The 141,593-nt window shown below is 45.8% G+C and overlaps 5 protein-coding genes and 1 non-coding gene across 8 annotated transcripts; 4 read left to right on the top strand and 2 right to left on the bottom strand.

Annotated features, from left to right (window-relative positions):
* Positions 1-4,484: 4,484 nt before the first annotated feature.
* On the top strand, positions 4,485-13,109 carry Spink4 (serine peptidase inhibitor Kazal type 4). The gene is made up of 4 exons (XM_041667892.1): positions 4,485-4,602; positions 9,245-9,285; positions 10,857-10,969; positions 12,867-13,109. Exons 1-4 carry the CDS (start codon positions 4,527-4,529, stop codon positions 12,910-12,912), a joined length of 276 nt encoding a protein of 91 aa, XP_041523826.1. The 5' UTR covers positions 4,485-4,526; the 3' UTR covers positions 12,913-13,109.
* Positions 13,110-18,350: 5,241 nt separating this feature from the next.
* On the bottom strand, positions 18,351-30,849 carry Bag1 (BAG cochaperone 1). The gene is made up of 7 exons (XM_041667550.1): positions 30,269-30,849; positions 28,957-29,085; positions 25,373-25,455; positions 24,251-24,364; positions 21,485-21,592; positions 19,892-19,954; positions 18,351-19,431 (listed from the first exon to the last, which is right to left on the bottom strand). Exons 1-7 carry the CDS (start codon positions 30,543-30,545, stop codon positions 19,342-19,344), a joined length of 864 nt encoding a protein of 287 aa, XP_041523484.1. The 5' UTR covers positions 30,546-30,849; the 3' UTR covers positions 18,351-19,341.
* A 228-nt stretch (positions 30,850-31,077) lies between these two features.
* Positions 31,078-46,563, top strand: Chmp5 (charged multivesicular body protein 5). Its single transcript, XM_041667551.1, has 8 exons — positions 31,078-31,242; positions 32,003-32,107; positions 33,049-33,095; positions 35,201-35,294; positions 35,887-35,958; positions 41,995-42,103; positions 42,605-42,717; positions 45,891-46,563. The coding sequence occupies exons 1-8, from the start codon at positions 31,174-31,176 to the stop codon at positions 45,939-45,941; spliced, it is 660 nt and encodes a 219-aa protein (XP_041523485.1). The 5' UTR covers positions 31,078-31,173; the 3' UTR covers positions 45,942-46,563.
* Positions 46,564-58,406: 11,843 nt separating this feature from the next.
* On the top strand, positions 58,407-119,753 carry Nfx1 (nuclear transcription factor, X-box binding 1). 2 transcript variants are annotated; one of them, XM_041667524.1, is made up of 24 exons: positions 58,407-58,512; positions 63,754-64,737; positions 71,045-71,203; positions 72,716-72,793; positions 78,621-78,726; positions 82,118-82,189; positions 83,056-83,195; positions 87,278-87,377; positions 87,474-87,691; positions 89,632-89,729; positions 93,114-93,144; positions 97,157-97,236; positions 99,422-99,530; positions 100,026-100,145; positions 102,913-102,992; positions 109,076-109,306; positions 109,908-109,981; positions 111,596-111,697; positions 112,177-112,218; positions 113,613-113,711; positions 114,211-114,277; positions 115,697-115,842; positions 116,452-116,556; positions 118,862-119,753. In XM_041667524.1, exons 1-24 carry the CDS (start codon positions 58,488-58,490, stop codon positions 118,932-118,934), a joined length of 3,339 nt encoding a protein of 1,112 aa, XP_041523458.1. In that variant the 5' UTR covers positions 58,407-58,487; the 3' UTR covers positions 118,935-119,753. The 2 variants fall into 2 exon arrangements, with proteins under 2 accessions (XP_041523458.1, XP_041523459.1); XM_041667525.1 differs by lacking the exons at positions 109,076-109,306; positions 109,908-109,981; positions 111,596-111,697; ... (4 more) ...; positions 116,452-116,556; positions 118,862-119,753 and adding an exon at positions 105,661-106,196.
* Positions 98,712-98,839, top strand: LOC121458585. The gene has a single exon (XR_005975863.1).
* Positions 119,754-127,917: 8,164 nt separating the features above from the next.
* Positions 127,918-141,420, bottom strand: Aqp7 (aquaporin 7). Of its 2 annotated transcripts, XM_041667693.1 has the most exons (8): positions 141,253-141,420; positions 140,092-140,166; positions 138,086-138,203; positions 130,541-130,667; positions 129,981-130,118; positions 129,645-129,763; positions 129,290-129,507; positions 127,918-128,990 (listed from the first exon to the last, which is right to left on the bottom strand). In XM_041667693.1, exons 2-8 carry the CDS (start codon positions 140,115-140,117, stop codon positions 128,738-128,740), a joined length of 999 nt encoding a protein of 332 aa, XP_041523627.1. In that variant the 5' UTR covers positions 140,118-140,166; positions 141,253-141,420; the 3' UTR covers positions 127,918-128,737. The 2 variants fall into 2 exon arrangements, with proteins under 2 accessions (XP_041523627.1, XP_041523628.1); XM_041667694.1 differs by lacking the exon at positions 130,541-130,667 and having other exon boundaries at positions 129,981-130,134.
* Positions 141,421-141,593: the final 173 nt, after the last annotated feature.

Raw genomic sequence — 141,593 nt, 5'->3', positions numbered from 1 at the left:
TTAGTGGTTTATCTAGGTCACTTTACTCAGAGGAGTTTGGAGTGGCGGATGGGAGCCAAGGTACTGAAGGCCCTGCCGCAACAACTGGGATGCAGACAGTATAGCAGGCTGGGCTACACCAGTGGGCTTGGAGGAGGGGGGTGGGTTCAACCGCGCTTCAGGACCATTGGCCATGGCAGCTCATACCTGTCATCAGAGCACCTGAGAGGCAGAGGACGGAAGATCAGCAGTTCAAGGTCAGCTTTGTCTATATAGTGTGTCTGAGGCTAGCCTGTGCTATAGAAGACCCTGTCTAAAAGCAAACCAGAAATATTTTGGACGCAGACACACACACTCAGGGGTAAGGCAAACAAGGGTGAAGGTTAGTTTATGAGATCCCATTGTCGGATGTCACTAGAGCATGGGGTGGGCATGGGAAATCAAGATAGGGTTGACCCCAGGGCCTGTCCCAGGCTCATCCCACAAACATTCTCAGCTCACTGACCTTACCCAGCTCCAGGACTTTTCTAGTCTTTGTTAGAACAGGGCAGTCTCTCACATTGTTTCCTCAGTCCGCAGCATCATTCCAGGAGGTTACAGTCTGCCTTACCCCTGGGCTTTCTTGACCCATCCCCATAGAGAGGCCCATCTTCATTTCTCTCATATGACACCAGGGTGTCTCATTTATAGGGTCTGCTGAGATGGTGACTATACAGTTCTGCTGCTTGACTAGATGCTGTGGAATGTGTGTTTACCCTGTGAAGATGTGTCTTTGCCAAGGTCTCTTCTGATTGATTCAATAAAGAGATGCCTGGCCAATAGCTAGGCAAAAAGAAGGTAGGTGGGACTTGCAGGGATAGAAAGGACTCTGGGAAGCAGAAGGGTGGAGTCACTGGCCAGCTGGAGAGGAAACGGGAGGTACAAGATGGAAGAACAGCAATGCCATGTAACAGAACATAAATTAATATAAATGGGTTCATTTAAGGTGCAAGAGCTAGTTGAAGATGAGCCTAAGCTGAAGACCGAGCTTTCATAACTAATAAAAGTCTCTGCATTGAACTTGTGGTCCCAAGGAGAAAGTACCATTACAGTTAGAACCTGCCACCCCGCTGAACCGCAAGCTTCCTAGGCCGGAAGGGGGACTACAGCCGTTATTCCCAGATGCATTGATGCTTTCATCATTGAGCTGCTTGTTAAACACATATTAACAGATGGGCTGTGCATTCGTGAATGAGGTTCATTTAGATGGATTGACCATCATGGGCGCCATACAATGACAGGCAGATAGGATGGTAGAGGACTCAGCGTGACGTGGGCTGCTCCGCCATGTCCTTGGAAGGATGCACAGTTCCAGGTTCCTGCTTCCTTGCAGCAAGTAGAGTCATTGGTAGCGTCTTAGGGTTTCTATTGCTGGGAAGAGACACCATGTTCGCAGCAGCATTTATAAAGGAAAACATTTGAGGTGGCCGCTTACAGTTCAGAGGTTCAGGTTATCATCATGGCGGGACCATAGCCGTATGCAGGCAGACATGGTGCTGGCTACTTCTTGACCAGAAGGCAACAGGGAGTGGGCTGTGACACTGGGCAGTATCTTGAGTATATGTGAGACCTCAAAGCCCACCTCCACAGTGACACACTTTCCAACAAGACCACACCTACTCCACAGAGCCACACCTTCTAATAGTGCCACTCCCTTTGGGGAGCATTTTCTTTCAAACCACCACATTCTACTCCCTGGTCCCAAAAGGCTTGTAATCATATCCTAACACAAAAATGACAGCATCCCCCACACTGATAGAAGTCTGAAGTTCAAAATGAGGAAGAGACAAATTCCTATGTCCCCTCTGTTCCTTTCTTCCTCTGATGTGGGACAATGACAGACAGGGCAGAACTTAGGTAGGCCTGGAAAACTAAACTGAATGCTGGGAGAAAGGAGGCAGAGTCAGAGAGAAGCCATGTAGCCCCCTATACACAAACATACACACACACACACACACACACACACACATGTATACACAGACCCTGGAACTTTACCTGGTAAGCCACAGCCTTGTGGCGATACACAGATTACTAGAAATGAGTTAAATTAAGATAGAAGAGTTAGCCAGTAAGAAGCTAGAGCTAGGGCTGGAGAGATGGCTCAGAGGTTAAGAGTACTGACTGCTCTTCCAGAGGTCCTGAGTTCAATTCCCGGCAACCACATGGTGGCTCACAGCCATCTATGGTGAGATCTGGTGCCCTCTTCTGGCATGCAAGCATACATGAAATGAATGTTGTATACATAATAAATAAATAAATCTTAAAAAAAAAGAAGCTAGAGCTAATGGTCCAAGCAGTGGTTAATATAATATAGTTTCTGTGTAATTATTTTGGGGCTTGGCATCCAGTAAACAAACAAACGGCCTCCTTACAACAATAGTATATGTGGGGGTCAGAGGACAGTTTTCAGGAGCCCGCCCTCTCTCTGCTGAGCCATCTCAACAGTATTTTTGATTCTCTGAGATAGAGTCTCAGGTGTAGTCCCAGCCAGTCTTGAGCACCTGGAAGCAATCCTCCTGCCTCAGCCTCCTGAGTACTGAGGTTGCAGGTGTATGCCACCGCAGCCAGGTTGGCATGTCTCTCTTATGTTCTATTGAAAGGAGGTTACAAGGTATGGGGCTGAGTTTAGAGTATGTGAGCCTGCTGTAATTTATTTCATTTTGTGGATGTGTTTATTTTGTGTATGAATGTTTTGCCTGCATGTGCACCATGTGCATAACTGGTGTTCGAGGAAGTCAGAAAAGAGCTTCAATCCCCTGCATCACTAGAGTGATGCTTGTGAATCACCCTGCAGATGCTGGGAATCGAGCCCAGGTCCTCTGCAAGAGCAGTCAGTGTTCTTAACCACTGAGCCATCTCTCCAGCATGCCATAATTAATATATATATATATATATGTGTTAGTTGTACCCACTTTGTGGTACCAAAAAAGAGGATGGAGGTGGAAGGCTCATTAGTTAAGAGCATATACTGCTTTTGCAAGTTCAGTCCCAGCACCCATATCAAATGACTCAGTCACCTGTAACTCACACTAGTGGATCTGATGCCCTCCTCTGAGCTCTACAAACACCTGCATTCATGCATACACACACACACACACACACACACACACACACACATACAGATACACACATACTGACACGCATACACACACCCACACACCCACATGCAGACATACACACACATTGACACACAGAGACACACCCACACACAGGCACACATACCTAAAGGGAAAAAAAACATTAAAAATATTTTTTAAAAAACAAAAGTAAGTTTCTGGGGCTAGAGAAATGGGTCAGAGGTTAAGAGCACTTGCAGCTCGTGCAAAGAACCTGGGTTTGGTTCCCTGCACCCATACAGTGTTTCACAACCATCCTTAACTCCGGCTGCAGGGGATCCAACATCCTTTTTTTGTTGTTGTTTTGATTTGGTTTGGTTTTGGTTTTTCTCTGTGTAGCCCTAACTGTCCTGGAACCAGCTCTTGTAGAGTAGGCTGCCCTCAAGTCAGAGATCCGCCTGCCTCTCTCTCCCAAGCGCTTGGACTAAAGGTATGCATTACCTCACTGCCAGGCTTTTTCTGATCTCTGAGGCCCCATACAAACACATGGTGCACACACATATACATAGGCAAACACTCATACACATGAAATATAAATACATCTTTTTTAAAAATCTCTTTTAAAAAGTTTTTAAAATCAATTCTACTTACATTTCCCTTTTTCCATACTTGGCATCCCTGTGTGCTGTCAACAGCACTGACCTCAACGCAGCCCTGGGAAGTAGGCAGAGCCAGACTCACCATCTCTGTCTCGTGCATGGGTAAACTGAGACCCAGCTGGACAGCCCTGGCAGTACTACGTGGAAAGATGAGGCAGAAAATTCAAGTTCAAGGCTTGCCTGGTCTACAGAGCAAGTTTGAGGTCAGACTAAGCAACCAAGTGGAACCCTGTCTCAAAGAGGGAAAAGAGGGCTGGGGATTTATCAGCAGAAAAGCATTTGCCCAGACTCATGAGGCAAACCTCAGCACCAAAAACAAATAAACACGCAACCGAGGTCCAAGTAAGCAAAGTGGCTTTTCTGACGTCACAGATTTGGCAGAGGTGGCGCTGGCAAAGCCACCATGACTCTCTTTCCTAGTGTTTGTCTCCTGGTGCCCCCCCACATACTTCTCAACCTCCCTCCCCCCATCTCTGCCTTGTTCTGTGTTTCTCTCTACTTCCACGCCTTCCCCTTGCTTTAACCGATAAATGGAGTCAGCTTTGCAAACCGTCCAAACCTTTGCACGCCCTGGAAACCAGCCCAGTTCTAGCCCTGGCCCTGGCCCCAGCACCATGTCACTACAAAGCCGGCGTCATGCCTTGAACAAGCCTTTTCCAGGTGTCAGGATGAAGAGATTAACTTGGGGTGACACTCTGGCTGCCAACTGGCCCCAGATAAGATAAGGGTGGAGATCAGTGCAATAAATAGGCCCCAGCCTCGCTCTTGGCCCAGGCCGTAGTTGGCTGAGGTCATGGTCACAAGCAGCATGGCTATGCACCTGTGGATGGTCACCCTGACCTTGGCTGCCTTCCTTGCCATGGACGGGGGTAAGTGGGCAGAACCTGGTTTCTCTGAAGCTTGGTCTTAGTAGGTGAGCTTGGGTGTGGGGACAGAAGCAAGATCTGGAGCTTCCTGTGAGCCTGGGCTTGCTGAGTAACTCTTTCTTTGGCATTCATCTGCTACAGTAGGCAAAACACAGACTGAGAGAAAAGAAACCAGTTCAGTCCCGAACCCAAACTGCCAAGTCCTCGTCCCTTGGCACTGTGAGGTAGGATGCTCTTCCAGTTCAAAGCTGCATTGAGAAATTATGACCTGGGCAGACAGAAGGTGCGATCAGGTCTCAGGTTGGCTGTGGGGTGGCGAGTGCTAAGAGAGACTTGGCCTGCACCCCGTCAGGTTCCTGATCTGCTTTGATAAGGTATAGTATGGGACCCAGGACAACCATTTAATCATGTGGAGGGAGCCCTTGGGTGGCTAGACAGCAGAGGTGAGCTTCCTCAGGCCTGTAGCACCTCAGCAGTCTCAAAGCTCCTGTCCCAGATACTTTTCTAGCCTTTTAACACACGAGGGACCAAAACAAGAAACGGTACCATCCCAACAGGGCTTAAACCTAGCGGGATTGAGGAGGGGAATTGACCATACATAGCACATAAGAACATGACAAAGGCTAAGAAATATGAAGCTGGGCGATGGGATTAGGAGGGAGCTGCAATTTTAAATCGGAGGAGGTCTCTTAGGGAAGTCCGGGTTGGAGGAAAGCTTGAAGAAGGTAAGGGAGTGAAGATGTTTTAGACAAGAACGGTCCGATGGAGGGAGCAGCCAATCCAAGGGCCCCGCTGGAAAAGCATGTCTGGAATGTTTGGGGTACTGAGCGGATTGAGGGAGCGAAGAGCATGGTACAGAATGAAAGCGGAGGAGAGGAGGGCAGGGGAGGGGAGGGAAGCAGCTGGGAACTATGTCAGGCAAAGGAATTAACGTGAGAACCTTGTGCTCGGAGAGTGGGAGCCAGAGCTGCAGCGGAGTCAGACATGGAAAGAATGCTCTCGTTTGTAAATTGAGAATAAGCAGAACAGGGAAGCAGAGACCCACTGGGACTCCCTAGACAGGAGCCATAATGTTATAAAGCGGGGCCTGGCAGGACCTCAGGGGCCTGGACTCCATGCCCACTCCCTCCTGTTAAGTCACAGATCTGGCAGCTGGGTCAACAAGGATAGTCCTGCAGACTCTGGTCAGATGCTTACTCCCTCCCGCCCCACCCCTCCCCTGCCTGTTCCCCATTCCCCAGCACCCCCTCCATTAGGAACATTAAGCAGCCTGCTTTGAAGGTCCTTGTAAACATTTCAGATTCCGGTTGAATGAAGGATTCGCCTGGGTGAAGGGCAAGGGATGCCTGGGTTAAATACAACCCTTCACAACCCCAGGAAGAAATTCTGACCCTGTAGGGTTCTGTACTCTCCTTTCCCTCAACACTCTTCAGTGCTCAATTCCTGAATAATCTCTGGATGGGGCACCAAGGAGTGCGCAGGAGCCCCAGAAGCCTGGGTTCGTAGGGAGGCGGGGTGACCCCTGCGACAGCACTCGACTTAGCGGCACCGCTCAGATCCAGTTTTCTCCGTGAACTGTGGGGATGGGAAGGAAAGCTTCTGAGCCTTGAAGGATGGGGAGAGTGGGAGTGGAGACAGCTGAGACAGTGGATCCGCAAGAAGCAGAGAAGCCCTTGTTCCAGGACGGCGAGCAGAGAGGAACCATTGGGTCCTGCGGCCTTGGAGGATGTAGATATATCAGATAGCAAGCCCAAGGAGCAAGACTGGGGCTCAGTTCAAACATGTGACCATGGAATGCTGGTCCAGAGGGAAACTGGACAGTGTTGGGAGCCGCCAGGGGAGGTCGTTCTGCCTTTTAAATGTTTGAGATTTTGGTTTTGTTGTGTAGACCTTGAATTTTTGACCGTTTTGCCTCAACCTCCCAGTGCTGGGATTATAGGCCTCCACCCTCACACTCACTCGGTCTTTGTAGACACTTTTCTCCTAATACAAGGCCATGAAACATGTAGCATTTTCACTCAGGAAAGTTTATGAATGAGCTCCAACAATGCACACACTATGTCTCCCAGACCTCTATAGAGATACAGAGCACAGCTAGGCGAGAAGGTGCACTCCTGTGATCCCAGAACTTGAGGCAGAAGCAGGTGAATACAAGTTTGAGGCCAGCCAGAGCTACATAGCAAGCCCCAGGCCAGTCAAGGCTACACAGCAAAACCTTGTCTCAACAACAACCAAATAAACAAGATAGGGAAATTTCTCTCCTGCACCCTGGTCCTTCCTTGTCTCAGAGGCAATCACACACACCTCCTTGTCACCCCGGCCTGTGTCACACACTGCCAGATCTGTGGCATTCCACTCCAGGGAGTCTTCTGTTCTGTGTCAATGTGGCATGGAGGGCATTCCACTCCAGGGAGTCTTCTGTGCCCGTTTCCTCTGCTCAGCTAAATTATTTTTGTAGTTTGTCTATCAGGTGCCTTCATTGTTGCTGTTAATGTTTTAAACATATTTTACTTTTTAAAGTTCTGCATTTGCACGTGTGTTTGTGTGGGGTACGTATATATGAGTGTAGGCTCCTGGGGAGCCCAGAAAAGGGCACTAGATACCCTGGAGCTGGAGTTACAGGCAGTTATGAGATGTTCGGCACGGGTGCAGGGATCAGAACTCAGCACACACATAGAGTAGTATGTGCTCTGAGCCATCTCTCCAGCCTTGCCTGCTTTCTGAGTTTTCAGGCAGCATCTCTTTATGTAGTCTAGGCTGCCCTAAGTTTCTTTGAGTACTGGGATTACAGGTGTTCTCACTACAGTAGCTTGAACGGGAATGTTCCCCGCAGGCTCAGGCATTAGAACACTTATTCCCCAAGCTGGGGTGCTGTTTGGGAAGGCTATAGAACCTTTGTGCTCTGGGGCCTTGAGGAATGAAGTCCATCGCCGGAGGTGAGCTCTGAGTGTTCACAGTCTTCGTGCCTGTGGTTGAGGAGGTGAGCTCTCAGCTTCTGCTCCAGCCGCCATGCCTACAGATGGCTGCCATGCCTCCTCTCCATGACAGACTCTTATCCCCCGGGAGCCGTAAGACAAAATAGAGTCTTTCTTTTGCTTTTGGCCATGATGCTTTATCACAGCAACAAGAAGTAATTAATATACACACTACACTCGTTAATTGCTTTTGTGCTGTTTGCTTGTGTGTTGTTTGAGACAGGGTCTTACTCCGCAGCCAGAATGACCTGGAACTCACTCCATGGTCCAGGCTGGCCTCAGACTTGTGCTAATCCTCCTGAGCTGCCTCAAGTGTGCTTGTCCTCTTGCTGAGTAGTGCTCCACCGTAGACAAGTTCACTCTTTATCTGTTCTCCTGTGGGAGGGCGTTTAGGCCATTCTTGGTTATGACAGGTACGACACAGAAGACTCTGAGCAGCATGGTGGCAAGGCTAGGTTTACGTTTGAGCCTCCATTGCCAGACTGGCAAAGCACACTAGAGGTGACTTAGTTTCAGTCCCTTTTTTCCTCTGTGTCTGGGGAAATCTCCAAGAAAAAGTCAAGTCCACTAACCTTGCAGTAGCTGTGGAACTCCAGTGCTGGAGACAGCTTCCTTTACAATAACACAGCTTCTCCGCTCCATCCGGAATCATAGTTCGTTTCCCTGCAGCCTCTGCCACTGATGGGTTCTGCTACGGGAGGGTAGAAAGAGCCCATCTCTCCATCAGGCCCTGAGCAGCCCTTCTGAGGCATCTGGAAGCATCCATTCCTTCTCCAGCTCCCACAGTCATTCTTCTTCCTACCTGTGCCTTAAACATGGCTCAAATTCTCTTGCCCACCAGCTATGCCCATGGTTCCACCGCTTTCCTCATGTCCTATAAGTGGCTCAGCCAAACCTTGAGGGCTACGACTGTTTGGTAGGGAGTCAGGCTTGGGGTGGCGAACCTGTGTGTTAATCCTAGCTCTGCCGTATCCAACTGTTATCATTCAAGCCCTCTGAGCCTTTCATAAGTCAGTCAGGTGTTCCAGCAGACAGACCCGAGTCTGAATGCATTTATGGGAAGTGTGGGAGTTGCTACCTACTGGGAGCAAGGAAGTTGGCTGAGTGTAACCCGAGTGTCAGGTGGCCCTGCGAGAAGCTCCGGAGCAGGGTGGCACCTAGACCTGTTCCAGAGACACGAGGGCTGAGATCTTGCAGCCACACCATAGTGAGGGGATATCCACGGCACAGGAGGCAAGCTTGAGGGAGGCGGCTCCCTCCCCCAAAGGTGATTCCCAAGAATGGGCTGGTGGTGAAGTCAGCACTCCTGGCAGCTGGGGCTGGTGCCTTGGTCCTGTGCTGGACTCTAGGTAGCAGACACAGCATTTACTACGTCCACTCTCCCTTCTGTTACAGAATGGTGGGAGGCGTGGAGAGCACCAAAAAACATGTATTCTCCATGACTGGCACATAACCAACTGCTGGGTTTTTTTTTAATATTATTATTATTTGATGGGACAGAAAAATTCCACTGGGATCTGAGTAATTAGAAGCAGGTTGGGTTGTCACCCCCTAATTCTAGACTTTTGGGGCACCTGACCCAGGCACTACCAGGACAGGAGACAGAGTCCCCAGACTCTGGCCCAGCAGCCAGAGCTGACAGTGTCCTGTTGCTCTTTTTTGTCTTTCAGAGGTGCAGGTGGCAGCAGGAAGGATTGTCTTCTTGAGAATGGTAAGGTCATCCCTCTGCAGGAGTCCCATCATGCATTCTATACATCCACCCTTCCGCTGACACCTTCGATGGTACCAAGGGGGCAAAGGTGACCTCCCGAACCCACACTCTCCTCAGAATACCCCCTCCAGATTGAGCAGGCCCAAGTTCGGCCCTTAGGATCTGCCCCGACCTGGTCTCCAAGGTCTTTTCCTCGGCGGATACTCCCCCACAGCAGAGCAGGACACTGGCCTGCTGTACTTTGTGTAGCACAAGAGAAGCTACAGGTATTAGGCCAGAGGTGTCCCCAGCTCAGCGAATGGCCCTGTGGAGCCTGCCGGCCTTTCCGAAGCACAGCTCATCATTCGTCCGCTGCCTTGCCTGACTTGGCCTCAGACCCTCGGAGACAGGGCATCTGCAGGGCCCTCAGAGCCACCTTCCCAAGCAGCTTCTTCCATATTCATTAGTCCCTCGGAACCCAGCCCCACTTATTTGGTACCAAGAGCCAAATACTTTATATACATGACTCCAGCTAATCCTGCATTGAGAGGGACACCATTATCCACCCTTTTCACTGAGGAGAAAACTGGGGCCCGGAGAATGAACTAATTTGCCTAAATTTACAGAGCAAGTCAGTGGCTGAACTGGGGTCTCCAGACTGTAGACTTTAGTTGCCTTGTGTAGCACTGGCTGATTTTCTACTGGTTGAGTTGATAAGCTTGAGCTTCTGATCCTCCTGCCTCCACCTTCCAACTGCTGGGATGGCAGGTGTGTGCCACTATGCCTCCCTCACCTTCTCCTTCACCCAGGCTCCAACCCCAGTCTTAACTGTGTTCTCTCTCAGCCCGGGAACCTTTCAGTCTGAAACCAATTAAGCTAAAATCCCTGCACCATCCCTTCAGCCTTCCCACAAGGGCCTACATGACCATGAAGGGGGTTGGGAGAGCTCTGCCAGTAAATGCTTGCCTTGCAAATGTGAAGACCCAAGTTTGATCCCCAGCACCCATATAGTCCCTGTACTTGTGAAGTGGAGATAGGGGCATCCCTAGGGCTTGCTAGACAGTTAGTTGGCCTAGCCTCCTTGATGAGTTCCAGGCCATGAGAGAACCTGTCCCAAATGAATCAGGTGAGTGGCTCCTAAGGAGCAACATCCAATGTTTAATGGCTTCTGCATACATGTAGCCCCACCACCACATACATGTACACAAAAAAGACCATATTGGTATTGGTGAGTAAAAGAGCCCATAGGATATAAGACATTCCCTAGGAATGATGGATGGCTGTTTACTAGGCTTACAACGGACCAGCAGCAGAATTTCTAGATGCATTCACTAAAGAGTATGTGAACCAATCCCCAGGGGCTTGAAGGCACAAACTTTCTACAAGCACACACACACACACGAGACTAAGCAGGATGCCACACGTGACCAGGGTTCAACAGACATAGGCTCCAATGTATGTACACATCCAGCCACATGCACTCACACAAGCAAACATACCAGAGTCCTGAATAGTTGATTTCACATTCCAAGCAGAGACCTGGGCCCCTGACCACTCCCTCTGAATCTCCCCACTACTTCTGTTTTCCACAGCCCATCTGTGAGCACATGGGAGAGTCTCCAAAGTGCCCCAAGACACCTAAACCGATCTGTGGCACGGATGGGGTGACATATGAAAATGAATGCCATCTCTGCGTGACCCGGATGTAAGTTCCCTCCTCCATCCAACTAATTGGGAGGCCCCCTCTCTGGTACATGCACGTCTGAAAGGAACAGGGCTTGAGCTCACCTTCGCCAGAGAAGAATCCCCAAACATTTGTCTAACTGAATGAACTAAATGTAACTCAAAGGAAGCTCAGGTTTCCAGGACAAAAGGAAGCAGAAACCCTGAGTGATGGTCCTTGTTCTGCCCGAGTGACGAGAAAATCTCGTCTGATCTTTCATGCCTCTAGCCAACTATTATTTACTGAGCACTTACTATGGCTAGTCCCCAGAGCCTCTCTAGTTTTCTCAGAACCAGGCTAAGAGAGAGAAGTCAAGCCAACAGCAGCACAGCTCAAGACTTGGAGCACACAGGAAAGGAACAGGGCCAGGGAAGACTAGAGGTAAAACCCAAGCTCATCCCTGAAATGTAAGTAGAAATCGGCTAGAAAAAGAAGAAAAATAATTCCAAGTAGAAAAAGGAGATTTTGAAAGGCCTATAAAGGAACATTAGTTTATACTTAAGGAAGTACAGGAAGTTGGGCATACTAGAATATGAAATGGGGGAGAGGTGATAGCGAGTCCAGGCTAGACCACAACCTTGGTATATTAGATCACGTATTTGGTCTCAGTTTTCTCACCAGTAAAATTATCAATCAAACTGAGAGCCCAGTGAGATCATGGGGAGAAATCTTTGGCAACACAAAGCTGTCTAGGCAGATGTGTAAGTCCGTATTGGAAGAAATGTAAGAAGATACAATACTGGCTTTGAAAAGGTCTTGGTCAAGATTCATGGGTAGGAGGGACATTGTGGGCAGAACTGTCAGGCGCAGTACAGGATTGGATGTGAAAGGTGAGTGGAGAAGGGGTAAGAACAATTGCCCTTCCTCCCTTCTTTTCCTTCTTCTGAAACAGGGTCTTGCTATGTTGTCCAGATTGGCCTTGAATTCATGAACTCAAGGAATCCATGGTTTGGTTTGGTTTCAGTACTAGGAACTTTCAATTCTAGGCAAGCACTCTACCATCTGAGCTACAGCTCTTCCTCTAAATAGGGCCTTGTTAAGTTGCATAGGACTTGAACTCATTATATAAAGCTCAGGGAGGCCCTAATGCCAGAACCCTTTGCCCAGCCTCTTGAGTAAGGGATTCCAGACCTCTAGTTCCAGGTCTAGTAACATATTCACTTACGGCCTCGGGTGGCTAAGATGGGGCTACAAGGGCAGTTCTGGGAGGCAGTGATGACTATGGATGCTGGTCCCTGGTATATCTTGGTGGGGCCATGCAATAGGTGCAAAAACAGGTAGGACAGAGGTTTGGCAGTGATGTGGGAGGTCCTTCTGTCCATGTGTTGCCTTTATTGGTTAATGAATAAAGAACTGCTTTGAGCCTATAGCAAAGGCAGAACAGAGCTAGGCAGGGAAGATGGAACTGAATGCTGAGAGAACAAAGGCAGAGTTAGACGCCATGGAGCTGCTGGAGATAGACGTGCTGAAACTTTGCTGGTAGGCCACGACCTCATGGTGATATACAGATTAATAGAAATGAGTTAAATTAATAATAGAAAAGAGTTAGCCAATAAGAAGCTAGAGCTAACGGGCCAAGCAGTGATTTAAATAATACGGTTTCTGTGTGATTATTTTGGGGCTAAGTGGCCAGAACCAACTAGTGGATCCTTGCAACACGGCAGCCATCAGCAAGCAGTGGCAGTTGAGACATCAGTAAGCTGAAAGTCCTCAGGTTTAAGAGGGTCAGTTTATAGGGTTATGTACGCTTAGATCCCTGACACCTCTCTGTAGCTGGACATTTCCAGGAGGGGCTCAGCAGGGAGGATGGGCTGGGCCTGGCTTCTACCCTTATAGTTCCCACAGTTAATGGCCTCATCCTTATCTTCTCTGGTGCTAGAAAAACAAAAGAGGACATCCAGATCATAAAGAACGGCAGGTGCTGAGCCCAGAGACGCACTCCAGCCACGAGACTTCAAGCTAGAGAACAGCAATGCTCCAGAGGCTATTATGCGAAATAAAAGATGCAGCCCAAGCCGGTGAAGGGGACCAGTCTTTGGGAACTCTGGGGAGGAGGTGGGAGCAAGAGATGGGATCAGCCCTGACAGCTCTCTCAGCTGAATCTATCAATAGAGTTATTATTTTTTTTTAAAATATTTATTTATTTATTATGTATACAATATTCTGTCTGTGTGTATGTCTGCAGGCCAGAAGAGGACACCAGACCTCATTACAGATGGTTGTGAGCCACCATGTGGTTGCTGGGAATTGAACTCAGGACCTTTGGAAGAGCAGGCAGTGCTCTTAACCACTGAGCCATCTCTCCAGCCCCCTAGAGTTATTATTAACAGAATCATTTTCATTGCTGCTTTATGCCTAATTTTGTTAGTGTTATGAATCATAATGTAAATATCTGATATACAGCCCCCAAAGGGGTCACAGCCCATAGGTTGAGAACCACTGCTCCAGCCCATAGTATACAGTGAATAACCTCTATTGGTCAAAACCTATAGAAGCATTTGGTTTATTTTGTTTTTGTTTTGAAATAGTCTATGTAGCCTTGACTGGCCTGGAATTTGCTATGTAGATCAGGCTAGCCTCAAACTCAAGAGAGATCTGCCTGCATCTGCCTCCTGAGTGCCGGGATTAAAGGTGTACCTTACAATGCTCAGCAGAATTTGATTATCTACGGATGGATGTTTTCTTGCCCATATGTCTGCATATGAAGAAGCCAGAAGAGGTCAGCGGATCCTCCCCTTCCAGAACTGGAGTTAGTGTGAGCGGCCATGTGGCTGGCTAGACATCAAACCCAGCTCTCTGGAAAGTGGTCAGTGCTCCTAGCCACTGGGCCACCTCTTCAGCTAGAAGCCTCTTGATATGAGGGCAGGGTAACAAAGTGTGGTGGGACCTGGCCAGGTGGTAACAGTTTTACCCAGGTTCAGATTCCTGCTCTAGGGGTCCAAAAAGGACAGAAATGCTCCGGAAAGTCGGTCAACAAAGGCAAAAAGCCAACATCCCTTGGACCAGTGAGATGAGAAAACCAAGCAGCGGATGCTTACAGGTAGCAGGGGCTTAGGTCATCTACCAACAGGCCTTTCCATTGCTACTGATCAGCTGTTCCCACCTACAGGTGACAGTATAGCATTAGGTATTGGTTGTAAAACACAAAACCAAAATAGTAGACTTAAATACGTAGAACTTAGTTTTCCTCACACGGATCTATGCAGACTGACAGCTCTGTGCTCCCTCTGTATTGTTCCTCAATCACCTTCGCCTCCGCCTCTGTCTCTAAGTATAAGGCAGCTGTTCTGACGGCAGCCTTCCTCTATATTTCAGGGCCCAGATAAGGAAAGGGCACCACCCACCTCCAAAGACGCTTCATGCAACACAGGCATAGTATGTTCATATCCCAATGTCTAAAATATCATCTCTTGGCTAAGTAAGAGCAAGGAGACTGAGAAACCTAATCCTATTCTCCGTTAAACTAAAAATTTGGAGCAAGTGTGGGAGGGGAAAAAGCATACTGGTGGCATCTGGAAGTTTCCGTCTCAAGTAGCCAGTCTCTCACATAACACACATAAACCAGCCAAGCGTTTCCTCAGTGACCCGTCCTTCTCAGGACTCCATTTGCTCCAAGGAATCACAAGGTCAAAACTTCGACAATGTGCCTGATACCCCACTGGAAGAAGAGCATAATTCCCTATTTACATCTGTGGTCTGAAATGCAGGTGTGAGCTCTAAAGACGATATAGTGTGTGTGTGGGGGGGGGAGGGTGTTTAGGGAAAAGGTGTTGGTGCCGGGTGTTACTAAAGACAGAAACCATGACCTTGCACTTACCCAGCCAACCACCACTGAGCTACATCTCCAGCCCCTCCCAGACTCCGCCCTACAGCACAGGGCCCTGTTGACCATTGTCGACTGGTCAAAAGACTCTTCTTCAGGTCTTGGAAGTAAACAGAAACAAGTTCCTCTGAGGCTGTGTGGGGCATGAAGGTGGCTCACAGCCAGGTTTCCTGTCTTGAGGAAGAGCAACGCTGGGAGAATGATGAGGGCACCAACAGAAGGGGTAACACCCGGCTGTGGGTAACGTGGGAACTCCTCCAGCCCAGCTACTTTTGACCTTCCAAAGCCACATGGCCTAACTTCGCTGGTATCTTCTATTTCTATATTTAGTTAGGTTTTGTCTTTTCAAGACAGGGTTTATCTGTGTAACCCTGACTGTCCTGGAACTTACTCTGTAGACCAGGAACTCACAGAGATTCACCTGCTTCCGCCTCCCCAGTGCTGAGATTACAGGAGTACACCAATGCCTGGCTTAATATTTTTATTTTCTGAGAAAGGGTCTCATAAGTAGTCCAGGCTGGCTTTGAACTCAGGATCCTCCTGTCTCTGTCTCCAAAGAGCTGGGTCTATAAGCAGACATATTTGCCTATAAAAAAATTATGGGTTCTGCTCATTTTTCTCTTTCACTGTATCTCTTCGGAATTAAGTTCCTGGTACCTTCAAATAAAAAGAAGCCCTGACCACCACGTGGAGGAAGGCTTCTCAGGAGAGGTGGTCAGCGGTGATGGTGCCGTCTCTAATCCCACTTGGGAGGCCAATACAGAATTACAATTTGGTACCAATCTGGGCCACATAGCAAAACCAAACCTTCAGTAATGAACAGTGATGAGCACAGAAGGGGAAGAGGAGGCTGAGGGAACACTGAAGCCACAGTGAAGGGCACGTAGAAAACGCTGACGAAATAAACATGCGAGGGAAGTCTTCCAGCTCTGAGGCTGAAGGACAAGTTTGTAGAGTTACACTCCATGGTCATCCTATGTAGAACTAATCTAGTCCTGGAGAAGTTGGCAACTGAGAGGGGAGTCCTTTCCTTGTCCTGAGGCAGAGCCACCCTGCAGGTGGACAGGTCTATGTGGGTGGGGCCTGTGCCCTTGGCCACCATGCAATACATCTGCAGCCGAAGTCTTAGGGCCTCTTTTCTCAACCTCTAAACGAGACATCGGTCAATGCCACAAAACCCAGTGCTGACAAGAGCGCTTCCGGACCAAGTACAGCTGTGGAAATTCCACACTCACTCTGGATGGACACACTCAGCATCCACTTGAGAACCTACTAACACTAGGCAACATGCTTGACCTGTGGCCCCCCTTCTGGCATGCAGGCACACATGGAAAGAATGCTGCACACATAATAAATAAATAAATCTTTTTTAAAAAAAAACAAAAACAAAATGACCCTTCAAAAGATGTGCTCACAGGCCAAGCTAATCTAGACAATCCATCGGTGAAACTCCCTTCCTGGGTAATTCTAGATCATGTCAGGTTGACAACACTCACCTGCAGGGAGATGGAGAGGACTGCTGTGCAGGTAAGAGCACAGACTGCTCTTTCCAGAGTACCCGAGCTCAATTCCCAGCACTCATGTCAGGCAGCGCATAATCACTAACTCCAGCTCCAGGGGAGTCCAGCACCTCTGGCCTCTGTGGGTACTTGCATAAATATATGCATGCATGCATGCATGTGCACATGTCCAGATACACACACACACACACACACACCAGCTTACAAAAATACATCTTAAAAACCAGAACAAGGGCTGGAGAGATGGCTCAGAGGTTAAGAGCATTGTCTGCTCTTCCAAAGGTTCTGAGTTCAATTCCCAGCAACCACATGGTGGCTCACAACCATCTGTAATGAGGTCTGGTGCCCTCTTCTGGCCTGCAGGCATACACACAGACAGAATATTGTATACATAATAAAAATAAATGTTAAAAAATTACTTAAAAAAAAACCAGAACAAACTACCCACATCAATATAGGGTATAAACAGGAAGTCAGAATGAGAGTAAGTGTGTATGACTCCATGCCAATTAGGAGGAAGAAGATCAGGGATCGAAAGCATTGGCTCTGTTTGGAGGACATTAGCATGCTTGCCTAGCATGCACAAGGTCCTTAGTTTGTTTCCCAGCGCTACAGAATGTGTGTGTGGGGGGGGGGGGGAGAAAAGGAGAAAAAGAAGAATGCTGGAGGGAGGCTGGGCAGTTAAGAGCACTGGCTGCTCTTGCAGAGGACCTGGGTTCAGTTCTCAGCACCCACGTGGCATCTTACAACTGCCTGTAACTCCAGTCCCAGGGGATCTGATGGCCCTTTCTGGCCTCTGTTGCCACCACACACACACACACACAGCACCCAGCTTTGTGGTGTAGCTCTGCCATTCTTTCCCATTTCCTCCACCTCTTTATTATGTGAGGATTAGATCACAAATATATACAAAGAACAGGGCCCAGTGCTAAGTAACTTTGTGTGCTCGTGTGTGCAGGGGCTAGAAGACAACCTCAGGCTTTGTTCCTCCAGAGCCATCCACCCTGTCTATCCTTTTTAAAACAGGGTCTCGCACTAGCTACACTGGCGGGCCGGTGAGCCCCAGGGATCGGCCTCTGTTTATCTCCCCGGTGCTAGGACTATAATATGCACCACCACTGTCAGCTTTAAAAACAAATAACAACAAACAAACATGGGTTTTGAGGACCTCTTGCTTATGTGACAAACACGCCCCCAAGTCCCACAGTAACTTCTTGCTAACTGTGACCCAGGGCCAAACAGCTGCCCCAGAAAGGATGGTGGAACTGTTCCAGTAAGTTGGGGATGGGTTAGGTTGGGCCCTGAGTCCTGTCTACCTGTTTACCTCTATTTCCCCCAGGTCTGATGTCTTACCTACCTGGTCCTAAGTCCCTGGGACTTTAGTGACGCCCTCTTGGTAACAAGATAAGCCTCACTGGGCCTGTTGAAAGCCTGTATCCTGAGTACCATGCTAAAAGTGGGTGAGAGCAACCGGCTAGCTTAAAGGAATTCTAACACACAGAATCTCTCAGCTTCATCAAACGCAAATGCTGACAAGCCACAGTTGTCTTTCTCACACAACAAAAAATCAACACTGTACACAGTTGTGTATACCTATGGTTCAAGAACTCAGGAGGCAAAGGACCAGTCTAGGCTGTATAGTAAGACTGTGTCCAAAGGAGGGACACACATGGGCAGCCATGAACATACACACACACACACGTACATGCACACACACGCACATGCACGAGCAAGCAGGCAGATGGACAGACGGACAGACGCAGAGGAGAAAAATTCCAAATATTCTTGTGCTTGATGACAACACACGAACTGGTTTTAAAGCAATGGAGGATCTGGAGAGATGGCTTAGCAGTTAAGAGCACTGATTGCCCTTCTAGAAGAGCCAGCACCCACATGACAGTTTGTAACTCTCTCTAGCTCCAGTTCCAAGGAGCTACGACATCCTCTTTGGGCCTCCATGGGCACTGCATGCACACAGTACACAGGCATTCAGGCAGGCAAAACACTCAACTGTACAAGATAGAAATAATGTAAAAATATTAAAAAACAAACAATGGAAGGGGAAGTCCAGGACTCAACAGGAACAGTCTCAGGGAAACCTGGAGCTCAGAGGGTATGGCTAACAGAAGCTGCCAGCTGGCTTCGCCCCTACTTCTCACACTCAAACCACTATCTTTGCCTTCCTGAGCCATGGTTTTGAACTGATTTCAGGCAGAGACTCAGTTGGCACTGGGTTCTTAACAGTCTGGAGACTTGTTTCGGGGCAAGGTCATCCACATATTAACCACAGGTCCCATCCCAAAATAGCACCTTGAATGTAGGCATAGAGGTGCACGCCTTTAACCCCAGTACTTGGGAGGCAGAAGCAGGCGATCTCCAGTTTACATAGTGAATTTCAGGATAGCTAGAAATACCCAGTGAGTTCCTGTCTCAAATATTAATAAAATAATAATAATTATAATGACTGTGGCTGGGGAGGAGCAGGGGAGGATGAGGACAAGGTCTTTAAACCCACAGTCCAGTCAGATGTTCTGAAATCAGTCTCAACAGAACAATAGGGCACTCTGGGGATTGTTCACGTGCCAAATTTCTATCCGTCACTTCTACCTGGGAACAACTACCTGGTGATTCTGAAATGAGATCACAAGGTCACGAATCTGAAGACTAGGGAGCCCTACAAACCTGGAACTAGCTCCAGATGAACTAGAGCTCTGCCCAGCCCAGAAAGTTCCTGAATGTCGAGAGCCAGTAACCACCGGGTAGGAAGGCCCCTCTCCTACAAAGGGAACTGCTGGACAGCACAACCACACAGAGCCAGAAGGAGAACACAGGAGTTCTACTTCAGAGTTGCAGAGATAGTACTTCTTCATTGAGAACCGATGGAGGAGTAGGGAAATTGACATTTAGCCAGTTGCCTCTGGCAGTGCTGGAGAAACAAGCGGCTTCTGTTCCATAGAGGGCAGAGCCGTGAAGCTGCTCTTCAGGCCAGTACAGTCACTCTCTCCTACACTTCATTCAGCGAGCGCCAAGTTCATAGACTGCAGCCGCTCTGTCTCTTGGCAGATGTATTGCTCCACCGTGTCGCACTCAGCTAGGAACACCTATGAGACAGACACAGGCAGTGAAATTCCAGGCCTTCCGAGGACAACCACTGCCCATATGAGGCTCTTTATTCAGTCATCTGAGGAGCCTGTTGATCAGATGCCCAAACTGATTAAATCAAATACACAGGGACAAGAATCCCCATCTCGGGTCATGCTAATAAATAAACAGTAACAACAGACCATGCCTCTTAGTTAGTTCATTTTTTGAGACAGGGTTTCTCTGTTTAACAGCCCTAGCTGACATGGAACTAGTTCTGTAGACCAGGCTGGCCTGGAACTCACAGAGATCCACCTGCCTCTGCCTCATGAGTGCTGGGATTAAAGGCAGGTGCCACCATCACCCAGCCAGACCATGCCTCCTAACCACGGTTCTACACTTCCCTGTTTTGAGCAGATAAACACACATACCAACACACTAAATATATTACAGCCTCTCATGTATTACCATATAACTCACCTGAACCTTTTTTACCAAATTCTTCCTTTTTAGCCTGCTGTCTTTAAAATTTTCTGGTAGGACCTATGGAAGAAACAGTTCACAACAGACATCTGTAATGGCAGTGACAAGAGACAATACACCCAACAGGTCCCCAATATAAGTAAGATGTGCACTTTCAGACATCATCTCTCCCATTCTGCATCCTATGAGGCTCCTCTCATGGCTCTTGTTCCTATGAATGGTCCCTCCCTTGATTGCAATGTCTGGGCTGTAACCTGATCTGAAACACAGATTTTGTTTCTTCACTGTTTCCTACATACAGATCCTATTATGCCAGGAAAAGTACCTTCTGTTGTTTTGGGGTTTGCTTATTTGCTTGTTTGTTTGGCTGGTTTTTCGAAACCGGGTTTCTCTGTATATCCCTGGCTGTCCTGGAACTCACTCTGTAGACCAAGCTGGCCTCAAACTCACAGAGATCTGCCTGCCTCTCAAGTACTGGGATTAAAGGTGTGCACCACCGTCGCCTGGCTGTTTTGTTCTTTTTAACCCCTCTGTCACAACAGAACTCCAAGCCCAGAGGAATTGACTCTCAAGAATACAGCATCAAGCTAGAGATACCCTTACATTAATCTGTTAAAGAAAGCTTGGGTCAGCGATTCAACAGCCTCCCAAGATCTGGCTATGACTGAAGCCTGTAGAAGAAACAAGCTCAATGACATCACAACCTGAGGTTTAGAAAAACAAAGACCCATGTTTCCTTAACTACAAGATTATAAAATTCTTAGGTTCCGGTCCACAACCACACACACACACACACGTTTGTCATCTATATTACAAAAGCCCTGTGTTGGTGGGCTGTGAATGCCCAGGTCAGAACAGAAATTCCATATATTCACCCAGAACCTAGCATGCTATCCTAGTTTCCTCCCTGTTGTGTGATAAAACACTCTGATCAATTGGGGGAGGAAAGAGTTTGTTTGGCTTAGACTACCAGGTCACACAGTCCGTTATCAATGAAGCCAGGGCAAAAACCATGGAGGAACGCTGCTTGCTGGCTCACACTTTAGCTTTCCTTCTAAGGTTTATTTCTTTTAATTTTAATGGATGTTTTGTCTATATGTCTATCTGCACCATATGCATGCCTGATACCCGAGGAGGCCAGAGATGACATAGATCCCCTGGAATTAGAGTTAAAGATGGTTGTGAGCCACTATGTAGGTTCTGGGAGTCAAACCCAGGTCCTCTAGAAGAGTAAGCAGTAGTATTAACCACTGAACCGTCTCTCTAGCTCAAAGATAGCTTTCTTATCCAGTCCAAGACCAGCTATCTAGGGTGATGCAACCCATAATGGGCTATTTCAATTACCCAAACAACCTCACCCCCTCCACGTGCCCATGGGCCACCCTAATCTGGGTACCATCAATTGAGAGGCACTTCTTAGGGACCTCTAGGCGGTGCTGACAGCTAAAGCTAACTAGGACACACAGTATCTGGCACACAATAGTAGATGCTCGCATCCCTGAGTAACAATAGAAGTGCTATGCTGGCAGAGCGAAATGGACGGAAATACTGTCATTAAGAGCTAGCACCTCTAAGCTGAGTATTACTTACCATTGTGTCAATCTCTTCCAAGATCTTCATGAACTGCTCAATTGTGGCCTTTACTTTCCTATCAAGTTTGCAGAGAGCCTCTGCTTGCAATTCCTTAGCCAGAAAACCCTGTGAAGGAAAAGGGCGTTACCGTAAGTGTTTCTTGAGAGTTGTGGAAAGCCACGCCACTATACTGATGAAGTGACCCAGAGTTTACCTCTGCTCTAATAAGCCAGGCTGAATCCCTTTTGACAATTAGAAATGCTGACCTTGGCCAGTCTAAGAATCCTAGCAGGCTGCAGGCTACTGTTTCTCATGTGGTCCACTGGGCTCTGAATGCCTCTAAGGCCTAACTAGAGTATAGCCCTTGGTCACAAGGGTACACGTGCACTTAAGAGGCAGACATCAGGGCTGGAGAGATGGCTTAGAGGTTAAGAGCACTGACTGCTCTTCCAGAGGTCCTGAGTTCAATTCCCAGCAACCACATGGTAGCTCACAGCCATCCGTAATGAGATCTGGTGCCCTCTTCTGGCCAGCAAACATACAGACAGACAGAACACTGTATATATAATAAATAAATCTTTAAAAAAAAAAAAAGAGGCAGACATCAGAGCACAAGGCATCGAAGGTCGGCCTGAGGTATCTTTGTCAAACACTCTCTGTTTGGTGGTTTGAACAGAAATGGGCACCCTCAGCTCATATATTTGGATGCTCAATCTTGAGGGAGTGGCACTACTTGACAAGGACTAAGAGGTGTGGCCTTGTTAGAGTAAGTATAGCCTTGTGGGAGGAAGTATGTCACTGGGCTTTGGGTGTTCAAATGCTCAAGCCAGGCCCAGTGCCTCTCTCTTCCTGCTGCCTACACAGACAAGTCCGTATGATAACAGAGGATGACTATATTTATTTTAGTTCTGTTTTGAGACAGGGTGGTCTCCAAGTCACTGCTTAGTCAATGCTGCCCTTGAGCTCCTGATTCCTCCACCTCAGAAGAACTGGGATTACAGGTGTGCAAAACCACACCTGGCTCAAGCAGCACTCTCCTTAATAAACCACCTTGCTTGCTATTCATTCACATCTCGAAGACTAATGATCTGCTAACTGATGGCTGAGCAGGAATTTCTGAGGATGGCTATCAAAGCAGTGACAAATGCATATTTTACAACACACAGCAAGAAGTTCAAAATTACTCAGAAATCCAAACTCAGTGGGAACTCCTTCTGTACCTGTGTTGCTTTTATTGGTTAATGAATAAAGCTGCTTTGGCCTATGGCAGGGAGAACAGAGGTAGGCAGGAAAACTAAACTAAATGCTGGGAGAAAGTAGGCGGAGTCAGGGAGACACCAAGGAGAAAGATGCCAGCCAGAGCCTGCCAGAACCTTGCCCATAGGCCATGACCCTGTAGTGAAGCACAGATTAATTAAGAGATGGGTTAATTTAAGATTACAAGCTATCTAGAAACATGCATAAGCTAACAGACCAAGCAGTATTTTAATTAATACAGTTTCTGTGTGATTATTTTGGGTCTGGGATGCTGGGAAACAAACAGGCAACCTCCACCTACATTATCAAAAACAATCACAACTGTTCAAAAAAAATTCATGTCTAAGGGTATTCAAAGAAGCATCATATGTAACAGAAAAAAATTATTAGGTAAAACAAAAAAGAATAGAAACTAGCCTAGATAAAACATGATATGCAACAAAATATGACCATTTTCAATGAGACCAGAAAATGTTAACTTTTTAGTCAATAAAAGAACAATTCACCAAATGTACATCATATTGAAATTTTTAATAAAATGATAAAAAATATTTTTCAGAACAACAGTATCTCTGGATCACAGGTACATACTTACACACAAGAAGATCAGTAAGGGCACGGAGTTTAGGGAGTGAAGGGCCTTGGTCTGAATCTATTTGTACAAACATTTAAAACTCTTGTATAAGTACCACAAATTATTATTATTTTATTATCTGGTTTTTAGAGACAGGATTTCTCTGTGTAGCTCTGGCCATCCTGGAACTCACTCTGTAGACCAGTGTGGCCATGAACTCAGAGATCTGCCTGCCTTTTGTCTTTTGAGTGCTGGGATTAAAGACCTGGTTGTCACTGCCCAGCACAAATTAATTTTATAATCAAAGGACAAAACAGGACAGGGGAGATGGCTCAGTAATTAAGGCCTGAGCTGTGCTCCTAGCATCCACATGGAGGCTTACAACTTCATGTAGCTCCAGCTCTAGGAGAATTGGAGGCCCTGGCCTCCCTGGCCACCAGGACCCCCATGCACATACTCTCTGGGAGAATTGGAGGCCGTGGCCTCCCTGGCCACCAGGATTCCCATGCACATACTCTGGGAGAACTGGAGGCCCTGGCCTCCCTGGCCACCAGGACTCCCAAGCACATACTCTGGGAGAACTGGAGGCCCTGGCCTCCCTGGCCACCAAGACTCCCATGCATATACTCTGGGAGAACTGGAGGCCCTGGCCTCCCTGGCCACCAAGACTCCCATGCACATACTCTGGGAGAATTGGAGGCCCTGGCCTCCCTGGCCACCAAGACTCCCATGCACATACTCTGGGAGAATTGGAGGCCCTGGCCTCCCTGGCCACCAGGACTCCCGTGCACATACTCTGGGAGAATTGGAGGCCCTGGCCTCCCTGGCCACCAGGACTCCCAAGCACATACTCTTACACATACGTACATAATCCTAAAATTAAATGGTTTTTTAAAAAGCCTACTAGATAATAATATCATACCACTAAATTAGAATTGAAATGGCTAAGTCACCTGTTGGATGCCAAAAAGTTCTTTGTTCAAATCTTCCAAGTGGTAAGCTGTCTTCTCTACAGATACCTCCAAATCTTTCAACTTCTTTAACTCAACTTCTTCCTCTGGATTGCTCTAACGCGAAGAATAAAAACAAGGTCAGTAATCACAAAGACTAGCTGCCTCTGTGAGAAGAACATCTGAACACCACTGCGCTAAGTCACTCTCTGAGGAGGACTGAACCAACCGCTGCAGTGAAGTGACCTAAGATCCCAATGCCCAAAGGTGGAATGTACTAGAATCCAGATGTGGCTCCCAGCTCTTAGCCAGCTCCAACTGAAACTACTACAGCTTCCTCAAACTGACCATGGGTACTGCCTGCTGCCCACACTGTTCTCACAGACCCTCTCCTTCCTCTCACCCACAGCTGGCAGCCAGAGCCAGTAGCTGCCTGCTTTCTTACACTCCCCTACACTGTTCATTCTTCTCCACGGCTAAATCTTAAGCCTAGTCCCCCAGGTGCCTCTGCGTCACAATGCAGGGTGGGCACAGTGCCCATCATGGCAGGGCAGGGCCACAGCCCTCACCTGTCACCGCTTTCTCTTGCCCCTTAGTTCAGTCTGAACCTTCCCACTCAGAGAGTGTTTTCTTCTTGTAGAATGGAAGGCAGCTCCTAAGACCCAAGCAAGAGTTCTTCCACGTAGTCTACAGCTCTAACAAAAGCTCTCCTGAAAATTCTAAGTATAGCCTGCCCCTGGCACATTTTAACTACATCGAGGTAGCAGAAGCCTAATCACCAGAGTAGAAAAGCACAGATACTGCACCTACCAAACTGGTAATCTCACCAGACCTCACTCAAGGGGGACGCCACCAATGCTGAACCTGGGTAACCAATTTGGTCTCTCTTATTTTTTTTTTTTTTTTGGTTTTTCAAGACAGAGCTGCTCTGTGGAGCACTGGCTGTCCTGAACTCGGTATGTAGACCAGGCTGGTCTCAAAGGCAGAAGTTCACTTCCTCTTCCTCTCAAGTGCTGGAGTTAAAGATGAGCACCACCACCGCCCGGCCAATTTGGTCTTCTATACTGAATCATGTATGGTTCTTTAGTCATTCGATTTAAAATTTTGATGAAAAAAGCAATTTACCTTTTCCCCAATTAGCATGACTCGGCAACCATTTTGTATTCCAAGTGCTGACAATGGTGTCTCCATTTCTTTCAGAGATTTTCCTGAAAAAAGCAAAGGCATGCCAAATTGTATCATCTGTACAACACTAAAACTAGACTTTGGCTAATGTACATGAGAAAGAAGTGGGATTGGAGCCCCGCCACTAGCAGTGGCATTACTGACATTGAATAGCTGCAGGAAAGAGTCAGTTTTCTTTGAGGTGTGACCCTTATAGGTCTGCCTCATTCAGGGCAGGCCCTGTATGGACTCAAATGGAGGAAGGGGCGAAACGCGGGCAAGGAAATGAGTATGAGCAAATACATTGTGTGAATTTATCATAAAACTATTGTTATTTAAAAACAGAAATACAAATCTAACCTAAAAGGGGGCCTGAGAGATGGTGCAATGGTTAAGAGCTGTGGTTGCTCTTCTAGAGGAAACCTACACAGAGCACTCAGGAGGCAGAGGCAAGCAGATGTCTGTGAGCTCAAGCCTAGAATGGGCTGCAGACCAAGACCACGTTCCAGGCCAGCACAGACTACATAATGAAACCCTGTCTCAAGAACCAAAACCAGGGCTGGAGAGATGGCTCAGAGGTTAAGAGCATTGCCTGTTCTTCAGAAGGTCCTAAGTTCAATTCACAACCATCTGTAATGGGGTCTGGTGCCCTCTTCTGGCCTGCAGGCATACACACAGAATACTGTATACATACTAAATAAAAAGATATTTAAAAAAAAAAAAGAACCAAAACCAACCAAACCAACAAAAAGCTTCATGTTTGCTAACAATAAAAAGATAAATTGGAATTCTTTTTAAATGTCTTTACCTGATAATGTCATTTCTTGATATTTATCCTAAACAAATAACTGGAAATATATTTATATAACAACTATTAAAAATAATATTCAGAAACCCTGTCTCGAAAAGAAAAAAAAAAAAAAAAAAAAATAATATTCAGGGACAAAGTATTAATATAATTCATATAGTAGACATAGTTCTTTAAAATTTATTATTATTTTATGTATAGAGGTATTTTGCCTGAATGTATGCTTGTACATTATATGTGTGGCTGGTGCCAATGGAACTGGAATCCCCTGGAACTGGAGTTATTGACCAGTTTAGAGCCTCCATGTGGATGCTGGGAATTGAACCTGGGTCCTTCAGAAGAGGAGCCAGTGCTCTTAATGGCAGAGCCATCTCTCCAGTCCCTACAGGTTTTAAGATTTATCTTTATTTATTTGCTTTTTTTCAAGATAAGGTTTCTCTATGTAACAGCTTTGGCTGTTCTAGTACTTGCTTTGTAGACCAGGCGGGCCTGAGACTCATAGAGATCCTCTTGTCTCTGCCTCCCGAGTGCTGGGATTAAAGGCATACACACACCACCACCTCTGGGGATTTATTTTATTTTTAATAATGTATGTCTGTATGCATATGTTGGTATGTGCATGTGGCTACAGTTTCCATCTCTCCAGCTCCAAGAGATCATTTCTGTAAAATAAAAGATTTTTTAGTCATGAAAGCTCTTTTCGGGGATGAAAGATGGCTCATGGGTTAAGAACAATGACGGTCCTTCCAGAGGTCCTGAGTTCAATTCCCAGAAACCACATGGTGGCTCACAACCATCTATAATAAGATCTGGTGCCCTCTTCTTGCCTGCAGGGATACATGTAGACAGATGCTGTATACATAATTAATAAATAAATCTTAAAAAAAAAAGCTCTTTTCTTCTCAGGATATTTCAGTGAATGCAGGTAAACTCAATATTATAAAAAGAAAATGTAAAATACATGGGCTGAGGATAGGGCTTAGTGGTTTGGTACTTGCCTAGCATGTTTGATTAAACCACAATATCATTTTAAAAAAATTGGGAAGACCCAGAAAGACAAATATAATATGTACTCACTCATAAGTGACTTTTAGACATAAATCAAAACAAACAAACAACAAAAAAGCCTACAATTCACAATACCAGAGAACCTAGAGAACAAAGAGGACATGGATCTAAACTACATGGGAAGTAGAAAAAGACAAGATCTCCTGAGTAAATTGGGAACATGGGGATCATGGGAGATGGTAGAAGGGAAGAGGGGAAGAAGGAAGAGGGAAGAAGGGAGGAAGAAGAAGGGAGGGGAGCAGAGAAAAATATATAGCTCAATAAAAACAGTTTTAAAAATTAACAAGTAGCATTATCCACAAGAACATTTCTTCTTTATGCTTTCTGTTTTGAAACTTGATCTCCTGCCATTCTCTGTTCCTCTCCCCCTCCCCTTTCTCTCTGGCAGAGTCTGACTTATTACCCAGGTTGACATGGAACTGGCCTGCGTCTCCAGAGTACTAGGGTTATAGGTGTGTGTTACCATACTCAACTTTGAAAGATACGTTTCTATTGTCTTTCCAATTCAGAAAATTAAATTATTTAAAAAGGAAAAGACATGGGGCATGGTCATTCATAATCAGTTCCGAGATGGCTTGGGCTCTAGGAAACTATCACTTTCCCACCAAGAAAAAGGCAAAGATCTATGCTATGAAATATACATAAAATGCTTCCTATTACTATACTCTAAAGTTACGCCCTTGCCATAATGTTCATTATTAAATTCTTTACAATGACCGAAACCTAATGATATAAATCTGGCCCTATCATGTACTAGAATAACGGGTTCTATGGGAGTGGGGAGGCCGAGGATAGGAGGGGTGGGGAGGAGTCAGTGCCTCAGAAATCAGCACCAGCATCATAAACACACCCTGCCCATCCAGGCTCCTGTTCAGTTTGTTCAAAGCCTCTCTAATCAGCACTATGTCAAGTACTGGCAAGAACACTATCTCTGCTGTCATACTAACAAATCAGATATTAGGCAACTGAGGTGACTTTACTTAGTAGTAACTTCAATACAATCATGCAAAACATATAAAGGGAAGGCTGTCCATATGTTTTCTCAAAAAAGGTTAACATCTGTCATCATGTTACCCCAAATCTGATACTCATCCAGATGTTTGCAATGTCTAGTTAGAGCAGGTCCTTAATAAATACCTGGTAAATGAATGAAAGAAAGAAAATAGTTCTGCTTTGAAAACTGAAAGATGGGGCTAGAGAGATAGCTCAGTCATTAAGAGCATTTGCTGCTCTTACAGAACATCAGGGTTCAGGTCCCAGCACCCACATGGTAGCTCACAACCATCGGTAACTCCAGTTCCAGAGAAGCTGACACCGTCTCCTGGCCTTCGTGGGCACTGCACAAATGTGGTACACAGACATGTATGTCAGACAAACACCCATGCACACATTCACACACAGAAAACTGAAAGTCACCAGTAGGTAGGACTAAGCAATTTAAAATCTGTCCTTACAGGGTGGTGGTAGCACATGCCTTTAATCCCAGCACTCAGGAGACAGAGGCAGGCAGATCTCTGAATTCGAGGCCAACCAGGTCTACAGAGTGAGGTCCAGGACAGCCAGGACTACACAGAGAAGCCGTCTCCGAAAACTAAAATAACAAACAAATAAATAAAATGAAATCTGTCCTTTGGCTATAAGTACTCAAAAACAAATGAGAAGCACCTACCCTTAAATATGAGCTTCTGAAAAGGCAGTGGAACCCCCGTGGCCTCTTCCACAAGCTGAGCTAGGTCTTGCACACATGGTTCACTATTACCCTGCTGTGGGGTAACAAGAAGGTCATACCTCTCATTGCCTGGAAGGAAAGAAAAGCATTCAATGAAGACAACGCTTTCACATAAACCAAAAAGTAAGCTGATGCTGTCTTATGGTGCTGAGGATGGAATTCAGTGCCTTGAGCTTGCTGGGAAGGGCTCTACCACTGAGCTATGGCCCCAGCTAGAGTCACATTTGCATGCAATTGTATGCAATTACACATATACAATTATACAAGACTTGTTGCATGCCCTATCTTAAAACCCCAGGACAGCACCATACTGCCGCTATCAGTCTAATATAGACCTCCTTGAGGGAAACCTTCAACTGGCAGAGCAGAATCAGCCCTTAGATCTAGTTGATTCCAAAGTCCACACTTTCCATCACAGTCACCTGACTCCCTATTGTCTCCCCTGATTCACCCGCAAGGGGCTGTTGTCCTCCACGTCTTTCTTACTGGGCACACCTAAGTACACCATAATTAGTGCTTAGTAAAGACAAATGAATAAATCCATTTTTTAAAAACACAGGTGCCAATTCTTTCCTAAGTAGGTGGAGTCCAGGTCCAGCTTATTAGACTACTCTCCCAATTGATCCAGGGTCTGAAGGAGCCCTAGTTCCCATCTGTGCTTCACAGACCAGAAATCAGAGCCCTTTAAAAAAAAGAGACATCCATCTCAAGGTCACTCAAAGCTGCTGGACACAGAATCATGGTTTCCAGATGGCAAAGTATGTGGTTCTTTCCTAACTGCCTGGTTCTAAGGAAATCTCACGGATCCAGCTTTCTCGTGTACTTTCCAGTGATTGGTTCTGTTTTAATTTCACCAGGTGTCCAGAGAGTAACTCTTGGACCCACCGCCCACTGAACCTGCGGTTCTGTGACATTCAATACAGAAAGTACTCGGCAAGTTATGAACAGCCCGAAAAGGTAAGTTCAGACTTACAGGTAGATGTCCAGAACCACAAGAGTTCCACACACAAGATGGCCATATACAAGGCTGACACTTTATTACTGACGGCACACACTCAACTACGCTTCCAAAATAGAGGGCCTAACAGATGTCCAGGGACAAAACAAACTGGCCACACGGAAAGATGTCCTGACACCAGACCCAGGCAAAAACAAACCATTCACACGAACATAGCCAAGAGCCCATGCTTGGCTACAGATGGCCAAATTCACAGATCCCAACCCTACCTACGGAGCCCATTCTGGTACTCACTGTGGGTGACGGTCACGCTAACCCCAGTTGTTTCCATTTCCTCGGTCTGAACCATCTCCTCAATCTGGGCCATGTCCTCGGTCTGGGTCACCTCTTCGGCCACGGCCACCTCTTCGGTCTGGGTCGCCTCGTCGATCGTGATCACCTCCTCTAAATGGGTCACCTCCTTGGTCCCGGTCCCTTTCTTGCTGCGGGTCGCTTTCTTACCCCTGATCAAATCCCTGCAATGTGCCACCTTCTCGCTTTGAGCAGAGCGGGGACGGACTTTCTTCTTCATCCGCGGCAAGTAAGCGCCGGCGGCGGCGGCGCCCCTGGTGGATCGGTCATACCCGCTGGCTGTACTGCGGACAGAGGAACGCTGAGAGGGAGGCGAGCCGCGCTCGGCCAGGGGCTCCGACTGGCGCGACTCCCGGCCAGGCCGAGGGGCGCGCAGCCGGGGTCCCAGCGGCTCCCGGTCCCCTCGCGGTCTCCGAGGGCTGCTGCGATCCGCCAGGCCCGCGTTTGTTCACCGCCTCGCGGTGGCCGTCGACGGCACAGCCTTGCAACCCCGCCCTACTACTCACCGGCCCCACCCCATCTGCTCGCCACGCCCTCGGAACTGACCCCGCTCCAGGGCCCCGCCCTATCCGCCCAGCTGCGTCTAAGCCACACCCACTTGGCCGAGGCACCGCCCCATCCCTCCCCCAAGTCCCGCCCCCAGAAGTCTTTCCGCCTCTCCCAGAGCTCTACGCTCCTTCTCTGGCAGGAGGAGCTGAAAACCCGGAAAAAGGATTGGGAAACTCCAGCGAGCCCTCTGCGCTTGCGCTTGGAGGGGGGGGAGGGGAGGCCGGAAACTGAAACCGGAGCGAATACGCTTCCGTTTCTGGTTTTCCTCCAGTGTTTGGGTTTCTTCGCCGCCAGCCAAGATGAACCGATTCTTCGGAAAAGCGAAACCTAAGGCTCCGCCGCCTAGCCTGACTGACTGCATTGGGACAGTGAGCATTTGACTTTGTATACCTAGACTCAACTCCGACCGGCCCGTACCGAATTCCTACTCCACCCCATTCCTGGTTCGGGCCCATTAAACCTCAGTCTTCTCCATCCTCACCCCTTTCATTCCTGTTTTCCAAGTCATTCCTGACCCCCCAAACCAGAGACTCTGACACTTCATCACTGCCTCGCCCTTACTGCACTTAAAACCCTTTCTGATGCCCCCTGCGCCCCATCCCTTCTTTCTCGCTTTGGTCCTCACATTCCAACCTGCCCTTCCTGGTTCATACACCCCACTTCGTCCAACCTGGTCTCTTACCAATCCTTTTCTCATTCCTCTTTCCTCGCCCCGGTCAGGGTTAACATATCTATCTATACCTTAGTCATGGATCTGAGTAGCACAAAATTCTGAACCTTGGCCCCTCCAGATTAAACCTGATTTCGGAAATGGCATTAGATCTCATCGTACCCTGTGTCCACTGGCTCATTCCATACACCTTCATGTTGAGTCCCCAAACTGACAAGTCTCCCATTTGGGAAAACTTAACCAACCCAGTGATTCCCAAAGTGGGGGAGAGTTGATGAAAGCCTCTTCCGATTATTCTGGCTGGTATTCCCCATCCTTCAGTAAACCACTGTTTTCCACTCTTCGCTATATCCTTCCTTTGTTTTCTCCTCTTCATCCATATTCCTCGCTCTCCTCCTGCCCCTTCCAGTGTAAATATATTATAATAATTACCTCTACATTTGACATTTTCCTCCAAGGTGGATAGCAGGGCAGAATCCATTGACAAAAAGATTTCCCGGTTGGATGCTGAGCTAGTGAAATATAAGGACCAAATGAAGAAGATGAGAGAGGGTCCTGCCAAGGTAGGTTAATGTTGACAGCTGTATGGGAGGATGCAGAAAAATACAGCGTGGTGTGTATACACGTACGGATATATACTCTTCGGGAAAGGGAGTACAGCCAGATACAAGAGGAGGCTGGTTTTAAGGTGGTAGATAGAAGATGCTGGTCTTTATTTAATGATAATGGGAATTGATATGTTCTAATAGATCTCTGCAGACGAGGGCTTGGTTGTACTCAGAATTTGGGTGTGGTCAGGCTGCTCAGACTGGGATAGATATAATACAATGGCAGGCCAGGAAAAAGTACAGAATTAGCTTGTAGGACCAGTGTTCTAATACTATCGCTGTTTAATAGACTATGGATATATAGCTATCTTGGTTTTTTTTTTCCAGCTTCATAACTTACTAACAGTGTGAACCAATGCATCACTCAGCCTCAATTTTCTCATCTGTGAAATGAAAATAACACGTCCGTTGTAGTGTGAGGATTAAATAACAAGTCACCTACATGGCATTATGCCTAGAATATAGTAGTGTTTGGTAAATGTGCGTGAAGAGCCAACAGAAAGAGGAAACAAAGTTTATGTAGAGGTTCTCAGCTTCTAGAAGGGAGAGATTTCGAGGTTGTTGTAAGCTGTTTCTAACATGAGGACATGGTAGAGGTTGAACGTTGTGTTTAAATTGAAGGCGACTGAAGAGACACAGTGGGCACAGTTGGGGCTGGCAGTGGGTGCATCAAGAAAAGGGAAAGTAGTTCAGGACACTGAGGTGTGGGGTGCAAAGGGTGCTGAGGCTTACTAACTAGACATTGGAGTTATTTGTGCTTAGGGGAAGAGTAGATAAGGAGCCTCTATGTCTGCTCTTTTGAAGAAAAAAGCAAATAGGCACACGAGTTTGAACATTGGGAGATTTCTTTTGCCATATGTGTTCCCCTTTTTTATTAAATCTGTTTTTCTCCTCAGAACATGGTCAAACAGAAAGCCCTGAGGGTTTTAAAGCAAAAGCGAATGTAAGTCATATGCACCATCTCTTTTCTAAGACCAGTTTAAGCCAAAAGCAAAAAGGTCTTCATTCTTTCCTGCTTTCATATCATTTTCTAAGTATTCTTGATTTCATTGCAAATTTCCATAATCTTCCATTGTTTAATGTTACTAACTTAAGCTTAGGTAGCCATGTGGTGCTAGCGACTATGACTATGGCTGGCCAGGTCCATATGGCTTGGCTTTCCCGTTGCTTAGTTAGTATGGTCTTCTAGGTTTTGTTTGTAAAGTTAGGGTGCTAAGTATGTGCTCTCTCACAGCAGGACAAATGTACAGGCCCACAATTGGTTTTCCTTTACTGTGTCCCGGTGTTTGTGCAAAATCCAGTTAATATCTGGTGTTCCCCCCAGGACTGCCCAGCCTGTGAGGTCATCCGGGAAGTTGTAGAAGCAGAGCTTACTCAGCTTGTAGGAAACCAGAAGAATTGTCGACAACTCTGTTCCAACTTTGAAATGACTTTGTAACATATCGGATGCTGTCTTTCATTTTTATTAAATCCCATCGGAAAAAGCTAATAATGCCTACAATGGCCAAGATGTGTTTTAATATTACCTTCTTAGTGGCAGTTAGTTTTAAAGTATTTTGTTTTTCTTATAGAAGAAATACAGTTGGCTTCAATGGCATAGGCCTATAATCCTAGCACGTAGGAGGTAGGGGAAGAAGGACCAGGAACCTATGAGCCTTGGCTTCATAGAGGAACCAAGGCTGGCCTTGGCTACATGCAACCCTATCTAAAATTAAGTAAATAAATAAACTAAGCATGGTGGCATGCACCTGTAAACCTAGCGGTTGGGTGTGAAGGCAAAAATATCAGAGGTTCAGAGCTATTCTTGGCTAGTAAATTCTAAACCATCCTGGGCTATATGAGTTCCTGCTTCAAAAAAGATATATATAAAAAAAAATAAACCTTTTTTTTTTTTAAAAAAGGGGGGGGATATAGATTTATTGCAGAAACTTGGAAAATATATCAAGCAAACAGATGTAAAGAAAATTTATCTAGATTCATAGGAAACTGAAATTATAATGTGTCTTCTATATAAGCTATTCTTTTCCACTTTATATTTTTTTCCTGTTTCTATTTTTAGAGATAGGGTCTTGCTATGTGCCAAGACTGGCCTCCAGCTCTAATCCCCTGACCCAGCTTCCCAGTACTGGGATTAGAACCAAGTGCTACCCTGCCTAACTTAATAGAGTCATCTGCTCCTTGCCTGGATCATGAATTACCTATTTTTCTTCTGTTAGTTAAATGGTTTCCAAATGTTATGTAAAAATCATGGTGACAGCTGGGCGTGGTGGCACATGCCTTTAAACCCAGCACTTGGGAGGCAGAGGGAGGCAGATCTCTGAGTTTGAGGCCAGCCTGTTCTACAGAGCGAGTTCCAGGACAGGCAGGGATACACAGAGAAATCCTGTCTTGAAGAAGAAAAAAATCATGGTGACATAAGTCTTTGACATAATATTATAATTGGATAGAAAACTTTAAAGAGTATCAGACATTTAAAGTATCAGTATTTCTAGTATCAGACATCCAATTTACATTAAGTCAGATGTATAGCCTCATTATGAATACAGGATTATTAAAGTGTCCTTAAGTGCACTTCGAGTCTACCTGAAAAACATATAGCTATATGTATGAAAAACCTTAAAAAATAATCTTCCCCTTTGCCCCAAGAGTTCCACTTCTAAGAATTCATCTTGGGAAATAATTAGAAAACTATGAATAAGATGTAAGAAGATACAGTGCAGACAGGAGCAGTGGCAGACACCTGCTTTACCAGGATTTGGGGAGCTCAGCAGGAGGGTCACTACAAGTCTGAGGCTGACCTGGATTACAAGACCCTTTTTCAAGAAATAGAACAAAGAAACAAATAATATGTTGTTAAGTGGGAATAGTTAAAATTCAGAAATATTCAAGGGAAAGAGGTTTGGAGGGGCTTTGTTAGAGTGGGTAGTTTTTAATGGTTTTGGCTTTACTTTTTGGTTTGTTTGAGAAAATTCCCGTATTTAGTTTGAGGGTCTTCCTTCCTAAGGGTTTGTCTGTCTCCCATTTCTAATTCTCCCTGTCTCCACGAAGGTATGAGCAGCAGCGAGACAACCTTGCCCAGCAGTCCTTCAACATGGAGCAGGCTAACTACACCATTCAGTCTCTGAAGGACACCAGGACCACGGTATGCCCAAAGCACTTTTCCCATTTTAATTTGTTTGTTTGTTTTGTTTTTTGAGACAGGGTTTTTCTGTGTATCTTTGGCTGTCCTGGAACTCGCTTTGTAGGCCAGGATGGCCTCAAACTTAGATCTGCCTGGCTCTGCCTCCCAAGTGCTGGGGTTAAAGGCGTGTGCCACCTCCTCTCAGCTCTATTTTAATTTTTAAATCTCATACACTTTCCCATGGTTTTTAAATGATGTTTAGTAAACATGACTATGTGTTTGTATGCTTTGCCTGCATGTTTGTTGAGTGCCTTGTGTGCCTAGTGTCAGAGAAGTCAGAAGAGAGCATCAGAGCCCCTGGATCTGGAGCTGGAGATGGTGGTGAGCATGTGGATGCTGGGATCAAACCCAGGTCCTCTGCAAGAGCAACAAATGCTTGTCATGACTGAGCCACCACTCCAGCACAAACATGACTTCTCAAAACAGTGTATTTTTAGGGCTGGGATGTAACACAATGGCAGAATGGTTATGTATGTATGAGGTCCTGGTTCAAATCCTTGGTACTTCAAAATAAAACAGCAAATATGTTGTGCTTTCTTCTACCCTTCCTTAGGTGGATGCCATGAAACTGGGAGTAAAGGAAATGAAGAAGGCATACAAGCAAGTCAAAATTGAACAGATTGAGGTGAGCTGTCTGCTGGCTTTTTCAAGATGTGTGTACTTGTTACTGCAAGGTTGAGAATAACGTTTGTGGCGAGAAATACAGAGAAAGGGGATGAACTCCGGGCCTGCTGCTTACTAGTACAGTGACTTCTGGAAAGGGAAGGATGCTAAAGGCCTCAGTTTCCTCTCTGCTAATGCAGAAATCCCAGAGATCCCATAATAACCACACACAGTTATTATACAGGTGAGATGTGTGAGCTGTCTCCGAGTATTGTGTCCTCCCCTCAAAAAAACTTGCAAAGAAGCCCAGACTAGCTTTGAACCTTGCCTCAGCCTTCTAAGTGCTAAGATTAGAGCGTACACCATGATGTTAAATGAGTATGTGTATGTAATTGGTTTACACAATTTCTTTTCTAGTATTTTGAGGAATTTTCTTTACATTTGGTAATTAATTACTAGCTTCTTGAAGTTACCATTTCCTTTGGGGTCGAGGATTTGGTCAGGAACGTAAGGCCTGTAAGCCTGGCTACTCAGTCAGCTCCCAGGTGAACATCCCCTGTGGCAGGCAGAGGAGGTGGGAGTGAGCATCCCATGTGGCAGGTGGAGCTGGCCTGGCGGGAGTGAGCATTTCATGTGGCAGGCGGAGCTGGTGGGGAGAACATTAGGAACATAGTGGCCTGCCAAAGGGAAAAGGCTTCTTCCTACATCTATGGCACAATGTTTACCCTCTGTTTAGAACCCCTCTTTCCTTGAAGGAAGGGATTTAATTTTGTTCTTTCAGTCTTTATCCCCATTGCCTTGAAGATACATTACCATACTTGAGGCCCAGGAAGTATTTAAAGGTTAAAGGTGATGCCATACTGTTCTAGTCGAGGGCATTGGTCCCCTGCCTTACTCCTTTCCACTGCCCCCTTACACGGCCCTTGAGCGATCCTAGTCATTCCCAAGTCTCTGTTTACATGGCATTAGGCACTGTTACAGCTTTCAGGAAATTCACTGAGAACAATATCCTGTGTGCTCATTTGTATAATACCATTTACAGCTTACTAGTCCCTAAAAGTTGGGTAGTACTCTTTGTAGTGTTGTTTTGTATTTGAGACAAGATCTTGTTTTGCAGCCCAGGCTAGCCTATCTTACTATGTGTGCTGGCCTTCTCCTGCCTCAACCTTCCATATGTGTGGATTATGGACTTGTGCCACCTCTCCTGTGGGTTCAGTGAGAGCTGTTTAATATGAACAGAAGAGAACCTTTGCTTATTCTGGCTTCCTTTCTTGGGGGTTTTGTTGTTGTTTGGGGTTTTGTTTTTATTATTATTATTATTATTTTCTGAGACAGGGTTTCTCTGTGTGTAGCCCTGGCTGCCCTGGAACTCACTGTGTAGACCAGGCTGGCCTCAAACTCAGAGATCCACCTGCCTCTGCCTCCTGAGTGCTGAGATTAAAGACATGTGCCACCACTGCCTGGTTGGCGCGGGGGTGGGGGGATGGTAATTTTTTTTTTTAAGATTTTAATTTTGTCTGTAAATATGTACGTGTGTGTGTGTGTGTGTGTGTGTGTGTGTGTGTGTGTGTGTCTATGTATGGGTTTTTGTATGTGTGTGCAATCTCTTCTGAGACCGGAAAAGAATGTTGGAACCCTTGAAGTAAAATTTACAGGTACCTGTGAGCGACTCATACAGATGCTAAACTCAGGGCCTCAGAAGAGCAGCACATATTCTTGACCCTAGACCCTCTTTCCAGTTCAGGCTTTGCTTTGCGCCTGAGACAGGATGTCGTTCTGTAGCCCAGGCTCTTCTAGAATTTACTATATTGCCTAGGCTAGCCTTGTCCTTGTGGCAGTCCTCCCAGTCCTCCTGCCTCAGCCTCCACAGTGCTAGCATTACAATGTATTCTACCAAATTCAACTTCCTTCTGGCTTTTGGTCTCCCCATCTCTCCCATTACCCTTCTCTGCCCCTACTGGACTGCAGCATAACAGACCCCATTAGCATGTGTATTTCTTTTGGCTAAGCTACAGACTTTGGAATCTTTTCAGGTTTATTTTTCTAATATAATTATAAAACATTTTAGTTATTTTTATAGCTCTAACTTTTACATTTTTTGTTTCTATGTATAATTGTTTTTATCCTTTAAAAAAAAAAGACTTCAGGCCCAGCATGGTGGTGCATACCTTTAGTCCTAGCACTTGGAAAGCAGAAGCAGGAGGATTTCTGTGAGTTCGAGGCCAGCCTGGTCTACTCAGGGAGTTCCAGGACAGTCAGGGCTATGTAGGGATTCTCTGCCTCAAAAAACAAACAAAAAAGTTGTGTTTTTATTTTTCAGTGTATGTGTGTGTGTGTGTCTGGTGTCTGTGCACATGAGTACAGTGCCCATGGAGGGGCTGAACTCAGGTCCTGAGCAAGAGCAGTACATACTTCTAACTACTGAGCCCTCTCTGTCTCTCCCACCCACCCCAACTCCCTTTTTAAGTCTTTTGTCTTTGTTTTTCCCAGACATTAGGGCAAATACAGTTTTTAGAGTAGTCCTTCTGTTTAGTTGTTTTTGTTTATGCAGTATTGAATTTAAAGATAGATTAATACTTTGCATGGTGACTTTCTTTTTTTCTTTCTGTGTCTAACCTAGACTCTATAAATAGAAACCCTATGCATAGGCTGTGTTGTGGTTGCAGGCCTGTAATCTCAAGACAAGGAAGGCAGAGGCAGAAGAATCATAAGTTCAAGGCCAGCTTAGGTCACAAAGCAAGGCCTTGTTCATAAAAATAAGATTAAAAAGAAATCTTACTCGTCAAATGATTGAGAAGCAACAGACACACACACACAACACACACACATACATTTTGGACACAGGGTCTTACCATGTATGTGGGACTGGTCTAGAACTCACAACAATCCTCCTGCTTCAGCCTCAAAGTGTTAGAACTCCATGCCTAGCTGGGGAGACTTCTTGATATGTAGCACCATAAACCTGATTTGACTCCGCCTTCTGTGGCTTTTCTCCTTGGTGAGTGTTTCTCACCGCAGGATGACGCATGTGCACTTGGGGTTTGACACCCAGGTGTACAGAAGGGCATTCTACTTGGTAGTCTCTCCACTTTCATATGGAAAAACAAGCTAGGCTGCCAGGAAGGAATTCACAAATGACTTGTTGCTCTGGAAATTGTAAGGGGGGGGGGGTGTCTCTGAAAACGCCGTGGCCAGCAGGAGAGGCAAGAAGGAAGTCTACTTCAACACAACTCAGCCAACGTTGGTACAAACTCTGTCTGACCCTGGGTAGTTAGTTTCAGGCACAGCACAATCTGGAAAAACTTTCCTGATACTAATTAACTCAGTCCTGTGTGCACAACAAAGCTTAAGACATGACTGCATCAAAACTCACGTGAAATGCAAGTGGCCTCTTTCACATAGATAGCTTCTACAGATTAACTAAGGAAGGGTCGGAGAGCCTTATGGCCTGTGACAGTGCAGAGGTCACCAGGCCGTTAACCACCTCTGCTCCCAGCCTTCTGGGCCAAAAATATGTTATCCATCTCTCCCTATGAAGAGACAGCCCTGCGTGTTTAACACTCCTGGTATCCCTAGTGCTTATCTGAGAGCACAAGGACCCCATGCCTCCTCCAGGAAACAGTGGTGCTGAGTAAGACCTGCTGCCCTGTGAGCAGTGCCCACATCCCCTCTATATATGAAGAATATACTGATGTTTGACCTGGGTTTTATTTTTTTTAATTTTTAAAATTTTGTTGTTGTTGTTGGTGGTGGTGGTGGTGGTGGTATTACAGATTGAACATAGGGCCTTGTTCGTGCCTCACCTCTTTTTTTGACTTTCTAAAATTTATTTATTAGTTTTTTAGACGGGGTCTCACTAAGTTGCCCAGGCTGGCCTTAAACTAAGTACTATTTTATATACATTATTGCAATAAATCTTTTTTTTTTTTAAAGATTTATTTATTATGTACACAGTGTTCAGCCTCCATGTATGCGTGCAGGCCAGGAGAGGGCGCCAGATCTCATTACAGATGGCTGTGAGCCACCATGTGGGTTGCTGGGAATTGAACTCAGGACCTCTGGAAGAACAGCCAGTGCTCTTAACCTCTGAGCCATCTCTCCAGCCCCTATTGCAATAAATCTTACAGTAGTCACATGAAATTTAAAAAAGTTTACTTTTATTTAATGCATTGTGAGTGTTTTGTCTGCATATCTGTATGTGCACTGTGTGCATGCCTGGTAGCTTTGAAGGCCAGAAGAGGCATCGGATCCCCTGGAATTGGAGTTATAGATGGTTGTGAATGTCATGTGGGTTCTGGGAATGCAACCCAGGTCCTCTGCCAGAGCAGCAAATGCTCTTAACTACTGAAACATTTCTCCAGTTTTTTTAAGAACATAATTATGTATATGCATATATGTCTGAGGAGGGGTTTGTGTATGTAAGTGCAATTGTCCTTTGAGGCCAGAAGAGGGAACCAGGTCCCATATTAAAGCTATTGCCTCGAGCTCAGGGCCTTAGAGGTACAGTATGTGATCATAACCACGAGCCATCTCTTAGCCCAATCATCCCATTTTTTTTAAATGAGGAAAATAGGGCTGAGGGTAGAGTACTTGCCAACCATGATCCAGACCCAGGGTTCCATCCCCAGTATTGGGGGGTGGGGAGGCACAGACTAGACTGTTGTAAGCCCCCATGTGGGTGCTGGGAAACAAATGCTGATCATTTAAAAGAGCAAGACAGTAGTGGTGTTAACCGCTGAGCCGTCTCTCCAGCCCAGGAAGGCTGATAGTGCTTCTCACTAAGTAGTGCAAGATTTGAACTGGGATGGTAACTCAGTGTTAGAGTACTTACCTCGCATGCACAGTACCAGTTGGTTCCAGTACCACCACCATCAAAGTTCATTTCTAAGTACTAAGAGAAAAGAAAAGTAGAAGCCAGAAGTCAGGCCTAGTAGCATACACCTGTAATCCCAGAACTTGTTAAGTAGAGGCAGGAGAATGAGGGATTTAAGGTCGCCCTTAGTTACAAAGTGCATTTGAGCTCAAACTGGGCCACATGAGATTCTGTCTTAAAAAGGGGGGGCGGGGATCCTCAGGAGTCCTTTGGAGCATCCGTGCTTGGTTGACTAAGCCTGTTTCTGACTACTGTCATGTAGAACAGGACCTGACAGTTATGGAGTTTATAATTTCTCATTTGGGGCTGGTGATCTGGCCCAGCAGGTGAGCTTGTCACCAAGCCTGGTGGACCTGAGTTCAGTCCTTGGGATTCACAGGTGAGAGGAGGAAACTCCCAGAATTGTCCTGACTTGTGCACTGATGGCACATGCTCCCATATACGTGCACACAAGCACAAGCACGCATGTATGTGCATAAATAAATACAATTTAAAAATTAAATTTTAGTTCTCATTCCTAAGTGGAAACCTTACCTTGTCACGGTAAACCCATTTTGGGGACCTTTACTTACCTGCTACAGAGGTCCATTATTTACTTCTCAGTAAAACTGCTTCCTTACACTTGAAAAAAATGAGGATCAGCAGAAAAGAGTCTGGAGAAGAGGCCACAGGTGTCATGTCAGGCCAAGAAGGTGGAAGAAAAGGCCCTGAAACAGCCAAAAATCAGGCCAAGAAGATGAATAGGAAGGCTTCCAGGCAGAAACAGAGAGAAGGGCAGAAGAAACTCAGGAAGTAGAAGCCAAGGCTAAGAGGAATTCAGAAATCTGGCAAAAAGTAGGCTTTTCCTTGTCCCTAGATTACGGTGACACTTTTCCGTTCCTCTTTAAACCCTGGATTCCCTGCTGTTACATCTTTTGCCCCCTGTAGCTAGAATGAAATGTTATACTGGAGCCTGCTGAAGATTATAATAAACTTTATTTTAAAAAAAAATCATACAGTCTAGCTTTCATTCAGCTGTTTCCACCTTTAAACTCAGCTGTGAGTTTCAGGTAAACTGAGTCTGAAGTCCTGCCGGAGCCTGCTATCCCTCCTTTGTTGTGTTCTGGATTCTGTGTCACCTCGAATTAAACCAATTAATTTTAAGAGGCTAAAAAAGAAAGAAAACCCTGTCATATATTTCCATAGGATTTACAAGACCAGCTGGAAGATATGATGGAGGACGCAAATGAAATCCAGGAAGCCCTGAGTCGCAGCTATGGCACCCCAGAGTTAGACGAGGACGACCTGGAAGCGGGTGAGTGCTCTGCAGTGTGTGTTAACTTCAGAGTCATTCAGGAGCCACCGCCTGGGACCAGTACCCAAATGCTGGTTAAAATTCCTCTCAGGACACCAGACATGGTGGCGCACGCCTTTAAGCCCAGCACCCCAGAGGCAAAGACAAGCCGATCTCTGTGAGTTCAAGGCCTGCCTGGTCTAAATAAAGAGTTCCAGGACAAGCCAGGCGGTGGTGGTGTATGCCTTTAATCCCAGCTCTCGGTAGGGAGAGGCAAGCAGATCTCCGTGAGTTTGATCTACCTGCCTCTGCCTCCCACGTGCTGGGATTAAAGGTGTGTGCCACCATTGCCCAACGAAAAGTTTTAAATTAAAATAGAAAAAATAAAGATTAAGAAATAGAGATGAGTCCCTTTTCTTTTGTATTATATTTGCTCATTAACAAATCATTTGACTAACTTTTGGGGAAAAGAAGCCAGTTTTCTCTTCACAGTTTTCTCTGATGAAGCCTGTTTAATTTCAGAGTTGGATGCACTGGGCGATGAGCTTCTGGCTGATGAAGATAGTTCCTACTTAGATGAAGCAGCCTCTGCGCCTGCAATTCCAGAAGGCGTTCCCACTGACACAAAGAACAAGGTACTGTTTTCCCTAAGGAGTCTGCTCAGGTCACTGCCTGTAGTCTAAACAGTCCTACAGATAACTAATGTGGCCACAGGCAGGACAGGTTTTTTGAGACAGGGTTTCTCTGTAGCTTTGGAGCCTATCCTGGAACTCGCTATGCAGAGCAGGCTGTCCTCAAACTCACAGACATCTGTCTCTGCCCCCAAGTGCTGGGATTAAAGGTGTGCATCACCACTGTTTAGCGGGACTCCCTTTTTTAAGATTTACTTATTTTCTGAGTTTTGTCTGTATGTATGTATGTATACTATGACTTTCCACACAACATATTAAAGGTTTTATATCCACCACTGGAAATCTAAAATATAGTCCTAAATTTAGTAGCTCTGATCATTATTTTAAGAATTTTTGAAAGTCCAGTATTCCTGCATCGGGCAACTAAAAGCTGCATAAAAAATGTCAATGAGACACCGGGTAGTGGTGGAGCACACCTTTAATCCCAGCACTCTGGAGGCAGAGGCAAGCAGATTTCTGAGTTTGAGGCCAGCCTGGTCTACAAAGTGAGTTCTAGGACAGCCAGAGCTACACAGAGAAACCCTGTTTCGAAAAAAAGCAAACAAGCCCCTGAGACTCAACAATGTTTTGTTTTCGTTCTCCTGGGACTGGGGGCCTTACACCTGCTGGACAGGCACTCTTCCACTGGAGCTGTGTCTTCTTTTGAGACGGGGCCTCATCAGGTTGTTCAGGCTGTCAGGCCTCTGCCTCTAGACCATCTGCGGTTATACAGTGGCATGTTATATATGTAATCAGCCTGTAAACTAGCACTAGGCGCTATTTACACGTTTTACCATTCCATAGAAGAGCATTGATGACACATGCATGAGCCTTGTTTACTGATAGTATGTGTTGGTGTGTGTGTGTGTGTGTGGTGTGTTTTGCTGGGAATTTATTCTTAGGGCCTCACACGTGTTAGGCAAGCACATTATACTGAGTTATATTTCCAGTCTGGTTTTTTGTTTTGTTTTGTTTTGTTTTCTTAAATTAATTAGAGACAGGGTCTCAGGTATCCTTCACTCCTGAGCCAAGCAATCCTTTGGCCTTAGCCTCTCTCAAGTAGCAGAACATAAAGGCAATCCACTTCTCTATTTACCTTTTGAGTGGTCATATTAGAGTCCCACTCCTAAGCTGGCAAGTTAGCTCAGTAATTGAGTACTTGCTGTTCTTTCAAAGGACTTGGGTTCAATACCCAGTACCAACATGTTGTCTCACAACCATCTGTAACTCCAGTTCCAGGGTATCCAATGCCCTCTTCTGACCTTTACAAACACAAAACATGCAGGCAAAACTCATGCACATAAAATAAATATTGAGAGAGCGGAGGGGACAAAGGAAAAAGTCCCTCTCCGGACATACTAATTATATTGGATTAAACTATGAAGTATAAAATTTAGTATAAAACTTACTAAGTAAGACTGGGAATGTAGCTCAATTGACAGAGTGCTTACCTAGCATGCACAGGCCCTGGATGTGATCCCCAGATCACATAGACTATGTGTGTGGCCACAGGCCTGTAACCCCAGTACTGGGGAGGTAGAAGAGGAAGAGTAGGAGTTCAAGGCTACCCTTGGCTACAGAGTGATTTGGAAGCTAACCTGAGATAAATGAAACCCTATATGGAAATACGGGAAATACAGGGATGGAAACCTTACTATTAGAAAGATCCTAGTTCAACAAATGAGGAGAATCGGGATTTCTGACACTGTAACAGATCACTTAGCTGTTTGTTTCTGTTCTTTGCATGTGTGAAGTATTCACGTGATTGCTGTTTAGAGCCGCGTAGGCCTTATATGTAAAGGACTTAATCCCTAGCTCATACTGTACAATTGCCATCGTAAACAGAGCACTTTACTGCATATAAAACTCCATTCCCTCTTAGTTAATGTTGCTAGTCTAATGTGTTATTTGTCATGGATATTTATAGCCCCTGTTTTATCTGATCTCCCCATAAACATGCTGAGTACTCGCAGTACCGCTGACTGAATTTTTCTGTAAGGTCCAGCCCTAAATCTGCCTTTATTCACATAGAATTCTGAGCAAATTAGAAATCCTTGTCTTCTCCTTGTCTTAGCTAGGGTTACTATTGCTATGATGAAACACTGTGATCAAAAGCAAGTTGGGAAGGAAAGTGTTATTTGACTTACACTTCCACACTGTAGACCATGACTGAAGGAAGTCAGGACAGGAACCTGGGGGGAAGAACTGACACAGAGAGCTGCTTACGGGCTTGCACCCCATGGCAGGTAGTTTTGTAGGCCTTTTGTAGGTCTCTGTGAACGTGCTTCTGCCTCCTTCCTTGAGCTCAGAATACCTCTCTGGCTTCTTAAAAGTCCCAGGTGCAGCCGGGCGGTAGTGGCATGTGCCTGTAATCCCAGCACTCGGGAGGCAGAGGCAGGCGGATCTCTGTGAGTTCAAGGCCAGCCTGGTCTACAAAGGGAGTCCCAGGACAGGCTCCAAAGCTACAGAGAAACCCTGTCTCGAAAAACCAAAAAAAAAAAAAAAAAAAAGAAAAAAGTCCCAGGTGCACAATTGCTTTAAATAATTATATAATTATCTACTCTTTAGTAATTACGCTGAAGCTATTTTTGTGATCACTACTGTAACCCGCCTTTCGGTTTCCTAGTAACAAGTCCCTGAAGCATCTGTGGTATTTTAACACAGGGCCTCACACATGCTAGGCAAGCGTTCCTCCACTGTGCTGCATCTCCAGCTCTTTCCAGTGTAGGACACAGATGACCGTGAAGAGGAACCCTTAGCCGACCCTGGCTGATTAGTGGCAGAGTGTGGTACAGGAAGCAACTGTGCACCTGAGACCTCCCTTCAAGGATTTGCCGCTCTATAAAAGATAGATGGGAGTGAAAATGATGTACCTGGAGTCAAGGACTTCACCCTCCCCGCTGGCCCTAGCAGTCACCGCTCCTCTTTCTGGGTCTCCTCTTTGTTCTTCACCCTTTTTAGTTCTGTGCCAGTTTCATCAGGCCCCTTTGCCTTGGATGAAAAGGCTCATTGTCAGCTTCTGAATGGGATTTTAGTTCTGATTGATTAAATGCTTGGACATGACTTCTGCTTACTAAATGTAATAATCATTTTTACCAAGTCGGAGAGCAGCACTGACCCTCAGTTTCTTCTCACAGGACGGCGTGCTGGTGGATGAGTTCGGACTACCGCAGATTCCAGCCTCCTAGACTGCAGCATTCCAGCACATGAGACAAAACTACGGATTCTGGGACTAGGAGATATTTCCCAATTTGCCAAACAGATTTAGATTTCTTTCCTTTCTTTGAAGGAAAAGCTGATTGCACCGTTCCTGTATCTTATTTTTTTCCGTTAAGAGAGTCATTGCTTGGGGGAAGCTGTCTTTTACTAAAATTTAATTCTTTTTCTTTTTCCTTAGGAAAGACTAACTGAAAAGTCTTTGACTTTGTATGTCCTGTTTTCATCATTAATAATTTGGAATAAACAAGGGGGTGAGACTAAACTTTATGGTAGTGTAAGTGCAGTCTCAGTGTGACGATACATTGATAAGGTAGTGATTATTGATGAGATTGAGACTGTCAGTAGTGTGCTTCAGAACCATTGTCTGTGGTGTCATAGGTGGTTTGAGTGACGGGTGTCTGATAGGTCTTGCTGTGTCACGTGACAAGTCATTACTCTGTCCAACATTGGAATGAACTGCCACTACTGGATCATGAGTTGCTAGTTTGATCCCATGGTTCCCTCAGTATTATAGCCTGACTTGTAATGAATAATGGATATTTCTTGATATTTAATGTATAGGACATTTATTTATACTCAATAAATATTTTTCAAAAGGATATAATTGTAGCATCATTTTAGCCTAAAACCTCCGCTACAGAAACCAAGCCTAACCAGTGGCATTGGCATAGCAGCCTCAGTGCGGGCTTGGGGATATCATTTATTAACTACCGTTTCTTGTTAGTACAGTTGTACTTGCCTCAGGCTCTCATGAGAAGTAAATGAGGAACTAGGCCTCAGGACTCAGTTACCTTTGATGTGCTGTTTTCCCATGAGGGACTAACAATAAGAAAGAAAACCCGGAACTTCATCCTTTTCTTGTGAACTACCTAAATTATTGATACATATAGTAAGTCCGACTGCTACCTGGTTTTAGGGTCTCTGTTTTATTATTTTTTAAATGTTCTGCTTCTGAGTGTTTTGCCTGCGTGTGTGTCTGTGCACCACATGTTAGCAGTGCCTCGCAGAATTACAGACAGTTGTGAACTGCCTTGTGGGTGCTGGGAATTGAACCCGGGTTCTCTGTAAGAGCAGCCAGTGCTCTTAACACTGAGCCGTCTCTCCAGCTCCTGACTTCTGGATCTTTACTATCTTTCTTTCTTTCTTTCTTTTTTTTTTTTTTTTTTTGGTTTTTCGAGACAGGGTTTCTCTGTGGCTTTGGAGCCTGTCACAGAGATCCGCCTGCCTCTGCCTCCGAGTGCTGGGATTAAAGGTGTGCGCCACCATTGCCCAGCTTTTACTATCTTTCTATGTGGTGGTTAGTCTTGTCAGCCTGGTGGGATTTAGACCCACTTAGGAGACAAGCCTCTGCTGGTGCCTGTGAGAAACTATCTAGATTGAGGTGGAAAGCCCACCCAGTTGGTGGCATGATTATGGGATGGGGTGCTGGACTGGTAGAAAGGAGAGAATGGCTGAGCAGAGGGCCTCACCACTCTGCTTGCTGAGTTCTGACACAGTGTGACGAACTGCCTCAAGCTTCTCCCAAGTGACTGACCCTCCATGGTGGGCGTACCCTAAAACTGTCTGCCAAAATAAACCCTCAGTTTTCAGTTGGTTTGTCAGATATTTTGTCGTCACAGGAACCAGGCAAGAAGTTAATATATTTCCCTTCTTTTCTCATCCAGCGTATACTCGGTCTGCTCCCTCTCCAACCTGGCTCGGCAGCTGATGTTGTCATATACACCAGCTTTTCACAGTTCTGCAGATGAAGCCAATAAACTAACTGAATCCTAGTTGTTTTGATTCTGTAAGAGGCCCAGGGACTACCAAGAGCAGTGAGCCCCTCCCTCCAGAAGCTCAGTCTGGTTACAAGTGGGATAAGCCATACCTGTAAACCCTTTCCCATGGCCACAAACCCCGTTTTCTCAAAAAGTCTTCCATGAGCAAATATACAATGCCCATCATAACTTCCTTCAAGCCTTTCTTTTTTTTTTTTTTTCCTTCAAGCCTTTCTTGATTTTCCTGCCTTGTCTGAGTTTTCCCACTTGTCTGGTCACTTGGTCTCTTCCCTGGACTCTTCTTTCTCACTCAGCCCCTGAAATGTTTCTTCCATTATAGTTACAATGTATATTCTTTTTGGGTTTTGTTTGGTTTTTGTTTGTTTATTTTTGTGTTTTTTTCTAGACAGACTCTCACTAAGTAGCTCTGGCTGTCCTTGAACCCACTATGTAGACCAGGCTGGCCTTCAAACAGTGTACACTCTTTTTTTAGGGGGCTGGATTTTTTTTTTTTTTTTACACAGGTTTTCTCTGTGTACCTCTGGCTGTCCTAAATTTGCTCTGTAGACCAGGCTGTTTTAGAACTCAAAGAGATCCACCTGCCTCTGCCTCCTGAGTGCTGAAATTAAAGGTGTGGCCACCATCTCCCAGCTGAAACAATGTATACGCTTGAGCAATCTCATGCCTGAGAACTTCAGGAATCCCGTACTAATGACTCAAAATACTTGCCTTACCCTCCTATTATTTTCAGTTCTGAGTGTTTCCATTTTAATGTCTATGATGGTTAGCTTTAATTTTCAGTTTGATACAGCCTAGAATCCCAAGGGAAGAAAATTTCAATAAGGAATTGCCTACGTTGGGCAGGTCTGTGGGCAGGCCTGCAGGCACTGTCCTGAGTAGTTGATAAGGGAAGACCCAGCCCCTGTGGGTAATACCATTCCTAGGCAGGGATCCTGAAATGTTGAGAAGTTTGTCAGGATGCAGGCAAGCAAGCATGTAGGCATTCAGTGTTCTCTCTGCTCTTGACTGGATATGGTATGGCTACTGCTGGAAATTCCTCCCATGCCTTCCCCACAAAGGTGGACTGTGACCTGGAATTGAACTCAAATAACCCTTTTTTTCCCCTAAGTTGTCTTGTTCTTGTGTCAGGATGTTTTATCATCGTAACATGAAACTAGACAATACCCTGACATTATCAGAACCTAGTATAACCAAATGATAGCATTGTCGGGGATTATCTCAGCAGACATGCTTCCTTTCATTTTCCCTTTTTTAATGTGATTTTGCTATGTTACCAAGTTGGATATTCACCATTACTTCTTGCCATTTTGTCGTGGACTGGTTTTTTTGTTGTTCTTTTGTTTGTTTTTGTTTGTTTGTCTTTTGGATACAGGGTTTCTCTGTGTAGGGCTTTTTGGCTACATCATAACATGGAAGAAAGCATCACATGGAGAAATTATAAGAGAGACTGAAAACAAAACCTCCACCCCCGTTAGTCATAGTTCACCCACTCCTACCATAACGACTGCTGTGGGATGATGCTCTTGTACACTGTAAAGATTTGTCATTCATTGGTTTAATAAAATGTTCATTGGCCAGTAGCCAGGCAGTAAGTACAGGCAGGGTGACCAGACTAAGAGAATTCTGGGAAGAGGAAAGGCAGAGATGCAGCCACCAGCCAGATGCAGGAGCAAGATGAGAATGCCTTACTGAGGAAAGGTCACAAGCCACGTGGCTAAACATAGACAAGAATTATGGGTTGATTTAAGGTGTAAGAGCTAGTTAGTAATGAGCAGTTTATAATTACATAAGCCTCTGTGTGTTTCTTTGGGACTGAACAGCTGCAGGATCAGGCAGGACAGAAACTTCCATCTACAAATGGCCTTAATCTATTCTTTTTTTAATATTTATTTTATGTATATGAGTGACCTGTCTTGTCTTTAAACACACCAGAGAGGAATTCAGATCGCATGGTTGTGAGCCACCGTTAGTAAGGACCTCTGGAAGAGCAGCCAGTGCTCTTAACTGCTGAGCCATCTCTCCAACCCCCTTAACCTATTGAGAGCTGAGCCCCTGTGATCCGACCACCTCTTGAAAGGTCCTACCTTTTAATACTCTTGAAATGGCAAATTAAATGTCAACATTGAGCTGGAGGGGTATTCATATGTATGTATGTATTGCTAGTTTAAATGTTTTATTTAATAACATCTTTAATAAACATTCCGTCTTAACCTTAGTGTTAACACTTTTGTTGTTTAGTAAAAAGCAGATTCATGACCTCGCAGTAATCTAATCTGAGGCTTCTTGGTGGATTCCCAGAGACATTGCCACTGAGGAAGCAATGACGTACAAAGCACACCCGTGCCCCCAAAGCTTTTCTCAAATAGGTTTTTGAACTAGCATATAAAGGAGTTCTTCCTTGGCCTCGTCTTTAATGGTGTTTTCTGCTTCGTTCGATTTTTCACCTCCAATCAGATAGGATGCTCTTTCTAGAAGAAACTGTTCCCTTTTGGGAACATGTTCTATTAGTTCCAGTTGGAGTCTCACAAGAAAGCCGCCTAGGCTGTGGCTGTGGGGTAAAACTGGTAAGGACTTCTCCGCTGCGTCTGTGTCTGCAGAAGACAAAGACTCTTAAAAGCAGCTCTGCTGCTCGGAGGTGGAACACTGTGTATTGATCTCCATTTATTCTTGTTTCTGAAGTAATATTAACCTTTGTGATGCTATTTTATTTCTTTTAGAAGGTGAGTTTCAGCCGGGCGGTAGTGGCGCACGCCTTTAATCCCAGAACTCTGGGAGGCAGAGGGAGGCGGATCTCTGTGAGTTTAAGGCTAGTCTGGTCTACAAGAGCTAGTTCCAGGACGGACTCCAAAGCAACACAGAGAAACCCTGTCTCAAAAAAAAAACAAAAAACAGAGAAAGGAAGGAATGAAAGAAGGAAGAAAGGAAAAGAAAGAGAGAGAGAGAGAAAGAAAGATGAGTTTCTTGAGTGAACAGAAAGTTGTTTTTTATCCAAGCTGGTCTGTAACTCTCTGACTCTCCCCTAAATAGCTTTCTTCTCACCAGCCCATGACAGCCACACTGCACCCACCTCCAAGTCTTGTAATTTTTAATTTTGGTGGGTGACAGTTGGCTGTCCACGTAAACCATGTTAAGCCACCAAGAAGCAGTCACTCTCCCTCACTCTTCCCTGCTGGCTGTGTCATACTCATTTCTGCTGTTCTCCCACTGTTCCCTCTACAGCTCCCCGGAACCTTCCTCTCTACCCCTGGAGTGTTAGTGTTCCTCAGGATTCTGGCTTTTATCCACCATACTTTCTTTGCTCTTCTGTACTTTAGTGAAACCTCAGCTCTTTTTGTGGCCTTCACTACTGACCTTCAAGTCTATGCTTCTAGCGCTGGTCTTCCTCCTGAGTTTCAGAATGCTATTTGTTTGTTTTTAAACTTTTCTGAGAATTTTCTATATGAATACACCCATTTATATCATTCCCACCCCCCATCTCCTTGCTTGAGCTCCTCCCACATCCCCCACTCTCTTAAAACCATGAGCTCTTCTATAAGTATTACTACAGAAATATGTGTAACCTAAGGCATCCACTTGAGATTGGATGACCTTCAGGGCTCATCCTTGGAGAGGACTGATTCTCCCTTCCTCAACAGCATTGACTGTAGGAATTCCCTGCATTCCCGTTGGTATGTCCGCTGGCATTGTCATTACGCAGGTCTTGTTTAGGCAACCATAGAAGTGCAACAACTACAAGACACTAACAGCAAGCATCCATCCTGGTCCTCTGACTCTTAAATCTTTATGCTCCCTCTACCAGATAGATGGGCCCACTTAGGTACTGAGTACCCCACGGTCACTTCCTCTTTACATTGTAATCAGCTGTGGGTCTCTGGTAGTTTCTGTAGGCTGCAAATAACCAGCTCTTTGCCAGACAGTGTTTCGGCTGTCCCAGACTCACGCCAGCACCTCACAGTCACATGTCAAGACAGCCCTTCTCTAGATCCAAATCTCTGCTCTTTCCCCCTCCAACCAGTGAAATCATTATCCTAACATCCAAACAGAATGTTCTAGAATTGCCTATGTCTTACTTCCTCCTACATAGCCAATAAAACATTAAGCTTTGCTTTAAAAAAAAAAAATCACCTTGTTTATTATGGGGGCACATGTGTCACGCTGTGCATGTGGAGGTCAGAGGACAACTTGCAGGAGTCAGTTTCCTCCCCACACTGTAGGTCCTAGGGAAATACCTTTATCCACTAAGTTACTTCACTGACCCCAGGCCTTTCTTTTAACTCCTAAATCTCTCTCTCTCTTAGTTTTTTGAGACAGGTTTCCTCTGTGTAGTCCTGGCTCTCCTGGAACTCACTCTGTAGACCAGGTTGGCCTTGAACTCAGTGATCCCCTGCCACCACTGCCTGGCCTAATGTTCCTCAAGCCCAGTTCCCTTCTCAATTTCCACTGGCCTAGATATATCTCATATAATCTTTCGGAATGAATGACCCGCTTCCTCTACATGCACAATTTACTTCCTTGAATTCATTTGTCTTGTACAACTAATCTTTCTGAAAAAAAAAAAAGTACATATGACTTAAAATCACTAACAGCTCCCTGTCATCACAACTGCCTGTAACTCAAGCTCTAGGGAATCCAATGCCCTCTTCGGGCCTCCAAGAACACCTAGACAGAACGTGGTATGCAGACATACATACACTCAGACGAGCACACCTGAACACAAACACAAAACATTTTTTTAAAAGAAAACCCTTTAACAAGAAAAACATGGCAATACCAACAGAAAAAATAGGCAACAGATATGAATAAGCTATGACTAAAACATGAATAATTTATGAATTAGTTTAAAAGAGGAAGTCCATGAGGTCATCAAGAAATATTTAAGGTTGGGGGTTAGCAAGAAGATTCAGCAAGAAGGTGAATCTTCTTGCTGCCAAGGCTGATGACCTGAGTTAGATTCACCCAGATCCATATGGGAAAAGGAAAGAACCAGTTCCCACAAGTTGTCCTCTGACCTCCACACACATGTCATGACACATATGTACACACACACATATATGTATATATATATATGCATCCATCCCCCAATAAATGTAATTTTAGAACATTTTTATAAAGGAAGTGTTCCAATTCAACCTAGATGTGGTATTGTACACCAATATTCACAGCAGTAGAGAGACTCACACTAGAAAGACCATGAGATTGAAGGCCTAACTTGACTTTATAATGATACCAGTTTTTTAAAATCTTTAAGCTCAATAGTTTAGAGAAAACCAAAATAAGATGATAAACCTACTGGGCACAGTGGCACACACCTTTAATCCCAGCACCTAGTGGGTAGAGACAGATCTGTGAGTTCAAGACCAGTCTGGTCTACATAGAAAGTTCCAGGATGGATCTACTTCGTGTTCCTGGAGAAGCTTGAATTATTTAACAAATGCAGATTCTTCATTTATCACATATAGTAAGCAATGTTGTCATATAGTTCAGAGAAAACTGGGTTCTACAAAATTGGATTTTACCTTGTATTTGCTTTCCAAACTGCCTTATCTCTGAAAGTGATCTGTTCTTCAAAAATTGTGTATGTTGAGCCTTGAGCATTTTCTCCAAGATAAGAATACTGAATGACAGAAAAGGGCATACACAACCTGGGCTATGATTTTCCATCTATGGAGACTGTATCAAAGAACTGGACAGATATTGATGCAGTACTGCCTGAACTAATTTTGATGCATCACTCTTGGCATTACTGATTCTTTTTTTAAAGCTATCAGGTCTATATTGTGGATGGAGGTGAATGCTCCCCTGTCAGTCATTTCAGGAAAGCCTTGGATGAATAGGGAAGTAGGGGAGTGTAGTAATAGGAGCCGCGGGGCTGCGTCCCTGGCACCCGGCCGCCCACATGGCTAGCTTATGCCCGAAATAACAACACACAAATTGTTTCATTTAAACACTGCTTGGCCCTTTAGCTCTAGCCCTTACTGGCTAATTCTGATATCCCGATCAACCCATCTCTAATAATCTGTGAGCACCGGTCTTACCGGGAAGATTTTAGCCTACATCCATCCTGGGTCGGAGCTTCCGAGCTTCATCGCGTGTGTCTGCCTGAGAGCGGGGCATGGTGTCTCTGCTCCAGCGAGCAGAGCTGTCGAGTCTGAGCTCACTTCCTCTTCCTCCCAGCATTCTGTTCTGTTTACTCCTCCCACCTATGTTTTAACCTATGAGGGCAAGCAGTTTCTTTATTACTTAACCAATGAAATCAACAGATTGATATATGACACTCCCACATCAGGAAAGAATTTCTTCTAGTCTGTAGTCTGTTGAATCAAAACACAACTCTTGCTTATATGTATAAATGATATTCTTTAAGATTTATTTATTTATTTATCTGCCTGCATGCATGTCTGTAGGCCAGAAAAGGGTACCAGATCTCATTACAGATGGTCATAAACCACGATGTGGTTGCTGGGAGTTGAATTCAAGATCTTTGAAGAGCAGGCAGTGTTCTTAATCGCTGAGCCATCTCTCCAGCCCTGTGTAAATGATATTCTATATTCAGGACCAATTATGAGTGACCATGAGTGAGAACAATGATTAGGGTTGTCCTGACATTCTACTGTAGAAGAAAAAGGTTATTGGAACTTTTTTTTAATATTTATTTATTTATTATGTATACAATATTCTTTCTGTGTGTATGTCTGCAGGCCAGAAGAGGGCACCAGACCTCATTACAGATGGTTGTGAGCCACCATGTGGTTGCTGGGAATTGAACTCAGGACCTTTGGTAGAGCAGGCAATGCTCTTAACCACTGAGCCATCTCTCTAGCCCCCTGGAACTTTTATAGTTACAGAATGGAAGAAGTCATAAGTCAATGCTTTGGTCAAGTACAATGGTGGGGATATCAGGTAGGTGGGTAGTCATCACAGAATCAGGGTGACCCATCATCTTCCTTTTGGACATCAGGGCCACCTACTCAATCTTGACAGAGTTTTAGGGACCCACCTCTCCTTGTTCCTCTGTTGTTGGGATAGGGGACAGCCTTGACAACCTCACCAAACCCCATCACTTAGTTACATCTTTAAGGATATCCACCTTGGCCACTCCTTTCTGTGGTGCCAATTCATCCTATCCCCTTGCTGAGAAGGGACCTCTTAGCCAAATTGGGAGCCTCTATTTCTGTCTCTCCCCCAATCTCACTTGACCAGGCTTTCACCTCTTCCCCTCCTTCTCCTCCTCCTCCAAATCACACAGTCAGAAATCCCTTTTCCCTTGCCAGCCTCCCAGTGCATCCCTGATTATGGGACACCCAAAATCCTTCTATAGCCAAATCCAATCCTCCTCTCATCAGGCAACTACAAAATCCTTTTGCTCCCATCCAGGGCAAAAGCAGATGTCACCAGCCTATCTGGTCCTTTGGAAAGTTTTGCTGTCTGTCTATATGCAGAGATGAGTGTGTGTTTTCTGTTGTGTCCATAAGTCTTGTGGCAAACATGGGAGCCAGGATGGAAATGAGTCAGGCTCAGCTGAATGTATGAATACTGGTGACATCTTTTGTTTCTGACTGGTCTTCGGGTGTGTAAGCTTTCTATATTCTGTGTTTATTGGTTTTGTTTTTGCTTTCTCTGCCTCTACGAGCTGCCAGCCACCACTGCTAGTCCTGCTTGCCATGGGCTCAGGATTTATCTCTGAGTTTTCTAGTTACTGAGTTCAGTTTAACGGGGACTCGAATGTCTTTTGAGTGTGGATAATATTAAAGTCGTTGCACTTTATGGGAAAGCTGGCTCTGGAGTTTGGTGATGGCTCCTCCTCCTCTACACCCAAACACGTTTGTTTAAGGTGGACCACCTGACTGTGACAGAGGAAGAAGAGCGAAACAAAGGATCTAAAGGAACTTGCTTTGCAATGACTGCGCTCAGTGACAACCATGTGTGTCTCTAGTAAACGGTTAGATAGAGGATGTGAAAGCTAACGTTCTGAGGGTCCCAGAAAGTATTTTAAGGCATGTAAATGACAGTTCTGAAGGAATGAGAAAGTGACATAAGAGAATAAAAAATGTTTCAGACTCCCCCACCTCATCCCACCCCCGTGCTATTGTTATATTAAGATTTCAAAGGTTCAGGAAAACTATTCTCAGTGGTTCAACCAGACCACTCCAGTGGTAGGGGCTGGAGCCTGCTCACCAGCAGGTTGCCAAAAGGAGACACTTGTCCCTATGGCACCTAAACAGACTTCTAAAACACCTGTCCCCTATGCTTGCTTTCTCTATGCTCAAACAAGAAATTACTGTTGATGTTGGCCAGAGGTTAATGGAGGCTAACCTTAGTGGTCCTGTAGGAGTGATGATGCATATTCAGGGAAGCATGTTTGTGCAGAATGGGGCATCTTTTATATCCTAATCAAGGACCTGTGGCCCCAGATGGGAGATGTAGATCCCTGGTAAACTTCAACATTTATCACAGCTGCCCATGAGGCACGATCACAATACAGAGGGTACATACCCTGCTCTCTCAACCCCTAGGTACAAGCGCTGTTAAAGAACTGGTCCAAAGCTTCCCAAAGGTCCTGCATCCCTAGTATCACCCCTATTAGACGATATTGACCCCACCTCCCCATTACACCGTCTTGTTTCAGACCGTAACCTCCACATATCAGCCTGACTAACCACCATCTATGGCCTGTTAGACTCTCTCACCTCACCACTCTTAAGTCTAACAGCTCCGAGGGGAAAGGTATCCTGGCAGTCAGGAGCCAAGGACTATCACAAAGTCATGCTGAACAATAAACCTCACAAGAGAAATTTATTGGGAAAGACACAGGGAGGAAGGGTGACTGCTTTTGCTTGGGTGAGAAGCAGCAAAGAACTAAGAGGCAAGCTTTATATAGTTTCTTGGTGGGTGGAGCTGTCCAGGGTGACCTGATCTTGGGGCAAGCTCAAGGATTGGTGGGATTTTGTGGCCAGATTTTGAGCCCCCCCCCCCCCCCCCCCCCCGTAGGGCAGGATCTGGAAAGGGCCATTAGAGAAGCCTGGACTCAAGGAGCTAGGATTGGCTGTTTTGACTGTTAGAGAAGTTTGGGATACTGCCTAGCCATTAGCACCTCAAGGAGCTCACAGCCTCTCCTTAATTGCTATAAGCTAAATAACACTACCACCCCTTATCTCTCTTCAGTATCTCAGTCTGCTTTAACTCTCCAGGGACACACTTTGTGGGTACCCTGGATTCTGCAGATTGTGATAGTACCTTGATCCTTAGTACCACCACCCAGTCCAGTCCCCTATGCCCAAACATTCACAATGCTTCAATTTTCTTCAGCACTCAAGTTTACCACTGCCTGCCTGCTTGGTGGTCCAGGAATTGTGCCCTGGTGTTCCTTTTTCCAAAACTAGGGGTGGTACCTGGTGAAGAACCCTTGCCAATTCCCATCACAAGGTTTACAGTGGCACGCTATGACAAAGGGGGCAGTTCAGGTCATAGCCTCTAGCAGTCCTGGGTACGACCACTAGTGTTGCTACTGGAGTGGCAGGACTGTTTCCCTAGCTATGTACCATTGGTTTTCCTATCGGTTCACCCAGCATCTCCAATGGGTGGCTCAGACCATCCTCACCTTCCAGGGCCTCATAGACTCGCTGGCCCCATAGTGCTACAAAATCGGCCAGGATTAGAGTTACTAACAAAAATCCCTCAATCCCAGGTCATCCTGGAACCCTGCCCACCAAGAAACCCTATATAAAGCCTGCTTCCCACTGGAGCAGAGGCAGCCACTTTTCCTCCTGTATCTTTCCCAATAAATCTCTATTGTGAGGTTTGTTGTGCGGTTGACTTTATGGTATTCCTTTGTTCCCCACTATCAGGATAGCTACCTTTCCCCTCAGAGCTGCAACATCTTAACCTTTCTGAGTCATTTTTTTTTTTTCTCAAATATATTTCCTAAAGGATTCCCAGATTTGCTGGGCTAAGTTAATCAGGGAAGGCTAAATTAACCCAGTAGAAAGGGCTTAATCTATGGGCGTTAGAAGGAAGTACAAAGCCCTGAGACCAAAGTGGTCACAGACATGGTGGAGAATGTTTGAGACAGGGTCTTACTCCGCCACTCTGGCTAGCCTGGAACTCACTTTGTAGATCAAGATGGACTCAAACTTAGAGAACCGCTGCCTGTGCCCCCCTAGAGTGCTGGGATTAAAGGCTTGGATCACTGCAACTCGCCTTGAAAAATAAAACCCAAAGTAGAACTAAAACATTTGTATTTGCTGATGCACGCCTATAAAGGAGGCTGAGACATGAAAGATCCACCCCGCCCCTATCACACCCCCTTTTGATTACTATAGTAGTCCCCCCCACCCCCACTCCCCGCCTCCTCGCCGCCTGCGTGAGCCAGGCAGATTGTATCCAAAGGCCATTTAAAGCTGGGCGCAAGGCAAGACACGACAAAAAGGCACTGCAGCCGGAGAACACAGCACCTCTCAAAACGAAAATCAACACAAGTGCGGCCCAGCTCCCGAGATTCGGGCCCCCTTCAGCCACCCGTGCCCCCCCCCCCCCCCGCCCGTTCCCGCCAGGCCGGTTGCATTTGTCCGAAGTCCCAAAGGCGCCATTCCACGGTAAACTCGAGCGGCACCACACCCTCGTGGCCATCTACGCGCGCGCAGGCGCGACTTTTCGGCGCCGGAAATCCGGGACACGTGACCAGGTGACAGCCCTCGCTCGGTGGCGGGGCTCGCTCGAGGTGCTGCGGCACAGCACGGGATGGCGGAGGCACCTCCGGTCTCAGGTACTGTCCGTGTCCCCTCGCGGGACCTCTAGGGTGCGGCGATGTATTCAAGCTAGGAGATCGGAAAGATTCTGGCCCTTAGGTGGCGAGAGGGGCGCGTGCTGCGCGTGGACAGTGGCTCGCAAGGGCCAAGCCACGCGCGCCGCGCGGACGGACCTCTCCACCATCTTCCATAGGGTGGTGAAGCTCGGCCCCTGGGTTTCCGAGAAGAACGGACGGGTCCCGGGGCCCAGCGAGGGGACATGAGGGACGTGGGCATCCCACGCCTCCGCGGGGCTTCTTCCGGCCTTGCCGAGGCAGCGCGACCTGAGTCCGGCGGGCGGGCGGGCGGAGGAGGCGGTGGCGGCGAGTCCCCGTAGCGGGCCCTGGAGTCCAGCGAGTTTGCGCGCAGCTCTCGGGGAGTATTCTCAACCTCCCGGAGCCGCGGCGTTCCGCGCGCACGCCAGCGGCTCCAGCCTCGAGGGCTTTGAAATCCCACTTTGCCCCGACGTGCGTGATCCAGCCTCAGTTTCCTCGTCTGTCAGTTTGGACTCAGTAAGCTAATTTCTGGACCCTACACGTTCCGTCCCTAATTGTTGGCTCCCTTGCCTTCCCGGAGCTACTCTATGGCTGGGACAGCCTCATTTGACTGTTAATAGAAGTTCTTTCATTTTCTTCACGGTGCATTGGTAGATCCGGGGTTTCAGATTTTGTCGACAGCGATCAAAAAGAAACCTTTTGCACTGGGATATTAGTGCACACTACCTAAAACGTAAAAATGAACCAGGAAACTGGAGAGTTGGTGCCGTGTTTGAAAACACTACAAGCTCTTCCAGAAGAACCGCGTTCGGTTTGCACAACCACCTGTAACCCCAGCTCTAGAAGATCTGACGCCCTCTTCTGACCACCGAGGTTATCAGCACACACGTGGCATATACCCTGTCTCCCTCTCACACACACAGTACAAAAAAAGTTTTTTAAGTGAACCAAATGTTTCAGTGGTGTAGGGCATAGTGGTACATGCCTTTAATCCCAGCACTTGAGAGGCTGAAGCAGGAGGATCTTTGAGTTCAACCCATCCACGTGTTCAGTTCCAGGCCAGCCAGGGTTACATAGTGAGCCCCCCCATCTTGGAAGGGCGGGATGAGGGTTGAGGGGGAGAAGCAGTAGTTTCTTTTACTATAAACAACATATTGTAACGTTACGATAAAACAACACCCAAACAAAACCTGCTTGTCACAACCCGCTCTATAGAAAAGCAGCCCAGCAGTGTCCCTCTTTGGCTTGAATTATAGTTGTGCTTTCTGACAGATTGATAGGACGCTAGTCACAGCTAGTCAGACTGCGTGGTCTGTACCGAGCGACAGGGGAGATGTACATTCCTGACACCGCACTGGCGCACCCTAGATTTGGCTAACCCTTCTTGGGAATGGGAACTTTAGGCAGATACATTGCTCTCCTCCCTCTCTAGGCCGCCACTAACCTTCTACCCTGAATCCCTTGGGCTTCTTCTCTGTCTCCATCACCTCTGACTTCCTTCCAGGCCGGTAGGTGTCTGAAGCACAGGTGGGTGAGGTCATTGTGACTCACAGCTTTAACCTTTGGGACTGTGCTTCCACTCCCTGGAGCATTTGCTGAGTCCCCTTGTCCAAGGAATCCCTACTTCCTTGTTTCTTTTTTCTTTATTTTATTTTTTCGAGACAGAGGTTCTCTGTGTAGATCCACTTGCCTCTGCCTCCCAGGTGCTGGGCTTAAGGCATCCCTACCACACCCAGCTGTACTTGTTTTATAGCCTTTGTCCCTCATCACTAGCTCACACACTCTTCTAAGGCAGTGTTTCTCAACCTTCCTGATGCTTCAGCCCTTAAATGCAGTTCCTCACGTTGTGACCCCAACTATAAAATTGTTTTCTTAATTATTTATTTTATTTTGTGTACATTGGTGTTTTGGCTGCAGATCTGTCAGTATGAGGGCATCGGATCCCCTGGAACAGTTGTGAGCGAGCTGCCATGTGGGTGCTGGGAATTGAATCTGGATCCTCTAGAGGAGCGTCCAGCACTCTTAGCCACTGAGCCATCTCTCTCGCCCCTGCTCCCAATAAATTATTTTTGCTACTACTTTGTAACTGTAATTTTGCTACTGTTATAAATCATAATGTAAATATCTGTGTTTTAGGTGGTCTTAGGTGACCCCTCTGAAAGAGTTGTTCGACCTTCCAAGGGATGGAGACCCACAGTTGAGAGCTGGTGCACTAAGGTCTTTAAATGTCAGACTAATCTAGAACAGGGAGTCTTTTTTCCTGTGTGATCAGATTTTCTTCTTCCCCACCCACCTCCGAAACAGAGGTTTTCTGTGTAACCGCCCTGCTGTCCTGGGACTCTGTAGACCAGAACGGCCTTGAATTCACAGTGATCCCACCAGGTTCTGCCTCCCAAGTGCTGCCCAGCCTGCGAACAGGCTTTCTAATGCCAACTTTGTGCACACCACTGCATGTTGCTATGCTTTGTTGGGTCGCCCATGCCTCTTGTAATAAATATAGTGATGCTTTGGTGAGAAAACAGCTCACTACAGAAAAACTTCTACTTAAATAGTGGAACAAGTGTCTGGCCTGTGCCATAGTACAGTTTCCTGATTCATGTGCCCCTTTTTCCTTACTTGTGTCTTTTTAAGGGTCGTTCTGAGGTTTTTCTTAGGTCTAGTGAAAACACGACTCTGTATGGCTAGACAGCATGTCTGGATCTGTTTACTACTGCTCAATGTGAAACATCCTTTACCAGGCTATTGGGCAGCTTTACTGACCTTTTTTTCCAAGCCCCTTCCCCCCATCCTTGCTGCTTCAAAGCAGGAGAGAAATGTATAGCACTTCTTGGTACAGTTTACCCATTCCCACTTGTAAGTTTATCTCATGTTTTCAAGAATACCTCTTCTGCTCTGGGAGTCTGTCTAATCTTCTTGCCATTTTGTGAGCCCTTCCACTCCACCCTCAACACTACCTATGTGGAAGTGTTTTGATCCTGGATTGAATGAGAGGTTTCTCTGTGGCCAGTATGATCTCACCAGTTCTTCACTGTGTTTCTGTGCTATCTGCTGCCTTGCCCTGTCAGTGTGCAATGTACGAATGAGGACAAGTCATGAGTGCTACGTGTCCTAAGTCAGAGTTCTGAGCTTGCCTTGGAGTGTCTGTGGCCTCGGGCAAGTTACTGTGCTTTCTCATCCGGAATGTGACGATTAAATGAGTTAATGGGGCTAGAGAGATGGCTCAGCTGTTAAGAGGACTTGGTGCTCCTCCAGAGGACCAAGTTTGGTTCTTAGCACCTACGCACCTGGTCGCTCAGGTCACACAGAACTTCCTGTAACTCCAGCTCCAGGGGATCTGATATCTTCTGCCTCAGGACACCCACACACTCATGGTTGAGACTCACAGAGATCCCTACACATACACATTTAAAACAGAATAAAGAAGTTAACACATGAAAAGTGCTTAGGTGAGTGTGTGGCACCTACTAAGTCTACAACGCTTGCAGTTTACCCATTGGAGTCTGTGTCAGATAGTCGTAGCTCTAAAAGCAATAATAAGGTATCATTTTAATCGCTGTAGGCATGCTATTGCTTTACTTTACCAACTTAGTTTCCCTAGCAGCTCTGATGAGGGATTATGTTCTCAATTACATATAAGAAATCTGGGGCTAAGTAACATTAAAACATGATAAAACAGGGATATGATAGTGATTGCCTGTAATTATATCACTTAGAATATTGAGGCAGGAGGATTTTAAGTTTGAAGCCAGCCTGGGCTATATAGTGAATTGAAGACAGCCTGGGCTACATATTGAAGCCTTTTCTCATATGCCAGAAGATAGATAATTTAACACAAACAATAAATGGTAGGCAGGGACTTAAATTTATGCCTTACAGACTGTTGATTGCTACTGTGACTTTGTTACTGACTAGTTTTGTGTCATTGGGTAGATAGTTTCTCTCTTTTTTTTTTATTTTTTTTGATTTATTTATGTGTACAGTCTTCCATGTGTGCCCGCATGCCAGAAGGGGGCGCCAGGTCTCAGTACAGATGGCTGTGAGCCACCATGTGGTTGCTGGGAATTGAACTCAGGACCTCTGGAAGAGCAGTCAGTGCTCTTAACCACTGAGCCATCTCTCCAGCCCCTAGTTTCTCTCTCTTTTTTTTTTTTTCTTGAGACAGGGTCTTACTATGTAGCTGTGGCTGACCTGAAACTCATTTATGTAGACTAGGCTAGCCTCAAGCTTACAAACATCTGCCTACCTCCGCCTCCTGAGTGCCGGGAATAACAGTGTGCATCACCGTGCCCCTGCCCTGGCAGATGATTTCTTTAGACTTCAGGAACTGAGCTGACTGTATTTGGAATCACCTTGTGGGGTGAGTGAGTAGGCTGAAGTTAAAGTAAGGTTAGATTTTAAGGCTTGGAAATTTTAGAACATATTGTAGGAGTTACATGTAAAATGCTTTCAAACTGTATTCTAAGGGGGAAGAGATGGAGACTAGCACACTCCCTATGCTAATATTATCTGTATGGGATCTTTTAGGTGCCATAATAGCCTTTGAAATAAACATTGTTATCCTTCATTATAGATGTAGAAACTGAGGCTAAGGTGGTCAGGTGATAACCCTAAGCTCATTCAGAGTTTAATCCCATTTTAGGCTGATTTCAAAGCCTATTTGCTTGCTATGATGCAATGCTGCTTTAGTGTTTTGAAAGACCACATGGAACTTCCTGACCAATATCTCATCCCTAAACCCGACCTTCATTTTTTATTGAGACAAAGTCTCACTGTGGAACCTGGGCTGGTCTCAAACTTTTGATCCTATTGCCTAGGCCTTTTCAGTTCTGGGATTAGAGGCATGTACCCACATGCTCTGCCCTCTTCCAAGGTTTTAGTTTTGGTTGTAGAGGCTCATGTAGCTAGCTCAGGCCCTTCTTGAAAGGAGATTACCAGTGTATACTACCATGCCTGGCTTTGGCTTTTCTAAGATTTTTAGATAAAAGTGTATTCGTGGTGCAAGAAGGCCTAGGCCATCAGTGGACATCAGTGTGCCCACTAGACATGGGATACTAATTGTCATCTTTAAGGACTGAGAACCTGACACTTTCACAAGAGACTGATCTCATTAAGCCTGTTTTATACAACATCCTTAAGAAAATATTTTTTAGATGTGCCTTTTCGAGGCATGGGGTTCCTAAGTGGCATTAATTTCTTACTGGATATCTATTTCTTGTTCCCTAGGCACTTTTAAATTCAGTACAGATGCTGCTGAGTTCATTCCTCAGGAGAGAAGAAATTCTGGTCTGAATTGTGGGACCCAAAGAAGACCAGACTCTAGAATTGGGAGAAGAAATTACAGTTTCTCACCTCCCTGTCACCTTCCCAGGCAGAATCCTTACGATGACATCTCTGCTATTCATCAGCACAATTATGCCTCTGGAAGCAAACCCAAGAGTCACCAGGTGTTTTTCCAGTCTAATAAATCACTCAAGAACCATGGCCTTCACAATCAGCCATGGCAGAAGTTGAGGAATGAAAAACACCAAAGCAGAGTCAAGAAATCACAAGGGCTCACTGACCAGACGTCAGATGCGTCCAGTTTAGAAAGTGTGACCAGGTCAGAGAGTGGAGCAGACCTTAGGGAGCATAGCCCTTCTGAGAGTGAGAAAGACGTGGTTATTGCAGATCCTAGGGGAGCAAAGCCCAAAAAGGCAGCACAGCTTACATACAACTATGGCAGAGGGCCAAAGGCCAGAGGGAAGCCCAAATGCGAGCTGGGTAGTAGAATGAGCCCGAAGCCTGAGGATGAAAACACCAGACCTGTGGGGGCTTCCCAGACTGACTTTTCAGATGCGTCCTGTAGAAAGGCTGTAGTGGATAGCTGCGTGTCGAGACGGAACGAGCAGAGAAGATACCCACAGAAAAGGCCTCCGTGGGAGGTGGAGGGTGCCAGACCACGACCAGGCAGGAACCCACCCAAACAGGAAAGTCAGCGACATTTAAATTCAGGGCCTAAAAACAACATGCCCCCCATTCCAAAGGATAATCTCAGAGAAAGACCAACAAAGTCAGCCTGTGACACTGGGAATTTGGCCGTTGTCAACAAGTCTTCCAGAAGGGTTGACCAAGAGAAGAATGCAGGAAGGAGACAGGACCCTCAAGTGCTCTCTTCTTTCCCCAGAGGCAAACAGAGCCATGTGCTGAAGAATGTGGAAACACATACAGGTCAGTGTACCTGGAGGGGAGGGAAGACTGCTTGAGGGTAATTTTCAAGCACTACACTCATAATTTAGAAACCATAAAATAAAAAAACTAGTTGTGAAACCTACCTTAATTCAGCACCTGCTTGGATCCTGCCACTACCCATTGCTGCCCTCACTGGTAACCTCTTTTTTTTTGTTTGTCTTTGAGACAGGGTCGTAAGCTCTCTACCACTGAGTTATAACCCCAAATCTTTATTACTTGAGACAGTCTTAAATTATCCTGGGTGTCCTTAAATTTACTCTATAATCCAGGCAGGGCTTGAACTAATGCTCTTCCTGCCTCAGCTTCCTGAATAGCTGGTATTACAAACCTGGACCACCAGGCCCAGCACTCTTTCGGTTTACTGATTTTCCTCCAATAAATTATTATGTAAGGGCTTTAAATGTAGCTAATGATGCTAAAGCTCTCTGAGTTTCAGATTCTTTTTGAGTTACGGTAGCAGAAGCAAGACATGGTAACATTTCGTTGCCCCTGTTGATTACAGCTGATGCAGCTCTCCTCATCTTGTTGGTTCCACTGTAGTGGTTCTGTCTCCTGTCTTAACTCTTTTTTTCAGCTCATCTTTGCTCCTTCAGCAGTGAACAGTTTTTCCAAAACACATCCTGAACTCATCACTCGTCTGTCTTGGGTTCCGTCACTGTAGGTTCTGACTTCTGTCTTCTGTGCCGTACCCTGTCATTTTCCTCCAGATTCCTTCCTGTTCTGTCTATCCAAGCTGTTGGATGCAGTTCCCTCTGTCTAGAGTCACTACCCCCTTAGCTCACTGCTACACTTTTTTGTTGTTCATTTGATTTACTTTTTGTTCATTTTTTTTCACTTTTCATTTTTTTTATGTGTACGTATATCTGTGTACTGTGTGTGTGCGCCTGGTGCCCATGAAGGCCAGAAGAGGTTGTCAGACCCCCTAGAACTGAAGTTACAGCTGATTGTAAGCCACCAATTCTGGGAATCAAACCCAAGACCTCTGGAAGAATCAGCCTGCGCTCTTAAGCACTGAGCTAGCCCTCCAGCCCCTAACCCTGGCTAGCCTGGAACTTGTTTTGTAAACTAGGCTGGCCTTGAACTCACAGAAATCTGCCTGCCTCCTGAGTGCTGGGATTAAAGATTTATTTTGTATGTGCACCTGAGTGTATTTATATGCATCACTGTGTGTACCAAGAAGCCCTCCGAGGCCAGAAGAAGGGCATTAGATCCCCTGAAACTTCAGTTACAGGTGGTCATGAGCTACCACAGGGGTGCTGGGAACTGAACTCAGGTCCTCAGCAAGATTGGCATACCACTGAGCCATCTCTTCAACAGTAAAGTCCTTTAGACAGGAGCTCACTGCTTCCCTGGCTGGCTTGGACATGTAAACTCCCAGAGTCCCTCTGCCCTTCCAAGCACTAGGATTGAAGGTTTGTGCTGCAGTTCCACTTGTGAATGTAGATGTTTCGAAAGCTAGTTTAGTTACATATCCAGGGGCCTTTTCTTATCCCTATAGTATTGTCTCTTCCAGTCTTTTACAAGCTTGTCTTTTTTATCACTATACATACTTCTGTTTCCAAATTTATTACTCGAAACCATAATTTGAGCCCTTAATCTCAGCACTTGGGAGGCAGAGGCAGAGGCAGACAGATCTCTTAGTTTGAAGCTATCCTGGCCTACAGTGAGTTTCAGAACAGCTAGGACTACACAAGAGAAATCCTGTCTCAACCCACCCCACCGCCCAAGAATGAAAGAAACCATAATTTTATCTCCATGATAGTGTTTGGAGTCACTATTTATAAAAAAGTCTTTCCTTTTTTTTTTTTTTTTGAGTCTCCCTATGTAGTAGCCCTGGCCTCTGGATGCTGGAATTAAAGGAATGCACCATCACCACCTCACAGATGTATGTTGGTTTCTTTGTTTTTAGATATAGGTGTCCCCTGTGTAGCTCTAGCCTGGAACTTGTTGTAGATAGGCTGACCTTAAACTAACAAAAATCTTTCTCAGCCTCCTAGTGCTGGGATTCCAGGCATGGGCCACTGTCCTTGGCCTAGATACCGTACCTTTCTTTTTCCTTGTGGTGTTCCTCACACAGCTCTTAGAACATAGTTGAGAGTCGGTTCTGACTGGTCCACAGAACTTGTTGACCTAAATACTCTCCTGTAAGGATGTTCTGAAGCATGTGTTCTCTCTCTTCACAATTACCGTCCTGCCCCCTTCTTTACAAATAAACCTTTTACACTATTTGAAGACATTCCTCATTTTGCACTGAGTGTGTTATTACATCAAGGCAAAGAGCTAGGTATGGCAGCGAGCATGCCTTTAATACTAGCACTGGAGAAGACTGAGTTTGAGAACAGACTCCTACTTAGCAAGACTCTCTGTGTATTGGGGGTGGGGATAACTTCAGTATGTAAGCTCTTCCTCATGAACTTTTACCTTTATTGATCTCCTTTTGGTTTATTGTGAGCCTTTGACCTAATCAATGATGCTACCACCTGCCCAGGGCCTGTTTTTTCACTGAGCTCCCCGCACCTCACTCCCACAGTGTTTCTCTGTGTAGCGCAAGCTGTCCTTGAACTCAGATCCACCTGTCTTGCCAGGTGGTGATGGACAGTGGCCACACACCTTTAATCTCAGCACTTGGGAGGAAGAACCAGGCCAGCCAGAGCTGTTATATAGAAAAACCCTGTCTCAAAACAAACAACAAAAAAAGAGCTGGGGGTGGGGGTGTACACCTTTAATCTCAGCACTGGAGGCTGAAGCTCCCAAGTGTTGGGATTAAAGGCATGCATCATCACCTGGCTAGTTTTCTGTTTTTTAAAACACAGGTATTTTATGTTACTTGGGTTGTCTTTAAACTTTCTGTGTAACCTAGCCTGGCCTTGAACTCCTGCTTCAGTCTTAGTGCTAGATTACAGGTATGTGCCACCAGGCCAAGTGTTAACCTTGTGTCTTTGTTGTTTGTGTGTTGGTTGTTTTTTGGTGTTTTTTTTTTTTTTGTTTGTTTGTTTTTTGTCAGCTTGAAGCAAACTAGCATTATCTGGAAGTGGAAATTTCAATTGAGAAAATGCCTCCATCAGATTGAACTGTAGGCAAGTCCATAGAGGCATTTTCTTGATTAATAATTGATGTGGGAGGCCCACCCCATTGTGGACAATGCCACCCCTGGGCAGGTAGTCCAGGGAGATATAAGAAAGATACCTGAGGTCTAGAGAGATGGCTCAGCAGTTAGGAGCACTGGTTACTCTTCCAGTGGGTCCAGGTTCAATTCCCAGCAACCATATGACAACTCACAACTGTCTGTAATTCCAGTTCCAAGGGATCCAACACCCCTATAACCCTATACAGATGTACATGAAGGCAAAAAATGCCAATGCACATGAAATAAAAATAAATTTAAAAAGAGAGCTAACTAAAGGTGAGTGTGAAGACAAGCTAGTGAGCTGTGGTACTCCATGGCTTCATTCCTGCCGTGTGTGCCTGCCCTAGCTTCCTCCACAGTAGACTAAGCTTCAGCTAAAATAAATCCTTTCCTCCCCAAGTTACTTATGATAATGGTTTTTTATCACAGCAGTAAAAAGCAAGCTAGGATAATTTGTTTCTAATTTTGTTTTTTAAACTCAAAGACAATTTTTATTGAAGTTTTTTTTTTTTTTTTGGTTTTTCGAAACAGGGTTTCTCTGTGGCTTTGGAACCTGTCCTGGAACTAGCTCTGTAGACCAGGCTGGTCTTGAACTCACAGAGATCCACCTGCCTCTGCCTCCCGAGTGCTGGGATTAAAGGCATGCGCCACCATCGCCCGGCTTTTATTGAAGTTTAAAACAAAAGCCCCCAGGAAAGCAAGCTGTAAATTTTAACAGCTGTCTATAGAGAAGAATGGAGAAAAGAATGGGTGGGGGAGGGTGCCCCTGAGTCAATCTGTGTGGAGGTCAGCCCCGCGTCAGCAGCAGAGCAGAGCTGAGCCACAGAGCAAGCAAAGCCTGAAGTGCGAGGGAAAGCTTAGAACAGGGACTTGTTTGTTTTTTGAATTAGTTATTTGGTGAGTGGATGTTAGTGTGGACCTTAGTGTAAGGGTCTGAGACTTGGTGGGGAGTTGAGGGTTTGTTGGTGTATCTGAAAAGTTTGCAGTCAGTTAGCACCCAGTCAGGTAGGTCTGTGTTCTCCAGGTTATTCCAGTGTGCTGTGTCCTTTCACTGACACACTGTTCAACTAGAATCACAGCAGACACAGTCACGGCTCAGAAATGATGCGAGGCCCTGGTGCAAAAGGGCTTCTGGGAAATGAAAAAGAGCCGTGGTCAGACAGGACTTGCAGCTAACACTGAGACCTGATAGTTCACTAGCACAGAGCAGCTCTAGAATTCCACTACTACCATATTTTACACATTAGACATGCTTTGATAAAACCTAAGAGGAAGGTATTGTTGCCAACGAGAGATTTATATTTCTCTCTCTAAGATCTCTTTGGAGCCATTCATTGTTTTTTTTTATTGTGGGTGCCCAGTATTTCCAAGGTACCACTCTAATAAAAATCTTGGTTCCCAAGGAGAGTATATTCTGTGTGTATAGTTAGATAATAAGCAATTTGTATAATACGTGGTTTATCATGAGACAGGGTCTGACTGTGGCCTAGGTGAGCCTCTGAGTCTTTATGCTCCTATCTTAGCCTGGAGTGCTGAGATTACAGGGCTGTACCATGATGCCTGACATTGTCAGGTAGCTCTAAATATTGAGGGAAAATTCAGTGTGCAAGAAGAATAGATTGTGTTCAGGGGGTGAATTGTAACTTTTCTAAGTGTGCTGAGGACTGTGAATGAGAAGTCACATTTTGAGTAAATACGGGAGTGGATGAGGAGCTGAGCCACACAGCTATCTAGGGCAAGTCTTCTGGGCACAGGAGGGAGCATAAAGCCCCCAGGCAGGAGTCTACCTAGCAGTGAGGAAAGAAGATGAGCAGTGGGACTGGGAGGAGGAGGTGAGGCCACTGTGAGGATCTGGGCTTTTACAGTCACCAAATAAGAACTATTGAAAAGGGCTAAGGAGATGGTTAGCATTTAAAAAGAGGACTAGCTGCTTTTGTAGGGGACTCAGATTCAGTTCTAACACACATAACACACTCATGTCAACTCACAACAGTCTGTAACTCCAGTTCCAGAGGATCTGACACTTCTGGCGTCTGAGGGCACCAGGCACCCACACATACATATAAAATTTTTGTTTTGTTTTAACTGGTAAGCTCTGACCAGAAGAGTACACCTAAGAGCACCCACCTCTGTACCAAAACTGGAGGTTGAACCCAGGGCCTCTTGGTGCCAAGCAAGCACTCTTATTTCTGGGTTGTATGCCTACCTTCTTTTCCTTTTTATTTTGAGACAGTGTCTCACTAAGTTGCCTAGGCTAGTTTGCCATTATTCTGTATCAGGAAGGTCATAAACTTGTGATCCTCTTGCTCGAGCCTGCCTAGTAGCTGGGATTGCTGGCTTACAGCCTCTGGGCCAAATTTAATTTACAGTTTGCTGTTCTTATTGCTGGGGTCTAAAGGAAACAGAAAGCAGCTTAGACCAGAGTGGGAGAAACAGATATTAGATTCTAGACATAGTCTGCAAATTGCTGACATAAGACCCTGTCTCAAACTCTAAATAAATAAGCAAATAAAATGACAATTGCAAGGTAAACCGATGATTACTCTTAGGTTTATTCAGTGCTTACTATTCTTTATTATTTGTGGGGTTTTGAAACAAGTTTTTTTTTTTTTAAATTTTATTGATTTTTTTTTTTTTTTGAGCTCTATGTTTTCCTCTCCCTTCCCCTTCAACCCTCTCCCAAGGTCCCCATGCTCTCAATTTACTCTGCTCAGGGTCCTCACTGTTGTCTAAGTTCTCTGGGATTGTGATTTGTAGGCTGGCTTTCTTTGCTTTATGTTTAAAAACCACTTATGAATGAGTACATGCAATAATTGTCTTTCTGGGTCTGGGTTACCTCACTCAAAATGATTAAAACAAGGTTTTATTATATAGCCCAGGCTGATCTTGAAATCTCGTGCTCTAGTGAGACTCCTGAACCCTAGGACCACAGGCCTGAGCTATAGCTCTGAATAATCTAGATGGACTTGGGAGAATGTTTACTCCATTATAGGAATCCCTACCTAAATGTCTGCTTTCTCAGTCCTGTCTCAGCAACTTCTGCCCATTCTCAGCCTTTAAGTCTGTTAGAATATATTGTCAAATGGCTTATTTCTCTGTTGACTAAAATAAGGAATGGTTTTCTATGTTTCAGTTTGTTTATTTGTTTTTTTTAAACAGGTTCCCTAATTGAGCAGCTAACTACAGAAAAATACGAATGTATGGTGTGCTGTGAATTGGTTCAAGTTACAGCCCCAGTGTGGAGCTGTCAGAGCTGTTTTCATGTCTTTCATTTGAACTGCATCAAGAAGTGGGCCCGGTCTCCAGCATCACATGCAGGTCAGTCATTTGTGTTTTCCGAGTTGTTTCTGCGCACTGCTTTAATAAATTTGGGTTATAAACCTGGCTTTAAAATGCTAGCCAGGAGGTGGTGGCGCACTCCTTTAATCCCAGCACTCGGGAGACAGAGGCAGGTGGGTCTTTGTGAGTTCAAGGCCAGCCTGGTCTACAAAGCAGGTTTCAGAACAGCCAGAGCTACATGAGACTCTATCTCGAAGAAAAAAAAAATTCTTCTTAAGCATTTATCTGTAGGTAGAATGTTACTTTATTCTCTTGTTTTATGATGGGACTTAAGTTGTAGATCTTAAATAAACCAGCTAAACATAACTACGAAAATATTTAGCCGTGAAATCAATAATTTTTTAATTGGAAATGGTAGGTTTCATTGAAATGCAACTATAAAAAGTGTTTTTTGGACTAATGAAATGGCATAAAGTGGAAGGGTACTTTGTATCAAATATATATTTCATAGGAGAGAGCCAACTCCTGAAAGTTGTCCTCTGATCCCCAACGTGTGTCATGGCTCTCTAGAGCACACACAAAAGAAAATGTAATACCAAAACGATTTGAGAAGGCATTCATTACCAGCTGTAGTGGCTTACACTTTAACCCCAGAAGAAGTTGGAAGGCAAAGGCGGAAGTATTTCTGTGAGTTTGAAGCCAGCCTGCTCCACATAGTATGTTTCAGGCTAGCCAGAGCTACACAGTAAGACCCTGCTCCCCAAAAAAACCCGTGTGTGTGTGTGTAGTTTGCTTAGACATTTATATAAATTGTTTAATTTATCCTTCAGATATTAGGTTATTTCTGCATATCACAAATTTCTGTAGTATTATAGATAATGCAGATCTTGCTGATAATATGCTCCCTGTGTTGTGGCTTTTTAATTCAGGACATAAGGATTTTCCTGATTACCCAATAGTTTTTCTCTTCAAGTTAATATTGAAATTAGAGATGATGAGCAACATGGATACCTACTTGATTCACTGTGTTAGTAGGTCATTGTAGCCTGAATATAGTATTTAATGAAGCATTCAACAATGTGATTTATTTGCCTTTTTTTTTCTTGAGAACTTTATTCAGGAGTAAAGCAATAGGACGAAATTAATAAATTAAAAGTTAGAGGGAGCACTTCAGGGTGAGAGTTACTTAAGAGCCTAGATCTGTTTCTTAAATGTCTGATAATATTCAGCATTTTAATTCTAACTGCTTCAATGATGTGAATTCCTATAGATTTACTTTTTTCTTTGTGAAACAGGGTCTCCCTAGACCTTGAACTCAGAGAGATCCTGCCTCTTGCCTTCCAAGTGCTGGGATTAAGAGGATATGTCACTATACTTGGCCAGAAGTTTAAAATTACAGTACTGCTTTTTCAGGAGGGTGCAGAGGGGCAAGCCCTAGAGACCTGGATAGACCAAGCACACTCTCTACTGCTGAGCTATATCCCTAACTCTGCGTGTGCTGTGGAAAGACATTGTATTGATAGATTCTTTTCTTTCTTTCTTTTTAAACAGATGGCCAGAGTGGTTGGAGGTGCCCTGCTTGTCAGAATGTTTCTGCACATGTTCCTAATACTTATACTTGTTTCTGTGGTAAGTTTATTTACATACACTGGAGTACTTTTTATTCCTACATTGTACCTCAGTGATCTGCAGGGCTCGCTTCAAAAGTGCCTGATAGACCTCAAAGTAAGAAGCTCTACTATTGTACTCACGCTTCCATCACCAGGTGGAGCCCTGGGCCGTGGTGCTCCTGGCAGGCTCTTCTGGAGGTGGGTCTTCTGATTATGCCAGCCAGGCTCATCAGTTAAGGCAGATATTGATGTGTGTTCCCCCTCAGTGCTAGCTGTAATACCTTTTATTACCTTTATTAATTTTAGATTTAAGCCATGTACAAAAGATAGTGTTTAATTTAAGACATCAATCATTTGTATAGTGGAGAGATTTTTCTATAAATTGGCAGTACAAATTAACCTTGAATCTTCTCTCTTTATAGAATAGTTTTTTCCTTGTTTTGCCTGTTTGTTTTTTTAATTTAAATAGTTTTTTTAATTGATTCTTTGGGAATTTTACATCATGTACCCTAATTCCACTCACCTCCTGGTCCACTCATCTTCCCCTCACCCCTATAGCACTCCCCCAAAAAGAAAATAAAAAAACAAAGCAAGCAAACAAACAAGAAACAAACCAAACCAAAAAGAACCTCTTCATTTCTCCATCTTTCCCGCCTCTGCAGCACCTCTCCATTCGTCCTGCTGGCACAGGGAGTGGTGTGTCACACAGTACACACTTTGTCCAATCAGCTTCACTAGCAGATGTTCTTTGTAATGAGTCCCTGCTCTGGTTTCTGGTACACCATCATCATTGGATCCTCACCTAAACTCTCCTAAGGTAGTCCACGGGCTCCCTAAGTCATGAAAATCCTGCTGATACTGTTCCACAGGACCAGCCTCTTACGAGTTCCAGCAGGTCCTAGATGGGTTAGACGTTAGAGTAGGCCAACCCAAGACCCAGGTATGGGCCTAGGGGTAACTGAGCTGGTCATTCCAGGCCACTGGAGCCACTAGCCTCAGGTGAGAGGATGGAGCCATCTCCCCTATGCCCATGCCATCAGGGTCACGGTTCTCCCTCGCCTGTGGTGAAGGGTGGGGACCATCTCTCCCAATGCAGGGGTCAACTCTCTTGCTGCAATGTCCAGCAAGAGGCAAGGCTAGCTTTTCCAGAGGTAGTGAAGGGTTCCTATGGCCCCTGAGGTGGCACAGGCCACAGACATCTACACAACCCAGCTGCAACTGGATCATGAACCCAGATGTGGCCCTCAGCAGCAGCTTGGCTCCTGACAAAGTGATATTTTGGCTCCAGGTGGAAGCACTGGCCTGATGTATTAGGAGCAGCGGGGCTGCGTCCCAAGCACCCCGGCCGCCTGCTAGCTTATGTCCAAAATAACAACACACAAACTGTACTCATTTAAACACTGCTTGGCTCATTAGTTTCAACCTCTTAACCCATTTCTTATAATCTATGTAGCACCACGAGGTGCGCTTACCAGGAAGATTCTAGCCTACGTCCATCCTGGGTCGGAGCTTCATCGCATGTGCTTCAGAGAGCAGAGCTATCCTGTCTATCCAGAAGAGGGGAGCATGACGTCTCTGAGTTCACTTCCTCTTCCTCCCAGCAGTCTATTCTGTTTACTCCTCCCACCTATGTTTTAACCTATGAGACTAAGCAGTTTCTTTATTGCTTAACCAATGAAATCAACAGATTGATATATGACACTCCCACATCACTTCCCCTTTTTCTGTTTAAACAAAAAAGAAAGGCTTTAACTTTAACATAGCAAAATTACATATAACAAAACAGTTATCAAGCAAGAATTACAGTTACAATATTTATATCTACATTATCTTTTATCATAACTAAGGAAAACTATAACTATCTATATATTCTTTAACTCCATCAAAGACTCCAGAAGGATAAACAAAAAGTAAGCAACTTTTAAAACTCTAGAAATAACAAAGACATCTCGCTGCCTATACAGTCACCCAAAGTTCCTCTGTACCGTTGGGGCATCCATCTTCGGCCTACAGGCCCATAGTTTCCAGCAGACATTTCCACAAAGCAGGAAATTTCAAAGGCAGTCACTATCTGCTTGTCCTGAAGAATGTCTTGCAGATTCTTTCATGAATCAGGAACCCCAAAAAACCATCTCACCTTTATGCAAGTTTAGCAGTCCTCTCTCTTCGGGGTCTCTGTGTCCAGTTTATGCAATAGTCCAGGCAAGAACAGTTTCTTGCCCAAATGGCTATCAAACTCCATAAGGATCCTCTTCGATGCCCATCTTCTTCTTGAAGTAGATTGATGCTGCCAGGAGCAGAGTGTCTCATTGTCATGAAAAGTCCTAAGTTATTAAAACATTAAATGCCATATTCTGCAGTCTTTGAAAGATATGAAGAATGTCTATCTAACTGAAATGTATCTCTATATATCTAGAAAATCTTATTAACATGACTACAAGCTTGACTATTACTGATGATTATCCATTAACCTATACTTCTTAATTATACATTACATTTTTTAATGAACTACACAATCACAATATCTTAATCAATAGCAGAAGTATGCATATACATATAACAAAATTGACCTTAAATCTCTATCAATAAAGCAAAATCTATACTAATACAAATTATTCATATCTATATCATATCCCCCTTTAAATGTTAAAGAACGTTTATAAACCATATTTGGGAACATGGGCGGAGTTTTTTCTCTCCAAACTGCTTCCTGCTGAATGGGGGCGTCGTTAATTAGGTCTTTCATGGTATAACCTATGTGCTAGTTTCATCTCAGTTGGCAGTTGAGCGAAGATGTTCACAGCAACCCTTCAGGAGGACGTGGTCCATCATACCATATCGGAATAGAAGAAATGAACAGGGTCTCATCCTCTGTGAAAACAAAATAAGAAACTCCTTTCCAAAGCATCATGTCCTTGGATCCAAATTTCAAAGTCAAGGCATTTTCAAAATATCTATGTTGGATTAGTTCAGCAGCATTTATAAACAAGTATCTTTTAGCAGCTGTTGCTCCTTCCTCAGCATTCAAACAATTCAAACAGAGCATAATAGCATACAGTATCAAAATTCTCTGTTTATTTTCCATCTTTGTGCAGCTTTATTTTAAGCTCTATTTCGTTTATTTTTACTTTTAACTTTTTGCTTTTTGAAACAGGTTTTCTGTATATCTTTGACCTGGAATAACTCTGTAGACCAGGCTGTCCTTGAACTCTCAGAGATCTGCCTGTCTCTGCCTCCCAGGCATTGGGATTAAAGGTGTACACTACTACACCTTGAACTCACAGAGATCTGTTTGTCTCTGCCTTCTAGGCACTGGTATGAAAGGCGTGTGCTACCACACCTTGAAGTCACAGAGGTCAATCTCCCTCTGCTTCCAGAGTGTTGGGATTAAAGGTGTGTGCTACCACACACAACAACTCTCTTCCTTTTTTTTTTTTTTTTTGATTTTTACTTTAAGAACTTTAAGTTTTAGTCTGCATATATTTTTAATATACTTTAAACCATCTGGAATTTTTTTTTTGTCTTTGAATCTCTCTTTACTGTATATCTCTCTTTTTCTGACCACACGAGCCTTTAAATGACTGAGGAATATGGGTAGGATTAAAGCCGTGGCTTTGCCAGCTAGATCCAGTCCATTCCTTAGCTTTCCAGCCTCATGGCTGAGGTACTGGTTGTAGCCACATTTATTGCCACAAGTCTATGGCATTTTAAGGTCCTTGCCAGCAAACAAGCTACAACACTCAAATGCGCTCTCTGTAGCTGGCCCTCCTGCCTCAAACAGTCAGAGTTTGCCCTGGCAGGACAGCCTAGAAAGCCGGCATTTTTAAACAGCGCAGCTTTTTTCCTGCTACGACTGAAAACCGAAAAGCATGCTTTCAGCTTTTCGTCAACACCGTTTAAGTGTTTCGTGGCAGGACCTGTTAAAAGCTGCAGGGTTTTGCAGCTGAAGCTGAGTCAGGAAGCCTCTCTTAGATGAGAGCGCTTGCTTGCCTCTAGCAAGCAGAGTAGAACCGAGAAATTGCAGCTACCCAGAAAACATGCTTTACTCTTTCCCAAGATTTCTCAGGCTTTCAGTGGATTCAGTTACCCACACGTCTGGGCGCCATTTTGTAGTGTTAAGAGTGGCGGGGCTGCATCCCCAGCATCCCGGCCACCCACACGGCTAGCTTTACCTGAAATAATTACACGGACACTGTATTCTTTTAAACGCTGCTTGGCCCTTAAGCTCTAGCCCTTACTGGCTAATTCTGATATCCCGATCAACCCATCCCTAATAATCTGTGAGCACCGGTCTTACCGGGAAGATTCTAGCCTACGTCCATCATGGGTCAGAACTTCATCGCGTGTGTCTGCCCGGGAGCTGGGAGCATGGCGTCTTTCTGAGGTGTCTGCTCCCAAGAGGAGAGCTGTCAAGTCTGAGCTCACTTCCTCTTCCTCCCAGCATTCTGTTCTGTTTACTCCTCCCACCTATGTTTTAACCTATGAGGGCCAGCCAAGCAGTTTCTTTATTGCTTAACCAATGAAATCAACAGATTGATATATGACACTCCCACATCACTGGCCACTCAGATTGGGATGGCTCTGGTGGCAGCATGGTCCCCAGACATCACCAAGGCCTTAGGTTGCCTCCCCAACCTGGGCTTTAGTATGACCTTTGGTGGCAGTACAGAACTTGGACTTCAGCACAGATCTCAGTCTCAGTAGGACCATGGACTCAGAAAGGGTCCTCAGCAACATCTGGGTCTGGATGTTACCATTGCCTCAGGTGGCAGTACATGCCATTCAGATCAGCACAGCCCCAGAGGTAGTGTGACCCGTGGACACCAACATGGCCCCAGACCTTGGGTGTCCACATTGTGTTTGATGGTAACAGGAGCCTCAGACAACACAGACCCTGGCTGCAGTAGGTCCACAGACCCAGACATGGCCCTCAACTGCAGCTCAGGCCCCAATGTCACAATGGCATCACTGAGGCAGGCCACTCAGATCTGCATGGCCCTGGCTGCAGCAGACCCTTGGACACCATCATGGAGTCAGGTGGCTGACCCAACCCTGGGCATCCACTGACCCTTGGTGGCAACAAGAACCACATATGTCCACCCAGACCCTGACCACTATGGGGCCACAGACCCTGACATGGCCCTCAAAATAGCAACCTGGACTGAGGTGACACCAAGTTTTTCCTGTTTTTTTTTGTTGTTGTTTTGAGATGATCTGTGTAGCCTGTCCTGGAACATACTATGTAGACCAGGCCAGACTTGAACTCACAGAGGTCCACCTGCCTTTGTCTTCCTGAGATTAAAGACATGTGCCACACTCTCCAGCTCCCTTTTCCTGTTTTTTAATTGCTACACCTTTTTGGTTTTTGTTTTGACCCAGATGCTAATTTCTACTGCTAGCTGTATGTCTTTTCTGTCCTTTCTCTACCCACCCCCTCAGCCTCGCCCACAGTGCCAGAACATGTTAAAGAAGTGTCCTACCACTGAGCTGTACTCCAGTTCTCTTCCTTTATTTCCTTCTGATCATTACCGAAGATAATTCTTTGTTCATTTATTTAAGATTTCTTAGTTAATAGATTTTGTTCAGTAGTCAAAATAGCATTTTCATAGGTAAAAATGACTATCTTTTTCAGGTAATCTTGATGTTAAGATTTACCATGCTAAGTAGAGTGTTTAATAAGTAGCATCACACTCAGCTTTTTGTTTCAGCATGTGAGATAACAGTTGTACTGCTGAAAACCATACTTGCGTTTCACACTGTCTCTGTTTGACGCTGTACTCTGTTTCGAAAAGTTGAGAATATGGTTGAAATTTATAGCATTGACTTTCTCATCTGATGCGTTGTAGGTAAAGTAAAGAATCCTGAATGGAGCAGAAATGAAATTCCACATAGTTGTGGTGAGGTTTGTAGGAAGAAACAGCCTGGCCAGGACTGTCCACATTCCTGTAACCTGTAAGTTGGAGTGATGGATTTCTGGGGACTCAGTGGGTGTGCTTTGCTAGTGCCTTTAAGTACACATACCATTACCACGGAACAAGAGGGGTAAAGAGTGCCTTTGTAGTGAACACTCTGCACAAGTTATTAATCCTTTCCACGGCCATGTGTAGGTATGATCATTTCTACTTTATAGACGAAACTCAGGAAGGCTAAGCCTCGTGCCCAGTGTTGCAGTGCTAAGAAGTGATAGGGCTGGGTATGAAAAGCCAGTGATCCTTCCATTGTTTTGTACTGCTAGCCCTAAAAAGAAGAGAGCCTTGGATATCTATAGGGAAAGCACTTGTTTAACATCCTGTATGGTAGGATTTTGAGGTTGGGAGGGGTGCTTGTTTTTCTTTTTCACAAAATTGTGTTACCCATATGATTAATTAGACTTTCCTGTAATTGCTTTTAATTTCCGAAGGATTGCATTTGCCATCATTTAGAATGCCCCTCCCCAGAATACAAATTGCAGACCCTTGTTATCACATGGTCCTCTGGAAGAGCAGCAAGCACTCTTAACTACCCCACCAACTCTTCAGACGCCTATAGATTTTAGAATTTTGTTGTTCTTTAACAGCCCTGGCTGTCCTGGAACTAACTTTGTAGACCAGGCTGGCCTCTACCTCCCAAGTGCTGGGATTAAAGGCATGTTCCACCAAACCCAGCTTGTTTATTTAAAAAAAAAAAAGAAGAAGAAAAAGACATGAAAGGAGAAGGGGACTAGCTGGAGTGGGAAGAAAGGACAAGAACAGACAATGGGGTGGAGGGTGAACATCATCAAAAATATATGATATACATGTATGGGCTTTATTATTTGTGTGTGTGCATGCATGTATATGCAGGCCCCAGGACCCACGTAGAAGTGAGGGGAGCATTTTGTGCTGTTAGTGCTGTCGTTCCTCCTTTACATGGCTTCTGGGGATGAAAGTCAGCAGGTCACAGGCTCAGAGAGCAAGCACCTTTACTTGCTGAGCACCTCCACTGCCCTGTTTTGTTACTTTGTTTTGTGTTTTGAGACAAGATCTGATGCTATAGCCCTAGCTATCCTCATCCACTCTGTTATTCTCATGCCTCACCTTCCCGTGTGCTGGGGTTACAAGTGTGAGCCAGCACTGTGCCCAGGAGAGAAACCACTATTTTGAATGATATATATATTCATTTTTTAAAAAGGCCTCTCCCCAATTTGTAGAAATTCCCAAAATAGGATTAAAGAGAGGTGACTTGGGTCAAGGTGCTTGCTGCAAAGACTGAGACCTGGGTTTGAGCTCAGGGGTCTACATGGTAAAGAAGAAGACTGACTCCAACAGCTTGTCTTCAGACCTGCACATGGCATGGTGGACCACGTACACACAAACACATACAAAATAAAAGTGGAGTTTCTTACCCAGTCTATGATTGACACTGGTTCTACACAAAGACAGTATTTATCAAAACATATTTAAATTCCTTTTTTTCTTCTTCTGACTTCCACAGCATTTTGTTCAGATGTCTGATTCTAGCCTAGGGCACATCACTAAGCTCAGTTTCCCGTGCCCTCCAGCCCTGTGCTGGGATTCTATCTCCTACCTGCATGCTATGCTCGTGCCAGCCACCTTCGCACTGATTGCTGTCTCCAGCTGATGGGGCATATCTGTTCTCCTCGTGGAATGAGCGCATTCCTTCTTTCCTTCCTTCTCCCAAGAATCCAATCCAGGGTCTCCAATACTAGGCAAGGGTAAAAAAAGGGGTGAGGGCTGGAGAGATGGCTCAGAGGTTGAGAGCACTGACTGCCCTTCCAGAGGTCCTGAGTTCAATTCCCAGCAACCACATGGTGGCTCACAACCATCTGTAATGAGATCTGGTGCCCTCTTCTGGCCAGCAAGTATACAGACAGAACACTGCATACATAATAAACAAACAAACAAATAAAGAGGGAAGGGCTGGAGAGATGGCTCAGATGTTAAGAGCATTGGCTGCTCTTCCAGAGATCTTGAGTTCAATTCCCAGCAACCACATGGTGGCTTAAAACCATCTTAATGAGATCTGGTGCCCTCTTCTAGCCTGCAGGCATACACGAAGAAGGAACAATGTGTACATAATAAATCAGCCAAAAAAATAAACGTGGCAAGGTTTGTGGGTTTTGTTTTGTTTTGTTTTTCCCAAGACAGGATTTCTCTGTTTAGCCCTTGCTGTCCTAGAACTCACTCTGTAGACCAGGCTGGCCTCAAACTCAGAGATGCACCTGCGTCTGCCTCCTGAGTGCTGGGATTAAGGAAAAGGCATGCACCATCACTGCCTGTCCACACATTTGAACCAAAGACCGTATATTTTAAAGTGTCATCTTTGTCAAACCCAAACTAAAACAGGATTTTGAGTTGAGTTTGAGATTTATTTATTTATTATTGTCATGTGTAACAGCTCTAACTGTCCCAGAACTCTAGACCAGGCTGGCCTTGAACTCACGAGACCTTCCTGCCCCTGCCTCCTAAGTGCTGGAATTAAAGGTGTGTGCCACCACTGCCCAGCTACTTTTTTTTCTAAAATGATTGTTATTCTGAAATGATAATGCTGTCAACTTTTTCTACATAAAAATATTTATTATTGTCTTTTTGAAGCAGTCTTACTTTGTAACCTTAGCTGGCGTAAAGTTCATTATGTAGATCAGGCTGGCCTCAAATTTGCAATGCTCCTTCTGCTTGTGCTTCCTCAGTGCTGGAATTATGTGCTACCTCATCTGTTTTAAAAATATAATTATTTTACCCCGGTTTTTCGAGACAGTTGCTTTGTGTAACAGTCCTGGAGGTCCTGAAACTCACTTTGTAGACTGGCTTCGAGGTCACAGAGATCCATCCGCCTACCTCCATCATGCCCGGCCAATTTGTTTCTTAAGTGTCTTTCGAGAAATACTAAGACATTGCGTAGTAGGCTTGTTTGTGGCCTGTCCTAGTTTGCTTTTGTTGCTGTGGTCAGAAGCTGACCAAGATCAATGGGAAGGAAAGGGTTTATTACACTTCTGAGTCAGAACCCATCAAGGAAGCCTCAAACGAGTTTAAGCAGGAGCCTGGAGACAGGAACTGAGGCCAGGCTTAAGCAGAGGTCAGGAGGCGCATTGCTTGCACTTCATAACCCAGGACCACCTTCCAAGGTGCTCCCTCCCACAGTGGCGCCGTCAGTCATCAGTCAAGACAGTGTCACAGGCATGTTCACAGGGCAGTTTGATGAAGGCAATACCTCCCTCGGCTGAGGTTTCCTCTTCCCTGTTGTCCAAGTTGGCAGCAAAGATTAGCCATCGCCTTGCTGTATTCAGCAGGACACAGCTGAGGCAGCGTTGTTTGGATTTTGGTACATATAAATGGTTTCTTTATTAAAGCTTTTTCTCTTACAGTCTCTGCCATCCTGGACCCTGCCCGCCCTGCCCTGCTTTTACAACTAAAGCATGTGAATGTGGACGCACCAGGTAAAGTTAGAACTGGACTGAGGAAGAAGTCAGTTTCCATATGCACGATTCACATGTGATTGTCTGATGTAGAAGATTAGTAAGCAGATAGAAGTAAATGGTTGGCATAAATAAAGTCATCCCTGATGTCCCTGGGGACTTGGTTCCAGGACCTCTGGGGTTAAGGCAAAGCTAGAACCAAAGCTCTGTTAGCATCTTGTGAGGTAAGCGTTCTGGCTGTATGCAGTGCAAACATGCCTGGTCCCAGGACACTGCTCTTGTGCTTCTAGTCTGAGCGTCTCAGATCTGGGCACCCTGTTCCTTTCTTCCCTGTTTCAGAGGAAGCTGGGCAGAGTGAGAGAAGAACCCAGACTTCGCCCATCCTTCCAGGGTTCTTTCCCCTCCTGCATACTGCTCAGTAGAAGACAGGTGAATGATGATTAATTACCTAGGACAGATTCTCAGAGCGAGCCTTCATTTCTCCACTAATTAGAAAAGAGGGAAAGGCAGGAACAAAAGAGAAAGAAGTGGGTGGAGAGAATAGTTGAGGAAATAAAAATTGGTAGGAGGGGGCTGGAGGGATTGCTTGGTGATTTAGAGTGCATGACCATTGTAGAAGACGAGACCATGTTGGGCAGCTCACAGCTGCTGGTTACTCCACCTCTGAGGGGTATGACATCTGTAGCCTCCGTGGGCACCTGCATCTCTGTTTATAAGAACAGAATTTTAAATAATAAAAATAAATCTTTAAAAATTAGAAGAAAACATGTTAGGGGCAGCAAAATCAAGAGAAATGTTTACTGGGTGTTAAGGGAAGAGTTTGGATTTTACTGTTATTTTGTCTATATAGTGGGGACTTTCAGAGTAATGTATTTGTATCTTTACAGGCACACAGTTCGTTGTGGTCAGGCTGTCTCAGTCCACTGTTCTAACGTGTGTGAAAATATTTTGAACTGTGGTCAACACCACTGTGCTGAGCTGTGCCATGGGGGTCAGTGCCAGCCTTGCCGGATCATATTAAACCAGAGTAAGTGGAATGCACGTGTTAGCAATGCTCAACACATTTTTCTAGAATTGTGTGTTATGTCAATTATATTACAGCAAAACTGTTTCACAGAAGCCTATACTAGAGGGAAGGTTTGGGGGATGGGCATCAAAAACAAGCTCATAGTGAGGTATCTATCTATGTACTTAACCAGAGTTTCTAAAATGAAAAAAAAAAATGTTGGCAAGGGCATTTGGCATCTTCATTCAATGTTGGCAGATGTACAAAATGCTAGTCATTTTGGACAACTGTCAGTTTCTTATAAAATTAAACATGTATATGTTATGACCCAGCCATTCCGCTCTGATATTTGCATACCAAGTATGCAGAGAAAGGACTGTACAGGAATATGTGTTTCTAAGAACCTCAAACTGAAAATAACCTAGATGTCCTTTAACTGGAGGAAGGAACAGATAAATAAATTTTTTTCCTTTCTTTTTTTGAGACTGGCCTTACTATGGTGGCCAGAATGTTCTCAAATCCCTAGAGTTCTGCCTTCCCTTCCCAAGAAGCTGGGACTGAGGGGTGTACCATTAAATAGTCTTTTGGCCACATATGTAGTTTATTTTGTCACGTGTTGATTCTTCTAGGACCTTTTTCAGCCTTATGTAGAAATTGAATGCACATTGCTTCTGGGTGTTCATTAAATGCCAAACATACAGCTTAAGGCTGGTTCCGTAATACTGTTCAGGCAGCTGTGACCCTTGACCCTGCTGCTACTCTTGTGGTTCTGTCTCTCTTGCTAAGCACACCCAGCAGCCTTTTGGTATTGAAGTTGTGATCATTTCCTAATCAACTAGAGAACTCCATTTTGTTTTTATTGTGATTTTCTGCACTACCCTCCTCTCCCCCTCCATGTGTATATATGATTGTGTGGTATATGTTCATGTGTATAATAAGCATGTTAAAGTATGTGGGCACAAGTATGTTCCAACAGGTGTCCCGTGTGAGCATATGAATACCTGAAATTGGCATTAAATGCCTTCCTTAATTACTTTCTACTTTACTCTTTTACATTTATGGCATTTATATATTGTGTATGAAAGTATGTGTGGGAGATTGAATCAGTTCTCTCTTTATGCCTCATGAGTTCCAGGGATCAAGTTCTGGTTATTGGGTTGGCAGTAGGCATCCTTACCTACTGAGCCATCTCACCAGCCTCATTCTCCATTTTATTTATTGAGTCCAAAGCTCTTTGATTGGCTAGTCTAGGTAGCTAGCTTGCTCTAGGGATCTCCCATTTTGTCTCCTGAATATTGGGATTATAGATGGCCTTCCACACCTGCCAGCCATTTATGAGGGTTCTAGGAATTAGTTAGAACTCTAGTCGCCTTGCTTGTTTGGCAAGTGTTTCTTTTCTTTCTTTTTTCTGTGCTTGATCACTTTTATATACCTTCCATCATGTTAAACACACCCCTCCCAACAGGGCTTATCAAACAGGCAATCTGAGACAATGCGTAAATAGACAACCTGAAGACCTTTACTTTGATCTGCATTTATTTTATGCTGAATTTATTCCCGTGCCATAAGTTTTTGTTTCTTCTGGGATATCTTTTTCTTCTGTGCACCCTCCTCTTGTGGCTTCGGGACAGTTTGTTCATTTCAGTGAGGATCATCCATTGTGGCAGGGGAGCTCATGTACTGATTCATCCTGTGCTCTGTCAGTTCGTCAGCGCATCTTGGTGCTTTGTTCACTGGTCGATGGTGTAGACCATCCATCTAAACCCTTCCATCCAGCGCTGCTCTGTGTTTTTAAGCACATGCAGCAGAAACTCAGCACTTTTTTTTGACCACTGACCCTGTGTCCAGCCCCACTGTGTTTGGCCTGGGCGCACCTACCGCCTCCACCATTGTACCATCAGAATGCACCCATTGCTCCTTTAAAGTGACATCTTCCAGGTATTTTGGTGGCTTTTCAGATATGCATACCCTTGATGGCTTGGGCAGTTTCATGGATGTTCTTAAAGTGAACCCAAAAATTTGATCCTCTTTGCATGATTTTGTAGGTTTTTCTGGGTCAAGAGGGTAGCAAACCATCTTCACAGGTTACCTCAGGCCATTTACATCTTGGCAAGTGTTTTTCCATTGAGCATTCTCCCCAGCCCAAATATCCTGCCTATTAATTTACTCTTTCTTAGTTATAGCTGTATGTTCATTACCTCTGACAAAAAGACTGCTCTGTTTGGGTAGAAATACAGCAAAGAGCCTGGCATGGGGACTGATACCTGAAACCCCTGCCTTTAGAGGCTGAGACGGGAAGAGTGAGAGTTTGAGGCCCACCTGAACCATCATAACAAGTTCAGGCCAGCCTGCCAAGCCAGACCCTGCCTCAGAAGGAAAGAAAAGAAAGAGAGGAAACAAAACATGCCAAAGGAAAGGCTGCTTGTAGGGAGCTTTTGGTTGCTAGATTTTGCTCATCAGTTCATTGATCCAAAAGTATTAACTGTTCCCTTTGTCTGTATTGATTCATCCAACAAATATTTGAAGAGATAATGAGTTTTAGAGTGGTGGATAAAGATGCACATATTCTTATTAGAAGACAGAATGTCTTTTGTTTTTTTAATGTGTATGGGTGTTTTGCCTGTGCATGCATGCAAGTGTGTGTGTCTGTGGGTGCATGTGTGTTTGATACCGCATACATGCCTAGTGCCCAAGGAGGCCAGAAGACATTGGATTTGTCAAACTGGACTTACAGGCAGTTGTGAGCCATCACGTGGGTGCTGGGGAATTGAACCTGGATCTATAAGAGCAACTAGTACTCTTAACCACTGAGCCATCTCTCCAGCACTAGAATGTTTATTTTTAAAATGTAAAAAGTTTATGTTTTGGTGACTTGAAGCTATCTCTTCCCATATGCCAATAGTTCTGTCTAATACACTATTTTATAGATAGGATTTTTTAATTAATTAATTTATTTAATCTTATTAAAGATTTTTAGGATTTTTTTTTATGAGTTCTCACTATGTAGCCCTGTCTTGCCTAGGACTTGTTAATAAACCAGGCTGGCCTTGAACTCAATTACATTTATTCTTCTGTTCATTTTCTGTGCCAGTAGATAGCCTAAGTTGTCCTTAGGAGGAAATTACCATTAATTAGTTACATGGAATTTCAGTTTTGTTTCTACTCTTTTGGTCACCATTTATCATGTGAGCAAGGTATACATGCATAGATTAATTTGTGATAAATATCCTTTGTGAAAAGAAAAAAGTGTTCCCCCCCCCCCCAAAAAAAGATTGTGGGGCGGTGGTGGCACACGCCTTTAATCCCAGCACTCAGAGGCAGGTAGATCTCTGAATTCCAGGACAGCCAAGACTACACAGAGAAACCCTATCTCAGAAAAAGAAAGAAAAAATTGTAAAGTGACGCTTATGAGAAAAATCATGTAATTTAATGAAAATAACTCTTCAGATTTAACAGTAGTAGTATCCAAATTATTAAAAATTTCATATTGTGTCCTGCCGGGCGGTGGTGGCGCACACCTTTAATCCCAGCACTCGGGAGGCAGAGGCAGGTGGATCTCTGTGAGTTCGAGGCCAGCCTGGTCTACAGAGCTAGTTCCAGGACAGGCTCCAAAGCCACAGAGAAACCCTGTCTCGAAAAACCAAAAAAAAAAAAAAAAAAAAAAAGAATTTCATATTGTGGTAATGTTTTTTAATAGTGAGGCCTTTTTGAAAGCATTTGATATAAAGTATCAAGAATCCATTTTGTTTGTGTTGAAGTGAAAACGGGGACTCTGGATGTCAGCTGCTCTACTACCATACCACCAATTAAGCCTGCAGTGCCCTCTGCCATGGGGCTCCTCTAGCCTTAGGTACTAAGTTGTGTCCTTTTAGTTTGAGGCAGTCTGAAGGATATGTTGCGAGGCCCTAAGAGATATTGGCGGAGGAACGGGAGCTTTTATTTGTTCCCATGTAAAGCTCTTAGGTGTGTCAGAGAGCTCCTGCATAAACCATAGTAATTTCAGCATCATGTCTGACCTATGCTAATGAATATTTATAGACTATTGGGAATATTTTTAAAGCATGGATAGGTTGCTAATTTGTCTTTTAAATTGTGTCCTCAAGTGTGCTACTGTGGCAGCACCTCCCGAGATGTGTTATGTGGAACAGAATTGGGGAAATCTGATGGATTTGGGGACTTCAGCTGTTTAAAGATATGTGGCAAGTAAGGTTTTACGTTTTCTTACTTAATTTAAGTTGCTTTTAGTTAAAACTTCATTTTATGTAACAGTTACATAATTGTCTATTGTTTTTATTAAAGGGACTTGAAATGTGGGAACCATACCTGTTCTCAAGTGTGCCACCCTCAGCCTTGCCAGCCTTGCCCACGGCTCCCCCATTTGGTTCGATGTTGCCCTTGTGGCCAAACACCTCTCAGCCAGTTACTGGAACTTGGAAGTAATGGTCGGAAAACATGCATGGATCCTGTCCCTTCGTGTGGAAAAGTGTGTGGCAAACCCTTGTCCTGTGGTTCCTCAGGTAACTAGTTGACATAAAATTTATTTTATAGAATTTATTTGGGGGCTGAAGAGACAGCTCAGTGATTAAAAGGACTGGCTGCTCATCCAGAGACCCAGGTTCCATTCTCAGCACTCACATGGTGGCTCACAACTGGTTATCTGTAATAGCATTTCTAGAGGATCTGATGTCGTTCTTCTGGCCTACGTGAATATAGAGAATCCACACATGGTGCACAGACATACACATAAAATAAAAATTGAAAAGTTTTTTTAATGAATGTAAATGTTTAGCAGTAATGATGCTTTAACCAAGTAATAAATGCCACTCTAAAGAGGTTCTCATAAACATAATAATCAAATTTGAACAGGTACTTTTTTATCTTTTTACTCAAAGTACTCTTGTGAAAATACAGATTTCCCAAGTGATTTCTCCAATTTTGTTGACATCGTTGGTTCTCTGAGTGCCTACTCTAGTACAAACACCATATATATATATATATATGTGTTGTGTGTGTGTATACATATACATATATATATGTGTGTATATATATATATATATATGGACAAATCCAGCATTCCACACATGTTTGCATGCCATCTTTTGTAATAGGAGCATGCTAAAGCAACTGGGGGGGAAATTTAGGTCTGAAATTCTAAATGACAGAGTCTCAGCCAATTAAAGCACTTAAACAGTGCCTTCTAGCTAAGCCTCCTGGATAGCTGAGGGCAACACCTTGAGCATCATTTTTGGATGGATGCTTTTCTAAGATGGGAATCTTTCTATGCAGCTCTGGCGAGACTGGTACTATGTAGCTGAGTCTGGCATCAGATTGGTGGGTAGCTTCCTAACACAGTCTCTCCAGGGCTGGATGACTGATAGGAGCCACCATACCCAGACTGTATCATCTATAAGAAACCAGTCACTGAAGATAATTCTTTCCCGCTGTGATTGAGCACACATCTTTCTGTGGAGTCCCTCAGGTTTATCAGGCTATTTGCTCTACTCTTGTGTGCAGTTTGGATTGTTTTATATGCTTTCTGAGGATTCTTGTTGTATGTTTCTTGTTAATATTTTTAGTGTGGCTGCCTCTGATCACTAATGATACCTTGATTCCTCTTTTGTGACTTCTGGTCATTTGGATATAGAAATCAGAAAATTTTATCAGACTTTCTTCCTAAAGCAGGGTTTTGTGTATCCCAGAATTACCTCACACTCGCTATGTAGCCGGGACTAACCTTGAACTTGTGATTCTCTTGTCTCCAACTCCCAAGGACTCTGACTAACAGGCCTTAAATTCATTATATAATCAAATTGACCTTGAAATCCCAATCCTCCTGAGTGCTGTAATCACAGTCATGCACTCCTTATGAAATTTTAATGCAGTTCTGGGGATCAGACCCAGGGCATTCTGCAAGTTAGGCAAGCACCCTACCAACTGAGTTACATCTCCTGTCTCAAGAAAGGATAAAACAGAAAATTTTACCCTAAATCTGGTTAGCTATCAGGTGAATGTAGGTTGTCCACGTCTATAATGACAACAGCCTCAGTTGGTGGAATTATGGATTGTGACTTCAGAATTATCTGTGATTCCCAGGTAGCTTATAGAGCCCGGAGCATTTCATCGAAGTCATACATGATTAAATTCTAGGGAGATGTGAATCTAATATAAAGACTTTGCTTAGCACCTAAAGCAAAGGTCAGAAAAATCTATGCTTTGTGTCAGCAAGCAGCATGCATACCAAAACATATTCCAGCGACTGATGCTAGTCTCTGTCTTTGAATGTGCCCGGCTTGAGTGAAGGGAAGCTGAGGGAGAAGCACTGACCACATTCTTCTCCCTCAGCTCCACTTTTGGAGTTATTAGGAGTAGAGGTGGAAAAACGGTGTTGGTAGTGAATTGGAAGAATCAGAGTAAGTCGCTGCGATTCTCACTCCCCCCTCTTTCTTTTGTATTGAAGATTTTATCCATACCTGTGAGAAGCTCTGTCATGAAGGAGACTGTGGACCATGCTCTCGTACGTCAGTCATTTCCTGCAGATGCTCTTTCAGGACAAAGGTAAACTGTTAGAATCCCTGTCATCGTCTCCTTTTTAAATGGTGATTGTCAGTGAGGAGGACCCAAAATAACCCAGTTTACTCACTGGATCCCACCTATGTACACTGACGTTTTTAGGATAGACTGGAGGGTTATAGCACTCACGGTTCAGAGGTCAGTCACAGGGGTGAGGCAGTGTTAGCAACTGCAGGTGTGAAGAAGGAACAAAGACTGCTCTCATTTAGCCAAATGAGAATTGGACACAGCCCTCAAAACTCCTCCCCTGAGAGTTTGGACCGCTGCTGAAGTAGCCAACATGCTCACTTAATTCTTCTGAGCTGAAGGTCAGGGGCCCCAGGACCTCACACAACCTGGTAATTTGGCAGACTCTTCTAATTCACTGAAAAACTGAAAACTATCATAGTCATTGTTACAGTTTTTCTTTTGTCTTTTTCTTTTTTTTTTTTAAGATTTGTTTATTTATTTTATGGAAATGAGTACTCTAACTGTATGTACCTCTGGAAGAGCAGCCATCTCTCTGGCCTCACCAGTGCAGGTTTATTACTAGGAAGGGACACAAACTAAAATTAGTCCGTGAGGAAACATGTAGAAAAGAATATGAGAAGGGAGCACATGTGAAGCTTTTGTTTGTCATTTGTCCTTCCCCATGGAGTTGGGACAGCATTACCTTCCAGTATCTGACAGTATATAGAGAGTATTCCAGCCAGGAAGGCTCACTGAAGCCTGTGTGTTGAGAAGTTTATTGTACTGGTATGATTTATTGCCTACAAAGCCAGTCTGTCTTTCCAGAGTTTGTGTGACCAAAGCCTCAACCTTAAGACTGTCCAGTGTGGCCAACCTGCTTCTATGGCATAGTCTTAGACTATCCAGTTGACACAAACCATAAATAAATAATGCTATTCGACTAAACAGCATCTTTTGAGAGTCAAGTACAGAAGTCAAGGTTCAGTTTCTAATTTCAGTCTTGGGGAGTCTGATTGGGCTTTGTGTTATAAAAAGGCATTTGACCATTTTGGAGTTGGGCTTTAGTACCCATTTCTTCTCTAATCAGAAGAGGTATGAAGTCTTGGGATGGGGCCTTCTAAGTAATGATCTGTCCTGCTCCTCTTGCAGGAAGTCATTTCTGCGCATATCAGGACCTCCTCCGAAGAGCATAGTCTGGGATGGAGACAGACCTCAACAGTTGATTCTTTTTAATAAAGTAGCCAAGGTCTAGGCAACCATTGATTCCCAAATAAGTTTGAAGATACAGTTATCTTAATGGATAAGATTAAGAATAAAAGAAAAAAAAAGAAAAGTAAACATTATTATGATGGAAATTGTGTTGCGCTTATGAGGTACTTTTCTCAGCGTCACAATATATGTAAATGTTAGTTGTGGAGCCAATTACACTTTGTAAATGCCATATTGACTGCAGTAGTTGGGGTGTAGCTTAGTGAGGGAGTGTGTGTTGAGCGTGTAGGATTTTTCTTTTCTTTTTTTCAAGATAGAGTCTCTGGTCTAGTAAGTTGAGTATCCAAACTGCCTAGGCTCCCACAAAGCCAGTGCGTGCAGTAGGATCAGAAACCCATTGCCATTGTTCTTGAGTTCTCAGTAGTCCTCATTGTCCGCTATGTTCAGAGAGTCCGGTTTTGGAGGTGGGGGTTCCTTGGACTTCCCACAGGACAGGAAACCCTGATTGCTTTTTGGGCTGAGGGGGGGGGGACTTAATTGGGGGAGGGGGAGGGAAATGGGAGGCGGTGGCGGGGGAGAGACAGAAATCTTTAATAAATAAATAAATTAAAAAAAATAAAAAAATAAAAGATAGAGTCTCTGTGTAGCCCTAGCTGTCCTGGAACTCTCTTTGTAGACCAGGCTGGCCTCAAACTCAGGAATCTGCCTGCCTCTGCTTTCCAAGGGCTGGGATTAAAGTCACATATTGCCTGGCTATGTGGATTTTTCACAAATGTTTCTTGTAATGGGGTGAAAGCAAATTTGGGGGGATGTTGTTTTGTGTGTGTGTGTGTGTGTGTGTACGTGTGTACACGCATGTGTGTGTGCGTGTGTGTGTGTGTGTGTGTGTGCATGCATATTTGTGTGAGGGTTCCACATCCCTTGGAACTGGAGTTACGAACAGTTATGAGCTGCCTTGTGGGTGCTGGGAATTGAACCCAGGTCCTCTGGAAGAGCAGCCATCTCTCAGCCTTTCTTTTCTTTTTCTTATTGATTTGTGTTTTGTTCGAGACAGGGTCTCAATCTGTAGCCCACACTGAACCTCACAGTACTGCCCAAGCTAGCCTTGAATTCAAGGCTGTCTTCTTGCCTCAACCTCCAGAGTGCTGAGATTGTAGGCGTGCCCTTCAGTTTTGTACACCTCCAGAGTGCTGAGATTGTAGGCGTGCCCTCAGTTTTGTACACCTCCACATTTATTTGCAGCTCCAATGGCCAGTTTTGTGAATCAGAGCCATTTTTACAAAATGAGCCAAATACAGGTGCAGCTTCTAAGGCAGCCCAGCTCCTTCCTCCTCGCATGACTGACTGAGTTCCCCGCCCACCGGCCTTACCGCACATGTTCCAGCACAATGTTCCACTCGACCGTGCAGCAGCAGAGGGCATGTGGTAGCCTTTGGGGGCCCTCTAGCATAGCTGAAACCACAGTCATAGTTTCAAAGGTCTGCAGTATTTTTTTTTTTTTTTTGCTACAGTATTTTCATGGGTACTGTAAATACTTGCCCTTAAATGACAGCAGATTCTTACCTATTTTCAATTTTTTGTTTTGTTTTTCGAGACAGGGTTTCTGTCTTTATTCCTGGCTGTTCTGAAACTGGCTCTGTAGTCCAGAGTGGCCTCAAATTTATAGAGACCACCTGCCACAGCCCCCTGAGTGCTGGGATTAAGGGTGTGTGCCACCACCACCCAACTCTAATTTCAATTTTTTAAAATTATTTTTTAATGAGTCTATTTTTTGAGATAATGTCTTATTATGTTGCCTGGCTGTCCTTGAATTGGTTGTCCTGACCGTACCTTCCAAGTGCTGGGATCACAGGTGAGGGCTAGCATACTTATCCTGATCCTACATTCTTATATCCACTTTTCATGGATTTTACTGTTTGTGTCCTGGTTAGGTAATTGTTTCCCTTTGTTTTGATGCCTTTAGCCACTCCTTTCTTTCCAGATTTCATAATTCCTAATCTGCTCTTAAATTTCAAGATCAGGCTTCAAAGATTGTTGGAATCACACTACGTAAAAGTCAGGAAATCTGGGGTCCTGTTGTGAAGCTCACTGGCATAAGTGAGCTGGCTCCAGGCCGGAGTTGGTGAATAACGCAGTTATATTTTGTGTTCTTCTGCAGGATCATTTTTATTACTTCTAAAGTAGGTATTGTTTCTTTTTCTTTTTCTGTAGGAGCTTCCGTGTACCAGTCTTAAAAGTGAAGGTATGACTATAAAGGGGCACCAAAGAAATGTTGATATATGTCTTTGTTAAAATTCAGTGAAGAAGCATTTAAGATTGTCCATTACATTTTTAACATTTACAGTAAAGGGGGAAATCATTCATTGAATCGTTCATTGAATTCTAGTTAGTAGATTTCTTGGGGTGGGGGGGAAGCTGAACTGAACTAAATACATTCATGTCTACAATTTACTTTGAAATACTTTTTTTTTTTTTTTTTGATTTTTCGAGACAGGGTTTCTTTGTAGCTTTTGGTTCCTGTCCTGGAACTAGCTCTTGTAGACCAGGCTGGCCTCGAACTCACAGAGATCCGCCTGCCTCTGCCTCCCGAGTGCTGGGATTAAAGGCGTGTGCCACCACCGCCTGGCTTTGAAATACTTTTTAAAAATTAATTGAAGCCAGGTGTGGTACATGTATAAGCTTTTCTTGTTTTCTTTTATTTAGCATCTTTTTTAAATTTGCCATTTTTATGGCTGAATAATACTCCATTTTGTTAATATATACAGCATTTTATTTATCCATTATTAAATAGTTGATATCTGTGTAGGTGATTTCTACTTTTTGGCTACTGTGAATAATGCCATTATAAAACTTAAATATTAGTTTGTTTTCTTTTTTAGACAGGATTTCCATGCTCCAGCTGGCCTCTAACTCACTCTATAATCAAAGATACCCTTGACTGGGAGCTGGAGAAATGGCTCAGTGGTTAAGAGCACTGCCTGTACTCCCAAAGGTCCTGAGTTCAATTCCCAGCAACCACATGGTGGCTCACAACCATCTGTAAGGACATCTGGTGCCCTCTTCTGGCCTGCAGGCACACATGCAGACAGAATACTGACAATACTGTATACATAATAAATAAATAAATCTTAAAAAATTAAAAAAAAAAAAAAAGATACCCTTGACTTTCAGATCTTCCCAGCTGTCTCCCAAATGCTGGCATTATAGGCATGCACCATTATGCCCAGTTTTTTGGTTATTTCTTAAATATTTATTTATTTATTATGTATACAATATTCTGTCTGCGTGTATTCCTGCAGGCCAAAAGAGGGCACCAGACCTAATTACAGATGGTTGTGAGCTACCATGTGGTTGCCGGGAATTGAACTCAGGACCTTTGGAAGAGCAGACGATGCTCTTAACCACTGAGCCATCTCTCCAGCCCCCTTTTTTGGTTATTTTTTTTTAATTATAATTTATTTTTACTTTTTGTGCACTGTTTTGCCAGCGTGTATACCTGCGTGAGGGTGTCAGATCCCCTGGAAGCTAGAATTCCAGACAGCTGTAAGCTGCCATGTGGGTGCTGGGAATTGAACCCAGGTCCTCTGGAAGAGCAGACTGTGCTCCTAACCACTGAGCCATCTCTCCAGCCCTGGTTTGTTTGTTTTGTTTTGTTTTGTTTGTTTTGAGGTGGGGTTTCTCTGTGTAGCCCTGGCTGTTCTGGAACTTGCTCTGTAGACCAGGCTGGCATCAAAGTCAAGGATCAGCCTGTTTCTGCCTCCCAAGTGCTAGGATGTGTCACCATACCAGTCTGTATGCCCAGTTTTCAAACAAATTTTTGTTTAAATAACTTTTTAAAGGTATATTTTATTTATTATACATAATGTTTTGTATGCATGATTGCTTATGCCAGAAGAGGATATTGCATTTCATTATAGATGGTTATGTGACACCTTGTGGTTGCTGGGAATTGAACTCAGGACCTCTGGAAGAGTGGTCAATGCTCTTAACCTCTGAGCCATCTCCAGCCCCATAATAATTAATTAATTTTATTTTATGTACATTAGTGTTTTTGCCTGCATGCCTGTGTGAGGGTTTCAGATCTTTTGGAACTAGAGTTATAGACAGTTGTGAGCTGCCATGTGGGTTCTGGGAATTGAACCCAGGTCCTCTGGAAGGACAGTCAGTGATCTTAACTGCTAATCCATCTCTCTAACTCCTAAATAACTTTCTAACTTTTTCATTTTACTTATTTTTGAGACAGGGTCTCACTTTGTAGCCTAGACTAGTGTAGTAATAAGAGCGGCAGGGCTGCGTTCCCAGCACCCCAGCCGCCCACACGGCTAGCTTATGCCCGAAATAACAACACACAAACTGTATTCATTTAAACACTGCTTGGCCCAATCTCTTCTAGGCTAATTCTCACATATTAATTTAGCCCATTTCTAATCATCTGTGTGTAGCACCCCAAGGTGCACTTACCAGGAAGATTCTAGCCTATGTCCATCCTGGGTCGGAGCTTCATCCTGGGAGCGGGGCATGGCGTCTCTCTCAGGCGTCTGCTCCCGAGAGGAGAGCTGTCAAGACTGAGCTCACTTCCTCTTCCTCCCGGCATTCTGTTCTGTTTACTCCACCTACCTACGTCCTAACCAATAAAATGGGCCAAGGCAGTTCCTTTATTAGCCAATGACCTTCCTCCATCAGACTAGGCTACAGCTCATTATTTGTAGCCCGGGCTGGCCTTAAACTTACGCAGGTCCTCTTGTCTCAGCCTCTGGTTTGAGTGCTGTAATTGTACATGTAAACCCACAACACCCAATACTTGTTTTTGTTTTTTTTTTTAATATTTATTTATTATTTATTATGTATACAATATTCTTTCTGTGTGTATGCTTGCAGGCCAGAAGAGGGCACCAGACCTCATTACAGATGGTTGTGAGCCACCATGTGGTTGCTGGGAATTGAACTCAGGACCTTTGGAAGAGCAGGCAATGCTTTTAACCGCTGAGCCATCTCTCCAGCCCCCTGGTTTTTGTTTTTTGAGACCATATCCAGGACTATTCTGGGGCTCACTGTGCAACTAAATATAACCTTTAACTTCTGACCCTCCTACCTATAGCTTCTGAGTCCTGGGTCTGCAGCTGTGCACCACCACGCTTGGTTTGTGCAAGTTCTAGCCCTACCAGGCCTACGCAGTGACAAGAACATTACTGCTGTCATAACATTGTAAAATGGGTGGGGTTTTGGTTTTCATTTCCTTAATGGCTAATGATGTTGCACACCTTATGTTCTTATGGCCATTTGTGTGTCTTTGTTTGTTTGTTTTTTAAAGATTTATTTATTTGTTTATTTATTTATTTATTATGTACACAACATTCTGCCTCCATGTATGCCCACATTCCAGAAGAGGGCACCAGATCTCATTACAGATAGTTGTGAGTCACCATGTGGGTGCTGGGAATTGAACTCAGGACCTCTGGAAGAGCAGCCAGTGCTCTTAACCTCTGAGCCATCTCTCCAGCCCTTGTGTGCCTTTTAAAAGGGGGGAAAGATCGCTCCAAGTCATTTGTACTTTTTGAAAATTAGGTTGATGGTCTTTCTGTTGTTGTCAGTTTGTAATATGTGTCTAGATCGTAGATGCTTTTGCGGTGTGTGATTTGCAAATAAGTTTCCATTGTATGAGTTGTTGCTGCTTCTTTATGGTGTCCTTTAATTTCATATACAAAAATTTTTTGTTATTGTTGAGTCCAATTTATATTTTTTGCCTTTTGTATGCTTCTTAGGCGTCCTGGCTCTTCCCCCCTCCCCTTCTTTTTGGTGAGGATTGAACCCAGGGCCTCCCATACATGGTAGAAAAGTGCTGTAACACTGAGCTAACCTAATTCTCTAGTTACTTTTGAAAGTATATATAAAACATGGAATTACAGTCGATGTTTTCTTCTTTGTATGTGGTGCTGGAGACCACTTGGGCCTTCAGCAGACTCTATACGCACCCTAGCACCGAGTGAGTCTCTAAGGCTCATTTGAATCTTTGTTAGATATGCATGTACTCCATCTATGAAGAATGAGTGTACCTTTTCTTTCCATCCTTACCCATACCATGTATTAATCAGCTTTGGTTTGTTTGGTTTTGACAGGTGGGAATAAAATTTGAAAAGCATTTCATCAGTAATTTATTTACTTTATTATTTATGTATTTCTTCAGCCTATAGTCACTCATAGGTATGAATGTTCACATCTTTTGTATGTTTTATTTCTTTAATTGGCTATAACAGATGCTACATTTATGTGTGACAAGCGGTGTAACAAGAAACGATTGTGTGGCCGGCATAAGTGTAACGAGATATGCTGTGTGGTAAGTGGACTTAGCATTGGTTGGTGTAGTCGGATTCCATTCATCTGGAAGCCTCAACCCTCAGAATGTGACCCAGATTTGGAAGTCGACCTAAACGGTAGAGTTTCTCCCACTCCCCACGTGCACTCAGCAGACAACCTTTTTAGGCTTTTAGTGTCGTCCGCTGCACAGGGGAAGAAAAGGATGTGTGGAAGGCCTCCTCCGACCCCAATCCTAAAAAGCTTTAGTTTTTGCTTTTTGAGATTTCCTTTTATTTATTTATTTTGATTTTTTTTTTTTAAAGTTTTGATGCGCGGGGGGTGGGGTGGGGTGTTTGTTTTGGTCAGTATGGGGTTTGTATACGTGAGTGCAAATGCCTACAGAAGCTAAAAGTCAATATCAGGCCCCCTCTGGAACTGAAATTACAGGCAGTTGGGAGCCACCTGGCATGGGTCCTCTGCAAAAGCAGTAAATGCTCTTACCTATTGAGCCATCTCTCCAGCTCCCAAGACAACTTTAGAATGGTCCTTTGGGACTGTGTTGTCCCAGCATAGTGGGCCATATCAGAGGCCAAAATAAGTATCCTGGGTTTTGTTTCTTTTTAAATACAGGTTCTCCATATATTGCCCTAACTGGCCTAGACATTGCCTTATAGACTAGGTTGGCCTTGAACGTAGGATTTTTTAAAGGCACAAGTTTCATTTATTTAAAATAATTGTTTCTGTAGAATTAATTGTAGGTCCTCTACCTGACATTGGTATTCTGTTAATCTATATGTGTATACATATATATGTAATGAGATACTGATGCGTATAAGTAAAGCCACGTATATATATACATACAAACAAGGGAGAATAATAACAAGTTAGTAGGGCTGGAGAGATGGCTCAGCAATTAAGAGCACTGGCTGCTCTTCCAGAGGTTCTGAGTTCAATTCCCAGCAACCACATGGTGGCTCACAACCATCTGTAATGAGATCTGGTGCCCTCTTCTGGTGTGCAGGTGTACATGGAATGAATGTTGTATACATAATAAATAATCTTTTAAGAAAAATAACAAGGTAGTATAACTATATATGTGTATACATATATATGTAATGAGATGCTGTATGATACATATAAGTACAGCAACATATATATACATACAAACAAGGGAGAATAATAACAATAACAAGGTAGTGTAACTATATATGTGTATATGTTATTCATGTGTATATGCTTGTTCCTTTTTTTTTCCTGGAGACGGTCTCACTATGTAGCTTAGCAGGCCTGGAACTTACTATGTAGGCGAAGGCTGGCCTTTAACTCACAGAGATCTGCCTACCTCTGCTTCTGCTTCCCAAGTGTTGCTATTCAAGGCATGCACCACAACACCTGACACAATCTTTAAAAATTTATATTTTGCAGCTATGGAGATAGTTAAGTTAGTAAAGTGATTACCTTACAAGGATGAGGACTTTCGTTTGAATCCCAGCACTCTTTAAAAATGCTGGGCATACTGGAGGACCAAGAAGGCTGAGTCTGATGAAGTAAGACTTTGCTGATACACTCCTCCTAGACAAAGGGGTGGGAAGAACAGCCCTTACTGGAGAAAACCACAGGGCTGACTGTACTACCCAACATTTTTCACTGTCTTTGCTATTTTTTTTTATTTTTTTAATTAATTTAACATCTATTGAAGAGAAGTGGGTGTGCTTATTTAACACTGTAAAAAAGAAAATGCTTGATTCCCAGTGCTGGGAAGACATAGGCAGGAGAATCCCTGGAGCTTGCTGGCAAGCTACTCTAGCCCCTTGACGAACTCCAAGTTCATGAGAGACCTTATCTCAAAGGAGATGAGAGTGTTCTGAGAGTGGGATCTGAGGCTGGCCTCTGGCCGCCTCTCATTCCCACACACGTGTACCTAACACACATGTAAAAATCCTCGTCTTGACAAAGAAAAGAGTGATGCTGTTGTGTTCTGTACCAAGGTGGATGAGTCAGTGTTTGGAAATCTAAAGACTGCTCTATCAGAAAGTTCAAAGCGAAGCAGCGAGGTAGCACAGCAGAGCCCATCCACACAGCATCCAGCTGCAATAGGTGTCTGCTCATGACTAATCTCATGTCAGTCCTGTCTTCCCCTTCTTCTGTTCATAATGTGTGCAGCCTGGTTATTTTGTTTATAAAATGGAGAAGAATCATGAACAAATAGAAATCTCTCCTCTTAGGACAAGGAGCACAAGTGTCCTTTGATTTGTGGGAGGAAGCTCCGTTGTGGCCTTCATCGGTGTGAAGAACCTTGTCATCGAGGGAACTGTCAGACCTGCTGGCAAACCAGTGAGTACCTTCACCGTATTCGTCAAGAGTTTCTGGAGCCGGTCGTAGTGCCGTATGTCTTTATTCAGCACTTAGAGGCAGAGGCGAGCCCATCTCTGTCAGTTTGAGGCTAGCCTGGTCCACATAGTGAGTTGTGGGACTGCATGTAGCTAGAACTACATAGTGAAACCCTGTCTCAAAAACAAAACAAAAGTTTCCTGGCATATTTTGAGCAGGTGGTTTGCTTAGATTGGTAAGAGGTATTGAAGTAAGCCTTACTATTTCAAACATGTTGAGACTTTGTAGTTATTCTTAGCCAGACATTCATATAATGACAGTACGGGAGACAGCAGGGCAGTGGCGAGAAGATAGCAGGTGTGTAAGTACAAAACCCCAAGTTCAACCCCCAGAACTAGGCAGGGGACTAAATAAATGACAAAATTAAATATACCTATCTCTGTATATTATTATATCCCAAACTCAGGAAGGCTTGTTTTCTTTCGTCTATGCCCTTAGGTTTTGATGAATTAACCTGCCACTGTGGCGCCTCTGTGATCTACCCACCAGTCCCCTGTGGAACTAGGCCTCCCGAGTGTACTCAGACCTGTGCCAGAGTCCACGAATGTGACCATCCAGGTGAGTCCCACCGTGTTGCCATCCCTCACGGCCTACTCACAGCCTGTGGGTTAGCGTGTGGCTGTGTAGAGGACTCAGACCATCTGGGTTAGCTGCCGTTGCTCCCCTGCTTCTGTGAAGGTGTATCTTGTATCTGTCATCTAAGCCACCGCCAGTACTTGACAACACGCTCACAGTCCTCCAACTGTCAGACGCATCCCGGAGTGTGGAAGAACCTCGTTTGTTTCTCAGACTCCTCTCCCTTTGTTGCCTCAACTTTTTGTACATATTTCAAAATTGGACTTTTTTTTTTTTTACAGAATTAAAAATAATTTAGTTAAAGCTCAGCAGGTAAAGTGCTTACTTCCAAGCCTGGTGACCTGAGTTTGATTCCTTGGTCCCTGTGGTGAGAGCTAACTTCTGAAACTTGTTCTCTGATCTCCACGCACGTGCCATGACGCACACACACGCACACACATTCACACACAGCAAAAAAAATAAGTAAATATGTTTTTTTTTTTTAAAGATTTATTTATTATGTTTACAACATTCTGCCTCGATGTATGCCCGCACACCAGAGAAGGGCGCCAGATCTCAGTACAAATGGCTGTGAGCCACCATGTGGTTGCTGGGAATTGAACTCAGGACCTCTGGAAGAGCAGCCAGTGCTCTTAACCTCTGAGCCATCTTTCCAGCCCCCAGTAAATATGATTTTTAAAAACAATCTTGAATTTGGTTTTTGTTAGAGAAGCAATATGTTTCTTAAGTAAAATTAAATTATAAAAAATTTGGGCTTGAGAGTTGTCTCACCAGTTAAGAGTACTGGCTGTTCTTCCAGAGGACCTGATTCAATGCCTAGTAACCATATGGCAGCTCATAACTGTCTAAAACTCCAATTTCAGGGAGTCTGGCGCCCTCATGTACAGGTGTACATGCAGGCAAAGCACCACATAAAAATAAATTAGTTTAAAACTTTAAGTCAAAAGATTGATACTAAGTCACCTACTATAGCACTTTTTTAAAAGATTTATTTTTAATTATGAGTATGTCTATGAGTATGTACATAGATGCACAAAACATAAGTCCATTCCTCCAGATAGGGAGCCCACAACATACCAAAGACCATCTTGGTGAGCCCGTGAGTTTTATTGGTGTTGGTTACTTGCAGGAGCAGAAATGACTCAGTGACAGCTGAATCAGCATAGTGTACCCCAGCACAGGTGACAGCTCACAAAAGCTGGGAACCTAGAGCACTCCACATAACCTGTGGGAGGCTCAACACTGGAGAGTGTCCTTTCCAGGTACCTCAGCTGCTCTAAGATTCCTCTAGGCAGCTGGTCAGGTCTCAGGGTCTTTGCAACTTGGCTTTTTTTGACTCCAATAAGGAGTGAAGGACCAAGGAACCTAGTGAATCTGGTCAGTTTCAGGAACTTCCTGAAACTATTCTCAGTTAGTTTGCCTCTGGCTTCAGGAGCTTCTGGGATGGTGGATGGTTCCGATCTCAGAGGAACTGATAAGCAGCAGTTCGTTGTTTTACTTACTAACCCCACAAAATAACTCAGGGCCCTGGATCCTACATGAAGTCTAGCCATGTGATTTGAGTTAAAATTAGATGGCTGACTCTCAGTTTTTTAATTTAATATAGTAAAACAGAACTAAACAAATTTATCATGAAGTAGAAAACCTTTTTTTGGGAAACTTAGAGTGATCTTCCCAGCATGGTTTGTAAATTCCTTTCTTGGTCATCATACCAGCATGAAGTGTCCAGGCCAGTTCCTGCCCAGCCCCTCTTTTCTACTAGCTTCCAGGAATTACAGATGATGTCCAAATCCTGCTGGGTGGTATCCTTAGTAAGACCTTTAAAACTTATACATTGTGGTGTACCTGCTTTTGTTTAGCATTCATTTTCATTTTCTTGAGTGTCTTTTGAATATCCAGCATGGTGTCGGTCAGAGGGAACTTCAGAGAATGAAAAAAAAATCTCCCATCACTAGAGTCTTATGTTCCTGAGAGTTAGAGAATAGTGGTCAAATGCCTATACATGCATTTGGGCCAGCTCGCAGCCTTGTGTTGGAGACCTAAAACACATGAGGGAGTATAGGAAGCTTAGATAGGGTACTCACTTAATCTGTGGCACTGAAAGTAATCAATAGAAGCATTTAAATCATTAAAAAATTATATTGTATGTATGGGTATTTTGCCTACCCGCATGTCTGGTGACTGGAGGCCAGAAGAAGGCATCCGATTCCCTGGAACTGATCTTACAATGGTTGTGAGCCACCATGTGGGTGCCAGGAGTTGTGCCGTCTGTGCCGCCCACAGCAGATCATCTTACACAGAATAAATGACAGCTGTCTGGACGTTAGTTACCGGTTCACACAGAAGCACGGGCAGACCAAGTGGCTATCTCTCTCCCTTAGCTTTTTTTTTTTTTTTTTTTTTTTTTGTGTGTGTGTGTGTGTGTGTGTGTAAGTAATTGCTGCATGTATGGGTGCCAGCATAGGCAAGAAGAGGACATTCAGTCCCGTAGAGCTAGTTACAGCCAGTTGTGACCCATTGGCTTGGGTACTGGGGCCCAAATTTGAGTCTTCTGGAAGAGTAACCAACTTTAACTGCTAAGCCGTCTTCCTAGCCCCAGATGCTCATTTTCCAGTACTCAGATATAAAGCCAGTTATGTTTCTACTTCCTCATGATCATTTAGAATAATTCCTAACATTTATAGCATGTTTATAGTATTTGTGACCTTATTTAGACATTATTTCTAAAGTTCTGTTTCTGTTTCTGCAGTGTATCATTCTTGTCATAGTGAGGAGAAGTGTCCCCCCTGTACCTTCTTAACTCAGAAGTGGTGCATGGGCAAGCATGAGGTAAGTTTGCTCTCTCCTAGGTGTCCGTAGTTCCAGTCAGAAATGTATGCTTAGTTGCTTAAACGTTTCTCAAAATGTTTCTCAAGTCTCATTTCTCAAAATAAACATAGTCTAAGAAGCAGAAGCTTTCTGTTATCACCTTTCTCACTTTTGTGTCAAAAATTCCATACAGTAAAATGTATCAGGGGTTGGCAACATAGCTCATCTTAAAGACACCGTAACACAGCTGACAGTCTGAGTTTAGTTCCTTTAACCTTACATAAAAGGTGGAAGGAGAAAACTGACTGCATAAAGCTGACCTCTGACCTTCACATGGATGCCAGAGCATACTTGTATGTACACACACAGTAATAATGCAGTAAAATAAGTTTTTTTGAAGTTGATTTTATTTCATGTGTATGAGTGTTTTGCCTGCATGTATGTCTGTGTACTGTGTGTGTGCCTGGTGTCCGTGGAGGCCAGAAGACCCTCTGGAACTACAGTCACAGATGGGGTTGTAAACTGCCATGTAGTTGCTGGGACTCAAACCTGGGTGCTCTTAACTGCTGAGCCATCTCTCTAACTTGGATCTATCATTTTAAAATCTGATTATAACCTTGAAATGTAGCAGAGTTGACCGTGAGAGCACATGCTGTGTGTTGCCCTGGCTGCCCCGAACTTGCCCTGTAGACCAGGCTGGCCTTAAACTCAGAGATTCATCTGCCTCTGCCTCCCAAGTGCAGGCACTAAAAGTATGCAATACTACCACTGGGTTGTGTGAAATTCTTAAACAGTGTATTTTAAATATATAAATAAATGAGGCTAGAGAGATGATTCAGCTGTTAGGAACATTTGCTGATCTCCAGAGGACTTGGGTTTAGTTCCCAGCACCCACATGACAACTCACAACCATCTGACACTCCAGTCCTAAGGACTCCTGTGTCCTCTTCTGACCTGAGGGAATAAGGCATGCGTACATACATGCAGGCAAAACACTTACACAAATAAATAAAATTTTAAATATCAGTGTATATTTAGGAGCCAACATGATGGTTTAATGGATAAAGATGCTTGTCAAGCCTGGCAACCTGAGTTTAATCCTGGGTCACATGGTAGAAGAGACCCAGCTTTCTCAAATTGTCCTCTGACCTCCACATAATAGCTGGCACATATGTGATCACACACATTGACACACACACAAACATTACAGTGTTTTTAAAAAATATTTTATCTATTATGTACAATGTTCCGCCATTATAGATGGTTGTGAGCCACCATGTGGTTTCTGGGACCTCTGAAAGATCAGCCAGTGTTCCTAAGCTCTGAGCCATCTCTCCAGCTTCAAGTTAGAACTTTTTAATGCGCATTCATTACAGATAGCTGAGAAAATACTGTTCTGGCACAAAAACACTTTTTTGTTGTGCTGCAGGTTAAACCAAGGGTTTTGCACTGGTTGGGTATATTAGTTAGTTTTAAATAACACAACTTAATACAACCTAGATGGACCAGAGGAGAGAGTTAATGAGAATTTAGATCAGGTTAGCCTGTGGGTGTGTCTTTGGAGGATTATCAGTTGATAATTGATATGAACCCAGTCCACAGTGGAAATCACAGTTCCCTAGTCACGGGGACCTGAACCATGAAATAGTGGAGAGATCACGCTGGGCAGCAAACAAGCCGCACCCCCTCTTCTGTGATGGTGGATGTGCTGTAACCATCTGCTGAGTTCCTGCATTAAATTCCCTTCAGTAGTGACTGTAGCCTGAAATTGTAAGCCAAACAAACCATTTCCTACCAGGGCTTTTTTAGGCTGTTCTGTCACAGCAACATAAAATGAAACTAGATCCAGAATTGGTGATGAGGTTGTTGCTCTGGTAAACCTGGCCATGTTGCTTTTGGGGGAAGAATATAGAAGATTCTAGAAGTGGGCTGCATAAGCCATTGAATCCTGTTGACAGAGCTAAATAGGTCATCCTAGAAGGCATGTGTGCCCTTCGAGAGCTGATCCTTAGGGTTTCAGGGGGAGCGAGGACATTATCAGGAATTGGGCTTTTCAGGAACTGTTGGCTAATAATTTGTGTGTGGTGATCAGGCTGGGGCTGAAGAAAAGCCTTGATTGATAAGAGATCAGCAGCAGTGGGGCAGAACTTTCTGTGCGTCCTAGAGACAAGCGTTCCCTTGGGGTCAGCACAAAGAAGCTGACCCAGCTGTTGTCAGCTAGGCTACATCTCAAGCCTGCAGAACTTGACATTGTAGGAGTTACCACATGGTACTGGTTTTGAAGGCACAAAGGGGTTGTGGAGAGCAGCTGAAGCCAGACACCATGTGTCGGGGTCCAAGTCCCTACAAAGAGTCCCTGAAAGGCAGTTGGTGAAGGTGAAGCCTCAGCTGCAATGGAGACCCCACAGTATTGCAGATGCCAGGACTTCAGAATGTCCCTCGAGGATCGCTGCTGATGTGGATGGATCCAGGCTACGAGAGAAGCTGTGTGCCCTGTGGATGTCAGAATTGAAGCAGTAAGGCTGCCAGAGCCCCCTGGAGTCTGGAAAATTACATTATGATTGAGTCCTCCGTGTTGGACTTGAGCTACAGGATTTGGGTTTTGCTTTGGTGTAGCTGTTTTTATACCCTAGTTCTTCCCTATTGGAATAAGAATGTTTAAGTGTGTAACTTGTTTTTTATCTTTCAGGAGCTCACATTTAAGAAACTTTGGACTTTTAAAGAGACTTTGGACTTTTGAAGTGTTGGAATATTTGAAGACTTTGGGGGGCTTTTTTGAGTTGTACTATATTTTATATTAAGATATTGCCATGAGATTTGGGGGCAAGAAATGTAAAATTATTGTTCATAGTGATATGTTTGTGTGCTAACTTGACAAGGGGTGGATTGTGCTGGTTTAACTGTTAATTTGACCCAACCTAGAATCACCCAGGAAGAGGGTCTTAATGAGAAGTTACTTAGATCAGATTCGGCCTGTGGGTGTGTCTGTGGGGATTACCTTGATTGTTAGTTAATTAATGTGGGAAGACACAGCCCACTGTGAGAGGCAGAAAATCCTAAACTATGTGAATGGAGAGATGAAGCTGAGCAGCAAGCAAGCAGTGTGCATGTATTCATTTCCTCCTCCCTGTGTGGACATGACTAGCTGCTTGAGTTCCTGCCTTGACTAAATGCAATAATGACTGTAACCTGGAATTGTAAGACAAATAAACCCTTTCCTCTATGTTTCTTTTTGTCAGGCTATTTTATCTCAGCAACAGAAATGACAAGAGTCCTGTGACTGAGCTGTAGCCCTAGCCAGTGAAAGAACTGTTCTTTAACACTTTGTTGTATAGCCAAGGATATGTGATTCATGCTTCTACTCCCAAGATGATACATTTTGTGGCCTGCTCTGTTACTTCATAACATAACTCTTGATATCTGTAACATGTTTTCAATATTTTTTCATCTTTAAAGGACATATTTTTTCTGTACTTATTTCCTGTGGTGGTTCAAGTCATAGCCCTTCATGTTCCTTCTCTTTATATCATTTTTGTGGTTGCTTTGAGGCAGGATTTTGTATAGCTCAAATTGTCGTCGAATTTGCCACCTCGCCAAATCTCTTGGACTCCTGATCCTCCTGACTCTATCTCCTACAGGCATGCATTCAGTCTGGATCTTACTTCCTCTGTCAGCTTCTCTGCTATAAAATGCTCGTGTGTTATCTTTATTCAGTAAATAATAGCTGAACACCTACTCTGTGCCGGGTACTAGACTAGGTATGGGGTGATTGACTGACACACTCCTGCCCTTGTGGGTCCCACTATTCAGGGGTGAGTCCGCAGGCAGTTGTTAAGTTCCATAATGTGAAGAATGCAGAGTCCTTGGGGCTTAGATCTGACAGTCATTCAAGATGAAATAACACTAGAAAGGACAGTAAGATGCAAGCAAGTCAAGTGAGGAGTGGGTGACAAGAACACAGAACATACGCAGGATGTAGCCCTAATTCCAAAGCAATTGGGAGCATGTGTGTTCTAGATCTGGAGGCCTTTTCAAATGGTGTTATTGGAGCTAGATGTTGTAGCAAACGCTTGTGGTCTCACCATTAGAAAGGTTGAATGAAAGGAAGGAAGACAGACTTCGAGGCTAGCCTGGGTTGCACAGCAAGACTCCATGTCAAAATAAAAAGTCGTGTGTTACTGGAATGAAAATTGTTTCCAAATTTCAACAGCTCTTGAAGGAATTTGAGTGAATACATAAAAGTAACCTTGAAGCTAAGCATAGCAGCACATACCTATAGTCCCAGCACTTGGGGAAGTGGAACAAGAAAATCAAGAGTTCAAAGCTAGCTTGTACTACATAGACCCTGTTTCAACCAGGCAGTGATGGCACTCAGGCATTAGAGGCAGGCAGATCTCTGAGTTTGAGGTCAACCTGGTCTCCAGAGGGAGTTCTAGGACAGTCAGGGCTACACAGAGAGACCTTGTCTTAAAAAAAAAACAAAATCTTTGATCTCATGGCAGTAAGTTTGTAGCCTGTCTGTCCAGCAATGGGAGGCCTAGAAGCAGGCAGGTTCTCAAGAAATAAAATGAGTTGAGAGTTCCTGTTGCCTCTTCCTTTTTTAGAAAATCGTGTGTGTGTGTGTGTGTGTGTGTGAGGGAGAGGGAGAGAAAGGGAGGGAGGGTGATGAGGAGAAAGCTGTGTGCCGCGGTTTTGCATGGAGGTCAGGTTACAGCCGCAGGAGTTGGTTCTTTGCTCCTGTATGGGTCCTGGGAATTGAATTCAGTTCATTGATCTTGGCAGCATGTGCTTTTACCCACTGAGCCAACTGACCAGTCCTTGCTTGTCATTCTTTATGACAAGGTTACCTGGTTCTGAGACATCAGCTGGCAGATATGATGGAATAGTTGGCTGTTTAACCACAGTGTATCCCTCTGCAGCGTGCCAAGGCGATCTCTGTCCTGACACTCAGACTTACGAGACTGGGTGACAGTACCATCTCATCCTCATCTGCCATAGGGACTCTGGGGGAGGGAGGGAAAGGTGGGATGTTAAGACAGGGTCTTGCTCCCAGGCTGACTTGAGCCTCAATCATCCTCCCTCAGCCTCTTGAGTGCTAGGACTGTACACATGCACCACCATCATGGTTACAGCATTTCAAAAGGATTCCCTAGTTACCTGGTCTTTTCTGTTTATTACCCATTTATTAAGAAGTTTGTTGGGTCACAGGTGGCTAATGCCACGACCTTATCCTTAAAGTTCCCTTTTGTTTCTCTTTCCTACGTACTTGAACACTTGGGCTTAGAAAATTTTTAACTGTTGCCAGGCAGTGAAGGTGCACACCTTTAATCCCAACACTGGAGGCAGAGGCAAGTAGATCCCTGAGTTTGAGGCCAGCCTGGTCTACAGAGCAAGTTCCAGGACAGCCAGAGTTGTAATACAGAAAAAACTCTGTCTCGAAAACAAACAAAAATCTGTTTTCAGTTCAAGGAGATTTTTTTTAGGTTTTTGTTTTTAATATTTATGACTGTGTGTGGTGGTACCCAACTTGAATTGAGTATTTAGAAGAGGCAGGTGGATCTCTGTGCTTTGACTCCAACTTCATCTACATAGTAAGACCCTGCCTCAAAAAAAAAAAAAAAAGACTTATTTGAGCCAGGCACTATGGCACATACATAGAATCCTATAATCAGGAATCCAAGGTCACCTGTGACTGTATAATTTGAGGCCAGCCTGGGCTATTGGAGATCCTGTCTCAAAAATTCCTAAACAGGGCCAGCCACATGGTTCAGCAGGTAAAGGCACCTGAAACCAAGTCTGATGACCTGAGTTTAGTCCCTGGGACCCACATGCTGGGAGCTGGAGAACCAGCTCCTACAGACGTTCCTTGACCTCTGCATGGATACTGTGGCACACACACTGAGTTAACATGTCAAAACAAACCCACGGCTCATTTTCTAAAGAGTAAATATAGCTCATGCGTCAGTGTTTGCCGAGCGTGCATGAGGCTCCCAATTCAGCCTCAGTGCTGCCCCAAAGAAAAAGCAAAAGCAAGTATTCTAGGAGTAAAGCTTCACCATGAACGCACACAAAGATGAGAACCTGGCTGCTTCTCTCTCTCCTAGTTACGAAGCAACATCCCCTGTCACCTGGTTGATATCTCTTGCGGATTACCCTGCAGTGCCATGCTACCCTGCGGGATGCACAAATGTCAAAGACTCTGTCACAGAGGAGAATGTCTTGTGGACGAGGCCTGCAAGCAGCCCTGTACCACCCCCAGAGCTAACTGTGGCCACCCATGTATGGCACCCTGCCACCCCAGTTCACCCTGCCCTGTGACAGCTTGTAAAGCCAAGGTAAGTGTTGACTCAGCTGCTAGTGAGGACAGACCTGACCTGCAATGGCCCCTGTCTGTGCACCCAGAGAAATCATACAGTCTGCGTGACACTGAAGTGCTGGCGCTATACCCAGCAAACGAGAGATAGGTGATCCCTTACAGTAAGATAGGACAGACAGATAATAGCTAAGTGATGTCTCGGGTGATTAGGACTCTGGTGTCATAAAGGAGTAATTATACCTGCATGGAAGGTAAGTGAGAGATTTGGTTTGGTTGAGGGGTCAGGAAGGGCCACCCCGATGAAAGCAGGGGTCGTCTGGACCTTGGTTGGACCTTTGTCAAGTGGGTACCCCGGATTCAGTGTTACAAGCTTTGTTCTAGGTTTGCCCTTTCAGCTGGGAATAAGAGAAGTACTTTGCAGACGGGCGCTATGACAGGACACATGTGCCTCCTAGCACGTCCATTGCTATGCCGCCAGTCCGCATGTGTGGTAGTTAGAGAAGCCGGCCCAGCTGGTCGCCGTCTGGCGTCATTAGGGAAGGGCTTTAGCAATGAAGCCTGCCCGAGTCCCCCACCATTCTCTTGTGGGAAGAGTCATGCCACACTCACTGATATTTCAGGTAGAGTTACAGTGTGAATGTGGGAGAAGAAGAGAAATAGTGATCTGCTCGGAAGCGTCCGGCACCTATCACAGGTGAGTGCTGCAGCTGTCCTCGAAGTTGCTGGGTCCGGTTGAAGGGGAGTCATTTCTTCTCCAGTGCTGGAGACCGAACCCTAGGTCCTGCACATCCTAAGATAATGCTCTGCCACTGAGCTATAGCTCCAGCTGTAGGCACTTTGTGGTGTTTGCCGTTGTTTGTGAGCTGTTCTTGTTCTCTGTAAGATTTTGCATTTATTATCTGTGTGTATGTACATGTGTGTACACACACGGCACAGTGCATACGTGGAAATAAAAGGACGTCTTAGGGGAGTTGGTTCTCTCCCTCTGCTGTGTGGGTTCCAAGGATCAAAATGAGATTGTCAGTCGTGGCTGCAAGCACTGTTTACCTGTTGAACCATCTTGCCAGTGCCTTAGAAAGCTTTTAAAGTAGACTTTTACATCTAGGGCTGGAGAGGTGGCACAGCAGTTAACTTCCAGAGAACCTAAGTCTGGATCCCAGCCTTCTGATCAGGCAGCTCATAAACTGCCTATGACTCCAGCTTCAGGAAATCCAATGCTGTCTCTGGGCTCTTCAGACACCCACACAAACACATGTCACACATGCGCACCTGTACACACACATACACACACACACACACACACATATCATATATATACAATGATAAAAAAGTTTTAAAAATATTTAAGTGCTGCCAGGCAGTAGTGACTCAAGCCTTTAATCCCAGCAGAGGCAGGTAGATCTTTGTGAGTTCGAAGCCAGCCTGGTCTACAGAGCTAGTTCTAAGATAGCCAGAACTACAGAAAGAAACCCTGTCTCAAAAAAAAATTAAAATAAAAATAAAAATTTGAGTGCCTTTTCTTGCCTTTAGTTTGTGAAAGCAATACTTTACGTCCTCCTTTCCCACTCTTTCCTCTCTTTCATCTAATTATACCGTGAGATAGAAAGGAAGATGTCTGGAAGTTAGTAAGGTGCTTTACTGTTGTACCTTTTTTGTGTTGGTGCCGCAGCTAAGGTAGTCTGTCTCTCATTACAAGCTTAGGGTTTCAGATTGTTGTGGTAGATATCCTATGGCCTCTGTGGTGCTACAGAGATCTGTGTATAGCGGTGGAGTGTCAAGGAATGGTTGGCTGTGTATATCTCCTAACAAGATGTGAAGACATGCTGTGCTATCTGACTACAGACTTGCATAGATATCTAGTTGGCTATTTGTTGGTTTTGTTTGATGGTTTTTCTTTTTTGAGACTAGATTTTACTTTGTAGCCCTGGCTGGCCTGAACTCACTGTGTAGATCAGGCTGACCTCAAACTTGCAGGGCTCTACCAGCCTCTGCCTCCCAAGGGTCGGGATTAAAGGCGTCGCCACCACGTCTGGCCTGATTGACTGTTTGAAGAGAGTATTGGGTATTGGCCTGGAAGTTCTGGAGATAGAAAGCTTTGTTAGCGCTTCCCTTCCCGTGAACTGAGGACATGTACTGTAAACATGTCAGTCGTTTACATGTAGTGCTACGGTAAACATGTAATAACAGATGAGCTCCCGGGGTCACACGGACTACCTTGTGGTTGATGACCTTTGGAGGAAGCTCTGTGTTCCTAGCATGGGAGGCTCTTATGACCCTGCAATGCCTCTTTTTTCTCCCTATATTTCAGAATAGCTGCTATTTCTATGGCCTCTAAAATAATGGACATGCAGCTGGGAGATTCAGTGGAGATCAGCAAGTTCATTACCAAGAAGGAAGTCCAGCAAGCCAGGTAACTCTGGAAGTGTTGCCTTCTTCCTCCAGTTCCTCAGTTTCTACAGGAATTCACCTGTCTCGTTCCTCCACAGCAGCGTCTCACACACAGTTGGTAGTCCACAGACTGGGGTGTTGGGACCAGCAAAGACCAAACTAGGTTTTCCAGGCCTCACTTCAGTTAGCTGACAGAGAAAGCAGGGGAGACCTAAATTTACCTAGTTCAGCCCACAGAACCAAGATTCAAAGTGGGGACCATATCTAGAAAGGGAAGTGGGGACCAGTCGGAAGCCCACGAAGGGCTGCTTGACTCTACTGTGAGGCCTGCTCATCTCCCCTTTAGCCATCTCGGGGTGCTAGTGAAGCCTGAAAATTAGCCTCCTAACTGCTGCAGGCCGTAAGCGAGGGCTACCGTGTTCTCACATGGTCTACCTGGGCTCTTCCTGGCTGGGAGCTGTGGACCTGGGCCCTGACTGTCTGTCCCATTTGTTTATCAAGGTTGCAGTGTGACGAGGAGTGCTCTGCTCTGGAAAGGAGAAAGTAAGTGGTTTCAAAGCTTGTTGCTTCTTGAGCCCTGTGCTGCTAACGGGGGAGACAGCCCTTCATCACCTGGCACCTTTGCCAAGTCTTCACGCTGTCAGCAGAGGAGTGTGCTCATCACAGTTGAATTGTCTAAGACACTAAACCACTCAGGCAATTTCAATGTGTTCAGAAATACAAGCTGTGCCGGGCGATGGTGGCGCACGCCTTTAATCCCAGCACTCGGGAGGCAGAGGCAGGTGGATCTCTGTGAGTTCGAGACCAGCCTGGTCTACAGAGCTAGTTCCAGGACAGGCACCAAAGCCACAGAGAAACCCTGTCTCGAAAAAGCAAAAGGCAAAAAAAAACCAAAAAAAAACCCCACAAGCTGTGTGGTTATTTTGTGACTGGCTAGCTTCTTGATCCCAGCAGAGATAAGAGGCTCTAAAACATGTAGCTGGGAAGATAGCTCAGTCTATAAAATATTTGCCACATGAGCACAAAGCTGTGGGTTCAGAGCCCTAACACCCAAGTAAGAGCTGGCATGATGACACACACCTGGAACTCTAGCATGGGAGGCGACGGAGACGGAAGGATAGAAGAGAGATGTGGTGCCCTCTTCTGTCACGTAGGCAAACATGCAGGCAGAACACTCATACAACTCATATTCTACATTCTTGGCTCATAATGAGTTTGAAGCCAGCCTGGAATACATGAGACCCTGTCTCAAAAAACAGCGTGTATCAGGGAAGATTTCTATAGTAGAAAGAGGTGAAAGTTCTTGACTTACATAAGAACATATACTGAGTTTACTATGGTCTATGGTAAGCTGATGTCCATCTCTTACTTCACCAAACTTGTGGATTAAACTTTATTATAGGTTTGTATGTATAGAAAACAACAAGCAAAGGGGTGTGAGCCCAGGGGTGAAGCTTAGCTGGTAGAACGCTTGCCTAGCATGCAAGCGGCCCTGGTTTGATCCCTCACCCCACGAGCCTGTGTGGTGGTCTCCGGTAGGCAGGCTCACCGTCACCCTTGGTTACGTAGGTATTTTGAGGCCAGCATGGCCTACCTGAGACCATGCTTCAAAAATAAATAAATTAATAAAACAAAACGAAAAGTGGGACATTTGGAAGACAGCTCAGTCAGAAAGTGCCGTCCGTCCAAACATGTGACCCAGGTCTCAAAACCAAAGTGGACAGCATCTGAGGGCCATGCCCAAGGTTGACCTCTGCCCTCCACATACACACATGTGCACAGGCAGTCCCCTTTCCCCCCAAACCAGAATGTTTTGGATTCAAACGTCCCTAGGGAGTCTTGAAACAAATCACCTGTAAATAAAAAAAAGGGAGAAATACTGTATATTTTCCCTCTCCTCTTTCCTTTACATTGGCTTCTTTCTCGGTCGTTTTCAGGAGGTTGGCAGAGGCTTTTGACATCAGTGACGATTCTGATCCTTTCAATGTTCGTTCTTCAGCATCCAAGTTCAGTGACAGTTTGAAAGATGACGCCAGGTATGTAACTGGTTATCCACTTTCCTAGCTGTGGCTTATGAGCGTTCTGATTAGGATTAAAGACTGTAATTAGTATGCGCTTCTTCCATTATTACACCAGATAGCGTTAACATGTATTGCAAGAAATTACATGTTTAGCTGGCTCCTTGAAGAACTGAACTTGTGCTTGAGGGGTGGTCCCCATAGCAGGAGTCTCGGCCTTCCAAGGGCCACATAGGTTCCAAGACAGGTGTCTGAGCCACCTCTCAGCCCTCTCTCACAGTCACAAGGTCCTTTTCTGGGACAGTAGCGGTTCCATTTCTGGCTATCTGGTGGCTGTTTCTCCTCCTTTCTGCCTGCTTCTTTCTTTGCTGTGTGCCATACTCTCTGTTACCTGGCGGGTCCTCACCTCTGCACTTTCTGCCAGCCTTGTCCTCGCTCTCCCTGGAGGAGAAGGTGAGTGGAGATGCTCCCAGAACAGCAAGAACAGCTGGAACTAACCGCTGCTTTCTCGTTTCAGGAAAGACTTAAAGTTTGTCAGTGACGTTGAGAAGGAAATGGAAGCGCTTGTGGAAGCTGTGGATAAGGTGAGTAGACTCGTCCAGCTGGGCATTTCTCTGAGGCCTGCTTGAGTTCAAAAAGATGTTAATAAATAAGTTCCAGAAGCATGGTCAGCCTAGGGGGTTGTAGGAAAAGGCTGTGGATCCCTAATGTCCAACCATTCTAACATTCATGGAGGCCTGGGTTACTTTCACCATTATAGGAAAGAGAGCTTTAGTTAAGTGTACATTAAAAATAACCCTTGGCCAAATATGGTAGCACACGCCTTTAATACCAACACTCTGGAAGCAGAGGCAAGTGGATCTCTGTGAGCTTGAGGCCAGCCTGGTCTACCAAGTGAATTCCAGGAGAACCAGGGCTATACAGGGGAACCCTGTCTCAAAAAAAACAAAAAAGAAGGCTCAACAGTAATACTTGGGTTAGAAGGTATGCAGGGCCCCTCAGGTGACTGAAAGGTTGCCTATGATAGGAGAGCACATTCTGTTTTCTCAAAGATGGACCGGAAACCCTTGTGGGGAGGCTAAAGATGAAGATGGGAGGGGGCGGACTTAGGAGAGTGGGCCCTGATCCGCCAGGGATGTCAAAGTGGTACTCTGCATGGAAAAGTAATTTAGTGAACTGTGTGGTGATAGCATCGTTTATCCCACCACTTAGGAAACAGACAGGTGGATCTCTGTGTTCGGGGTCAGCCCGATCTACATAGCAGGTAGCAGGATAGCCAGGGCTACACAGTAAGATCCTGTCTCTAAAAGGAAAAAAAAGCAAATGTGTCAAGAAGCAGCCAGTCCTGCTCCGGTTCCCTCTGCTGTCACCAGGCTCCCACTTCCTTCCTCTCTGTTCCCCTCTGCTGTCACCAGGCTCCCACTTCCTTCCTCTCTGTTCCCCTTCCAGCAGGATACTAGCCTGAAGAGGAAACTTAATTTGTATTTCTGTGTTTGTGCACCTGTATCTGCATACTTCACAGCTTGAGGAAACAAACTGTGTGGGGAGTTTGGGTTTCTTGTTTAAGTCCTCAGTGTGTCTCTGCGTTTCTCGGGAATGCCGCCCCTGGGTTATGGGCCGCTCAGGGAGAAGCACGGCCTCCGTGCCGCTTGTCTCTGCTTGGCCCTGCTCATCTGCCTTCCCGTTGTAGGAGTGCGGCATCCACCATGCTCACACACACAGTAGTAGGCAATCTGAACCACTTTAGTCGCGGGCTGACAAGGTGACTTCATGGTAAAAGCACTTGACACATGTACACACCTGACAACCTAATTTTGATCCCCAGCACCCACAATAAAAGGACAGAACCAGCTCCTAAAGTCACCATCTGACCTCCACAAAAATTAGCAATAGTAAAGATTCAAACTGGAAAAACTAAAGTAAAATTCCGTGACCTTGATTGCCTATGAGCATTTTCCGTTTCCAGGGGACGGCACTAATCAGTGTTTCCTTCTCCCAATCAGGGAAAGAGCAATAAGAAAAGCCACTGCTTCCCCCCCATGAACAGAGACCACCGCCGCATCATCCACGACCTGGCCCAAGTCTATGGCCTGGAGAGCGTGAGCTACGACAGTGAACCAAAGCGCAATGTCGTGGTCACTGCAGTCAGGTGGGTTGACCTCCTGCAGTCTTTGTTACTTCCTCCTCCTCCTGGAGGGGTGGAAGGGAAGTACTTTTCTCCACAACAGTCTTTCACCATTGCCTGAAGATCCAAGCCCGAGAGCAAAGCCCACACCTCACTCCACAGGGCTGCCCTGATCCATTGCAGACGCTAGAGGAGACGTTTCTGCAGGTGGAGGGGATGTGATCAGGAGGCCTGCTCCTCCCTTCTTCACCGCTCTGTCTGCTGTTCCTCCCTCTGACCTCCCAGCTCTAACCTTGGCTTGATAGAGACAGAAAGAATGCTAGGCTCTGACTCAGTGTTGTCGTCGGAGGAAACGGAGGTGGCAGTGTGAGACAGGACGGACCTAGACTCACCATCTGAACCTAGAGCTATTGAGAGAACGTCACAGTGATAGAAAGTGGATGTGGCATGGGAGGGGGTGGGCAGCAGGTCTGGCAGGGACCTGCTGGGTGGGTGGAGGGACAGACTGAATGCAGGTTGACCACCCCTGAGACAGGTGGTGTCTGGGTGTACTTGCCAGCAGCAGTGCCGCCCGGTCAAGGCCGTTTCTGCTCGTGAGCCCCGCTCTCCAGCTCTCTCCTTTACTCCTCTCAGAGGGAAGTCCATTTGTCCTCCCACCACGCTGACCAGTGTGCTTGAGAAGGAAACTCAGACACGGCCTCCACCGCCAATTGCTCATCACCGACACCAGGCAGACAAGTAAGATTCTTCAGCTGCTTCCCAGCAGAACTGGTGTGGGCAGAGGAGCTAGGACGGGTACCTGTTGGGGCTCCGTCTGCCGTCACTGGCCTCCTTGGGCTTGTGTTTAGAGTGTGAATGTCCACAAAGGTTTTGACTGGCGCCTCAAACACATTTGTTCAAGCCAGCAAAGCCTTAAGAGAAGTCTGACAACCTGACTGGGATCCTGGGACCCACATAAAGGTGGGAGGGACAGTGAGCTCCCGAGATGTCCTCTGACCTCCACACACACTCACAGACTAATAACAGGAAATAAATAGACTAGTCGTTGAATAGTTTCTGCAGTGTGTGTTGGCATGGAAGAGGGTTTCTCTGCCTCTCCAGGTAGTTTAGAACTGGATGCAGTGACTGCAGATGAAGTGGTGTGGGGGTATCAGTTGGCAGTGACGGAGGCGAGTAGAGACGTTCACTTTGAGATTTATTTAGTTTTGGAGGGGTAAGCAGCAGTGCCCAAGGAGAAGGTGAATCTGGGGAAGGGGTACAGACAAGAAGGCTCGGGGCTCCAAAGGCAGCCACAGCGCAGCAAAGGTCACATGCGTCCTGTGTGACAAACATGAGTGCTGTGGAAAGTTAAAGTGGGATGGGGTTGGGTAAAGCGACCACACAACCTAGTAAAGACAGAGCCAGGCCAGGGGTGGATGGATCACCAGATGGTCCGTGGTGGGACCAATCCAGGACACAGCATTAGCCTTGCCTGTAAGGGTGGTGGGTAAGCCTGTGTTTACAGCCCCACCTGTTAAGACACTATCATTTTACTATAATATATTTACTATAAGTGTCACTTTCTATTGTTGAAGGGAGAAAATAAAATCATTTGAAAGGCTGGGCAATGGTGGCACACGCCTTTAATCCCAGCACTCAGGAGGCAGAGGCAGGCAGATCTCTGAGTTCAAAACCAGCCTGGCTGGTCTACAGAGTGAGTTCCAGGACAGCCAGTCTACACAGAGAAACCCTGTCTCAAAAAAAATATATATATATATACTGAAAAATACTTATTTCTATTTAATCTGTGTGTTTGCCTGCATATATATGTGTGCACCACATACATGTCTGGTGCCCACAGAGTTCTGAAGAGCATGTTGGATCTTCTGCAACTGGAGTTACAGATGGCTGTGAGCTGCCTTGTGGGTACTGGGAGTTGAACCTGAGTTCTTTGCAAGACCAGCCAGTAGTGCTCCTAACCCTGAGCCATCCTCCAGCCGTGGCTTTCACATTTCGCTCTACCTACATCTCTAGGGTTTGAATGATCTTTATGATAAAAATGCTATTTTGATGTAAAGAAAACGGCAGGAATCTGCCCAGCATTTTTGTCAGCTGAGCAGAGGAGAACCATCTTCTCCTCTTCCTCTCCCTATCTCCAGAGGTGCCCAGCCTCACCCCTGGAGCCGAGGGAGATGACTGAAAGTTACTCTGGAGCTCACAGGTCCCTCTTCCACTGCGGCCTTCCACACAGTGCCCTGGAAGCGGGAGCCTCCGCTGTGGTTCCTGCACAGAGGCTCACACAGGCGACCAGGGCAGTTTACAAGGTCATCGTCCGGAGCAACCCTTGGTGCTCCTGTGGGCTGGACAGGCACAGCCTCAGCCCCAGGCAGCCTAGATTTGAGTCAGCAGGGTCTGTGCTACTGGATAGACAATGGTCCTTTGATGTTTGGATTAGGTTTTTTTTTTTTTTGGTTTTTCGAGACAGGGTTTCTCTGTGGTTTTGGAGCCTGTCCTGGAACTAGCTTTTGTAGACCAGGCTGGCCTTGAACTCACAGAGATCCGCCTGCCTCTGCCTGGGATTAAAGGCGTGCGCCACCACCGCCCGGCTAGGTTTGGTTTTTTGAGACAGGGTCCTGTATAGCCCTGATTGGTCTCAAACCCACTATAGCCAAGGATAACTTTGAGTTCCTGATCCTCCGGCCTCCACCTCCCAGGTGCTGGGGTCACAGGTAGGTAGTTGTTTGGAAAACGTGGAGCCACAATTGTATTCATTTCCACTCAGACACAGCCATAGGGAGCCATTAGCCTGCTGGGGTACTGTAAAGATTATAGAATCTTTACCCCCTTGCAGGATTTTTTGTTTGTTTGTTTTGCCTGATTGTTCTCTATATAAAACTTTATTATGGAAGTTTTTTAGAGCAGAAAGAAATAATGTAATGGACACCACTAGGCTATTGGCCGACTTCAGCACACACTGCTACGTGGGTTCCTGCTGTCTTCCCAGCTGATCCGGGGCTTTCTGAAGACTTAGGAAGAGACTGACTGCTCTTCGCTTACTTTGCAGGAATCCTGGGAGCAGTAGTTTACAGAAGATAGCTAAGGAGCCAGTGATCGACTACTTTGATGTCCAGGACTGAGAAGACACATGTTTAGACGAAAGAGTGATTCTGTGTAGTGGAGACTCATTTGCCAGCAGATTAATCATGCTCGTTCCTCCTGCGTGGCAGAACCCCCTTGTCTACTCCTGCCCCAAGTATCTCACTGTGGCCAGATCTCTGGCTGTGTGGCCACTGGATTTTTAGTCATGTGATATAAGAGGCTCCTCACCCCATCACTGTGACTACTAAGAAGGTTGGGGAGTATCGTATTTTATTTGGATAAACCAGAATTTTTTCCCAAGCTGACTTTGTGGCACCTAGCCGTAATTCTAGTTGTTACCATTGTTCACCTGGTGGGTGTGGAAAGACGCTTGAAGTACTGACCCTTGGTAAACCATTTCTGGAATCATATGTCTCCGTAGACTGGGCAGGTTATAGAATTCCATTTCTCAAGTCCTGGCATCTTCCACCACATCACCAAGCCTACCCAGGGGCAGTAATTGTCCCCCACAATGGTAAGAACTGAGCAAGCTCTTCTGCCATGTTCACACTGTGGGCCAATGAACTACCTACTCACTGTAGCCCTGAGTCCTCTCTGATCGATAAAGATGCTCACACAGACAGCTGTCCTGTGTTGGTTTTTCCTAGGCCTTCAGAAGCCACAGCGACTCTCCCTATGTCTGAGCTCTGACCTGCTGTCTGACTATTGAGAGAAGTGTGTGGACAGTCCAGAGCTCATGCCCAGCAGCCACCGTAGTCATTCTTCTGTGTCCTTTAGCGACCCTCCTCATCGCAGGCTGGACTCTTTTTTTTATTTTTTAATTTTTTGGTTTTCAAGACAGGGTTTTTCTGTGTAGCCCTGGCTGTCCTGGAATTCACTCTGTGTAGACCAGGCTGGCTGCAAACTCACAGAGATCCACCTGCCTCTGCCTCTGCCTCTGCCTCTGCCTCTGCCTCCCGAGTGCTGAGATTAAAGGCCTGTGTCACTACCGCCTGGGTTCTTTTCACTTTAAAATAAGCTTGAGACACAGAAACTTGGAACCATAAAACAAGGCACTTAATTTTTACTTTATTTTGTTTTTTTGAGGCAGAATCTCACTAAGTTGCTTAAGCCCATTCAGGTCTTAAACTCTCAGCCTTCCTTGCTTGGCCTTCTGAGTGCTGGGATTATAGGTCTCTAACGTTCAGCTGAGAGACACTTAATCTTTTTTTTTTTAATTATCTATTTTATTGGTGTTTTAGCCTATATGTATATCTGTGTGAGGGTCCTGGATCTTGGAGTTACAGTAAGCTGCCATGTGGTTGCTGGGAATTGAACCCGGGTCATCTAGAAGAGCAATCAGTGCTCTTAACCACTGAGCCATCCCTCCAGCCCCAAGGCACTTACTTAATTTTACAGGAAAAACCTGCTGCTCTTTGGCCCTAACCCCAGGCTCTGTTGGAAGGCGCGAGGAATATCAGGATGCACAGGTGACTGGAGAGAGGTGGTGGGAAACAGCGAAGCCTGTCTGTGCCCTCGCACCCAACAGGAAGTGCCACTGTTGTCCAGGGGATGGTGCATGGTCTCAGCAAAGCAGGAGGGACAAATCTGACCAGATTCTAGGCCTGCTGCTGGGTGGACGGGGGGCTCTTCTCGCTTGACCTGGGTTGTGGGGACTAAAGGGATCGCAGCCTGGTGCATCGGATGCAGAGTCCATGAACGTGACATCGCTAACCAAGTAGCGAGCGATACCTGTTGGGCCTCTCCTAATGCCTGGTGCCAGCCTCATGCTGGGACTGAAGAGGAAAGCCGGTGCCGGGGCTTGAGGCTGACAGGATGTGTTTGTGAGTCATGGAAGCCATGGACAAGCCCTAAGCAGGGTAGCAAGGCTGCATTTATGATCTGTATCAGAAGCCCACAGGTGTTTTCAATAGAGACCAGAGTAAATATTTTTAAAAATTCTAAAGTTTATTATTAAAAGGAACTTGCAAATAAAAATATAACACCAAAGTTGTCCAGATCCAAAGTCTGCAGAATTCAGTGAGCAACTCAGCTGGAATAGGCATTGGAACAGACGTTGTGGGGCTTCACGTTAAACTTTCGCACTTTTTGTTTTGCTTTTCTCTTTTCTGGTTTCTCTAGACAGTTTCTCTGTGTAGCCCTGGCTGTCCTGGAGCTAGCTCTGTAGACCAGGCTAGCCTCCAATTCAGAGATCCACTTGCCTCTGGCTCCCAAGTGCTGGGATTAAAGGCGTGCACCGCCACCACCTGGGCCCAAATCATGACTTCTGCATAGTAGAAAATGTTCTGACTTCCCAAGCCATTTGAAAACCAAAAGGAAAAAAATCTGGATTTGGTCATGGACTTGGTTTGTCTCCCTGACCTTGGGCAGAAGGGAAACGTGGGTACCAGCACAGCCGCCATCTCTTGACTCCCAGCCCCCACGCCTTTATCAGATGTTCTTTTTTTTTTTTTTTTTTTTTTTGGTTTTTTCAAGACAGGGTTTCTCTGTAGCTTTGGTGCCTGTCCCGGAACTAGCTCTTGTAGACCAGGCTGGCCTCGAACTCACAGAGATCCGCCTGCCTCTGCCTCCCAAGTGCTGGGATTAAAGGCGTGCGCCACCACCACCCGGCTGTCAGATGTTCTTTATGGGCTAGCACTTTCCAGAGACTGAATTCTTTTTTTTTTTTTTTTTTTTTTTTTGGTTTTTCGAGACGGGGTTTCTCTGTGGCTTTGGAGCCTGTCCTGGAACTAGCTCTGTAGACCAGGCTGGTCTCAAACTCAAAGAGATCTGCCTGCCTCTGCCTCCCAAGTGCTGGGATTAAAGGCGTGCGCCACCATCGCCTGGCCAGAGACTGAATTCTTATCTCAGTAATTCTGTATCACATCTAGCATGGCTGGCTTCTTTCAACCTTAGGGCCGTCCCTATGGTGTGTGCATGACTAGAGATGAAAAGCCTTCCAGACTGCACCCACAGCAAGAGGAAGTTCTGCTTCTCACACATCGCCACCTCAGCATGCATTTTAGAACCCAGGGCTCCCCCAAAGGAATTGTGGGAGCCACTCTGACCCCTCAGCTAACAAAGGCCAAGCCTGGAAGAAACAGACTCCCTGGGATCATGGTGTGTGCCACATGAGACCTGGTGTACTGGCCAGGAGGAGGCTAACTCCCCAAGAAAATGAGCCGTGACCCTAGCAGCTTCCACGTGGAGAACTCACAGATCCTTCCCAGTGGTCCAGCATGTTCTCTGGTGTACAGACGTGGGTACCGAGAGCCTGACCGAACATCAAGGGAGCCCTGTTCCTGCCTCAGCGTGCTCTTACCCAGACAGTTGCTATAGTGGGCATCGGTTCTGCATCCCTCAGGTGGAGCGATGGTCCCTGGGCATGTGCTGTGCAGACTGTATCCTCCCAGTAGGGCGATGACTCTTGCCCGTGTACTGCTCCAAGACATCGTGAGGGCAGTAGTAGACAGGTCCAGGGGGATGGGACATCTCCACATGCCAGAGGGCAGCAGAACAAGGAAGCCTCCAGCCCAGACGTGGACACTCTCAGCAGGTAGTGTGGGGGAGGGGAGGAAGTGGCCTTGGCAAGGGCAGGAGCTTTCAGTGAACCCACTTTCCTCTCCACTGTGCTCAGCGCATGAGTCTAGGAATTCTGTGTCCCGGCTATCCACACTTTCCCAGGAGCCTTTTCTACTGGTGGATAACAGCTAACCACCAGATCGAGCACAGCCACCACATTCATCTTATTCCTCCAAGCCCCAGGGAGTATGTTAGCTCACTTTCCCAAGATCACTCATAAACTGAGATTCTCACTAGGTCTCCTGTGTCCTCGCACAAAACAGAGGCAGCTTCTTTGGAGTTCCTAGGGCCTGGCTGGGGCAGGGTGGCCCAACAGATCAATCAAGTGGGCACAGAGATAGACCACATCTCCCAACAAGCTGAATCTCTCAGAAGACAGGACTTTTTCCACGGTAGCCACTAGAGTGCAGTGTTGAGCCCTAAACCAGAGAGTAGGCGTACTTACAGGCATCAGAAAGGCACTGTAGTTCAAACCTTTTAGTAACAGTTGCAAAGTTACAAGCCTTTTTCTTGGGGGGAGGGGTGGGTTTTTTTGGTTTGGTTGTTTTGTTTTGTTTTGAGACAGAGTTTCTCTTTGTAGTTCTAGCTGTCCTGGAACTCACAACTTTCTCTGTAGATCAAGCTGGCCTCAAACTCAAGAGCTCCACCTGCCTCTGCCTCTGCATGCTAGGATTAAAGGCCTGCGCCACCACCACCACCTGGCTGTATTTTTTTCTTTTATGTCATACTTTCACGTTTTCTTTCCCCTCTGTTTGTTGATACAAACTGTAGACACGGGGCAAACAAGCTCTCAGATACGGGAAGGATATCTTTTCCAGGCAGCAGGAACAGCCACTGCAAGGTCCCTGCCGTGGTACCCTGCCATAAACTGTGGAGCCAGTACCGGGGAATAGCAGGTACCCAGAAGTTAGCAGAGGGAATCTGATAGCGGCGGGCCTTGCTGGTCAATGGAAAACTTTGGGCAGAAAAAATGTGTAAGATCTAGCACAATTTTTACAAAGGATCCAGGCCTAGACCAAGGGCACTTTTGCTCTTCCAGACAACCCAAATTTAGTCTCCAGCACTGAAATCAGGAAACTTACAACCTCCAGCTCCAGACGGAGCCTGTGCCTCTGGCTTCCACAGGTGTGCATACCACCCACATACAAAAATACCTTAAAATAATAAGCAAGGGATCCCACCCCTGTATTAAGATTAGACTAATAAGGTTGGGCATCTTAAAGAAGCTGTCATCCACCGCTGTCATCCCAGAGAGACAGCGAGGATGCTGGGCTGGCAAGACGTGGCCAGCTGGGTTCTGGCTGCAGTCTGCAGAGAATACCTAAAGGATTTGTTGGCAGCATGTGGGGTGTGGGATGTGAGAGAAAGGAGAGTCGGGGATGATTTCAGAGGTTTTTTTTTGTCAGCACAGCTGAAAGACTGAATTTGCCATTTCCCCAGGAGAGTGTAGGATATGAAAATCTGTCCAGTAGGTGGCTAAACATGGGAGTCTGAAGTTGGAGACAGGACGGGGCTAGGGAGCTAATTTGGGGCACTGTGATACATAATGGTATTTAAAAGATGGTGAGATCATGTCCAGAAAGGGAGCAAAACGGAGAAGCCCAGAGCTCCCCACCATGCAAGTACAAGGCAGGCCAGAGGACCAGGTGTCTTCAGCCTCTCCCTGCCCTGCCTCCTCCTCCACCCTATACCCCTGAGCTTTGGCTCCCTGTAGCTGCAGCCCCTGTGTCTCTGATGATGAACAGGAAGGACTACAGCCTGGGGCAATGGTTCTTGTAGATTCTACGTAGTCCTGTTCCACCGCAGGGAACTGCTAATGGCAAAGTTAAAGCCAGAGCTCCTGGTCCCGAGCCTCCTCTTGTTTCACAAGCAGGCAAAGGAAAGCCCAGAATCCCTATACCCTGCCCCAATTTCAGAAGAGGATGCTCGTCTGCTATTGAGAAGGGTGATGGGGCGAGGTGGCCGTCCTACCTCTTCCAGGCTGCAAGGCTCCATTTGACGAAGGCCAAGTGCAGAGCGCAGCTGAGGTCCCTAGAGTGGAAAGGCAGGCCCGACAAGGAGCAGAAACTCCCCAAAACTAGACCACCGGACTGAAAACCAAACCAAAGTCCTAGACGAGCCCAGCATGGGACTAATTCCTACCTCAGCCCCATCACCTCTCAATAGCAGATAATTGGAAAGGGGAAGGCTGGAGAGGGGTCACAACATGGCTCCTCAGGGTGCTGGAAAAGTCATCTGGAAGGCCACCGAACACCACCAGATCCTAGTCTTGCTGTATAGATGGGAAAACAAGGCCCACGGTTGGGAGGGGCACACAGGCAGTGTGAGCTGGGACAGGAAGAATGGCAGAGGAATGTGTTATGAACAAAGCCAAAAGACCGAGGCCCCACAGGTACTGGACGCGCACCCCACCCATCCCGGCTGCTTCCTTCCTTCCTCCACTGAGACCTGTCTTTCTTCTCTGGAGACTTCCTCAGCTCTGCCCCAAACCCTTACCCTCAACTGTTCCCCGGGCCTGCCCTCAGTCTCCCAGGCCTAGCTTCTCTGAGCTCACCTCCTTCCCACCCCTCATCACCTTTGTGCTCCAACACCATGGCTCCTCCAGCCTCCCACTTCCTCCTCTCAGCAAGGTCTTCCTTGCGTGTGTCTGTAGCCTTGAAGTTAGGTGGTGTCTGCCACAGTAAGATGTCCATTGTCTACTGAGAGTAGAAAGGCCTGATCTGTGATTGGGGCCAAGGCTCCTGTCAGCCTGACACTGAGCAGAAACGAATAGGTATTCAGGAGCTAGCCTTTGTGCCACAGCCTGGAATCCCAGCAGGAGGGTGACCAGTTAGAGGCCAGTCTGAGCTACACAGAGAGACCAAGCCTCAAAATAACAAAATGCTTTTTTGCTTTGTTTGTCAAGACAGAATTTCTCTGTGTAGTTTTGGAGCCTGTCCTGGTGCTCTCTCTGTAGACCAGGCTGGCCTCGAACTCACAGAGATCTGCCAGCCCGTGCCTCCCAAGTGCTGGGATTAAAAGTGTGCCACCACCACCCAGCCCAAATGCTTATTTCAGGGCCAGTGTGGTGGTTCAGCGGGTGAAGGCACCTGCATGGAGTGGGGAGGGAGAAGAATCAATAAACAGGAAAACAAGACCCTCCTCACTGGAGCCTGTATGTACGGCGCATATGCTCCTCTAGGGTGCCAGTAATGAATTGGGTTCATGCTCACAAGGCTCCTGGGGAGAGAGGAGGAGCTTGCCCAGGGTCAAGAGGACAGGACAACTGTCTGGAGCCCTGTAGCTGCCAACACTCTCCTGGTCACCTCCAGCTCTGGATCACTGGCTCTCAGCCTCCTAGCATACGACACCAGAGGCATTCAAGCCTCTCTCTTTCCTTCCTGATCTGGTGCAGGCTCCTGCCTGTCAGCCTCCCTCCACTCCAATGCTGCCATTATTGGATCTTCAGAGTTTCTGCTTCTTTCTTTTGTGATTCTGGGAGTTGAGCACTCCACGATCTAACCACATCCCAGTCTCTTCTAGTGTGTGTGTGTGTGTGTGTGTGTGTGTGTGTGTGTGTGTGTACAAGTGCTCACACCTGCCACAGCACTCATGTGGAGGTCAGAGTTGTTTCCTTTCATCTATCACGCACCAAGGGATCAAACCCAAACAGCCAGGCTTGGCAGCAAGCTCTGCTCCCCAATGAGCCTCCTCACCACCTCTTTTATTCTATAGTTTTACTTTTGTTCTGAAATAGGGTCTCACTGATTTCCCAGGCTGGCCTTGAACCTCCAGTATGAAAAATGTGTTACTGTGCTCTTTTTTTGTTTTTAAATGCATGGCATATACACACATACTTTATCTTATATTAACTAAAGAATCATTAAAATCTTACATGAAACTTGTGCTCTGAACACCCCTAGAGAAATCATCACTTTTTTTTTAAAGATTGCCTCATGACTTTCTCTATAGGCCTATCTGTTTCAGCTCCAGCATTCTGTGTGTGTGTGTTTGTGTGTGTGTGTATGTGGTGTCTTTTGTTTTGTTTTTTTTGTTTTGTTTTGTTTTGTTTTGTTTTTTTTGAGACAAGGTTTCTTTGTAGCTTTGGTGCCTGTCCCAGAACTAGCTCTGTAGACCAGGCTAGCCTCAGACTCACAGAGATCCACCTGCCTCTGCCTCCTGAGTGCTGGGATTAAAGGCATGTGCCACCACACCTGGCTCAGGTGAGCTTTTAAAATCTCACCTTGTCCTCCACTTCCAGAAGGAAGTCCAGCCTCCTCTGTCCCCTATCCTCTCAGGCTATAAAGTGTGGCTCTCAGCCCCAGTAAAGGACGTGGCACCCTCCACCCCACCCCCTGCCACACACTCTCTCTCCTCCCTCTCCCCCTCCCCCCCCCTCACACACACACACAGAGTCACACACACAATCACACACACACACACACTATTCACACACACTCACACACGCACACTCACACACAGTCCTCAGATGCAAAGGCTCAGCCTCATCCATCTCACACGCCCAGGGCCTGCACACAGTCAGGGCTCGGCAGCTGTGGAAAGTGACGGCAGAAGCAGATGCTGTCTTCTGAGCCCTGTCTGATCCACCAGAAGCTGGTCCTCTGAGCCTGCTCCCCGCTAGCTCATGAGGCCTTTTCATGTCTCTTAGCCCATTCGAAGGATTTGTCTCCTTGCTTCCTCCTTCCCAACTCTGGAATCAGTTGCTCCTAGTGGCAGGAAGGAGGGAATTAGAGGCCAACCCCATAAAAGCTTTCACTCCATACCAAGCACTCCGAAGAAAATAAAAACTGATTCTGGAAATGGATTTGAAAAAATTCAGCCAGGCAGGGCTGGAGAGATGGCTCAGCGGTTAAGAGCATTGCCTGTTCTTCCAAAGGTCCTGAGTTCAATTCCCAGCAACCAACCACATGGTGGCTCACAGCCATCTGTAATGAGGTCTGGTGCCCTCTTCTGGCCTTCAGGCATACATGCAGACAGAATATTGTATACATAATAATTAATTAATTAATTAAAATAAAATTTAAAAAAAGGGCTGGAGAGATTAAGAGCACTGATTGCTCTTCCGGAGGTCCTGAGTTCAATTCCCAGCAACCACATGGTGGCTCACAACCATCTGTAATGAGATCTGGTGTCCTGGCACACATGCAGGTAGAATACTGTATACATAATAAATAAATAAAATCTTAAAAAAAAAAACTTCAGCCAGACATGGGTGCCACAGGCCTTTAATCCCAGCACTCGGGAGGCAGAGGCAGGTGGATCTATGTGAGTTTCAGGCCAGCCTGGTCTGGACAGTGAAGTTCCAGGTCAGCCAGAGTAACCATGAGAGCCTGTCAAAAGAGGAGGAAGGAGAAGGGGGGAGGGGAGAAGAAAAAAAAGAGGAAGAAGAGGAAGAATACATATACATACATGCACACACACATCACAGATGAAAGACAAACACACAGTGTTCATGTGGTATTAAAATCTTTAATTAGAAAAGATGGGTCTGGAGAACTGTGGATTTGTTAGTTGATAGATGTTATCTGGCATACACAAGGCCCTGGGTTTGAGTCCCCTGCATCCCATATAAACTGGGTATGGTGGTGGACACCTGTAATCCCAGAACTCAGAAAGTCGGGGCCAGAGGATCCAGAGTTCAAGGCCAGCCTGGGCTACACAATACCCTTTTTCAAGGAGGGAGGTACAAAGCTAAAAAAGACCACTAAAGGCTCTAATGAAAGGGTTGAAATCCTGATGTCAACTCTTGGCCTTGCCTTCTCTGCTCCAAACTGGACAAAGGGAGAAGCAGAAGACCCTATAGTCCCACCCCAGGGCACCCCCAAAGATTCTCCAAATCTACCCACCACCTGCTACCTCTGGTCTTTTTCTCACTATCCCCCCAACGCATGCACCAATGCATGAAGGTCCACCAGTCTGTGTGGTGTTCTTTACACCATTGTGAGGCCCCGCCTAGACATTCTTCCAGGTCCACCCCTCCTGGAGTGGAAAGAATTGGAGTCTTTTGGTCCTGTGCCCCAGTATTAAGAAAAGAGCCTGGAAGAATAACCCTGGAATATTCCAGGCAGGCTGGTAAATGCCTGTGTTCCCAACACTCAGGAGGCAGAAGCGGGAAGATTGTCACAAGTGCAAGGCCAGGCTGCTCTACACGACAAGTTCCATGTTGAAATAGCTCCCAGAAGATCCCAGGAGTCCAGCGACAGGAGGTCCCAGGGAGTGAGGGCCACCGCGTTTGAAGTGTGCTTTATTGCAGTAAGGATATGGTCACAGAGAGCTCTACTTAGAAGCGCTCTACAGGCACCGAGTCACTTGGGGGTGGAACGGGTTGGGTGGAAGCTGGGGTCGTAGAGATGGGGGTGAGGAGAACCTTGGATGATGATACGGTTATCTTCTGGTCTCCCGCTTCGGCATTCTCCGAACTCTGAGGTTCCCGTGGTATACTGGAGTGAATTAGGCCCAGGTACACAATGCCACCTACGTAGGAGCCCAGGAGGGGTGCCACCACTGGTACCCACCACCAGTTGTTCCCGGCTCTGCAGGCAAAGAGAGAGAGGCCTGCTGAGGACACTGATGCCCAGGGTGCCATTTCTGTCCAGTTCAGACCAACATAGGGGGAACAGAGAAGCCATCCCATCAACCCTAAGGGACCTTCAGCCTGACAGCAACAACAGGATCCACATCTGAAGATGTCTGGGCCCCTCCTGATCCCAGACCTCCCGGAGACTTCATGAGACTCTCCTGAGCCGTCCGAACTGCTCATCTCACAGTCTCTGCATCCAGGGACCCCCCTCCCCCAAAAGCTGACAGGAATGGGGTCCGGCAGGGGCAGTACCTGAATACTTGTTTACCCCAGCCAGCAATGAAAGTGAAGAAGCGGGGAGGCAGGTCACGGGACGGGTTGATGGCATACCCCGAGTTCATGCCCAAGGACACCCCAATGATGCAGACAAGGATGCCTATCACCAGGGCCTCAGTCCCCTGAAGCGCTGGATTGTTCTGCTTGTCCGTGATGGCGAAGAGACCCAGCTGGAGCAACGCGGTCAAGAACACCTGGGGAGTAAACGCCATGGCAACCCGCTGAAGGCGTGGCCATGTCCCAGGTGCTCAGGCAGGACCCCAAATCTGTAGTGGCAGAGACATGTCTTGGTACAATCCCATCCAGAACTCTTTCTGTCCTGATCACTGACCTCATCCAGGAAACCCTGCCACAAGGTCATGTGTTCAGGAAGATAGGTGGCAAAAATGTTGGCGGTGGCCAGGGAACCAGTCACCAACAGGTTTCCGCCCGCAAAGTGGTCAATGGCACCTGTGGAGATGACAAGGGTTGAGTTAGTCCCCACGGGGGTCCCGGAAAGGAGGTTGTGGGGTAAGTGGCTGGGAATACTTCAACAGCTTAAATCTGCTAGGTTTTCATGTTTTTTTGTTTGTTTGTTCTTATTCTTGCAGGACAGGATACCAGGATGGAATCTAGCCATCTTTCAGAACAAGAGTCTAGAGACAGACCACCCAGGAAGAACACTCACCGTAGAATAGTAAGTAGGTGGTGGCCGCAGCTAAGAAGGAGCCTAGGAACTGGCCCAGCACATATATGGGGAACTTCCTCCAGGGCATCCGGCCTAGTGCACAGTTGGCAAAGGTCACGGCTGCGTTCATATGGGCTCCTGTCAAGAGAAAGAGCTGGATGGGCTGCTGGGTTAAAAGAAACAAACAACAAAATTAACGGCTACAGCATTTGCAACAGTAAAAAAGAAAGGCTACAGTGTGGTGTGTCCCCTTGTGACAAGAACTTCCTCGTTTAACCCTTAAAAGGCCATGCACAGCTAGGGCCATCATCTCCAGCTTTACCATAAGGCAAGAGAAGGCGAATGACTCCTTTGCCTAAGATAACCCAGCTAGTAAAAATGATGAGTCAAAGGGTTCCGTGAAGAGTTTGGGGAAGACAGGGTTTCCCGGGGGTTCTCCCTACGGGTCACCTACAGGGGCAGCACTAACTGTGCCAGAGAAGGGGCTTCCTGGAGGGGGCAGAAACAGCCCACCAGAAAGATTTGCTCTTGCCTGTAAGACCAGATAGGGGCTCACTCACCGGAGATGCCGCCTCCCACGTGCACGCCCATGGTGACTCCGAAGCCAAAACCCAAGTTGACACCAAGATAGCTCCCCATCTTTTGTTCTCCTAGAACCATATGAGCCACGGAACCAAGGCCAAACACCTGTGAAGGAGGGCTTCTGAGGGAGCCACCTGCCCAGCATCCCCCATCAGAGGAAGACTCAAACCTCAGTTTCCCCTCCTGACCACCCCACTCCCAAGTCCTCATTCCTGGGCCTCCCCAGCATCATTTATAAAGACCATGCCTTCTCTCTACAGTCTTTCCTTATAAACTTTCCTCCTTGGTACCTAGTGAGGCCTCTCAGACCTGAGTCAATGAGAGTTGGGTGATGGGGATGGTACGGGAAGGTACGGGAAGGTACAGGATGGTATGGTCAGATAGTTTGAAGTGGGGCCTCACGGAGGACAGCTGGTGTCCTCATCCTACAGGCTTGCCTAAGGAGGTCCTAATAGCCCATCTGAAAGAACTATTATTCTCCCCAGTTGACTATGGGCTATCTGAAACTGGATGACCTATTCAAGGTCATGTTACGTGTGACAGGATGAGCCAAGCATGAGTCTAGGAAGCCATCTGTGTCAACCCTTGCTGCCATGAATGCCTTTGTATTTTTAGAAATACTAAATCCTCAGGTAGTAGTGGTGCACAACTTTAAACCCAGCAACCAGGAAGCAAAAGCAGGGAGATCTCTGAGTTTGAGGCCAGCCTGACCTATAGAGTGAGTTCCAGGACAGCCAGGGCTACATAGACAGATACTGTCAAAAAAAAGAAAAGAAAAGAAAAAAAAAAACCAAAACCAAAACTAACTCCTCTGCCTGTAATACCCGATCCTACATCACATAACATTTAAGGGACCAGCAAGAATGGCTCAGCAGGAAAATGTGTTACAGTCAAGCCAATATGGACATGTACACACACGCGTGCATGTACATACACACACACACAAATAAATAAATAAATAATGTATAACAAACTTTTTTTGATTCTTTTCTAGACAAGGTCTCTCTCTGGGTAGCCCTAGCTGTCCTGGAACTAGCTCTTGTAGACCAGGCTGGCCTTCAACTCAGAGATCCGCCCGCCTCTGCCTCCCGAGTGCTGGGGTAAAGGCGTGCGCCACCATTTTCCAGTTCATAATAAACTTGTAAAAGTAAAAACACACTTACACTCAGATGGCGCTTCCTTAGGGATGTCCATGTCTCTGGACGTGAGTCGTGAAGAGATCCCTACTATCAGGCTGCTGGCCATCAGTCTCCTCATATGTGCCCTCTGAAGTGGGAGTCCCTGACCATGTATGGCTGTTACGTGCTTGAGTGTGGCTACTGCAGACTGAGATCTGCCATAGTGAAAATAAAGCACGCTCCAGACTTCACCTCCTTAGGATCGGAAATGAGGACCATTTCAGCAGTTTCCCACTGACTACACATTGGCCTAAAGTCTGGAATACGTGGGTTAACCACCATGGTGATTCAAAACATTTTCACCTGGTTCTTTTATCTTGTTAATGTGGCTACTACAAAGTATTCAACTGCATATCTGACGTTGCATTTCCCTGTACAGCTTTGTTTATGGGAGGGGAAAAAAAAGAAGGAACTGTGGATATGAGCTGGAACTAACCCCATCAGTGGATGACATCACCAGCAGAGGGCACGGGGCTGAACCTGTGACGTCACCAGCAGAGGGCACGGGGCTGAACCTGTGACGTCACCAGCAGAGGGCACGGGGCTGAACCTGTGAGGACTCATGGTGGGTGTTAGGAATCTCAGTCAGAGCCAAAAATGGAAGAAATGGAGATGGCATCCCAGGAGGGCAGAGTCAGCTCTGTCAGAGCAGCCTGAGTCACACGGATAAAGGTCTAAAGAGCAGTCTTTCGGGTGTGACACTCTAAAAGTCATTAGTAGGCACTGAATGTTGTGTCGCCAGGCTCTGGGGGCAGTGGCTGGGTCCAGAGGTTGAGAGGCACATGGTGGCGAGGAAGAGTCTAATTCTTTGTTTTGTTTTGAACACAAGGTCTCACTATATTCTGCAGAATAGCTTCAAGCTCCCAAGCTCCTAAGCTCAGCCATCCTTCTGTCTCAGACATACATCACTGTGTCCAGCAAATTTTGAGAGACAATGTTGGGTTCTGTCTGTTGTTCGAGGCACTAAGAGTGAAATTCAGACCATGATTCATGCAAGTAAAGTGCTGTGCCATGAAAAGCCGCAACAGAGGAGGAAGGATTGGAAGGAGCTGGCAGAGACTGGCGGCATGTTTGTGTCCTGTGTTGTAGGGAGGCTTTGGTATGCTCATAGGCAGAGAGAGAGAGAGAGAGAGAGAGAGAGAGAGAGAGAGAGAGAGAGAAGAGAGGAGAGGAGGGAGAGGAAAGAAAAGAGAGGAGAGAGGGGAGAGAAAAGAGAGAGGGGGAGAGAGGGAGAGAAGAGTGAGATGGAGCCGGGCGGTGGTGGCGCACGTCTTTAATCCCAGCACTCGGGAGGCAGAGGCAGGTGGATCTCTGTGAGTTTAAGGCCAGCCTGGTCTACAAGAGCTAGTTCCAGGACAGGCTCCAAAGCTACAGAGAAACCCTGTCTCGAAAGAGAGAGAGAGAGAGAGAGAGAGAGAGAGAGAGAGAGAGACTGGGTGGGTGACTGGTGCAGAGGTTGAGAGGTTCCTGGAAGGAAGCCATCTATTCTAGCTGAGGGGAGGTGAGAGGCACAGGCTGGGAGGAGCTGGGTACGGGGGCTGCCTGATGATCTCCTCTGGTGAGTGGGGGATCAAGCAGTCTTAAGAGTGGTGGCACAGCTGGGAAGAGCCAGGCCTAGTGTGGTGAAGGCCACCTGTGGTCCCCGCACTCCAGAGGCAGAGGGTTTGTCCTAAATGTTCTGCACGGTATCTTCCAGGCCAGCTAGGGTCCGGAGCTGTAAGTGTAGTGAGACCTTGTCTCTAAAAAAGAGGGAGGGAGTTAGGGAGAGAGGTCAGCTCAGCAGTTAAAGCACGTGCCATCCAAGTGCGAGGACCAGAGTTCGAATCCCCAGAAACCCACTTGAATGTGGTGGCCCACCGGTAATTCCAACCTCAGAAGGCAAGGGCAGGGATTATCTCCAGAGGGACTGGCCAGCAAGACTAGCCACATCAGCAATGTCTAGGTTTGATTGAGAGACCCTGTCTCAGTGAGGCAGAAGGGTGATGATTCCCAGCTTGAGTCCTTGGTCTCCATGTGCATACGCACACCATAATGAGAAATTTTTTTTTTTAAAAAAGCAAGCCACTTGGGCATAGTAGTACATGCCTATAATTCCAAATTTGAGGTTAGCCTGGACTACATAGTGAGACTCTGTCTAAAACAAACAAAAAAACTCTGGAAAGATTAGTGGCTAAGAGTACACACTGCTCTTGCAAAGGACCTGAGTTCAGTTCTGAGTTCCCATGTCAGGTGGCTCACAACTGCCTGCAACCCCATCTTCAGAGGAATCTGATGCCTCTGTGGGCACCTGAACTCACATGCATATATACACTGGTCAACATGCACGCATGTGCATGCACTCACACATACATACACACGCATACATTTGAACATAATTTTAAATGCAACAAACCAACCAACCTTAGGGGAGAAAATGAAACAACCACAAAAGCAGAGAGAGGCAGTTGAGGGGCTCCCTGAGTCCTGCAGGAGCCCAGGACAGGTGCAGGGGAGCCCCAAGATGGCCAGTCCAGGAGAAAAGGCAGCAGGAGAAAACAGGAAGGAGGCCAGTCCCAGGCTGACAGGCTGGGAGAAGCAGGAAGTAACAAGGCCTGGGCAAGCAAGGAAGGCCTTTAGACTGAAGGCCCTACTTCCTCTGTCTCACGTCAAAGCCACTGACTTTGTTGTTCGTTCTTGAGACAGGCCTTCTCACAGCTATGGCAATCCTCCTGCCTCCGTTCCCGGAGTTCTGGGATTACATGCATGTGCCACCACACCTGGCTTCCAAACCACTTGCTAATGATGATGAATGCCTGAATGAGCTTCACGGGTGTGAACCCAGCAGCAATGCGTGCCTGCATCCACCCAGCACACAGGTTTTGTGTGGAGAGTTGAATTAGGGAATTTCAGCTGCCCTTGGAAAATGACACAATCCGGGAATCATAAATGGCCTTCATTCCACTTTCCATGTCAACTGAGAGCTGGACCCGTAGTGGCTACACCCTGATACAAGGACCCTTATAGAAGGTGGCAAAAGCGCTTTGCCCCCTTCCAGCAGTCCGAGGCATGGGAGTTTGCAATCTTTGCCCTGTAACTCACAGGGACAGCCAGGTTTCCAGGGCCCTGGTGGCTCCAGCCCTTCCTCTCCCTGTCAGTGAATGTACCCAGTCCACCAGAGTGCCAGCAATGGTCAGGAAGCCAGCTCTCAGAACAACAACCTCGTCCCCGTTGCAGAAAATAGGGCCCAAGGTCACATTGGCCTTTTTTGGCACAACCTTTACCCTGGTGATTCACTGAGCTTCCTATAACCAAAAAGCCCCCACTTCTTGGCACTAGACAAGGAGCTAAAAATAACAACGGCACACTGTCCTCCCAAAGTTCTTCTTATAAGTGTTCCTCACCCCTCACAGAAAATCAGGGGAGCGAACGCTTATGCTCCCATTGAGCAGACGGGGCCTGAAGCCCCCCAAGGTGTTCTTGAACTCCCCAGAAACTAAAAGCAAGTGCCCTGCCCCAGCTGGAGGAGGGTTAGCCAGCCGAGCCCCTAGTAAGCCTGCCATCTCAGAGCTGAGTGATGAAGGATCAAGACATCACCCTTCGCCTGGATTTGACTTTGGCAGATGACTTTGTCTCGTAGAACCTTAATTTCCCCATCTGTAAAATGGGGTGACAACAGTACCTATCTCAGACTGGACATGATGGCACACACTCCCTTAGTCCCCAGCTCTCAGTGGACAGAGGGAGGTGGACTTTTGTGAGTCTGAAGCCAGTCCGGTCTACACAGTGAGTTCCAGGACAGCCAGGGCTACGTGGAGAGACCCTGTCTAAAATGATAGTAATAGCTCCTATCTCACAGGCCATTGCAAAGCTTTGGGGAGGGGCTTAGCATCCTAGTGCTTGGTAAGAGGCTGGGAAATGCAGGAAGGGGCAAGGCCTCACGTCAAAGCCTTGGCTTTGCTGTTTGTTCTTGAGACAGGTCTTCTCATGGCCCCTCAGGAGCTGCTCTCTAATAAAATAAAAGCTAGAGGAAGCCTAGCACGGTGGTAGACACCCTTAATCCCAACACTCGGGAGGTTGGGCAGGAGTTGAGGTACCCAGAAATATCCTGTTTTAAATAAACAAACAAAATTTTCAAAGGAAAAACAGTTGTTGTTTTTCACTTGTTGCCCAGCCTGGCACCTGGAGTTTGATCCCCAGGACCCACAGAGCAGAGAACCCACTCCCAAGAGCTCTCCTCCAGCCTTCCAACCCTCACTGTGGCATGTTTGCACCCACACAAAATAGAAAGACGCAAACACACCAAAGGAAAAAATTTAATTTAAAAAATTCAAAAGGAAGGACTGGGGCGAAACTTGTATGTACAGCTTCCGGGTTTGACCTCCGGACCCCATACTGCCAAAAGAAATAAAAAAAAGCAAGCAGATGTGGGCATGTGTCAAGCCCTGGGCAGTCCTTGCTTCCCCTAGGCACCCGCTAGCCTCCCACATTCCAAGGTTTAACAGCCTTCATAGGACTGGAATGTTTGGTCATGAATGAATTACTACGCCCTGGGTTAAGGAGGGACAAGACTGGCTGTCCTCTTCACAGCTCAGGAGCCAAGGAAGGTAGGGATGGAGGTGAGGGATTCAGAGAGGAGAGGAGAACGCCTGTCGATATTACAGAGAACCTAGTGCGTGCGCATGCACACAAACACAACACACACACACACATACACACACACGCACATGCATGCACACATGCACACGCATGCATGAACAATTTTTTAAGACTGTTTTTAATTTTTAAGTCCAGGCTGGAGAGATGGCTCAGTGGTTAAGAATACTGCCTGCTCTTCAGAGGACCCGGGTTCAATTCCCAGCACACACATGGCAGCTCACAGGAGATCCAACCCTCCCTTCTGGTCTCCACAGACACTTGCACTGGCATACATGACCCACACACGTGTGTGTAAAATCAAAATTAAATCTGCAAACGGCAAAATAACAAATAACAAGGAACCAACTCTCTGTACTGGGTGCTGGTACTTGGCCTCCTCCATGTACGTCTGCCGGCCCTGCCAGCAGAGACTCTAACTCTCTAACAGGTAAATGCACATGGAACTCAGACCCAGCTCCCGAACCCAGGACCTGGGTTTGCACACTAGGAAACTGGGAAGTCAGGCTTGGAGCCAGGGAGCAACCTACTCGGGCCAGCTGTGGATGGTCGGGGTTCGGAGAAGAGCCTACGTGTCCTGAGCCACTCCCCTGTCGTTAATTCTGAATAATTTTATAACCATCCTCCATAGTGAACTTTACCTCTTTCTCTGCCGCATCCGTGAGCACCAGAACTCCCTCCTCTAGCGACCTCCTGAGTCTCTCCACGACATCTCTTCTCCATCCAAATTAACTTCTCCTCTGGGTCTGTGCCGGGACTGTGCTCCGGAATGGCCCCTCATCTGACGCTCCGTCTGCCCTCTTCCCCATCCCTGGCTCTGCCCCCACCCACCCTCCGTCCTTCATAATGACACCAGCCTGACGACTGGCTCCTTTCCACAGCTGCCTCCTGACATCCAAACACGACCGTAACATTTGACTATTTTTTAAAAAGTGTGTGTGTGCGCGTGTGACGGCAGCGGGGAACACAAGCCCAGTGTGCTGTGGAGGTCAGAGGATAATCCTATGGTGCCCCTGTTCTCCTCCCGTCTTTACCTTAGATCCAGGGACTGAACTCGGGTCATCAATCAGACGTGCGCATCAAGCCCCTCAACCTGCTCAGCCATCTCGCCTTCTCTTCATTCCCCTGCTTGTTGGCCTCCCTAATTTCCCTCAGACCAATTCTCAAAGGTCTCCCCATCTTTCACTGTGTAGCCCAAGACTGGTCTTGAACTTGCCATGTAGCAACAAGACAAAAAGGACTCCAGCTCCCATTGTCCTACCTCAACCTCATCCCACAGGTGAGCTCCACCCTACCCAGATCTCTCCCCACTTTCTCTTGTTTGACTTGTTGATTCGCTGCATTTTGTTTTTGTTTGGAGACACTTCCTTGCAGTGTAACCCTGGCCAGCTTAGAACTTGCTATGTATACCAGGCTAGCCTCAAATTTGCCCCAGTCCTTGTGCCTCCGCCTCCCAACTGCTGGCATTGCAGACACACACACCCATGCCTTGCCTCTCCATCTCGTCACTATAGGTTCTCCTCTCTCCCTCATCCATCTATCCTGGTCCGTCATGAGTCCTTTTCTGTCCCCAAAAGACGCGATGATGGGAAAGGCCTCTCGACTTTCCTCTGCTTCTCTCCCAAGCTCCCAGCGCAGAGGCAGGGGAAGGACTGATATGACCCCTGGGGTGGACAGGTTAGAGAGCTGCCTTTGCTGCCTGCCCTCACTCACCATCATGACATAGGTGCTCATGGTCTCGGCCAGGAACTCCCGCACCATCTCCTTCTGCAGCACCTCCTGGATGTTCCTGAGCACGGGCCTTGAGGCCATTGCGGCGTTCTGGGTGGACCTGAAGCAGCAGACCAAGTCAACGAACGAAACAGTCAAGTCTACCTTCTGCCCATCGGCCCTTCAGCTCATGGCTGAGTTAATGGGTAACCTGGTAGCCTCTCCCCATGTACCTTCTCCTCCTGCCCAGGGCAGTAGAAAGAGCTGGGAGGAGAGATACCTGAGAACCATAGCGACATGGAGAGGAAGGATGAGCCAGCCAGTCCTCTTTCTCCCTCAGCCCCAGACGGAGCAGGTAGGAGGGGTGGACCAAAATGTGGCCCCTTAGCAAAGAGGATGGACCAGGAGCTGAAAGTGCAGTCTACATTGATGGGGTGGGGGAGCAGACGGGAAATAGAGCTTGACTGTGTCTGTCTCTTTCAGGAGTCAGAGCTGGGGGCCACAAGCCAGGGTTTAGGAGCAGTGGGGCGCTCTGCAGAGCACACGAGATATGGCAGAGGCTGATGCTAGTCTCTAGCAACAGTACTGGAGCCTGAAAAACAAATCCAGGGCTCTTTAGAAGATGGGGGAGAGGTTCAGCAATGGCACTGGGCTCTGCAACCAGGCCAACACGGAGATGTTTGCGGCGGAATGAACCGGGTGTGGGAGGGGGCAGAGTCTTACTGCCCCGTGTACCCTCAGTGCCAGGCCCACAGGTGGGCAGTAAGTATTGGCTGAATGGATGAGAACCAGGTGATCTACGTCTTGTTCTTAACCAGACGAACACCCAAGCTTCCTAAAGTGCCTGACGCTTGACAATCGCTTGTTCAGTAAAACCTCTATTGGAGAGACAGCTAGATGAACAGTGAGTTCCAGGCACCCGTGTCTGTTAGGAGGGCACAGGGCTGGCATGTGGGGAGGTGCTGGGTCTGGAAGATGAAGAGAAATGAGGCAGAAGTGTCTAGGTCGGCCTTGGAAAAAGAGGGTAGTGGTAGACTCAAAAGTCTAAGTATTTTAGGGTATCGGTGAGTAGATGTGAGACATTATGGATAGGGAAACATTAAGGACATGGCCTCGACTTCTGGCTGGAGGTGAGGGAGAGGGCACTGCTACTGAACCAAGGCCACAGGAAGAAGAGGGGGCATGGAGAAGGTTCTTTTTACCTGGGACCCCAACAGGTCTTATGAAGGGAGTCTAAAGCCAAGCAGGGGGCACATGGCTAAGAGAGCAGCGCAGGGGCTGCTGGGTCCCTAAGTCCGAGAGAGGACACTGCGCAAACATCGCGCTCCCATAGCAAGGAACAGAAAGAGCATGCGTGCTTGCCAGAGAGAGTAACAAGTCCTACAGAAACCTGAAAACCAGTGGAAGGGGGCCTGGGAATGCAGGGTCTGCCCAAGGAGTGTGGCTGAAAGCGGGGTCGGCACGGGGAGCCTTACTGAGAAGCCTTATAGGAAATGAGTGACCGTGGGGTTAAGTGTGCGGAGGGAGCTTCGGGAAGAAGGAACAGTTGCTGCAGGAGCCCGAGCAGGTGGACAGAAAGCAAAGGGGCCACAGTGAAGCCTGGAGAGCGAAGAGGAGAGCGAGGCTTGGGGCAGAGGACGAGGCGGTAAAGGGAACCTAGCCGCGGCCAGTGCAAAGATCTGGCTTTTATTTTACCCCAAGAGAGCTGTGCCCGAGTCAAAAAAGTGATAAATTTGGCTCAGCTAAGTGCCATTCGGGAGAGTCAGAACCTGTTCACCAATCCTGGATCCTCATCTTGAGCTTCCGAGCTTCCCCTAAGCCCAGGGACCTGCTCTTGGCTGTGCCATGGGACGTCAGAGAAAGGTGAGCTGGGTCAGGGGCTACTGGGTAGGTGGGAAAGAGGGGGCCCAGGAGAGCAGCTGCTCTGAGGGAGATGCTGAGACAGGACTGGGATGCAACCGAGGTGCTATGGTCAAAGACGGACTGGAGTGGGGGATGAGGATGCTTACCGCCTCGGCTGGACTGTCTGAGACATCGGATGTCTTTCTGGTTTTTAGATGCTGTGGAATCAGTGGAACCTAGGACTGAGGGACACGGAACTTAACCCCACATTCCCACCAGACCTCAGTTTCCCAGGGAAGAAGCCACTAGGCAGCTCTTGCCAGTGTTATGCCCCAAGCCCAGGGAAGCTGAGGGAGGGGGTAGAGGGAGGGAGAAGAAAGTTCTGCCTCAATCACTTGCTAGGGGTCCTGTCGTCTCACCCCCCTCTACCCATGCTGTCTCAGGACCTTGGACCTCAAGACCAGGCTCTTCAGAGATCCTCCTTGTCTTCCCAAGTCTGACATCTATAGCTTTGGATAATGTAATGCCCAAAGTCTGCCCTTCCACCTTTCCTAAAACTTAGCCTGTATCCTATTCATCTCTCATACCATCAAGGTAACTCTTGAGTTGCCCTCAGCCAGGCTCTACCCAATTTTCTCTGGATGAAGTGTCAATTTATATATATAATTACAAATAATATATACAAATAATACATAATATACAAATAATAAATACAAATAATATGTTCGTATATTATATATTTTTATATATTATATATTATTTGTATATTATATATAATATATATAGAATTTTTTTTATTTTTCAAGACAGAGTTTCTCTGTGTAGCTTTGGAGCCTGTCCTGGAACTCACTCTGTAGTAGATCAGGCTGTCCTCGAATTCTCAGAGATCCATCTACCTCTGCCTCCTGAGTGCTGGGATTAAAGGCATGTACCACCACCACCACCCCACCCCCCAGCATCAATTTATATCCTTAACTCTAATGGCAGAAACCCTAGTCCTGACCCAGCCTCTGAGGACCACTCTAGAGCAGAAGTCAGCAATGGACCCATCTCTGACTGCTTCCCTCCTGCCGTCTTCAGGACTGGATCCTCAGCTGCTCCCTCTTCCCCCCACCAGGAACAGCGCAGCACACCCTCCCAGCTCCCCCTCCACTCAGCAACTCTGCCAGAACCAAGTTACAGCTGGTCTGTCCGTGTCACACAGACACATGGGACTGAACCAGAACAGAAAGTCATACTCCAACTCCTGATGAACTTTCTTTCCCAACAATTCCATAGTCACCCCTATGTGGTCCCTGCTGGGCTTGTCCCACCGCATCCCAGCCTACCTGCAGCCCACTCACTCTGCCTCCGTCTGGGCCCCTTCTGCTAATGTCAAAACTGGTCTAGATTCTGTCCCTCCATCGCTGAGGCAGGCTCAAGCTGCGGCTGGAGTTCTGCCGTCTTTAGGTGCTCAGTTAGAGTCTGCCTCTTATCACTGCCCAGGGTGGCCCTGAGGCCTGTTGTGCTCCTCCAGGGAAGAGGTCAGTAGGGTATGGGTTTGGCTCATGCCACTTAAGCTAAGTCCATACACAGTGCCCAAAATAGCATCCCTGCGCTTGCCAACAGCACTGTGGGGATTGGGTTCTTGAGGCAGCCCTTGTGAGGTCAGAATGGAATTCTAGGCAGG

Source organism: Microtus oregoni, unplaced genomic scaffold (assembly GCF_018167655.1).
Source record: "Microtus oregoni isolate MIOR12 unplaced genomic scaffold, Mior012 000017F_ref0000208, whole genome shotgun sequence".
NCBI lineage: Eukaryota > Metazoa > Chordata > Mammalia > Rodentia > Cricetidae > Microtus > Microtus oregoni.
This window is presented reverse-complemented; position numbering and strand designations above follow the sequence as displayed.

Coding starts and splice junctions, on each gene's coding strand:
- Spink4 (XM_041667892.1), top strand. CDS start 4,527: ATGGTCACAAGCAGCATGGCTATGCACCTGTGGATGGTCACCCTGACC. Junction 4,603..9,244: donor CTTCCTTGCCATGGACGGGG/GTAAGTGGGCAG, acceptor TTTGTCTTTCAG/AGGTGCAGGTGGCAGCAGGA. Junction 9,286..10,856: donor GGATTGTCTTCTTGAGAATG/GTAAGGTCATCC, acceptor TGTTTTCCACAG/CCCATCTGTGAGCACATGGG.
- Bag1 (XM_041667550.1), bottom strand. CDS start 30,545: ATGAAGAAGAAAGTCCGTCCCCGCTCTGCTCAAAGCGAGAAGGTGGCA. Junction 29,086..30,268: donor TAGCGTGACCGTCACCCACA/GTGAGTACCAGA, acceptor CTTTCCTTCCAG/GCAATGAGAGGTATGACCTT. Junction 24,365..25,372: donor TCATGCTAATTGGGGAAAAG/GTAAATTGCTTT, acceptor TCTTCGCGTTAG/AGCAATCCAGAGGAAGAAGT.
- Chmp5 (XM_041667551.1), top strand. CDS start 31,174: ATGAACCGATTCTTCGGAAAAGCGAAACCTAAGGCTCCGCCGCCTAGC. Junction 33,096..35,200: donor GTTTTAAAGCAAAAGCGAAT/GTAAGTCATATG, acceptor GTCTCCACGAAG/GTATGAGCAGCAGCGAGACA. Junction 35,295..35,886: donor TGAAGGACACCAGGACCACG/GTATGCCCAAAG, acceptor ACCCTTCCTTAG/GTGGATGCCATGAAACTGGG.
- Nfx1 (XM_041667524.1), top strand. CDS start 58,488: ATGGCGGAGGCACCTCCGGTCTCAG. Junction 109,307..109,907: donor TGACAGCTTGTAAAGCCAAG/GTAAGTGTTGAC, acceptor CTGATATTTCAG/GTAGAGTTACAGTGTGAATG. Junction 114,278..115,696: donor TTGTGGAAGCTGTGGATAAG/GTGAGTAGACTC, acceptor TCTCCCAATCAG/GGAAAGAGCAATAAGAAAAG.
- Aqp7 (XM_041667693.1), bottom strand. CDS start 140,117: ATGTCTCAGACAGTCCAGCCGAGGCG. Junction 129,764..129,980: donor CACCTACTTACTATTCTACG/GTGAGTGTTCTT, acceptor TCATCTCCACAG/GTGCCATTGACCACTTTGCG. Junction 129,508..129,644: donor GGCAGGGTTTCCTGGATGAG/GTCAGTGATCAG, acceptor TTTACTCCCCAG/GTGTTCTTGACCGCGTTGCT.